Source organism: Lethenteron reissneri, chromosome 9, assembly GCF_015708825.2.
Source record: "Lethenteron reissneri isolate LAM-NWPU_2019-01 chromosome 9, ASM1570882v1, whole genome shotgun sequence".
NCBI lineage: Eukaryota > Metazoa > Chordata > Hyperoartia > Petromyzontiformes > Petromyzontidae > Lethenteron > Lethenteron reissneri.
In genome coordinates, this window is record NC_083787.1 from 833,039 (window position 1) to 977,217 (window position 144,179).

The 144,179-nt window shown below is 44.9% G+C and overlaps 1 protein-coding gene and 1 long non-coding RNA gene across 4 annotated transcripts; one reads left to right on the forward strand and one right to left on the reverse strand.

Moving 5' to 3' along the window:
- Window positions 1-25,238: 25,238 nt before the first annotated feature.
- TAT (tyrosine aminotransferase) lies at window positions 25,239-56,839 on the reverse strand. 2 transcript variants are annotated; one of them, XR_009754895.1, is made up of 13 exons: window positions 56,670-56,839; window positions 51,393-51,603; window positions 49,933-50,037; window positions 47,343-47,410; window positions 42,929-43,087; window positions 38,907-39,045; window positions 37,618-37,670; window positions 35,491-35,643; window positions 33,833-33,961; window positions 32,413-32,496; window positions 31,572-31,670; window positions 26,347-29,949; window positions 25,239-26,304 (listed from the first exon to the last, which is right to left on the reverse strand). XR_009754895.1 is itself a non-coding variant. In XM_061548579.1 (12 exons), exons 2-12 carry the CDS (start codon window positions 51,601-51,603, stop codon window positions 29,830-29,832), a joined length of 1,320 nt encoding a protein of 439 aa, XP_061404563.1. In that variant the 5' UTR covers window positions 56,670-56,839; the 3' UTR covers window positions 25,239-29,829. The 2 variants fall into 2 exon arrangements, 1 of the variants encoding a protein (XP_061404563.1); XM_061548579.1 differs by having other exon boundaries at window positions 25,239-29,949.
- Window positions 53,973-92,438, forward strand: LOC133340400 (uncharacterized). Of its 2 annotated transcripts, XR_009754896.1 has the most exons (5): window positions 53,973-54,200; window positions 54,483-54,591; window positions 75,592-75,671; window positions 77,761-77,840; window positions 90,575-92,438. It is a non-coding gene; the product is annotated as an uncharacterized LOC133340400 (long non-coding RNA). The 2 variants fall into 2 exon arrangements; XR_009754897.1 differs by lacking the exon at window positions 54,483-54,591.
- Window positions 92,439-144,179: the final 51,741 nt, after the last annotated feature.

Sequence of the window (144,179 nt, forward strand, 5' to 3'; positions counted from 1 at the left end):
TTCTGATGACGCTGTTTAAAACACGGTCCGTTAATAGTTTGTTGGTACCCATTTCCAGGGCACCGATTGGGTCTTATTGTGCAAACCTGTCGTGATGTTTGAAAATAATATTATTGAATATTGCTGAGTTCTTCATAAATGTGTTTGTAATAAAAAAAACCCAGGATATTTGCAGGCAAAATTAAAAGGGAATGTAAAACGGTAAAAATTATTGAATTGTAAAAATTAAGTAATTTTTTTTCATCCGTAACATTCAAAATTGTATGTGAGCTTCTCGACATAGTTTAGCATTCGTCAAGTTTCTAGTTTTGACACAAGGCTCTCTTGTAAAATCACTCATGCTTCTCAATTGCCCACACAATGAAGGATTGCGTTGTAAATCCGGCGCGTGTGATTTGAAGAAAATGTGGCCAATTTTCACCCATACCAATCATAGCTCTACCACTTTTTTGTGTTGATTTTATGAGAGTTATAAAACCAAAGTCTAATTAAGCGCACATGTACATTATTAGAACAAAGGAATTCCCGCCCTTCTCCCCTCCCTCCATCCCCTCGATCGCTTAAAAAGCAAAACAGAGCTGGCCAGTTTTTTTGGAAGATTTCTACGCACCTGCAGTCCCCATATAAATAAACACGCAGAGCCGGAGCCAGTTCACCTCGCTCAAAGAGCAAGGCTTTGGCTTCTCTCTGCCCACGTCCTACCCACTTCCTGCTCAATGAGGAAACTTCACACAAAAGCCGACTGTACTCTCACAATATTTCTTTGTTTGCCGTCAACTTTGATACATTTGCAAAATACTGCTCAGCAGAGACCATTTCACGACGTGAATGAATCATTTCTTTTTTTTATTCGGCTGGGTGTGCCGGAGGCGTGCGGAGCGTGCGGCTGGGTAACGGGCAAACCTGGGCTCGGCTCTCGGGTTTCCTGGTGGGCTCAGCGTGAGTCTGGGCCTCCTTGGAATGAAAGTAGAAAATATGAAGTGGCCTTTTTAATGTTTTGAGACTGCGTGTCCGTGTTAAAAAAAAAAAGTCCAACGCGGTATAATTTAATCCACTGAGGATGCTTCACGCGCCTGGTGCATTTGCAGATGAATTGATCACTCATCAAGGCACAGAGCATGCAGCCTCCTGCGTCCGTCCCAAAAACAAACAAACAAGAAACAGTTGTCGTATTTAAAAGTCACAGATTTGGTTCCCAAATGATGTTGAGAAAGTTTAAACGGCGGAAATGTGTGCACCGTATGAAACATACAGAAATGTGTGCACCGTATGAAACATACAGAAATGTGTGCACCGTATGAAACATATAGAAATGCAAAGTGTGGCACCGCGATTCTCGAATCTTTCACACCTTCAGGTTTCACTGTCCTGCCAGTTGGCCCGAGCTGTTGATACAGAGCTTATGCATGCGTGGCATGTAGTAAACTAAATAAATAACGATTACAGCCATTCTCATTCCACCGATGGATGACGGATCAAAGGCCTCCCCACGGCCATGTCAGTTATGGGTTCATCATACTGTTTTATTCATTCCAACCCGTGTTTTTAAGGACGTAAATTAATATCTCAATAATAATTTACAGCACTGTGTTAACTCGCTGCTGAATGAAGGCCTTCCCTCACTGTGTTAGTCACGGGGTGGGAGGGAGGCGAGTGCAGAGGGGTTCACACAGGTGAGTGAAGGAAGGAGCTAGGACCATTGCCACTGATGTTAGCCGTGGCTGGAATTGAACTTGCGTTTGCTGGGTTCATAGTGCAGTATGCTAACCATATGCCACCCGCTTTATAGATGACAAATATATATCTATCTTGCCTTCGTGGCAAATATAAAAAGCAAGGGCAGGATCCCATATTTAGACGTTGAAGGCCACAGTCAAGAATTTTGGTTAAGTGTAGGCTGCCCAAATAGAAATTAATGTGAAATACCAGCCACCATTCCGTTCCAACAAATCAACAAACGTTGCATTGTGCATTATGGGAATTGGGTGGTAGGCTTTTAGTTTTATTTTACAGAATACCAAAATTTCCAAACGTAAAAGTTATACATACTTTTGTTTTAAGTATATCATATCATGTTTAAATGTAAAATGCCCTTTTCCAGATCATTTATATATATTTTTTAAGAGTAAAAATTATTAAGGCCAATAAGCGGCACAGAGGACTCTGCACTGCACCAATTTTCCCTCGCAACTCCCCCCCACCCCGCCCCTCCCACAATACCTCCCGGTGCACGCTGCACACCGCTGGTCTGTGGGTGGCCCGCCCCCCAGGGATGCCTCCGCATGTCCGTCAAGCCTGCCGGCTTTCCGAATTTAGCTCCCGACATCTGGTTCTTATATCAGCTGCCCTTTTAATATAGCGTCAGCGGGTGGGAGCCAAGCGGGCCACCGGGCAGCCCGGCCAAAAGGGCTCCTCAACATGCCGGGTTAGTGGTAGTAGTAGCAGGAGTACCCCTCGCTAGCAGCAGCAGCAGCCTGCTTACGGCAAACAAAGACTACCATTTTGTTCGGTCCGTTCGTTTGTAATTTGTGAGCGATGGGAGTAAAACACCCTAGTGCGGTTTTTTTTTATTCTGACGGGAGGGAGCCTTATTTTACGACTGGTCATGCCTGCAGACTACTTTGTTCTGCAAATCAAACGCTCTGATATAAAATATATAATGGAAAAAATGTTTAAAAAATTAATTCGTGTCCATATATGTCAGAAAGGGCCTGAGCTCACTTTGTCAAATGTACTTTCGCTCTCATAAATCATGGCCCTAGTTGAATATTTTCTCGCTTAATTTAATTGTCGGAGAAGCAGCCGTATACACCGCTGTGACACCGTTCAGCGACAATTAACAACAACACAACCCCCGCGCATGTATTGCAGCAGATGTGTGGAGGTTACTTGTGAGCTCACGACTTGATGGGCAATTTTCTCTGGATTGGTGGCAAATGGCGACACGCGCAGCGTGAGATTTAAACCGATGGTAATCTCCGGAGCGATCTCATCTGTCGGAGGCCGAAGAAAGCGCCTATTGTTTCGCGGCTGTCTCGGCCTGCCCGCTCACCTGCCGATGAAAGGGGATTAATTGGCGGGTCATGTTTGCGCGCAGCCCGCGGCTCGGCCACACGGCTTGCCGCGGGGGCAGATGGAGCCGTGCGCGCGCAGCCGTCGCTCAAGAATTTTGACGCGCGAGGGGGCTTAGCGCTCTCCACGCGCTTAAGAACTTCCTTGGGTCACGGGAGCAGTTCGGTGTTAAGCTGCTTAACGTGCGCGATACGTGAGGCCGTTGTTGTACACGCGATGCCGATGAATGAGCCAGCTCGTTTTTCAATGATTGTAACACGCAAAAAAGTGAATGAACTATGATAATGAACGAACAAATCCCGCGAATTTTGTTACTTGAAAGACAACGTTTACTTACAAAATATTGAATGACCCATTTTATTTTTTATTTAGCAAGTAAAAAAAATGAAGACAAGAACAAACATGAAGCGCTATGGCCGACCGTTTCTTTTTTGCGCGTCCCCGAATTTTATATTGGCCGTGTGCGAGCCACGGGAAAACGTGGGAGGCCGGTCACATCTTTAACAACTGCTCTGCCTCTCTAACCTCCTCTGTTTTCTGGAGTAATACATCTGTTTGCACATCAAAGGCTCCTCTGGCACTCTAGCGGGGAGTCAGGCTTGGAAGGCGCCGTCTCGTACCAAATCCCCGAGGTTGGCTCCTTTGCTGTCTCTCGCATTAATCTTGCAGGAATTCCTGGCATCTCGCAGCGTGCAGGCAGAAAAATTAGGGAGGAGCAGCGTTCACCTCCTTCATCCGAAGGTCGTTGACAGCCGTAGTCGCGAGTGTGGCAGCGTCCGTTCCTGCGTGCTCGAGATTGTAGATTGTTGTATTTGCAAAAAAGCCCTTCCTGTTAACGTATCTCGCCTGCACGGCCGCCCAGAGAGGATGGGCAAACGGAGCAAATTGTCCCGGCCCTCATACAAATGAGGGCCCCACAATAGGCCTGATTTTTATTTCGTCACGAATGAATAAGGAACCCCATTTGGCATTCTGCGCTGGGCGTCCAGGAACCTGTGGACAGCCCTGCTTGCCTGTGCCATTACTAGTAGTCGTCGTAGATTTGAACAAACTGCACAGTAAAGCACTGGGTTTTTTTAACATACATATATTTAGATGTTCTCATTTTTGTGCCGATAAATGGATGTATTGGGGCTGAGGAGATGTTTGAAGATCATGTTGTCATCAAACACGAGGTAGCAAGGTCCAGTCGAGAGAAAACGACCAGAGGAAGAACGAAAATATTCTTGACCAGTCAGTTGAATGGTGTTAAAAGTGTGACCTTGACATAGAATATGGCCTACGAGTTGAGTTGGTAATGAATGGGGTAAGCTCTATGTAACCAATGTGCTTAACAACTATTAAAAGTGTGCTAATTGGCCGTTGTTATGAGATGAATACATTTCGATTGTGAGCTCTTCCAGTGAGCTGTGCACCACCCTGTGCCAGCTAAGGACCTCGGAAGATGACTTTGCAAAACTTCTGATCAAACATGTACAAATCTCTCGACAATCCACTTCTCGACGAGGGCCACGACACCCCGTGTGGCTTGCGGGGATATTTTACATTCCCCGTGCTGGTCGGAGCGGTTTGGGGAAGGCGGAGAACAAAGCCGTTGGATACCAGTGACAGTTGATTAATTAGTTCTCAGCATTGAAAACTACCAAATGAAGTGAAAAAAAAAATCAATGTTTAACATTCAGGTGTTTTGTTATTGTGATGTGTGCAGTCATTGGTGACCAGCCGGTTGAGACTTTCAATTAGTTTCACTTGAGAGATCAGTTTAATCCGCGTCGTTTGGCCAGATTTCAAACACAAGATCGCTTGCGACACTGACTCAGCACTCTGAGGCCAGAGCCACCTGGCCACCGATGGTATGCCGTGAGCATCAATAATCTTCCGGTAATGTTCACGGTGATTGATGACGGCACAACGAATACAATAAACACACAGCTGCACCAAATGAAATACACACAAATGCCACCTCCCAGCAGTTCAATAAAATACACACAATAAAAATATCACAAAATGCAAGCATGAACAGCACTCAAGCCATAGAGTTATGCCAATGTCTGCGCGCAAACAAAGACAAAGACCCCCACACAGCATTTCATAAACTCTGAGCGGACACCCATGTAGCGCGTCACGGCATACGAGGGGGTGAGTGGCTGGCATCACGTTTGGCCGCCTTTGTCTCCCCCAGTAGCATTTTTTACACATTCCACCAGGTGCCCATTTGAGGCTCAGTTGATCTAGGGGAAGCCCATGACTCGTTCAAATAATCAAGACTGATGTTCGCCATGGCCAAGAATCGAACTCAATGTGCTTACCACTATCTCACCGCTCCACACACACACACACGAATAAAAAGACAAACATCTTAAACGGACTGTTGGGGTAAATGTTGTTAGCGAACACCCTATGAAGGCCGGCAGGGTGCACGAGGGGGTGGGTACCCAGCACCACGCCCGACTACCTTTGTCTTCCCAGTGGCGATGTCTACACACTACACCAGGCACTCATTTGAGGCTGATTCGACCTAGGGGAGGCCCAAAACCGGTTCAGAGAATCGTCACCGGTGTTGGAGGCCGTGAGGAGGAATTTAACTCGTGTCGTCGGTTTCGTAGCGCAGCGCCGTAACCGCTGCACCACCGCTCCCTACAACCCGAACACAAAGACAAAGATTCCCCGTATAGCCTTAAATACTATTGGGGCAAGTGCTGGACACTCACCCCCTCGTGTGCCGTGTCGACCTTCATAGGTGCTCGCAAACACGGACAAAGACAAAGACACACACGCATACCAAGTGACTCACTCAATTTAATTGAGTAAGTCACTCGACCTGGGCTGTAGTTTTTACTCTCCCTTTGTTGGAAGACATAACTCATTGCTGGGGTGACAACTTCAGTCAACACGCCCTCTGCAACCACTTCCTGCCACTTAAGTTTCTCAGAGGACTCTCGTCCTGTTTGAATTGTCCTTCGCAAAACGATGTTTGGGTCCCTGTTCCATTTCGCTTCCCGAATGTCAATCAAGAGAGGAACTGGGCTGAGCGAGCGTTGGGCGCTGTCGTGACCACACCGGCCTCGTGGCGGCCAAGCCCAGTGGCTCGTTCGCTGTTGTGCTCTACTCGTACGACAGCCACATGATAGTGCTCACGAGCTGTTATTGTCAAGCGCGGTATGAGCACTGCTGTCCCATGTGTCCATGGGTCATCCCGCGTATTGTTCGGCACGATGTCCGCGTTTCCCCCTATCTGTTGAATGTTCCATGAGAAGTTTCCACACACACACATCAGGAAACTATACAGCACGATTGCAAAAAAAAGCTATGCAATAGTTGACGTGTGCGTCTCTACGCGAAGAACGCGATCCTCCGTCTAGGCCACACAGGTGGTTGGAGCTGATGCTGCGAGTTAGCACCCACCCACTCGGGCCGGCTGGGCGCACGCGTGGGTGGTGTGGCCTGCACCACCCCCAGTGTCTCCCTTCCCCCCCCCGTGTTGTTATGTTTACATACCCAGTGTTCATTTAAGGCTTAGCTGAGCTCGGGGGAGGCCCAGGACCGGTTCAGATATCACTCACCACTGACGCTAGCCAACACCGGGACTCACTGGTGAGTCGTTGGGTTTGTAACCACCGCACGGCACACACCCCAACGCAGTTTTTATAATAAATATAGTAAACAATAGACAGCCCTGTCAATCTGCTGCTGGATGAAGGGCCCCGCTCGCACCATGTCGGCCATGGGAGTTATTTGACCATACTTCACCAAGCTGGCCACAGATTGTAGCCAGAGGCGGGGATCGAACTCGGCTCGCCGGTTCCGCAGCACAGTGGGCCAACCACCCCGCCCCTGATCCCATCGCAGCTAAGAACGCGTGTGTGATGGTACACGTGCTGTGTGTGTGATGGTACACGTGTTGTGTGTGTGATGGTATACGTGTTGTGTGTGTGATGGTATACGTGTTGTGTGTGTGATGGTATACGTGTTGTGTGTGTGATGGTACACGTGTTGCGTGTGTGATGGTACACGTGCTGCGTGTGTGATGGTACACGTGTTGTGTGTGTGATGGTATACGTGTTGTGTGTGTGATGGTATACGTGTTGTGTGTGTGATGGTACACGTGCTGTGTGTGTGATGGTACACGTGTTGTGTGTGTGATGGTACACGTGTTGTGTGTGTGATGGTACACGTGTTGTGTGTGTGATGGTACACGTGTTGTGTGTGTGATGGTACACGTGCTGTGTGTGTGATGGTACACGTGTTGTGTGTGTGATGGTATACGTGTTGTGTGTGTGATGGTACACGTGTTGTGTGTGTGATGGTACACGTGTTGTGTGTGTGATGGTATACGTGTTGTGTGTGTGATGGTATACGTGTTGTGTGTGTGATGGTACACGTGCTGTGTGTGTGATGGTACACGTGTTGTGTGTGTGATGGTACACGTGCTGTGTGTGTGATGGTACACGTGTTGTGTGTGTGATGGTACACGTGTTGTGTGTGTGATGGTACACGTGCTGTGTGTGTGATGGTACACGTGTTGTGTGTGTGATGGTATACGTGTTGTGTGTGTGATGGTACACGTGCTGTGTGTGTGATGGTACACGTGTTGTGTGTGTGATGGTACACGTGCTGTGTGTGTGATGGTACACGTGTTGTGTGTGTGATGGTACACGTGTTGTGTGTGTGATGGTACACGTGCTGTGTGTGTGATGGTACACGTGTTGTGTGTGTGATGGTACACGTGTTGTGTGTGTGATGGTACACGTGCTGTGTGTGTGAGACGGTACACGTGTTGTGTGTGTGATGGTACACGTGTTGTGTGTGTGATGGTACACGTGTTGTGTATATGTTGGAGCGCAGTTCGTCTTGTGACGTAGAGTCTAGCCTCTAAAGTTGTAATGGATCTGGAACCCATGGGCAAATGTGTTCCTGTCCTTACTCCGGGGGCCCGCATGAATACGCCACTTGTAGGGCATAGCGTTGAACATTAAGCAGCGCATACAAGTGTGGGATGATGAGAATGAAATAGCTGCCTGGCGTCCCGACAAAGCAACACTCGACGCGGGAGCGGACTCACGACGGATGACAATCGGCGGGACTTCGCCGATCGCTTCTGTTTGTCTTTGCAACAGTTCCTTTCCTTGTTCCCTCTCTTGCTCTTGCTAATTAAAGATAACGCGACTTACACAGGGGTTTGTATTTTCACACGTGGCCTAGCTTCGGGTTTCTGCAGATGGTCACGTTTGGCCAGAAAACAATTGCTGGCACAATTTAGCAAAATTGCCATTAATTGGGAACAGCTACGGTACCAATGGCGCGGTGCGGGGGGTGGGGGAACAATTGGGTTGGTGGACGGCTGAGGTGAGAGGGGAATGGGGTGGGTGGGTGGGGGGCATGAGGTGCAGAGGAGAGGTGGGGGCCAGGCAGGGTAGGAAAATTCGTGTTTGTCACAAGTTAAGTGTGGTGACACTTTTCGGAAAAGCCACCTGCCAGTGTTGTGTGTGCGAACGTGGGGACATGAATGGGGGCTTTGTGTGGCTGTATCGCAGGTGTAACCACAAGCTTGGACGAGGCAGAATTGCTTGAGGTTATACGCAACAGTCAATGAGTACTGTATAGGATGGATATTTCTTTCACCGCACATTTAAAGTGTTAGCCAGTGGTGGTATTTTTTTCTTCCACGTCCTTTCGGATTTGCCTAAATTATATTCAGTCCACGTGGCGCGGAGTCCAGGTGCGTGGTAATTAGTTTGGGTGAATCGACATTGAAGGCGATGATCTGACCGAGGAACACACAACCACCTCCACGAGTGCAGGTCGCCAGGACAGGCAGCGCCGTTTTAACCCGGTCACAGCCCAATGAGACAAGCGCGTCTCACGGGAGGGTGATTCATTATCAGCGGACTATGCAAGAATAACTCTTGTGGAAGACACTTTCAATGCAACATATTTTAAATGTGCGAATGAATATACCACTACGTTTGGATTCACTGCAACTTTTAATGTCCTCGCTTTGTCATGCTGGGCGTTTAGCGGTATGAAATAAGCTTTTAATAATAGCGACTTGATTAATTCCACCAGCATTGGTATGCATGCACTGCCTTCCTTTGTGCCTGCCTTTCAGAATTCTTTGAATGTTAAAAGGTAAAATAACTAATTTTAACATGTACTTAAAGGACCCGTGCTGGCTATTTTAAATATACCCATAGTTTAAAAAAAATGCAATACTATGATTATATAGGCATTTCTTTCTTTCATCCCACTCGTAATAAATATTTAACAAAAATATTGAAGATTGACATCGCACTTCTCCGCGTATGTTTCGCAATTGACAAATAATGGGCCGGGCTTGTCATCTTGGCCACGTGTAATCCTTTCTTACGGATGCTTTGCTAATTTTCTGTCTGCCAAGCCGGGTTCATTTTCTCCCCACGTGGATTGGCACACCTTCGAGTTATTCCACTGGTTTAATCACCGACGTGCAACTCGCTAATGTGCATCATCTGTGAACGCTTACGAAAGGGGTGCTGCAAAGCCTAATGACAACAAATGGTCAGCAAATCAAGCTTATTTCCCCGTCTCCCCCGCCTTCGATGAAACGCTCGTAACTCTGTACAACTTTGCCGCACCAGATTCCCTGTCAGGTAGCTGCACAATCGGCACAATTTTCCCGCAGCTGTTGGACATCAAAGGCAAAATCCGCCGCGTCCCTTGAATCCAAGCGTACAATGCAGCGCCCTCGATTCGTCTTGACGCGCGCTTGAGAGACGAATCCTCAACTGGTTGGCGCGCGGCGCGCGGTGTTTCCAGAGAACATTGAAATTGTTTTACTCCGCCACAAGCCGAGCTGCCCAGTGCCAATGCTGCACCAAGAGGGGGTTTCACGAGTCGCAATTTATCGGCGTTGCGATCTCTGAGCTTGGCGCAAGATTAGCAGTTGCAGCATTTTCCCTTCGTTATAGGATCGTTTTCAATCGGTGTCCCGTGTCTGTTGTGCGCGAGCTGATTAATATGCGCGTCTCTTTGGTTCGTGCCACATTTGTTGTTTCTATTTTCAGTGCATCGTGCGCTGCGTGACAATTGTTACTTCACTGGTCACGTGGGGAAACCGTAACGCCGAAGGTGTCAACTTGGCCGTGTCTTGCGGTCATGAAATCATGGATACATTAGTAGTAGTAGGTTTTTACCCTTTAAACTGGTACAAAACAGCGCACTACTACTATATTTTGCCACTGGTAAAGGAGGTCTCATAGTGTACATGGATACATTGTTGTCTGCGTTCACCAACGCCTTTCTGTAACAACCTTAGGATGCTGGATGAAGGCTATCCCCAGCCACTGACATATTTAACGGGCGAACAATGCAACAATCCATGTAAGCATCTGCATGCCCCTTTGTCGTTAATTTCCTGCACTGCCACTCTGTCATTAGCCTGGACCACCGACCATCCACGGATCACAACGATAGATGATAATTAATCATCTTCAACTGCGAGGAATTTCCGAAGAAGGAAGAGCCACCTTCATTATGCTGGCTTTTCGAGTGTAGCGAGTTCATCTCTGAGCCCAATCAGCAATGACTGCACTTTTTTTCAACAACATAAAGTAAATTAAAATAACTTTGCCAAAATTTCTGCTCTCAAATTTAAATACTGTATCACTTCGATTGCCACGCGACCTCCACATTTCTCTGTAGCAGGACGTGTGGATACCAGGTCACTTGAAAGGATCCCCTCTGTAACATCTCCTTCGGCAGTCCCTTTCCTCGTACTGGGTGATGCGGTTCTTGCCTTCAGAGTTCCGCGTAGACATTTGGCCTCATGACATCACACCGATAGCAAGAATCGGAATCAATTTGTAAAAATAGATCTCGACAAGGTTCTGATGATTGGCCACGATGCCCCACACCCTGTGCAGATTCCTGCTGGTGTAGCAGCACCCCGTTCTGGACGGCTGTCTCTCACACACACACAGGGCAGTACAAATTAGAGGGTTTCTTTTTCAAATGTGCCAGTCATATAATATTTAAATCATATGGTTGGAATGTAATGCGCATATGAAACGGCAAGGTTAAATGCCGCACGTTTAGTAATTATTACCTTGTCATTATTGGATTATTGAGGTTCGAACATGTGGTGACAGGCTCAAAGTGGCATCGCTCCCATGGTCACAACACAGACTTGGCAGGCAGTACGGTATTCTCCCGATTAAAGGATGCACTCCCCCCCGCAATCATCCCCCCCCCCCGTATTTGCAAGCTTGGGTGTGTTGGTATGTCACCAGACGTTATTCATTCATTGACACCAGGCACTTAGTTTCGGGTGCTTTTGACTTTCCGGAGTGGAGTACAATGCGGAGGATACGTCAAGCGTTGAGTTTGAAAGCACTGCTGATTGGTGGCACACTCGCCAAGCATACAGATTTAAGAACTCTGCACTGATTTTTCGAAGCTAATGAAAACGCTTTGCACATTTTTTTTGGTGTACTATAGATTTTTGACTGTGTATGTTTTGCGGTTGTGCTGTAAAACTCTCTCTCTCTCTCTCGTGTGTTTCCTGGGTTGTACCACGTGGTTTTCAGAGTTATGTTCAACCAGCGGTAGCCAGCAACTTCATATCGAGAGGTTAGCTGCTTCATTCAGGTTCTGAAAAAGCTCCCAGGCACATGGAGTGAAACGTCAGACACGACGCCAAACAACACGTGGCATAACCCCAATATACATCGGGGAACTCATCGGTTTTTGACACAAATTTTATTTTGAAATTCGGTGTGCAGTAACATGGGTTTATTAATTAATTAAATAAGTAAAGCAGCAGCATACCACGAATACGACTCGAACTTTATTGCAGATAGTAAAGTCTGTGGCGTTAAGCAGCTCTCGTCCAAGAACGACCACAGCCCAAAACCGTTGGAAGTAAACGAAGACTAAACATTGTTTTATTTACCAGGTAAGGCAGCTCAATACTCGAAACGCATGTTTATAAATGCGGGGGGGGGGGGGGAAACTGGAGGATCCGGAGAAAAATCCACGCAACTACTGGGAGAGAGACATGCAAACTTCCAAATATACAGGCGTCAGGGTCGGGATCGAACCCACGAGTCCACGAGCTAGGCGAGGTAGTTAACATCTCGCTAGCATGAGGCCAGTTACAGTATATTTTAGGTTGGAGGGAATGTGCAATTGATACCTCCAACAAAAGTTACTGCAAACAGGATCAACAATAATTCGTGATTCAATACAAATCAACAAGTCAATTAATCGTGTCACAGGCGTTCATGTGAATTAACCGTATATACAGCCTCAGGCATGACAGAGCTTAGTTATTGCATTCATAGCAATGTTGGCAAGCATGGCCTTAAAACATCCTCAAGAAGGTATATTTGGAATATGAAGATGAGTGATGAGGACGAGAAGAATCTGTTGGGGTTGACGAGTTTGCTGTTGGTGGTGGTGGGAGTCTCAGCATGGTGGGGGGGGATGAGGGGGAGTAGAAGTTGGGTAGGAAACCAGGCACGAGTCCCCACTTCCAGGCCGGATGACAGAGCTGTGTTAATGAGAGGGCGTTCCCAATTTGGGCCGTCCTAAATATCCTGTCCCAGGCCAAAAAAACAAGTCTCGATTTAAAAAGGAAAAAGTACGAAAAAATAAGACCTAGCAAGCGCAACCGGGGGAACAACCCCCCCCTCCACACTTCAGCCGACACATCTGTTGGCACGAAGTGCTCATAGCTGCTGCCGCTGTTGGGTGGTGGTGGTGGTGGTGCCACGGGATTGAGGCCTGGCTTGAGGGACCTCGGCCAAGTTTTGTCGAAAGGAAGTTTAGACTTTCTACAGTGCAATTGTTTTATTTTTACAGAATGAATGTTTTTATTGTTTGCTTTAGCACCATTTGTATTGACACGGTGGAGTTTTAAAAGCAAAAAAAATAGTTGCAAAAGATATCCGTTTTATACTCCGAAGTACCGTTAAGTGCTGGATTTAGAAGATGCACTTTCCTTCACGTATTTTAAAGCAAGTTGGAGGTGCGTCTTATAATCCGGTGAGCTTGTGTGTGTGTGGGAGACGAGGTTTGCATAACTTAATTGACACCGGGCACAAGTTTGTGTGAGGCGGGGGTGCATCATACTGTCCGGAGCGTCTTATAAGCCGGCGAACGCGGAGACTAATATTTCTCTCTGTCGCACGACCAAATTTGGGATGCTCATTTTTCAGTGCAGCACTAATTTTAGTTTTACCTTCCTGTCAAAATTTCACCATCGTAAGAAGAACGAAAACCAAACTCTTTTACACGCATCTTCTTATTTGGCATCTGGCTATTGACTCTACAACCATCCTGGGAAAAAACAAACAACAATAATAAAAAAACAACAACAACAACAACAATAATAAACAAGTATTTTTTGGGGGGAGGGTGGGGGGGGGTAAAACGTCACCGCGTGTTGACCGCCACACGTGAGAAGACGACGACGACGACGCGTGCACTTCCTGCACCAAGCGAGGGCCTCGAAACTCTTCGGAGGCCGAAACGTGAGAACCCAACGTGACGACGCTCGCAAGGCTCGCTGGCGCGCGCCTCCAGCTGCGCTGTCAGCTCAAATCAGAATGGACAGGGCCTGCTCCCTCTGGTGGCTGCTCACGAGTGGGTGGTGGGGGGGGGGGGGCGCGATGGGGGCCCTAACCACCACCACCACCGCCGCCGCCGCTGTGGACCTCCAACACCGCTGGCAGTGTTTCCTGCCGGGGTCAGTGCAGACAACGGCACAATGGCCTCATTAACAAATGGGGGGGGGGGGGGGGGGGGGGGGGGGTGGGGGGCGTTTAAGAGTAACCAGAGAAATTGCCAGGATGTTTGAGTTTAAGCTGAATTCGGCTTGCCGGAAATTTACGTGCTTTCTAGGGCTCACCACCTCAGACTTAATTTGCGCTGGCTACTAACTTGCCTCTTTAGATTTATCGTGGTTTGCAGAATAAAACGCCTGAAGCAGCACACATAACGTGGCCAGTGTGCAATAAATAAATTAAGAGCCGTGAATTTGAACGTATCAGTTTGCGTCGAATGAGGATGCATACACAGTATTTCCACAGTACCCGACTGTGCATCTAAATTATGTGTGTGTGTGAGATAAATGCATACACATTTTTTTATCATGAATGATCGGTTTATGTTTTGAAGCATTTGAAGTGCTAATGTCTTTCCTGAATACTGTGCGAGTTGCTTGTCTCCATCTTCATCGTATTGGTTGTACAGTATAACAAATTGAAATGTGGAAAAACAATGTAAAGTTGGCACGGATGTTTCTCATCTTAGGGCCAGACACATTCTTGTGGGCGCTCAGACAGAAGAAAAGGCCAGCAGGTCAGGCAAATGCTTCCAAAAGCGCTGTTCTCCAATCAAAGCCCTGGCAGCCCATCCCTGCGCACACCTTGGCCAGATAAAAAGTCACGTCGTGAGCCGCTGACAGCTGAAGAACGACTTGTGTGTGCCTATCCTGACCAGCTGCTGCGCTTGCTGCAGATTTTTTTTCGTGGTTTCTGCAACTCAGCGACTCAGCGCCGACGGTTCTCACACCAGCCCAGCGGGTTTTTGTTGCTAAATGTTTTTGCCAAAGATTTTTCTACTGGCAAGTAATTGCTTAAAGGACCTTTTTTTACAAGACCTTTTTGTTGTTGCTCTGTTGTGTGCGTGTTTAGTTATTGTCTTTGTAATGTCATTTTACGAATAATTTGTGAGATCTCATGTGAGAGGCGCTGTGTTGGTGATATAAAAAAACACCTATCCGTGTGTCGCACCTGCGATCTCAGTATGTACGTGTTCTCTGAACGCTGCAGGCTCTCTCGCTAAAACACACGCTTTGAAGGTGATGGCGAAGGTCGCAGCTCGGCGAGGAGGCTTTCATCCAGCAGTGGATTGACCAAGGCTAATGATGATGATGATAATGGTGGTGACAAATGGTGGAGGCATCTGCCACCTATCTCGCTCACACGGGCCTCTCTTTAGAGCTGCTTTTAGTGTTCAGTTTGTTGTCATTCCCACGCACCTCCAATTAGCACGGTTGGCTACGTACGGTGCGAAAGAAGTTCAACATACACTCGGACGGTACGTAGTTCGATGTTCCTGGGTTATTTGTGAATCTTGCATCGAGGCTAAGAGCGGTGTGCCTGGGAGTGTCTCAACTCACGTGATACTATGTGGGGTGATGCAAGGCTTGGCTCTGCAGCAGAGACAATACGTTGTGAGTCACTGTCCTACCAACAGTGACACATTATCAAACCCTGGATATTAATACTAAACTAATTTAGCTCACTTCATATACTATTCACGCGAACTCGGGCCAATCTCTCAGCGAGTTTTGGCTGGCCATCGAACAAAGACGGCCATTGTATCGCGCTTTCAGACGCGCTTCTGCGGCCGTCTGGAACGATCTTCCGTCAGACATTAGGAAGCCACTGGAGCTATGCACCTTTAAACCGAGGTGAAAAACTAATTTCTTTACAACTGCTTGTTGTGTTAAGTTTGTCCTTCTCCCACACCTCCGATTAGCACGTTTGGCGACATATGGTGCGAAAGAAGTTCATACATCAGCTATGGTCAGTCTGCTGCTGGACAAAGGACTCTCAAAATTGCCACCATCCCTCACGACGCTGCGATGTAATAATCCACCCGCACCCCGACACAACAGCTGATTTCATGTGAAGAAGAGACGGAGTGATTAATTGTTTTGCTGAGGGCGATGCTTTTCTGTGTTATGTAAGTTTAACGTTGCGATTCCCAGCAGCGTGATTACCAAATAGGGAATTTTGAACGTTTTTAGCCACGAGAAGCGTGGGCCTGTGTGGAACGACTGTGTGGTAACTGGGGACCGCATACCGAACGTAAGCCTGTGAAAGGGGCATGAAGGTCTGCTTCAGGAGCTGGGGGGGGGGGGTGGGGAGGGGGGTGGGGGGGGGGTTGTGGTGGGGGCTACAGCCAAATGCTTGTGTTTGGCCATTTCGGTGATTTTTCCCAGTAATGGTACTGACATATCACTTGCGATCTTAATGGCCTGCAAGGAAAAAGCTGTCCGATAAAAGACTGACGGAGGGTGCTAAGTGGGGTTTCTTGCATCTTGTCTGGGTGGAAAAAATGCCTAAAACTCAAATTTCACAAGAGCACGAACTGCTAGAGACTGTGCTGACCTGCACTTATTAACCAAATTCTATCCGTCAGACTTTAAAATGCTCAGCAGTGTGGAGGTGCTAACCCAAGACGTTCTGAAGGTTTATGAACAAAAATTGACTTCTACTTTTTTCTTGACATAAATTGCGAATGTAGCTTCTACTTGTTTTTTTTACAACATTAGTATCTAGCGGTGGCGGATGGTTTCTACGGGTGCTTGATGAGCCCAACCTGAGTTCCATTCTCAGCCACGTCTAAGATCAGTGGCGGGGTGATAACTGAGCCAGTCCACGACCACCTTCACGGTGTCTCCTGTGGGGGAAGTATGGATCCAACAGCCTCCATGTCCGAGACGGCGTGGTGGAGAGGCCTTCCAGCAGTGGGTCGACAAAGGGAGGCATTTATTATGATTACATTATTCTGTACTTAAAAAGATGGGGGCGTCAGGATAACCACAACAGTCTGTAGTTGTAGCAGTCCCATTAATATCTTGTCTCAGAATGTTTCCCCCCCCCCCCCACCACAACTGCAGTTAGTGACGCAACAGTGTTTGCCACACGATGAAAAAAAACGCGTTTAAAAATGCGACTGCAGGTGAAAACCCTTAATCCGATTGGCAATGCATCACTCCCTGCCTGATAGGGGTGGAGAGGGAGTCAAGGGGGTTAAATATGAGTCAAAGGTTAAACGGGGGAAAACAGCCACTAATTTCAGAGACCCATTTGGGTCAGGGTCAGGCTCTGGGGTCAGCTGTTAGTTTGCAATTAACTCCTGTATTGGCCACATAATTAAGATGCCTGCACAACCCATATAACATTCTATCCATAGGAATTCCCAACAAACCCATCCGAGTCAAAGTAATGCAAAACATGTTTACGTTCTTTTGGCATCAATATTAGCTTCATCAGCAAAGCTTAATCCACTGCTAGATGAAGGCCTCTTAAATTAGTTGCCACATATGCTGTAATGTGCACTATAATAATAATGTTCAGTAATTGTTAAATTCACTGCTAGAGCAAGGCCTCCCCCACACAGTGTCACCATGGAAGTTGTTTGACGATACTTCACCACACTGGTCAATGCGGGTTGATGAAGGGTTGGTCCCTAAGACCGGTTAAAATGTCACTCTCCACTGATACAAATCACGGCTGGGAATTCAACTCCGGCCACCCAGGTTAATATTAAAGTGTCGCTAGCAGCTCAACGGGATACTACTGAACGTGCTCAACAATTCTCAGCCACACAAATTCAGGGTGGCAGCATTAAGAATTGAGAGCTTTTCCTTCACGGAATGTATTTCTTCTTTCAACAATAGTATTTGTTTTTGTGGGCGTGTAAGGCAATGCAGAATTGCGGTAAGTTTCCAGGGTCAGACTTTTTAGATGCAGTCAAAAAAACCCCACACTGTACGTGGAACCCAAAGACAAATGGGTCTTGACGTGTAGATATTTAGATATGGGTTGCAAATCCATCAAGGTACATTCCAGCTTGGTTTTCCTTAAGATTGCAAATGTTGTGACCCTGTGGCTAATGGAGCGAGAGAACGTTAGGATGGGCTCTCTTCGCAGCCCAGCTGTTTTGGTAACCGCAAGTATCTTGCCAGGTCTCATTATGCCCAGGTAGGCTCGTTTTCAACATTTTATTTTTCGTAAATACTCTTATAATGTTCCAACTGATTTAGCCGTTACCAATAGTTTTAATGTAGTAAAATAAAATAAAAAGTCCAGTCAGGTGAGGACACATTGTTGACTCGTTTTTTTGTAGACATCGTTTAAAAAGAAATGTAATTAATGTGAACATTTTTTTGGCACGGTACGTCTGAATTTAAATTAGCGGTGAATTAATTGTTGAACTTTTATGACCTGGCAAATGGCAGACACCCTGCAATTACCGTGGTTTTATATATATTCTTTATCGCTTTATCTCCCGTTACAACCCCCCCCCCCCAGATGCCAGGTCTGCAGGCACTTGTGAGATGTTATCTATTGATCTGAAGCAAAGTTGCCATTCTCATGAAGAGGAATCCTTTTTAAGATACTCTATCTGCCCCGTGGAAGTGTGAAACACTAAAGCGAGGAGAACAGGTCAGACTGGGTTGTGCTTAAATATGAAAGAGTACAAGACAGTTTCAATTGTACAAAAAACGAAGCCACGGTAAATAGAAGTTACCCTATTTGTGTCTGAACAGGAATTTGGCCACCTCTGGTCTCTAACCCTATGTGGCAAGAAATGTGAGAGCCGTTTTTTAATCTTCCCAGAGCAGTGTTTTGCCAGTTGTGGATAACAAGAGGAGGTATTGTTCTTACTTTAGACATCAAAATATGCAACTGCCACTCATCTTGCAAGCGCGTGATGGGAAGGTGCATGAGCTAAACATTGGATTTCAAGCACTTTGACTTGTAATGGCTTGTTATCATTTTGTCGGAGTGTCACTGTATGTTTTCTTGTGCTGATGTACATTTTTACTAATATGTTGCTGGAGTTTTTGATACATATATTTCCATGGTGACCTGTTGTTTTTGACAAAATGATTCGGAGAAAAAACAAATTGTGTGTTCGTACTTACCGAGAAACCCGCCGTCAATCCACAGGCGGACAAAGACCTCCCGCACACTTTGTCGGTCGTGGGGGTTGTTTGACCATACTTCACCACGCTGGTCACTGCGAATGCATGGGGACTAAAATTCCAATGTATAATGAGAATACACGAGTAGACTGCATCTGCTGAAGCTCTTAATAATAGACCGCACTTGTGCATTTGTCTCTGAAAGGCGTTCTGCTCAAATAGTTTGAAGATCACGTGTCTCAAAGGACACACCAGCACAGGTGACTCAGTTACACATCACCACACTGTCCGCAGGCTTTTAAGGGAAGAGTGTGACCCAGGTACAATTAAATTGGGCACCGCGAATATGAATTCCGTGATCTTTATCTCCGTTGAAGCGTGTGCGTGTAACCGCATGTGCAGGGAGTAGAAGAGCAGCGTTGCGTGCACGCTGTGCTCTGAACACGGCGACCCGAGTTCGACCCCCGGCCACGGCTCGCGTCTGTGGTGAGTGACACCTGAGTTGGTCCTGGCTCCTGCTCCATCAACCCACACGGACTTGGCGTGAGCAAGTATGGCCAGACTGAGACAGTGTGGAGAGGCCGTCATCCGGCGGGTCAGCAAATTGTCGCTGAGTAACAATTTACACACGGAACAAAAATGTGAGGATGAAAAAACATTCTTTGACCTTGAAGCAAGATATGTGCTTTAATCTCCCATTGTTTGAGATTGTCAATGACTACGTACCTTTCTGCGGAACAAACGACCGGCGTCAATAACACAACCAACAGAGCAAAGTGAACGGCGTATTACGCCATTATCCGGTGACCCTTTGGCCTTTTCGACTGAAGTAAAACGACCTGAAAATCGTGTACAGTACACATGACGCATATGGTGCGTGCATGCATATAAGGTCCGTGCATGATGTTTTGCCACCTCAATGAAAGGAAGTCTTTAAGCCACAGGAAGGAGTCGGACTGTAGCTCGCAGGTCACGTTGATGAAAGACATTCACAGAGGGAAGGGAAAGAAAAAACCCCGTGTGCGCAAAATACGAACACGCTTGATGCCAGCAACGCGCTCGCTCGCTCGCGAGAGAGACTGGGCCGAAATTCTCGACTTGAAACTGGGAGTGGAGCAATATTGACTGTAAAAAAGTCAGTCGTGGTATCTTATATTAAAGGGTTAATCTGACCTACTTATTAATTCGAAATATAATCACGGTTCTGCCGATGAGACCCTGCAATGTCGAAACCGGTCCAGAGCTTTGCTCGTCATGAAACAAGACTGCTGAAATTGACACACTCCCAGAAAGCCATGCAGCTGATGGGTTGTGTAAGAATGATATGTTTTATTTTATACCTACGTGACTTTACCGAAAGAACCAAAGAGTAAGAATTAAACATGTATATATTTGCGCGGCAAGACGGAAATGTGAAGGGGACATATTCTCTACTTATTTGTTTTCGTCTTAACTCGTTGATTGTTCACCGGCTCCTGCAGGATATTCCACTCTTCAACAAAACCGAAACTAAAATTACGAAAAAATGTTGTAAACGGTGGATGGCAGCGCTGATGGCTGCCTCTCTCTGTTCGGTGAGAATATATGGAGCCGATCCTTCCTCACTTCGTCGCTGTTTGCGCTCCGCAGGAAACTCATTTGCGTGAAATTAAGTCGGTCGAGTTAATGACACCGACAAACAGAGCGATGTGAACGTGTTTGTCGCGTCGAAACGCAACGGCGACTCAGGGCGCTTTACAGAAATAGAGGATTTTCTCCCGTTCTCTCTCCCCCCCCAGGTTTTGAGAACATTGCGCAATTCACGAAGCATGAACCCTTCTCGCTCATCCATCGCAACGTGAGTGCTGCTTGTTGCTGGATACCTGGCAATTTGTGCCTTGAGGCTTGTGCTCAGCAACCGTGATATATATGGTGAAACGAATTATTATATTGAAATCCACATTTTAACCAAAAACAATAACATCTATACCAGTAGATTGCATTGTAATTATCTAACAAAACTAAAAAACATGCAGTATAAATAAAAGTAACAAAACATAGTAATACACCATGAAATAAGAATCTTCGTGTAAAAATCCAGTGTTAAAAAAGGAGTTAAGATTCGTAGAGAAGACATCAACACTCGCGAGATTATTGCTTTGCTCAGGCGCAGAGTTCCAAAGTTTCGGTGCAACGAAGGGAAGCGCCCGGCCACCCGCCTGTGAGACTGTTCTTGGAGCCACCAGCATGAGGGATTGCTCGAGCGAAGAGCTGTTGCCGGTACGTGTGACTCGAACAGATCACAGGCGTGTCGAGGGGCTCACCCGTCCGGTGCTGTGGATGTCACCATGATGTGGTTTGTCACATCCACTGCCAAACATGAAGGTATTTAGCTCTCCGATGTGTTTTTGGGTTGTGCCGCGTGTTGTTTCTGCATGATGTCCGACGTTTCGCTGCACGGGCTGGCGATTCAGTTCCCGAAGAAGATCTCGCGCCACAGGGAGCGAAGCCGAGAGCCGAACACCGAGCGGCAGGAGCCGCAAGCGCGTCTGAGAGCCGCACACACACAGCAGCGAAATCGCGGCGTGGTCGCGTCCAGAAATGTGGCTCCTACAATCTGCGAAGCATCTCGCGTGAAGCATGTTCGATCAAGATGGTTGTGACGATTCCGAGGCGAGTGGCAGCTGTTGCTTAATATCGTGTGCTTCGTGTACTATCTGTACCGGCCTGTTTTTATTAATAATTTAATGTTTGAACTTTAGGTACGTGTACACATGTCTAAAGTAGATGGGAGTTATCTTAAGTTTCCCTTAAAACAAACCCTCGACGTTCTGACGCAAGCATCTGTCACTGGGAACGAGCCAAAGCGTTCAACTCGTACTGTGTAACTATTATTAGTTTTATCAAACATTCAATATTATACTTACAAAACAGTTACGTATTATTAAATTGTTCTTTGGTAGATTGGAACACATGCAAAAACAAATTCTAAACCAAGTACTGATACGGGGTGGCCAAAACGTTAGTTTAACGAGATATAAAGTACAATCTGAAACGTCACTTTGGCCCGCAGTTCATCCGTTTCAGAAAGATGTGGCTTGACATTTCGACATCGATGTCCATACATCGTGGCGTGAATATATAATGGTGACATTGTTTGTAAATAAAAACGTAAATGTGTCTAATTCAGAAGCCTAACTTTTATTGGCCACTGTGTATTGTAATAAAAATGTTGTTGCGAATGTTTATTTAACGTTTGTTTGTAAGAAGACAACATTTTTTGGAGTTGACATTGCTAAGAATATTTTCTACGCGCCAGACTATGCTGGCTATGAAAGTGTTTAATATTTTTTTAAAGCCTGTTGCCCTCGCACAACTGTACGAGTAATTTCAAAAGACAAAGAAATTACGCAGAGATGGAAATGAGAGAAGACGCTGAGGAAGGAAGGTGAGAGAATTAAATCAGTGAGAAATTGGAAGGAAATACAGAGCATAAAAATAAAAACGAAGCAATAAAAGACTCCATAGAAGTTGCGCTGTGTAGCTCGAGTAATTTGACTGCTGGAAAGGAAAAGTGCCCGCTTTAACTTGACAAATGCCTGGAATTAGACGCAATTAGGGGCTGATTTCATCTCACTCAACTCCAAGCCTCCCCAACCAACCCTCCCAGCACAGCCAGACTTGTGGGTGAAAAAAACCCACTGAGACTTAACAGGTTTCCTTTGAAATTACACCTTTCCGGCAAGCAGACTAATGGGTGGGTTTGCCTTGCCTGCTGATAGCCACAGTGGCATGTGTTTCCACGAGGGCTCTTGCACGCGATTTAGATTACCCCTTAGTGCACAGTATGCCAAGGATGCTGCTGTGGTGGTGTTGTTGTTAATGGTTAGCACACTGGACTTGGCAATTCCAGAGGTCGCGCCGGTTTTAGTGGTTTTTTTTTTTATCTCCCGGCACGGCACGTGAAACAATGGAGTGACATTTTCTTCTTCTTCTTCTTGTGCCTGCGTGACGGTGGGAATTTTTTGGCAGATTGGAAAAAAGTAGTCGCAAATCACTTATCTGGGTAAAATCACTTACGGCGTAACATCTCCCCCCAGCCCCTTACTGACAGACTCTGCTCGTCAGTGACACACAATACCTTTGTGCTAACCTTGCGAATACCAAATATACTGCATTAGTAGTACTGTACACGCATTAACAGTTCCATTGTGTGCTGCTGAACCCACTGGACTTGCAATTCAGAGGTCGCCGGTTCGGTTTGATTTCCCGGCGCGGCAGTTAAAGTCATGGGCACGCTTTTGTTCTCACTCCCCCACCTCAGCAGTACGTGTACACCACAGTCAAATCAGTGGTACGGAAAGTCGCATCGCGTGGTGGGGTAAAGCGTGGGTTACTCACACCCCCTCCAAGACGTCTGGCAAGCGGAGGAAGAGTAGGCCAAATACCCTTCTCAGGGAGCTTTCCAGCGCTCCATCTCGTGGCTTGCAGCGGCGTGAGCAGGCCACAGATTGCAGGGCTGTCTCCGCTCGCCACTCACTTGTTCCCAGTGTGTTGTGAACCCTTTTTGTCACCACGAATCTCACGATGACGTCGCCCTCGAGTGTTTGTTCATGCCCAGATAATGAACGGCGGGGCCGTAATTTGTGCGTCTGTTTGGCCATTGTTAAAAGGAGGCACGACCGCTCCTCCGTTGCATTCAATGCCTTTCTAAATCCTCTTTCGCCACCTAGCGCCGGGTGCCGGGATGTTTTCTGCGACTTTTTGATAAAAAAAAAACCGGCCGAGCGTGTCGACACTTGATCCGAGACGTCAACCTTGCAACCTCCTGGCTTTGACATGCCTCCTCGTAGACACCGGTCGTGTGACCGTCAAACGCACCACAACATCACCATGCCGATGCGCACGTCTCCTTCGCAAGCTAGACTCTAAAGACAAGCCACAGCCGCGTGGTTGTGGCCATGCCACCCAAACTATGGGCCATATAGGTACCCACTGTCGCCTGCGCTCCGGTGCTATTTATTCTCATAGGATCAGCAGGAATAGCAAGGGAATGGCAACCGTGCACGAACTCTCTCCTGAAGCCATCTCGTAGTGGCTAGCAGATTCTTATTTATATAGTACCGTAGATAGATTATCGTATAATTTATTCATTTCAATGCATTTATGTATTATTTTACTAGACTTGATTTTTTTACGCTATAAATCGTTCTATTAAAACTTCTGTACAGCCCTTTGTAAGTCCATTGCTGAATTCACCCCCACCACCTCACCCCCGTGCGTTTCGACAAAGCGGAGTTGTTTGACCATACCTCACCACGCTGGCCAACGTGGGTTGGTGAAGCGAGATGCCAGGGACTGTTTCAAACATCACTTGCCACATTGATGTTTGCCTTGACAGTGGTGAACAGGCACAACTAAAGACACATCTCAAACACGCCCAGCCGTTAATGCCTGGCCTAACTTCAGGTAAAAAAATCTACATAATATTGTGAAAATGTTACTCGCATTTCAACATCCCAACGGTTTACAGGGGAAAAAATGTGGCACATTTGCCCACGTGACAAGTTGATTTTATTAACTGTTTTCGGTGGTAGAGGGGAGAGCTGAAAATTGACATCATACCCACACGATTTAATCAAAAAGTAAATGAATCAAATCTTATTCTATTGAAATGAGAATTGAACCCTGTAATGCATCACTAAGTAGATTATGTAAATCAGTTAGGGAACATTTGTCTAATCTAATTCTTATCAGGCCCCGTTATATAAGCGCTGTCTCCAACTCATATCCACTCCAACAAATAATTCGGTGACTGCGTTGGCAGTGCTACACAAACACATCCCAAAAACACTCAACACAATCGTCAATAAACACTGCTCTAAAAATAAAAAAACAATCCAAGTCGATGTCTGGCCAATGTCTGACACGTCACATTATATATCTATTTATGTAGCCACTCTGGCCTCACTATATGCTGTGAAGAGGGCAATTGCCCAAAATGTCACCCGTTAATTTCAGGCTGGTCCAGATCTCATGTGACCCCCACAAAATTGACCCATCCTCGAGGCACTCTCGAGGTTCAATCCCGCTGCAGCCTTGCGGTGTCCGATGGGCACGGCCTCATTCCGGGTGCGTTTAGTCATCGGCTTATACTGTACCCGTAAGGTCCAATTAGTCTGTTGGCAAATGTTGAAATAGAAAAGACGTGTGATGGTGTCTCTATTAGCGACGGTGGGGTGGCAGATTGCCAAGGTGGTGTATTCTTGGCCGTGTTTATCGAGACATGAATCCGTATATCTTAGAGTTGAACACAAACCCATATGTTAGGCAGTGATGTATTTTATATACGGAACATATTCCGTGTACAATACCAGAATGTGTGCGTGTAAAACTAATCAACTTACAACATTTCTGCAATATACACCTTTATAATCGATAACAATAGTTAAGTTCATTAAAAACAAACATACAAGATCACTGATTTTAAGACATGTTTAATTTGTGTTTATGCAAGTCAGCAACATTTCACTTCAGTTGTATAACGCGTGTGAGGTTTTAAATGAGGTATATCATTGTTGCCCTGGCTAATTTGATAAACATTCCAAAACTATTTCATGAATCTCAAAAAACCACAGGTGTAATTAATGAGTACATATCAACACATATTAACACACCAAAATCACTAAAATATGGTACATTCCCAGATATTTTCCCTGATATGCGCAGCTATACCACAATGTACTTATAACCGTGTCATTAATATGCCGTCTAGTCAAAATACATTGTGAGACGATCTCAATGTACTATAAAGCAATGCTATCGACAAATGGCAAAAGATATATAGCAGCCCATTGCTGGAGACACATTGGCACCTGAAAGCGTCGTGGAGACTCAACATCGTTGTCACGCAAACAAATGTACACAGTGAGTCTTTTGAAGACCCCATTGCATTGACATGAGATTGATGGTAATAACCGTCTGATTTAAAATGGATCACTTGTAGGGGAATGAAAGTTACACTTTTAATCAAAATAAGCACGACCATTATTTGGCTTGGTCAGGACTGAGGTATCGGCAGATACGTGATAAGGTCGGATATGTTGGACGTGGATGGAAGAAGACTGTTGCACCATTCACCTGGGTGTGGGCAGCCAGGTGTGCAGCGCGATTGCACACGTGTTCACTGTTGACACGCACGTCGAAAATGTTCACTTACATTTGGACAAAACAGTACATTGATACCATCACGGTGATATCATCTTCGGTAATAGCTCAATGTTGTTTCCCGCTGGTCATATAAATGTACGTGCATTACATTGTATAGTTAAGCATTGCTACAGACGAGATGTGAGCACGTGACCTAAGGCGGTGGTGGGTGGTGGCGCAGTGGTTAGCGCACTTTGCTATTAACACGAGCCGACCTGAGTTCGATTCCTGGCCACGGCGGCGAATGATATCCGACGCGGCCTTGGCCCCCAACTCCCTAACTTATTCATCACAAGACCGCACTGCCCATCGCGGTGAAAGTTTTGGCGTCACACAACCTCCAATTGGCGTCACACAACCTCCAATTGGCGTCACACAACCTCCAATTGGCGTCACACAACCTCCAATTGGCGTCACACAACCCCCATTGACTGAGACGGGGCCAGGGAAGTGAGGCACAGGGCAGCCAACGCTGAACGACGACTTTAAATGTTCGTGTAACGGCTGTCATTCTTCGAGAAGTATTCGCTAATCGGCCTGCTTCACGCTCAGTGCTCTCACACCGCGGCGTTCATGTATTTCTTACCAATCATTAGGTGTGTGTAATGTGCAGTGACCCGATTTGCATTTGAATGGAGAGAAGGACGATGCAACACGTGGACAGCGGTGATGCGAGTGAGTGTGAAGCCTGCTTTGGGATTTGTGAAGTTCTGCTTTGAAGGATACAGAACACAAAACAATCATTCGCGTCCTTGTAGACAACTCTTAATGAACAAACGAGTGCGCGTCTCTTCGCACGAGAACACAGCAGTCACCCACACCGCCTTCTGGGAGGGCGTCATTTCAGCAGCATTCATTCAGCACATGCAAAGTCTGGATCGGTTTCGGCACACAGTCTCTCATCAGCAGATACTGAAATACTCCCAAAAGGCCGTGGGGGGTCGATAGGTTTGCACACAAAAAAAGTTTACAAAAATCCGAATAGGAAGTAGATTACTCATTAAGCGATGCAGCTCTTTTTCAAGTCAAGTGTGTGTGGAGAGACACGCAGTGAATGACAGAGACATATCGTCTGCTTATCTAGCAGTTCTAAAGATGGTTACTGGGTTTCGAATTAACTTTTTATTTGAATGTGCCATTTAATTTGATTAAAAGTTGTTTGAAAGTCAGTAGCACGATGAAGTATAAACACATCCTTTTGATCAAGAAACGTGAACCCATTCGTGAAGAGGATAAAAAATGCATATGCCCTTTATATTTTGTCAAATAAATACATTTGGGATACAGTGAATACGTATTAACTTAAAATAAGACATGATGAATTGTATACAATCAAAGCTATAATAAGTAATGCATAAATCACGGCACGCGAGGCCACTGTCGGCCGTTAAAGTGAAACAATTAACATTTTGGAAAATTAGTCAACTTACATGATTAACTTGGATTTGAATAAGCCGAGTTCCCTCTCTAACTTCGTAATGACACTCAGTGAACAGCATTCATACTCCGGCCGGCTTGTTGTTACTGCGGTTGCATTAGCAGTACACATTAGCGCTGTCTGCTGCACAGTGGAAGTTAAAGATTTCGTGTGTCGACTCCATGGGCCAAGTTTGCCAAATGTGAAATATTACTCGATTGGGATTATACGTACAACTTAAACTAAATTACTTTTATTTCCAGGTAAAGCCCACTGAGCTGTTAACTCGTTTTCATCGGCGACCTTGCCACACGTACTAGCTCGTTTCGTCACACGTGGGAATTATAGTCGTCAAATAAAGTTGGGGGCAAAACTAGAGGACCTGGAGAAAAATCCACGCGGCCACGCGGAGAGAGAGAGAGACTACGCCAACTCCAAATATACAGCAGCAGGCATCGTAAGGGATCGAGATGAAACCCACGATCATCTCACCGCGGCGCCTCCTACACATAGCAATCATCTCCCGCTACTGCGAAAACTTGGCAGGACCCTCCTGGATATGAGTCGTAAGACTCGGCAAAGCTTTTTGTGCATAATATTTGGCACGTTTTGTAAACAGTAAAGATACAAAAGGGGTGATCTGGATTAACGTGAATCAATGAAACCAGTGTGTAACAGAGGTGTGGACTCGAGTCATGTGACTTGGACTCGAGTCAGACTCGAGTCATGAATTTGATGACTTCAGACTCGACTTGGACTTGCATAACAATGACTTTGTCCCACCTCTGGTGTGTAATATTGACATTGTATATGATTTTCAGAGTGGGAAGGGAAATAATGACTTATTCAGTGATGTGATGGTCTTGCACTTGTCAAAATTTACTTCACAAGAGAAGATACATTTTTATTAGATTAGCTTGGAATTTAATTTGGCGAAATGTAAGCTCTGAGAAATAAGTGTAAAAGTTGGACTTGCATGTGAAAGAAATATCGTAGTAGAGTGTGCATACTCGACTGTTTAAAAGACAATGCATCTGCTTAAATAAATATTTGAGAAAGGCCCTGGGAAGTGATTTTTCCGCAGACTGTTATCAGACAGACTGATGCAACGCGGTGAGATTTCTAATTAGATGTCTGAATAGTCAGAAAGATCACAGAGCACGACATTAGTGAGATTTCTGAATAATCTATTTTGGAACATTCAGAAATCTCACAGTCTGACCAGACATCTGAATATTCAGAAATCTCAGATCAGTCCACGAGCAAGATTTGTGAATAGATAATTCGTCTCATCACATGTCTGCGATAGCACAGATGTCAAACATTGCGGGAAATAGTTTTGTATTATCAAATGGAAAATGTGATACCATTTGCAAATGTGTTCCTCTTGGGGGCAGTGCAGTCTTCATGTCTGTCACGAGTCTGGAAAGCAATCGACTGTGTATGGTTTTAAAGGAATATAAAATATTAACTGGTGCCACTTTCATGCACATTTCAGCAAAGTAATTTTTTTCTCACACGGTTTCGATTGAGCACGTGACCGCAAATAAACGTGTCACAATTGCAAAGGAGACTCATGCTGACATCTTTGAGTTCTCACGTGGTTCAACAAAATTAACTTGAACTTGGGAGCAACTGCCGTGGACAGCGCTGTAAGTGCATGGTGCGTGGAGTATTGTCGGATGCTTCTATTTACGTAGGCATAAAATGTTAAAATCCCGTGCGGTAAAACGTGTTAAAAATGTTAATGGTTTAGAAAAAGAACCCTGCATAAATAATGATACCAACCATAGCAATAAAAAAAAATCACAATCTGACAAAGAATGGAAAATAAATTGCTTGCAATTTTTCCACAAACACACAATACAAAGGTTAGTTGAACACACAATAGAAAGGTTAATTGAACATAAGAGAGAGCTCTTGGCTGTGTTTTCTGGTTGTTGTGCGTATTGTTCGGCACGAAGTCCGAAGTTTGCATTCGTAATCGCGCCAAAGCAACACGCAGTGCAACCCTTAAAATCCATCGCAAAGCTATAGAACACAACCACGAAAACACTGTGCAGTGGTGTTACCAAGAGCTTCATTCTAGACTCGATATTTTCTGGAAAGCTGCTAGTCCTATTAGGAGGTAGGACTTATTGAAATAAAGGTTCACCACTAGTGTGCAAGGTACGCCTATTCATAATCATGTACCTCTATTGTACCATACATAATCCAATGAAAATGTTTAAAACGAAAAATAATAGCCCAAAAATAATAATTCCAAACTAATTCCTGGGACAGGCTCCAGGCAGTTTTTGGCTGAAATTGAGCACTGGGTGTCAGTGCGAGTGATTCGAGTGATGCTATCACGTCACGTGGCTTCAAAGTGGACCTGCCCTGGTTCAGGTGCATCACAGCCACTCAGTGGTGAATGGCGGGTGACGTTGTTGCTATCACCAGGGCACTATGGCTGCGTGCCGATGTAGTTCTTCGCGCAGAAATCTTGGATGCGCATGCACGCCTCCTCCAGCATCTCGCGGGGCACGGTCAGCACCACGCGGAAATAGTTGGGGTACTCGAAGCACTGAAACGTCAAACATTGGTGTAGAAAAAAATCACTTTAAACGGTGCTCCTTCACCAGTGCCGTAGCAACGGCAGGGCGGGTGGAGCGGCCACCCCTACTGCCCATCCCGAGGGAATCTGCTGCCTGCATTTGGAGCCGAATCGTTGGAGAAGGAGCAACGAAGCATCACAGTGGTGGCTCAAGTATTTTGGTGGGGCAGTGCCTCGCGAAGATGGCACCTTGCCCCGGCAGCCAAAATGCCCAGCTATGGCTCTGTTCACAACATACTCCAGACTGTTAAGTAATTGAAATCATCAGCGTAGAGGGACCGAACTATATATATACAGAGTGATTTATGACGTGGGTGAGGCGTAGGAGAGGGAATGATGATAAAACGTACACATTCGCCATCCTTTCACCGCCCAAGCTCCACGGGTTCCTGCTAGTTAGAATTTAATAGCTCAATTCTGCTCATCTGCTCTGACGTATTAGACGTACCGCAGTACAATGCTCCAAGAAGCTGAAACAAAGTGGCACGGGGCCCTGGTGCTGGGAATGAAATGGAAGGCCCCTTTCCAATTCCCTCCACCGCCGATCTCCGTAGCCCAGAACCTGCGGCCCATGGGCCCCCGTGCTGTGGCATCGCCTGGACATTCGATAGCCACGGCATTGCCTCGAGCATCAATGTGCAATGGAGTTGATTTTTGTTCCATGAGAAATTACTTCAAATAATAGCAACGCTGCTCTTTTCCTCACAGCGGAATGGAGAAACCATCCCACGCCCAGATTTGTGCTGTGTTTGTTTTTTGTCACGGATGGTTCTAAAGGCACGGAGACCACTACAAGTGCAGACTGTGTGCTGTATCAGCATAGATCATGATCTGTATGGCAGGGAGAGTAAGTGTGCCTGAGCAGTGCCGTCTATGTAAAACTCCGCCGGAACAACGCGTTTCTCTAACGAGGAAGAGCTGGGAGAGAAACATGGCTGAGATGCGCACACACGCAGCAACTCAATGTACAAGTCACTTAATCGCCAAAAATGCTAAAACATCTTGAAAAAATATACTTCAACACGAAACAATATCAAAGATAGCAAACATTTCAATCAAAATTTCCTTTCCGTATTTGTGAACAAAATAACCGAGTGATGTTTTTTTATGTTTTGTCACAGCCGCCAAGCACACATTAATGTATGTTCGCAAGCAATGTTATCACAACCAATTTGTGCCTGAATAGAATTAGAAATGTCTTTCAATTCGTTTTGGACAAGATGGAACTTTCCACATCAAATTATATTTTGTACTAAAATATCTTAGTACAAGTGCCCATTTATTATATCATGCTTTACACGTAGCAAAGATCACAATCCAGTGGACAACAAAAGATATTGATGGCTTAATTATGTGACATTGGAATTCGATATGGTGCTGGCACATTGTAAGTAAGTACACTGTCTTGTGATAGGAGGAGTGGATTGAACCCCAGTAAATTATAGTGGCCATGAAATTATCTTTTCATAAGCTATCGCAAGGATTGGCAACAATTTAATGTGATTCATTTTTTTGGCCATCTTCCTCATAATCAATATCGCGCTGAGTTAAGTGTTCAGTAAGAGTGAGTCATGCGTGACGGTTACACTCACCTTGGCCGGGAGGCAGAAGACCGATTGGTCCGTTACGAGTCTCTGGGTGAACTGCACGTCGTCCTTACATTCGGGAAACTTATCCATCTGTATTCCAACCTGAGCGATTAAGCAGAGAGTCACACTGAAAAATCAGAATTAACAAAAACACGAAACTCTCTGAAACTAAATATTTTGTTCAGATGAAGCCTGGAACAGACGCAAGGACGACCCTTGGCACCTCTCCGAGCAGGTCCATGTCACTGTATTCACAACTTTGTGTCAATCCACTGCTAGATGAAGCCCTCCCCACGCTATGTTGGTCATGGGCAGGGGTCTGAAACCAAATTGACAAGAAGAGCCTTTTTTTTAGAAATTGGTAAAAAAACCCCTCAATACTTCCAGACCTGCAATGCATGTGAGTATGAGATGGTGGTCCTTGATAAATAACATCACGGAGCAGTCCTGAAAGAGCCGCATGGCGCGAGCCATGGCCAGGAATCAAACTCAGGCGGCTCGGCTCATCGGCCAATGTGTGACCGTTGTGAGCAAACCGGTGAGTGCGTGTTGATAAAGGTGGGGGGATGCTGATAACCGTTTCAGAAATCACTCACCGCTGATGTTTGCCTGTGGCCAGGAATCACACTGAGGTGACAAGAGTTCATAGCGCAACAACTGCGCCTCAACGTTGTGAAACCGGAAGCCCTTGTCTGGGTGTTTAATTGATATTTAAAATAAATCATGATAATTGTGGTCTCGCCAAATGAATGTATTAAAGTAGGAAAAGATAGCACCACCGTGTGTTATGTCGAATATCATGCTTTGTTTCATGATGATTCATTGTTTGCACTGTGTTACTGACCATCATGTACATTGCTCCACACGGCATGACCGGCTTGAGACCAGGGACTGCGGTTAGGGTGTTGTAGCAATACTCGGCATTGTCCTGTGGGAAGAGCGAGAAGCGTCTTGACGTCAGGTTGAAGTGCGGATGCCTCACCAGTTCCCTGTGTCAGCCGCCAAAGGGTTTGAGCGAAACCCTTCGAGAGGTACGACCATGTGGGCACAGGATCTGTCGCGCGTCTCACCGTATTCTATTTAAATCTCCTGAGTTGACAAAAATACCCAGGTGCACCTAAACTATGAAAAGCAAGTGTTTGTTATGAACATTTAAAAAAAAAGTGTCAACCCCAAGCGGAGTCACCGACAAAAGGCATGCAAAGTTCTGCGATCCAGTGGCGTTGACCAGTTTGGCCTTCCACGTGTAGAAACACTCATTTATTTAGAATTGGTCAAACGTGATGATAATAAAGGACCGCAGATCCTGAAAAATTGCACGGTACAAATTCTGCAGTGTTTTGTGATGAAATTTATATGAATGACGCAATACATGATAAAATAATGTATATATTTTTAAAGCCCTCCAATGGGTTTTTGAGTTGTACCGATTGGTTGCATCAAGAAGCCATTGGATAGCTATTCAGAATGAGTGCGAAAACCTTGCCCGTTTAGACTTTAGCCTAAATCACAAAGTGTTGCGAAGTGTCGAACAACATGCATTCCAGCCTCGAGAAGCTGTCCCTGCAGCTACTAATTTGAAGATTTACAAAAAGTCCAAGAGGGTCAACTTCAAAACGGAGCTGTTGTGAATGCAATTTGTATTAAATATCACTTATGCAATAAGCAAATCTGCTCAACAGAGAGTGTGTAAGGCCTGCTTGCATGGCTGTTAAGTGTAGCTCAATATGGTAAAATGTTAACAGAAAAATAACGAATGACCCACAAAGATGCCGTAGCATGTTCCAGGCTGTTGGGGCGAGTGCCGTTAGTGAGCAACTACGAAGGCTGGCACGAGACGAGCGGTGTGACCAGAACCACGCACGGCCACCCGTGTCTCTACCCTACTCACGTTGACAAATGACACTCTGTACTTATTTTTAACTAAATCAGCTTAAGGGAGGCCCAGGACTAGTCTAAATATTTGCTGCTTATGTTGGCCGTGACCAGGAATCAAACTCAAGAATTCGGGTTTGTATCACAGTCCACCAACCGCTACAGCAGTGTCCCCCACAACAACGTCCACTTTTTGCCACGAAGTGCCAGTGACATCAACACCACGCTTGTGGGAGACTCAAGGTACTCTGAGGCCACTCCCCACACACACGGTCACACGCAGACACACGCATTAACAACCAATGCATGGTCAGCAATCAAGCAGAGTTGCTGGGTTACATTCATGCAGAGGGCGTGAACTGCCACATGGGTCAGGGCCCATGACGCACCCGGATGAACTCCACAGTTCTCTGGTAGAAGTCGCTGGGAGTGTGGTTCAGGATCCGCTTCATTGCTCCCTGGATCACTGTGGAGGGTCCCAGAATCTTCTGGCTGAGCCGCAACAGTCCGTCGCGTATCTGTGTTTAAAAGGACGAGGGCAAAGTTGCAGCCTCACAATTGCTTTCTCACGGCACTGCTGCCAAGATGTCAATTCTCTCGCCTGGTATACAGGAGGATCGTGGGTTGAATACTGACCCTGACGCCTGCTGTATATTTGGAGTTTGCATGTCTCTCTCCCCGTGGTCACGTGGATTCTTCTCCGGGTTCTTCGGAGCTTCTCTCCAGATTTAGAAACACGCGTTGAGAGTATTTGGCTCATTTACATTTCCACATGATAAGCTACTTCGTTGGGCTATCATTTGTGGCCAGGTCGTTTCTAATAAAGAGCCATTTAGCTCAGTGGGCCTGACCTGGTAAAATAGTTGATCGTTTTTCTAAAGGTATTTTGCTCTTCCACACTGGCCAGATGCACCACAAGAGGTGGGAATCTCCACAATTTACTCCATGACATGTGACCTTTCCGATCTACTGCCTGTGATTTATCATTTACACCACTGCGTGGACACAAGCTGGTGGGGTGAGGGTGAAGAATCTTGCACCATTATTTAAAACTGGCCCCATTGGCAGCTGGATTCGAACCGCAGAGCTCTGGATTGTACATCCAGCTTGCTAACCATTACACACCTCCAATTAGCACGTTAACTACGTACGGTGCGAAAGAAGTTCAACATACATACGACAGCATTTGCGTATGTGTGTAAATGCCCTAATTATAATTGCCACGCTCAAGCAATATTAATTCTTGTTCCCACTTTTCATGCCAAGTGTCAGTTCCTAAAAAAAAAAAAATCTTCAATGAGTTTAAAGGATGCATGGTAATTCACGTTAATGGGTTATAGCTTTTACTCAGATTTGTTTTGAATCTGTGCTTACGTTCTATCGTCTTTGCAGTGGGGTGTGTGTGACCCAATGCTGCTATGGCATTGAACTGCAAATGAGTTATCACACCTCGGCGGGAATACGCTAATAAAATTGATTAATCACAGAATAAAATATATAAATGCAACCGATAACACTATTAATACATTTGTAAATTAGATGTGTAGCTGGGAAGGAAATGTCAGAGTCTTTGTTGGCAGTCTTTAAAGAAAGAGCACGTCATTTTGTTGATTTTTGAAAGGACACTTGCAGTAAATGTTAAACAAGATACACTGATTATACAGTACTACATGAATGTACCGTTATTCAAGATTAGTTTGATATATTGATGAAGATATATGATGTATTGGTTCAGATAAGTGACCCATATCGCAGGTAATATATCAAACTATTATTCGAATAATGAGAAATGTATGCTCTGCATAATCCATGAATAACCCATAATCTATCCACTGGTGGATGAAGGCTTTCTCAAGCCATTGCCATATCTTAAGGTCTTGCAAGTGGATATTTAATGGCTGGTAACAACAGCAACAACAACGACGACGACGACGATATTGACTGCAGTGTGTACTGTTACATATACATAGAGAAAGATATTTTATTCCATGACGATGCTCTAATTACATTACCGCACACATAATTGCGTTGGAAGTTCTGGCCTTACATTTGGTCCGAAGATCTGGTGGCGGTCGTGGATGAAGACCCAGCCCATCCGCCAGCCGGGTACCAGCCAGCGCTTCGCCAACCCCCCGCACGCAAGGATGGGCACCTCGCTCGTCAGTGGCGCCATGGCATGGTACTGATGCCCGGGGAACACCTGCGCGGCATCGCACAAAGACAAAGAGCCCCCATATGGCCTTGAGAACAAACTGGTGGCAGCAAGTGCTGTTAGCGAGCAGCACCTTTGAAAGCCAGCACCACGCCCGGCCGCCTTTGTCTCCCGAACCCTGATGTTTACACACCGCACCAGGTACTCGTTTTGAGCGTGATCGAACTCAGGTCGCCGGGTTTGTAGCGCGGTGCACTAACCGCTCCAGCACCGCTGCGTGGCATCAGAGAAGGTGCACACACATGCACACAGAAGTATGCCGCCTTACATGTAAATTTTGTTGTCTTTCAGAATACAAAGACAATCATCTCCCATATAGCTATAGAGGCTGTCAGGACAAGTTCTGTTAGCGAGCACCTATTAAGGCCGCTCCCCATATTGCCATACAGGCTGCTAGAGCAAGTGTGGTTAGCAAGCACCTATTCAGGCTAGACATATATTAGGGTGTAATTATGTTACATTGAGGCGAACAGTGTGAGAAAAATAACATTCAAACACGATATAAACAAGATAACAAATTACTAATGCAAACATAATCCACATTACAAAAATTATAAGCATTGCGCTATTGTGAAAAACCAAATTGAGAAGGCCGGTCATAGAGATAGAAAGGTCTCAAATAGCAAGAAATAAGTTAATTGTAGCCTCATGATTACAATGCAATTACAATCTAAAACTAAGAATGATTGTAATCGCAATTCGATTGATATTTATTCTTCACTAAGAAGTACTATCTGTCAATTGTTCATTCGTTTGTAAAAAACAAAACCGATTCAGCGACGCATGCCGGAGATGTGAACGATGCACTGTGTGGCGCTAGCTCAAGCCCCGCAGGCCTTGCCGTGGCGCTTGCTGCCGAGTTTCTGTCGGCGACAGAGCAAGAGCCAGTTGAAGGTGCAGACGTTGCGTGGATGTTTATTGAGTGCTTGGAGAGTCCACGCAGGATCTGGCACTTCCTCAATGCACTTATTGTGACCTCTACTGCAATGCAATAGCACTATGAGTCTGCGCTAAGTGACTCTCACAATGCCTGTCTGTGAGCACCCAACAAGCTATTCACTGCCATTTTGCCAATAATTGGGACAGTTTGGAGCGGCCACGGTGTCACAACGTGGAGTAGTTGTCGGATTTTGCCAATACCGTTGTGACAACATTTCAGCGGCAAGCTGTCATCCTCGTCACAATGATCTCGAACAAGAAGTGCAGCTTAACCCTGAAGCGCCGTGTCACGCACGGGTCTGCTTCTAAACACGTCACGTGTCGCCTGTTGTCAATCCACTGCTGAATGGAGGCCTCCCATCCCCCACACAGTGTCGGTCAGGGCGGGTTGTTGGTCTCAGTGTGGATCGGTGAAAATCATTTGCTCGTGGCCGGTAATCGAAAATTAAAAACTATTTCAAACTAAACTATTACGTGTTTTTATTTTACCAGGTAAGGCCGACTGAGATATAATGCTCTTTTTCAGAAGCGACCTGGCCACAAATGATAGCTCAACAAAGTGGCTTATCACGTGAAAATTTACAACAGCCAAATACTCTAAACTCATGTTTCTAAATGTGGAAGGAAAAACTGAAGACCTGGAGAAAAATCTACGCGACCACAGGGAGAATATACAACAGGCGTCAGGGCCGGTATCGAATTCACGACTTCCTGTATGCCAGGCGAGGTAGTTAACATCTTGCCACTGCGGCGCCCTAATCGAATGAAGGTTGCTAAGTTCGTGGCGCGGTGAGAGAATTTGCTGTGCCACCTATCCACACCGAATGTAATCTCAGAATGACGCAATCGCAGTATGGCTATACAATTGTGGTATTGCAAGTACTCTAACAGCAGCAACACAGATGTTAAATTAGCTGACCTACTTATGCCATTATTTAAGCTATGTGGATGAATATTTTTCTCCATTATTATTTTATGATGCCACTTTTGTGGATTACATGTCTTGTAGATTGCATCTCATACCATATCTCCATATATCTCATCTGCGAGGATAGGGACCCTGTTCTTTTCAGCAACTGAAAAAAAAGCAAATTACAAAAGATTTGCATTATTATCTTGAATAATTAACCATGTAAATTCAGCAACGATGATGATCGCTATGTAACACGATGGGTAGTAAGTGTTATTTTGCAATTGCTTATGCCTCAAAAGTATAGAAAATGGCTATTATTCCCCACAAACTTTGCTTTTCTGACCAGGACTTCATGTGAAGGAATGACACAAACGCACACCACGTTTTCCCATGGAAAATAGGTAAATTTCAAAATATCACTGTCCTGGTCATTTTCTGTACATTTGAGGCATAAGCAATTGGGAAATAACACTTACTACCCAGGAACAAAAAAAGCATATATGTTTTTGTTACACAGTGAATTATTTAATCTGAAGCTTCTGACATGGGAATAGAGACGTGTGCATGCCAAGGATGCTAGGAATTTAATCAAAGGAAATGGTAAACAACTTGGAAGTTCTGAATATATTATGGCCATCAAGTGCCCTCTTTACGTAACTTAATTGATAAAATAAGCAATGTAAGGAAAATCCAGGTTCTCTAAGAAACCATCACATTTGTATGGAACTCAAACGCCTTTGTAATGCGGGGTTCACTGCACTATTGGCTTTGGTTGTGTGGGATAGGGGAAGCCATGACTCTTTCTGTATCTATTTAATAATTCACGCACTTTATGTAAATACTTTATTATTAACGGCATTGCCTTGATCTACAAATTATTCTTGCCCCGAGTGCAACATTCGTGTGCCATCCGGTAGCAATACAACAATTGGCTTTTATGTAAAACGCGCCCGAAGAGCATGTGGACACTTTATTTTTAAATTCATATAATAGACGAGCTGCCACTTGCAGCTCATCCACTATATGGTGCAGCATTTCAAAAGGCACGTTTCTGCTTTGTGTGGTTTTGTGTAGAATGTAATCATGGGTGGAGATGCCGCCACGGCTATGATTGTTAGCACGTTGTAATATCTGGCATTCTGTAAGCTCGTTCGAGATTCTTTTCAGACGTTGTCAGTTGACTTGAAAGGTGGGAACAGGGATCGAGGCAGCTGAAGCTTGCCCACTAATGGATTAATTACTTTAAAAGACCTGGCAAAGCAATTTTGATCAATGGTATGCAGCTGCCACCGCTCGGCAGCATGTGCCACCTCCTCACCGACAAGGTTTCTCGCCAGGGAGGAGGCGCGGTGCGGTTGGTGAATGTCGATGACGAGGAGCGGTGCCCGCGGGGACTCACCGGCCAGGATGTCGAGGATGTGCTCGCGGTTGAAGACGGAGCCGCACGGGTTGGACGGGTTGTTCACCACCACACAGGCCGTGCGCGCGTCCACCAGCGACTCCATGTGCTCCAGGTCGATCTCCCAGCACTGGTCCGGCTGCAGACAAATTGGTGGGGGGAGGGGTGGGCCAGGGTGGAGTGGTGGCACAGCGGTTAGCATACTGAATCACAAACCAGGTGACCTGAGTTTGATTCTCGGCCACGGCTAACGTCAGTGGTGAGTTGAATCTGAACTGGTTCTGCCTCCCCCGCCCCTCACCCACTGGTTGCTATGAAGACTTATGTAAGGTTGCTTATGTAATATTACGAGCTGAGTTCAATTCGCAGCCAAAATTTACAACATCCTCGAATGATATCTGACCTGACCCTAGGCTAATCTATCTTCACTAACTCGCACTGACCAGCGTGGGGAGGTATGGTGAAACAACCCCCATGATTGACACAGCTTGATACGTCCTTCATCCCGGAATAAAACCACGTCTGAAGGTGCTTGAATAATAGACTGCACTTTATGGAACAGTTATTTGTAAAATATTTTTACTGTAAGTCATTGCTGAAATTGTGTGGAGTGGTAGGGGTAACATCTGGTAATCCCTGTGTCAAGTGATTTACAGCTATCCAAAGCATTCTGGGTATTTCCAAGATGGCAGCAAATATTAACTATCGGACGGAATGACACAATTAATTTTCTATTGCAGGAAATACATATAAAACCAGCATTAGATGTATCGATTCAGTGTAGAGACAAGATTAGGTGATTTGTCCAGGATAAATAAAGATTCTGATTGTGATGTAAAGAAGTGATGCCCGTGTGAAATGATGCCCCTTATTCCTTCATTATGAGTATCTGTAAACATGTACACAACACCCAGATCTTTGGCGCCTGTACGCTGATAATTACACTCGCTGGGTGAAATATCGTATTCTTGTCGTATAAAACTCGGACGCCATTACGAAACAAGTGGCATCGTAATTAAACACGATGTTTGACAACAGGGGGAAGAGTGTGCTTTAAAAGATTTCCTGAAAAATCTGTGCCTGAAAAAACCCATGGTTGATGTACACAACATTTGACTGTTCGTGTTAAACGTTTTTGTTCCCACGCTGCCTCTTTTAAGCAAGAACATTTGATCTGTTAGCTTTTTCAGCAGCCATCTTCAGAAGCAACATCCAGAGTTTATACACCGGGTTCGTTGTGTCGGGTGGTTTAGAGTTGATGTCCATCGTGAGTGGTCAGTACATTACGGTGTAATAATCCTGCCAAGTTACCTCATTAATTTTTACTCGGACAAACTTGTGTCAGTTTTAGGTCTCGTGCAGGGGCTGATGTATAGCAGGAAAAACACGACAGAGAAAACAAATGACGCTGGCGCGTGTTATGTCTGCGTTAAATCAAATGCTGGGAATGGAAATCTTTAGCCGTAAGCGACGTTTTCCTGGTTTTATCGTAAATTTTAAATGCAGTAAAGCTGTAAAAATGCACTGGGATGAGCCAATGATTGCTTTATACGCGCTGTCCTTGGACCATCATTCCAAATTGGGGAACAATACATGTTAAAAATAAACATTGTGTATTTTAAAATAATATTGTGGTCCCGTAAAATTAGCTTCGTTAAATATCACGGTGTCCACATTATGTATTGTTTTATTGTAACCTGCTTAGCGAAAACGTTCACCGTTGCTTGCCTGAGAACACGGAGCACAACAGGTCAGCGAACTTCATTTGTTTTCAAGTACAGGTCACGTGAGTTGCTCCCACGCGTGTGTGTGCAAACTAATGAAAGAAGACTCAATCACTTTTGACCTCGCAATTATTTTACAATAGGATTAAAAACAACATGCATGACGGTGCACATACATACGCCAGTCGTTAGTGGATTGGCAGGTTGCGTGTGGCAGGATCATGTGTGGGGGTATTTCCATCTCTTTTACACAATGTCAGGCGAACGTGGAAGAGTAGACCAAATACCCTCCTCTATGGGGAGGGGCTTCTTTAGAGTTCCGTCTAGTGGAGGTCCTTCCGCCAGCAGAAGCGTGGAAAGGAAGTTGCAGGGCTGCACCCTTATCTTTATTGATAACAGCATGGGGACATTTGGGTAAAATTGTTGTTTTATAATATTTGGGCAGAGGCGCCAGTTGTATTAGGACACTACTCAAAACATTTCCAGAAACGCGATACGGCATGAGCCAACATGCCATGTGTAACGTCGACACTGGGACTCTCTCCATTGGCTCCGAGCGACACACCCACCCATCCTCGCGAGCCAGTGGCTAGCGGCCACTCGCCCATTGCTAGGACCTGGAAAACTGGAGAATGGGAAAGATCACGGACTCTCAAATGTCCAATCTTCAGCGCCTAGAAAACAACAACGTGCAATGTATCGCTTTTAGTCATATAATGAAGGGAGTGTGGGAGAGACCCTTTCAACTCCACTATGCGGTTGTGAAATTTTCCCAAACATTATCCATAGGAATCGTGTGCAATGAGATCGTGTGCAATAAGAACATATAAGGGTGTGTACGTGTGTGCTGAATTGCCACTAATAATGTACAGCCCTTGTCAATAGACGATTGGATAAAGGCCTTCCCATGTCATGTTGCCCATCCAGGCTGTTTGACCATACTTCGTCACGCTGGCCAGTGTGGTTTGGTGAATGCGGGGAGGCAAGACCCGTTCAGATATCACTCGCTAGTACGCTCGACCTGCCTGGGAAGCGAACTTTTGTCACCACCCAATCGACGTGGAATGTTGGGCCAACGTTTTTGTAACGGTTCCAACGTTGGCACGCTTACTGGGCAGGTTTAGAGTGCAGTGCACTAACATGTCGCTCCACAATATTAGTCTTATTTTTTTAAATCTTAATTATTGATTCTGTCCAAATAAACTTGTGCGTTTTCCACATTTTCACCAGCTGCAGTTAACATTCACAACTCTGGAACAGCGAACTCTTTCAGTGGTGTTCGATGCTGTTTTTAAAACAATAAAAGAACACCCTAACCAAATTATTCCAGCAGTGTGGTGTGGCTGTGAATTGTGCAACTGCCCCAGGGTACTGGAGAAAAAGCGGCAGATCGGACAGGGAGTGGCACTTTTCATTGCTTGCACTTGGGCTAATACCGACCGGGCTACACCAATTGCCTCAAGCAAGAAAACAGGTTGTTGTTAAATCCACGTCTATCGCTTCTGAATGTGAACAAAAAAAAACCCGCCACGACGACCCGTGCCTGGCGCTTGTTGCTATAGGCGGCAGGTTTACATTCACGGGGGTCACGCAGTAAATGATTAACGCCCCCCCCCCACGCACGGGGTGCCCAGTGAACCCAGGGCCACTGAGTGGCCAGCGCGGGGAACCTTGACCCACGGTGTCACCGCGTTGGGGCTCAGCGCCCTTCCCAAGTAATTGTCACGAATTCTCTCCTGAAGCCCTCTCGTTGTGGTTGGCAGAGCTCCTCGACGTTGGCATTTGGCTCCCAAACGCATTGCCGTCAAATGCAAGAATGGCATTTTTACAATTATATTTGTCAATACTTAATACGTGAGAAACAGAGTAAAGGTGTATATCTCATACATTGCGTTTCCATTGTGTTTGCATGTCATCTATGGCCATCGAGTAAAGTTATTTCCTATATTTTCCTTATGATACAAGAACCGGAGTCGCGGTAGCAAGTGGAAGCAGGTCCGTCTGTGTCTGTGTGTGTGAGAGGGTGGGGGGAGGGGATCTAAACCCGTGGGTGCACACGAGGTGAAGAGAGAGATGATACCTGCTGCTGTTTTCCTCCACGTTATTTTGTGTTTCCCGTCGGGTTAGCGGTATGTGGGACGTGCGTGACGAACGGCTCACCCATTTATAAATCTCACGGGTCAAAAGTTTGCTTGACATTGACTGTGTCATGCCCCCCCCCACCCACCGCCCCTTGTTATGCCTCCCCCTTCCCAGCCCCTCCAAGGTCATGCCGCAGGGTTGTTGACGCACACTGACCAGCAGCTCGTAGTGCTTGACGTGAATTCCGTGCGAGGTGGCCAGCGTCTTGTAGAGCGAGAAGCCGGGTCGGGGGACCAGAATGTTGTCTCCGGGATTGGCCAGCACGGTGATCGCCATCTCGATGGCCTGGCTGCAGCCACTGCCGAGGATGACGTCCTGCGCGAGACCGGAGGGACCGTCACTCGTTGTGTCGGGCGCCTCGGTGGCGACACGTCGACTCCCTCGCCTGGTGCGCAGGAGGTTGCGGGTTCCATCATGACCCTAATGCCTGCTGTGTATGTGGAGTTTGCATGTTTTATCTCCTCGTGGCCGTGTGGATTTCTCTACAGGTCCTCTGACATTGTGTAGGCGTAAATGCCAATTTGAGCTATATCCCTCCAAATGTGCCAATTGATATAGTTTTTTTTCAGAAAACAGGTTTCGGTGAAAAGCAAGCAAAGTTGTTGATGCATTGTAGACGATGTTTCTTTGGACATTACACCCAGCATCATCTGGTGTTGATGAATCAGCAATCACATCTGATAATTATCAAACCAGGTCACCTGCACGATTGTTGTCATGATACCATGGCACCTACTTGAGGACTTTCAGATCAGCTATCAAATCACTCGCGATCTGAGCTCTTGTGAACGACTGATTATGCTGGATGTAATAAACTTCAGTGAAATGTCAAATATATTTGTCGAATTTTCAATTGGCACATTTGTCCATGCGACCACTTGATTCGTTTGGCTCTGTCAAGCAGTGGAAGGATATATCTCAAATGGGCATTATACCTACACAATCTAACCCCAAAGAAACCGATTATGAATAATAATTTTGGTCCTGAAAGCCTATTTACGAGAATAAAATGTATCATTATGAATTTAAATTGAGTGCCAAATATTAGAAAATTTGGAATCCTATGAGCATGCTAAGTATTTTGTAGTCACCGTTTTATCCGAAATAGCTTTCCATTACAACGACAAATTGGAGTGCTTTTTCCATTTGGACTAGAAATTGGAAGATATAAAAAGCTTTAAATAATATAAATACGACACTAGCTTCATTGCATTCAGATACTTTGAACGTACAAAAAGAAATGAAATCTCCACGTAGTCGTCCGTCCTCACAAAGCTATAAATCAAAAACCAGTTCTGATTGTAAGAATGCCCTTTTCTATTCGCTATCCATTATCCACATGACATCACTTTATCAAGCGCTGGCTATGAAGACAGAGCATGTTGATGAAGGCAACTGGAGAATGGGGTCGGTGGACAGAGACTGGAATCATCTTTTCCCTCTTCATGATAAATGTATTTTAGCTGCGCATTAATACATTGTAAACATATGACTCAAAATTTAAATGTATTTTAAATGCTGCAAAATAACATAATTGTAATATATCTTATATATTTATATATTGCTTTGTAGGTTGTAATGGATTGTGCAAATTCAATACTCCATATAGCCACAGTTTAAGTTTGTAAGAATTCAAACTTTAAGTAACACCAATGGGATAGCATGGGTGACACTGGTCCTGGTGCACGCCTGTATTATTATCATCATCATGGCACTCTCCGATCCGTGGGCCTCTGTGCTGTTGCAGTGCCTGAACACTCAATAGCTGCGCCACTGATAGAGCACACACACAATCTCGCTAAGTGATGCAGCTGAGAGACCGCACATCGTGCCATGGAAGTTCATCCTTCTCCTCTTGAGTCAGGAGTCCCACCGTTGTGTGGACTCGGCTGTTCGGATTATATTTTTCCATCAACATCTAAGTTGTCGTGTGGTTGTTGTTGTTGTTTGACTTGCATCCCACTGGGATTTTTGCACACAGCGTTGGTGTACGGTGTTTTTTTCTGCAATATTTTGCTGTCTTTTCTTGGTTTTTCTGTTTGCACTTAGTCACATATTCACTTTAAGATGTTTTCTTGTTCATGTTTTTGTTTTTTGTTTGTTGCGGTTGCACCCGATTCAAGAGCCGAACGACTCGCAGGGCTATACCTAATAAATGAACTTGAACTATTCTGTGTAGAGAGGTCTCCTCTGCTCCTTCTGCCCTGCACTGGTGGTGTCTCCCATAGCCCTTACAATCAATGGGTCTCTGTTTGAGTCTATGGGTCTATGTATGAGGGTCGATGGGTCTCTAATCTCCATAGCCATTCTCATTGCATCTTCTCTGTCTCATCTCAGCAATGCCCTTTCCTTCTCAAGAATATTAGCAACCTCCGCTAATCCCCAGAAAGTTAAATTAAACCAAGGTTTACTGGTACTTTATGGGGACCAAATCGTATCTTTCTCGGCTTTTATGAAGTTCATTTGGGTGTACGGCTGGATCGGTTTTTCCGAGTTTATAACTTCGTACTGGTTTTAGTTGTGTGCACATATGCAACTGTAAAAGAAAATGTTTAAGATGCCACTCTAAATACTTTGGTGAAGTCTATCTTCAAGAGTGGTTGTTAAGTGAAACACAACATATGTATAGTTCCCCTTTTTATCCATAAAACAGTAGCAGCAGCTTACAGCCACGAAGCAGCTAAGATATGTCTGGCATTTGACCTTCATATTTACTGACGCTTTCTCAAACAACAGAGCGAGCGTATTTACATCGACGTACGCGAATGTTAAGATTGTCCACAACTGCGCTTCGCCATGGTGGTTAATCAACATCATCCGCAGTGGGCAATCCACTGCTGGATGTAGGCGCCTGCCAAACCGCCGACATCCCTCGCAATCCGTCGGCGCAACAGTCCACCGGGCGCCCGCACAGGAGCTAATTTTATTGCTCCATCTCTTCGGAATTCGTCCTTTGTGACATTCATGTGCGTCTACGGCTAGACATGTTTTTTTTACGAGATCGCGACATAATGCTGGCTTTTATTTTTATACGAACACATTTAAACTGTAAAATATATATTTATATTTCGGATTCCGCATACTTTGGCAAAGTGTATCCTTATGGTTAGTCGTTAAAACGAAATGGATCGCAAAATATTTACAAGCAACGCCTCTCAATGAAACAATCGGCCACCATTGCAGCGTGGTTTCGGGTCGTGTCAGGCAAGCGATGTAGTTTGAGAGTCACTCTTCACGTTTCCCAACCCTTCATTCGACAACGGAGCTAACTCAATTACAGTCGTTTCTGGAAATTTCTCAATTTTTCTCAACTGCAAAACGAAGCTGCTCGTGCAGGATAACAAAGAGCCAGTTCACCGCAATCCTGCACTTGTTGAATCGCAATTGAAGACGAGGTTGAAAGCTCACTAAACTCAAATCTTGTACAATACTTAATATATTTTAAACGCACAATGATGTCATTACACATGACATATACAGTATATCTACTACCGTATTCCCTCGTTATTCGCGAGAAATACGTTCCAGAGATGCCCATGAATAGCAAATTTCACGGATAATGATATTGGCCTACGGAAACCTGTATTTTGAATGAATTACGTTAAATAAATAGGTAAATAATAAAGCTCATCACTTTATCTCTTCACACATTTTCTCTCAACACTTTATCTCTCATCACTTTTTCTCTGATCACTTTATCTCTCATTACTTTATCTCTCATCACTTTATCTCTCTCATCACTTATCTCTAACCTTTATTGGTTGCCTTGGAAACTCGTGATTTTAAGTTCATGTGAACTACTGCCTGTAATGACGTGCTCTGCCCAAATGTGCTTCTTAATCCCGTTGGCACTTTAGGGACTTGTTTTATACTTGATATCACGTGTGAGACATGATATCAAGTAATAAATATAATATATTTACTTATTTATCAAGGTGAGCCATACTCAGGTCCTGCATTGAGTTTTTCTTTTATTTTAATATGTTCTCAACCATTTAATGAGTGTTTATTATCCAAGTGGGAGGAAACTAGAGGGCTTGGACAAAAACCCATGGACGTAAGAGGGCAACACTATATCCCCGCACAGATGTAAACAGATGTCGATCAGTGCACTTGCTATGCTGCCTTCTTCTGGGGAGCCAGGGTATGGTAGCTCAACAGCCACGGGGAGGGGAGTTTCAGAACATCTGGGTGTGATCCATCAACCATCACTGCCTCCACAGTGCTGGACTACAGGCCACGTGCATGGCCACCACCGCCAACCGGCTAAATGACAATGGCGCTGTCGGGCAAAGGTCAAAGTGTATTCGTCTGTGCAGGACCAAAGAAATTCACTCCACGTTTGAACACCGTTTTTTGGCTCCCATGTCACCTACATGGGCCAACATCCCTGAGCGGCAGCGGAGCGAAAAATGTGGCTTAAAGCATCGGGATAAGCGCAGAGAAAGGATCCGTGCTAAATATAGGTATTGCAGCTACCTTATGTTTAAAACATGGCATGATAAACGACCTGGAATTGCAATAACTTTTAACCATGAAAGGTGATGAATGCGACTGGAGGGCAACTAACCCTGGCCTCCAAAGGGGCTTCAGCGCAGGTGTAGTAGTCCGCGATCGCCTCTCTTGCTTGTTGATAACCTGTCGAATTTAACACAATTTAAATTAAACATGAGCAAAAAAAAACATTTCACAATTGTTATACCGTACTGGGATATTTATACATTCTGTTTTTAATTAAAAGCAGGCGAGTGCTCCCATCGAGGTCACAGGTGTAATTTCCAAGGGAGAGCTGAGTTACAAGGCAGCCGGTGAGAATACAGCAACCGTCACCGGATTTGGGAGGCAAATGTAACATTTCATAGACGACAATTCTACGATTGTAATGTGGTATTCATTTATATTTCTTTGTTATATGGTAGTAATTTTAGTGCGTTTGGAAGGTCTACATGTTTTACCACTTAAGACAGACCAATCCGCTAAGTGGCTCCCCAGTACAATGGGACATTGGCCGAGCGTCGGCCAATGTTTACTAGGTCAGCGGCAGAGCGAGTGGCTCACAGTCGGGAGGTTGCGGGTGACATTTCTTGTTGAGGGGTTGAATCTGCCCATCATCCCACTGGGGGTGGGAAGATTAAGTACCACTTGTGGGGAAAGGCAACAGTGGTTGTTCTATGAAGAAATGTTGTGCCTGTCATGGGAATGTGCAGTTTCTACCAAGTGGTTGTTCTATGAAGAGATGTTGTGCCTGTCATGGGAATGTGCAGTTTCTACCAAGGGCTCAGGGCTGTACACAGGAGATTAGCACCGCCTCAGCAGGAAACCACTGTGACTATTAGACGTACACAATTTACTGGATCCTATTAGGAGATAGGAGATGACATTAGCAAAGATTGCATTAATTTATTGAATAGGAAGTCGTTATTGTAACTATTACGCATCTATTGTATGTTATTGTGAGTGCTATGAATATTATTGATAAGAAAATAAAGCAGTTATTTATAATTGAGCACATACAGTACCTCATCACCATGACCGACAGAGCTGGCAAGGTGAGGATGAGCTGTTCTATGCACGCTGCTAATTCGGAAAAAACGGAGTCGGCTGAAATGTCTTTTGCCACGTAATGTGACTGGATCGAGTGCAGGGGATCACAGTGGCTTTGTAAAAACCTTGATTTGTTTGATTAGTTTTTTCTTCGTATGCGGTGAAATATTCCCTACATATTAAAATATAATGACAACGAATTTTGTCTATTGTGTCTGTAATTGAACAGTAATATTTCAACTCAAAGAAGAAATAATCAAAATGTATTATCGCTGTCACATTGAAGCCGACATGTCTAGCTATTTAGTTAATCCACTGCTGGATGAGGGCTTCCCAACTCCACTTGGGTCTTGGGGGGGGGGTAGTTTGACCATACTTCACCATGCCGGCCAGTGCGGGTTTTGTGCAGGCAGTTAGCGCAGGCATGGGAAACAAATAAGTATAATGTAGAGTACGACAAAGCATTAAATCAACTTATTTCATCAGTAACATGCAAACACCGTTATCATTTCATGGGATCTCCTTCGCCAGTACCAAAATATGAGAATAGGTTTTCCCCTTTTTTCTGGCAACAAAGCAAGTGTTGAGATGTTAAAACACCAAACTGAAACCTTTTACAATGAATCATGTCTGCATTAACCACAATACTTGTGGTCAGAATGCAAACAAAACAAGACCAGAGGACGCCTTTTGGTGCCTCTTGGCGTCCTCTGGTCTAACACCGTTTGAGACGAGGCTCAAAAGAAAGCTGTCTCTGGTGTGGACCAACCAGTTTCGAAGACAATGCATATATTATCAGAGTATGTTTTTTGTTTTGCATTCTGAACACAAGTATTGAGGTTAATGCACACACGATTCTTTGTAAAAGGTTTGAGTTTGGTGTTTTAACATCTTAACACCTGTTTTGTTGCCAGAAAAAAGGAGAAAACCTATTCCAAACGTTATAATTGCTACGTAAAAACGTGTTCGTAATTTAAGCTGCAGGCGTTACAACATTTCCTTCCTTGGGTACAAGCGCAGCTTGCTGCCGTGGTGGTGAGTGGGGCTCACCGTGGTGGCGAGCGGGGCTCGCGTGGTGGCGAGCGGGGCTCACCGTGGTGGTGAGTGGGGCTCGCGTGGTGGTGAGTGGAGCTCACCGTGGTGGTGAGTGGGGCTCGCGTGGTGGTGAGTGGAGCTCACCGTGGTGGTGAGTGGGGCTCACCGTGGTGGCGAGCGGGGCTCACCGTGGTGGCGAGCGGGGCTCACCGTGGTGGTGAGTGGGGCTCGCGTGGTGGTGAGTGGAGCTCACCGTGGTGGTGAGTGGGGCTCGCGTGGTGGTGATTGGAGCTCACCGTGGTGGTGAGTGGGGCTCGCGTGGTGGTGAGTGGAGCTCACCGTGGTGGTGAGCGGGGCTCGCGTGGTGGTGAGTGGGGCTCACCGTGGTGGCGAGCGGGGCTCGCGTGGTGGTGAGCGGGGCTCACCGTGGTGGCGAGCGGGGCTCACCGTGGTGAGCGGGGCTCACCGTGGTGGCGAGCGGGGCTCGCGTGGTGGTGAGTGGAGCTCACCGTGGTGGTGAGTGGGGCTCGCGTGGTGGTGAGTGGAGCTCACCGTGGTGGTGAGTGGGGCTCGCCACTCACCTATGGAGGGAGCGTAGCCGTCGTAGTTGCCGGAGTCGATGGCCTCCTTGACGGCCGTGCGTACCACGTTGTCCGTGGGCAGATTACGGAACACCGTGGGGTCGCCTGGGTCGGGGAAACCAGGCGGAGGAAGGTTTACACGAAGGGAGAGGGGAAGTCTTCAGCACGCGGGTCAGACACAGCCCACGACTTAATGTTTTGCAGCCAGCAAACTTCCGATTAGCACGGTTGGCTATGTAAAGTGCGAAAGAAGTTCAACACGCATACATACAAATGATATTTATCCATCACCAGATGAGGCCTACTGAGCTATATAGCGACTTGGTGACAAATAATAGCTCAATGAAGTGGCTTATCGCCACGTGGATATTTATTGCAGGCAAATACTCGAAATGCACGATTCTAAATGAGGGAAACCGGAAAACCTGTAGAAATATCCTCACGACCACGGGGAGAGAGACATGCAAACTCCAAATATACAGCAGGCGTCAGGGTCTGGATTGAACCTACGGCCTCCTGTGTAGCAGGTGAGGTAGTTAGCATCTCACTGCCGTGGTGCCCCTATCGAGTACTCGAAGGGTAAAAAACTGGGACCTGACAACAACACTGCGTTTCTGATGTAAACGCGCGCGGCACTTATTTCTCTCGGCGACCCCAAATTATTCTTGGATAACCTTCTCGTGCGGCTCTCTCTCGTGATAGGCCCTCCCGCCAGCAGTGGCATGAGCAAGCAATTGCAGGGCTGTACCTCTTCCATTAGCAATTGGAAAACGCGACGGTCGGGAAAGAGGTTCCCCGAGCTCTGCTTTACACCGTCGCCTAGAATGTACCACCGCGTTATTGTCATCGTGAAATGCAGGTCCTGGCAACCGTGTTGAATTAATGTTCCGCTGCAATGCCCTATCAAGCAAGTTAACTTGATGCCCACACACGTGCAACCATAGCACCAGCTGTCTCTCTGTTACACGTAATGGGATATTGAAGCTTTTTTTGTAAAAAACATAATCTAAATGGTAATGTCACCTTTATTTGCTTCTAACTCTGGTAAAATATGTCATGAATATTTTGAGACCTTCCCTAATTAATGAAAACTTAATGACGCTGCCACCACATGTTTTTAACGAATATGAGATTTGTTTAAAATGCAGACTGCAACATATAAAATACATTTGCAGAGAAAATGTATGAGTCATTCCACTACATTTTCAGTACATTTAAAAACAATTCAAATCAGTATCTGGAGCCCTGGGGCTGGTTGCCCCTAATGATTGGCAACAACAAACAGGCCTATTTGGGAGCCTTCTTTGTGTGAGACCTGGAAGAATTTTCCCCCTCCTCCTCCTCCACCGTCCCCCCTAGGTGGAGCTGTCTCCTGGTATTGTGAAATATTCGTCTTCCCAGAATATGCCCCCGTATTTTGTGCGTCGAAGGAAGGGGCGACCCTGGACAGCAGGGCTCACCGATGGAGAGAGATATCATGGCCTTGTGGGGGTTGGGCTCGATGTGCATGGAGTCCACGATGGCACGGATCGGGTTGAAGGTCCGCTTGGCCATCTCGGAGGCCTGCACGTTCCAGCGCTTGGGTCCCACAGCGCCGGCCAGAGCCCGATCCCTGTGCCCGTTACCCGCGGTCACTCCGTTTACCCCGTTAATGGTCTGGTTCGCCATCATCTGACAGACAACGCAGGGCAAAGTCGTAGTACACTTGGTATCCGTGGCCATTCTTCGAGCGCGCACACTATCAAGTAAAGGAGGGTGCTACGTTTCACAGACGGGGTGTGCGGGAGTCTTGAAGTACGGGGCGACATTGCTTTATGTCATTGCCCAATTGAGTAATTTTCCTTATCTTGAGTTCTCCTCAACTGCTCAAATAAAACTTAAATGAAACTTGCAACGTGTGGCTCATTTTGCCATGACGCTGGCACATGCGGGAGTCTCTGCCATTTCCGAATAACTTGACGGAATCTTTGAGGTGCACTGCGAAGCATCGACCAGGATGGCCGCAGGGTCGGAAACCACAGACCTCTGGAATAAGCGGAAAATGCACTGCCCCATTAATTTCATTTTATTGTATACACAGGGCAAATCGTTTGTATAATTCTTAAATCTAAATTGGAAAAAAAAATTGAACTGCTTTTTGTGTTCAGTTTGTTGTCCTTCCCCGCACCTCTGCTGAGCACGGTTGGCTACGTTCGGTGCAACAGAAGTTCACGTACATACACAGATACTCGCTCACGTAGACAATGACCCTGGTCCCCATGCAGCGAGCGCGTGATTGGTTACAAGAGGCATGGAATAATTATGTGGCGTCCGCAATCATCTGACATAAGCCCACTCCTCTGGGCGTTACACTAAAGACTGTGTGCACTTGACAAAATCCGAGATATCAATTGTATTTATTTTGTACGCACGACAATGTGTTCAGGAACTAAATGTCAAGATCTGCTCGCCACGAGATGACCTCTACACAACATTGATGATGTTAATTCAAATTAGGCTTTGATCGGTAAATATATCGATGACCGAGGCTTATGCCTCACCATAGAATGTTGGAGGAGGAGAGTGTCTAAAGAGAGTGAATCAGGGCACTGAAACCGGTGGAAAGACATGTAGCGGCTTTGAAATAAGATGTTTTCGACATAATCTCTCCCCATTATTTTAGTGGCGGTATCTATAGCCGGCCCCGAACGTATGAACGTGGAATTTGCACCAGATGAGATGATGATCGCACCCGCAAAACTTTGAATGTTATGATAGAATAATTTATTCCTTTCAATTCCTCTGAGCGGATTTTGTTTGATCTCGCAATATTTATTGACTTGTTGGACCTTTAATAGGCTGCACATCCACCTCTAGGTTATGGAATCATCCCTTTGTTATACTGATGAGACAATGCTGCTTCTGATTACCGAAACTAGTGGCTGCATTAATGTGCGTGGGGCGTAGTACCAATAACTCGTTATCCCATTTTGGAGATGACTTTCGAAATAATTTTTAAAACGAATCCGCGCTTGCTTTTATTTTATTGCATTATCGGTGTGTTCCTCTCAATGCAGCATGCATAATTAATTAATAACGCACTCCAGTTGATATTCACGTTGAGTAATCGAAACAACACTCCCATTGTTGCTGAGTCAACATTCTGGTAAATCGCATGGTACATTTGCCAAACAAGCGGCGGACGGATCCACGTAAACAAAACATTGTGGAAGCTGCACCACGCACCCACCGTATCGAATGATCAACGATGACAAGAGAGGAAAAAACCGGTTGCCATAGACAGTGGCTCCCCGTTAACAATTCCAATATGTGGTTTGGCAAGGGCAACATGAGATTTGCAACATCTGTACTCACAGTGGGAGGGAGAGCGATAATGCAACGGCTGTAGACTTGTCGAGGAGTCCAGGGGTTGGTTATGGACGTTTTTTTTGGGTTGAACCTGTTTCGCTACTTTATCCCGAGGAATTCATCATAAATAATGGCCAGGCTCTATTAGCCACGCGACATTGAGATGCAGCGGGCCTGTGCACAGATTTCAATCTTAGACCAAGCTTGGACATTAGTGCAAGGGCCCTCTCTCTCAGTCAGGCTTTGGATAATTTAAATATTCATATGCACAACAGAAAATTATGGGTGTAATTTAACCAACATAAAGTAAAACTTTAAAGCGAAATTTCATTTTCGTGCAAATTATCCTAAAGGTAACATTTTCATTCGACAATAAGTTATATAAGGTAATATTTAATAATTAGTACTATATAGATTTATTTTATTTCAACTAAAGCACATATTACTCGTGTCGTTCTTTATTTATGTGCTATGAAAAGGGCCGTTGCCCAAAACGTCAGCTAATTATATATATTTCCCTTTTAATGTCGGTGTTATTGACGCAAGTGTTGCGTATATGTAATGATTGTAGATTGTTGTACCAAAACCCCTCTGATTCCAACAATGTCAGGGTCAGCCCGAAGGCACTGGGGGGTTGGAGGCTTGCACGGAATGCAGCAATGATTGCATCATGCGCCTCAAGTTTTCATTCTGAGTTTGTTGGGGACATGTCCCCATCATGTTTATACTGGCCCTAGGTTCAAACAATGTAGGCGCAGCCCTGAAATGATTTTCTCACGGACACTGCTCGCGAGAGTTGCCTCCAGTCGTCTTTGAAGAGGGAGGAGTCCCCACACTTCACTCCACCACATGCGCGACCTTTCCGATCGTCGGACTGTGGCGCAAACTCTTCTCTGGTCGACCCAGCAACGTTGTAAGAGGTAAAGACGCAGGCCTGCGATTTGTGCTAGCTCACACAGGGAATCCTCTAGCTCGCTGTTTCTCAAACTGTTTAGGTCTGCAGACCAATCAACCGATGCAAACATTTCCTTTTGACAAAACGCATTCACTTCTCTCCAAATGCCGCTCATGCTAAATTATGAATATTGATGGAACATAACCAAATTTTTTTTAGATCTTAGAGTTGGGTACTTTGATCAGGGTAGTTTACCAAACTTAAATTTGTATAGTTATTTCCGGATCAACCTGCGTTTGCGTCACAGCCAGCGTGGCCCACGTGGAGGATCGCCGTTGGACCACGAATCGGTGGTGCTGGAAACTCACTCTGAGAACCGCTGGGCGAGACGGGACTTGGCAGAGCGTTACGAGTTGGTATGTTTGTCAGCTCATCCACCGACGCATTGGGGCATGTAATTAATAATAATAATAAACATACATGTAATAAGATTTCACATTTACTGTGATTATAGTAATTATTACATAGAGCAAACTCGGAATGAAATCTGTTATAGTTAATTCATAATGGTTAAACAATTATGCAAATGTACGCATTCTTACAGAGGTTTAGTTTTTGCGTGTACATCCCTCATTAATAATGCAGGTGTTTACATAATCTATTTAAATCAATGCATTCCAATTAAAAATGCGGGTACCAACTGATTGATATGACTAACGCACACGTGCAAATTGCCAAATTACCGCACTGCTAATTCTCTACGGAGGAGCTTTGAATGAATTGTTAATTTGGGCTCAGCACGCAAGCAAAGTTGCAGTAGGTCCCGGACTGATAATGAATCACCAACTCCAGTCAAAGAACCGTATGGGAATTGTTATCTTTGGTCATCGACCATATACGTAACTCAACGATAAATAGGGTTGGGTCCTTGTATAAGAATATAAAGAACAAAATAGATCAGCAGATAAATAGGTCTCCATATATCTGTTTCTCAGCATAAAAAACCCATTTTAACAATGTTAGAGTTTTTCAAACGCTACATGAAAATAGTGTGCCTTTAAAACAGTATATCATTCATAGTTGCCCGACAAAAACAAATAGCTAAGGTATCTCCTCTATACCTGGGCAATCGTAGGGTCGATACTCATCTGTATGTGTTGGGCGATCTGCGCTACACCTTGCGCTACACCTTACATTATATTCCAGTGGGGTGGGGGGGGGGGGCAGCAAGTTTAGATGTCCGTTGTACTTTCGAGTTGTACTCTGTGTAGTTCGGCACGATGTCCGACGTTTCGCTCCACGTGCTCGCAGCTTGTTCGAAAACTGTTTTGGATCAGCTCACTTTCTGGCTCAATTTTATACGAATGTGTACGTCACGTAGCAGCTCACTTCCCTTCCTAAAGACGCTCTCACAGCAAGTTCAGCAAAACGTCGGACATGTAGGTACGTATGTTGAACTTCTGCCGCATCTTACGCAGATAATCGCGCTAATCGGAGGTGCTAATATCCTTCCGGTATTAGGAAGCCTCCTTCCAATATTAGGAAGCCACTGGAGCTATGAACTCTTTTTTCAGAACTGCTTTTTGTGTTCAGCTTATTGTCTTGCTCGCACCTCCGATTAGCACGTTTGGCTACGGACATACACATACATCGGATGACAGCATGTTCATCGACACAGTACAACCCGGTAACACGACGGCGAGATAAAGTCCTCGTCCCAATCCCTCCACCCACCCGCACACTGGAATGTAGAACTTGCACAAAAACCGCGAACACCTACCCAGGGGGCAGTTACAATACAGCAGGCACCTTTGCTGGTGCGTTCTCAAAATGAACAATATTCTAGGATATTCCTTTTTCCAAAACGCCACTCGCCCGCCACGCCACTCTGGCCGAGGATGGCTTTTTTGTGCTCCCTCTTTAGTCATTCAACCGGTCAGGGCAGGTTCATTTGCATTCGAATGGGTAAAACTAATGACATGTGGAACGGTGAGCCGTGATGGGACATTGGGAGTTTAGAAAAGATTGCCTGTTAAAGTCTCCTACGAGCTGAGATTTTGCAACCACTTGAAGTAAAGTTTATATGAGCGATAAACCATTATTCTTACTTTGTCTAAGCTTTCCTACTCTGCTGGATGCATTATCAAGCATAATCATACCTAAAATTCCACAATATCTTTCTTAATATGTTTTAATTTAAACAAATATTTTAATAGATTATTTTAAATATTATTATTTTGACATCCCAAGTGGGACACTTATGCGATGATAATACGTTTTTCTGAGCAAAGATTTAAAATATTGTACCGTAGTCTGATAACCAATTACAAGTATTACATATTTTAAATATTGCATTGTGCGCATGTTAATATAAATTATAATATGCACCGTATAAAAATGGTATTTATTCTGTGCGTTATTTTCACAAATAGCAATATGGCACAAATTAGTCTGCAAGTAAACTTCATATTTCATCTAAAAATCATAAACTTACCGGTCGTGTAAAACGATGTCACGCACAACTCCACGAAAGGAAAAACAAATATGAAGATGATCGTTTATACTTTAGCGAAGTGGAAAAACAAAAAAAATTATGGACAAATGTCTAATAGTCAATCAATGGGGATGTGAATCACTCCAGTGTCAGAAAAGGTGAGCGTCCTCAGCTTAAATAAAACACTCTGTGGGCGGCAAACGATTTGAGTGTCGAGATTGGTGGATCCTCTGGGGGTGTGTTTGCATGCCTGTGTGGGTGTGTTTGGTCAAAAGTGGCCAGTTTTTTTTCTCTAGTTTTGAGGGCATAAACTCTCACGACTACTGTTGTTTTGAAACGCATTGAATAGCATATTGTTATTTTGAACATTGAGTACTGCAAACTCTCCTCTTGCTGTTGTGGAGTTAGCAGAGAGCTTGAGATGAGACTTGTATTGATGACAGTGTAGTAAAACAAAGACAACTACATAAATAAGGGCCCTATAATACAAAACAAATGTCACATGAAGCAGGGGTTTAAATGGATCTGGGTATTTGTTCATGAGGGCCCCAAAGCAAACAAATAACACATTAATATTTAGGGATTATATTTAGCAAAGCAGTTTGGTGGCCTCTCATAGGCTTCCAGCGATCTTTGGCTTCTATCGATCAATGGAAGGAATCCAGATGATTGGTGAACGGACATTTCTTGTTGTTTCAAAAGTGATGTATTTCAAAACGGGTGAAATGAATGATGTTAATGCAATGCGATAGATGTAATGGGTCTGGAGGAACAAACAATAACTGTGGCAAGTCCAAAGTGTCACAATTGATGTCTGGTTCTCATTGGGAGGCCCCATTCGACAATACTTGGAGGGGGGATATTTTCTCTCGTATTTTTGTATCGGTATATATATATAACACCTTTAGAGATGGTGTTGCAAGCAAGTTGACTTAATATAAACATGAGTAGATTGCATTTATATATCATACAGCACAACCAGAGCCGGAGTAATGCTGGGGACGTAGGGGCTCAAGCCTGGGGCCTGAGATTTTGAGGGACCCCCAAGATTATACACTGCTTGACAATGGTTGAAACGCAATATTATATTAAACCCTATAGCTAATGTTGTAATAAAACCATAGCGACCCGATCAGTATGACTACCAGCTATGTGCAGACATTTAAGCGTAGTTTTTGTTTCATCTTGAATTTTATTTGGCGTTACAATTTGTCGATCACATAAAAAAACAACAACAACTAGAAATGAAATAACCAAGGTGAAAAACTGTGGAGCATTTGGTATCGGGTGGTGCTGGTGGTGGTGGTGGTGCTGGTGGTGGTGGTGGTGCTGGTGCTGGTGGTGGTGGTGCTGGTGGTGGTGGTGGTGGTGCTGGTGGTGGTGGTGCTGGTGGTGGTGCTGGTGGTGGTGCTGGTGGTGGTGGTAAACCATCAGGGGGAGGAATTGAATACCCAAAGAGTGGCCCCCCAAAGCAATAACAACCCTAGGCCCCCCTCCAAGTTAATCCGTCCGGAGTACAAAGTCACATATCCAACTTTCTTCGGAGTGCAGGATTGCTGCTTCATGCGCAAGTCCATTCACAAGATGCAGCTTTGATCCAGTTTAACATCTGATGAGTTCATTTAGGCCTTCCCCTCTCATACCCCCTCTCCCCTATTCATCCAGGCCCCTAATCATACAATTATGGTGTCACTCATCTCCCTAAACTGACCGGCTGGTCAACGACGAAGCTAAAACGAATTGGAATGGACATCCACTGTGGAGATTGCGTGATTAAGTGATTTCACGTACCGGTTCTATGTGTATTGTTCATCCAGCAGTGGATTAACCATGACTGAACTTGTACAAAGTGCACAGACAAATAAATGAATGTGGGACACACTGAAAGCCTATGCTTCCATTCGTATTATGATCAGTGAGTGCATCATGGACATATTTAGATATACAGTACAAACGATGTGAATAAAATCAACCATATTAGAGTTTTTTTGGGTTAAATCGCGTAAATTTAACCCAAAAAAGCTATATTATGGATGATATTGGTCGCGAAAGTCTACGTGTTAAACTGAATCAAACTAATGACTTGTTGATACTGCGTTGGTAGTGGTGCCCAAGCACATATTACAAATAACTCAACACATTCACAAAAAAACCACCCTTAAGTGCTTTGAAGAAGGGCCATTTCCCGAAATGTCACATATTAAATACGTTGCTTATACACGTTTCCTTTAAAGGCTGTGTTATTGACAAATGTGTTGAGTATGATGTATTTAATGATAAAATCACGTGACTTCCACACCTCGAGACACGTGGCAGCAGAGTGAGGTGAGCCGAGCAGCTGGCATTGCAGAAACCTCTGCACGTGACGTTGAAGACGACACGAATTAACTGCAGCCCTTTGTCAACCCACGATTAGATGAAGGTCTACCAATTATGTGTCGGCCATTGGAGTTGTTTAACCATACTTCACCACACGTCAGACTGGACGGGTGAATGTGGGTGGAGAGGGGGTAGGCCTGGTCCAGATATCACTCACCGCTGCTGGGAATCGTAACGCAGTGCAAGAGCCACTCCACCACTGCCCCATTTATATTTAATGGTGTTGGTTTAAGTGCTCGTGAAGTAAACAATTCACGTCATAAAAGGTGCCAGGTAGAGCTAAAGAATGCTTTTAGGTTTCGATATATCTCCGCAGTGTGTGGTTGCGATTGTCGTTGACTCTGGCTGTGGTTCATGTATCAATGCTGAGCTGGCTGGCTTAGGGGCTGTCAGTGATCTGAGATTTTATTGAACTTGGAAATGCAATCCATTGGTAAAGCTATATTTTTTTTATCTCCAGAATTTGTAACTTGATAAGGAGGTTTATCACTTAAGTAATTAAAGTTTGCCAGTAATTTGCATGCATAATGGTTGTTTAGCACTTTAAAACTGTAGAGCTTATGTACAGTCCTATCGCAGCACATTTAATTATTTATAAGATAGTATGCTCGTGGACCTGGGTGTCGGTCAAGCTCACAACGATAGACGTGGAGACTTCTTCAAGGTAGTTTCCATTTCATTCTCAAACTCCAACTCCAAACCCATACACAAGAAGCGTCGCACGGTGCCTCTAGCTCGACACGACGTGTGAAGTGTGCAGGGTGGACGACACTGCGTTGCGAACATAACATACTGAGTATAAACATCCATATAGTCGACGGATATAAGTAATTACACCCTGATGTGAATTCTTAAATGGGGAGGAGGGGGGGGGGCTTCACTCAGACTCCTACCTAACAACAACAATGACAACCGCCATTTGCCACTAAGTTGTGGTGAGGTCACCACGGGTGCTTGTGCCAGGCTATGTGCACTTTAAGGCCACGTGAAGTGTCAAACGCCCACTGACAGGAGGTCACGGAACAGACCCAGGTGCCATGGGTTGACTGACCGAGATGACCAGCAGATGCACCACCATGTGCCCTTTACTGTGCCAGCTTGCCAGGTTTTAGCCACCTGGCACTCCACTCATTGTTCTGTCACTTCTCTGCCCTCCGTTGTTGCTGGGCAGCAACTGCTTAGTAGCGTCCTTCACGAGCCTCCTCTAAAGAGGCCGATCTTGCCACTGCTGGTACCAGTCATTGGCAAGTCCACTTAGCTCCATATCCTCTTGTACCACACCATTCCATATCTTCTATAGCCAGTGCCGAGCCCATTTAGCCCTCTCTATTCGGCCGAACAAAAGTGATTTGGCTGGGCATGCAGGCTACATGACCCAGCGAATGCAGCTTTACCTGTCAGAGGAGCTCACCGATGGGAATGTGTCCAGATCTTTCAAGAATTTGTCAGCTTCTTACACAATCCAGCCTGGTTAAACCCAAGATGGATCATAGACAGGCCAGCCTGAATATTTCTAACCAGCGAAGATGTTCTATTATGGGGGTCCACGTTTCGCATGCATCGAGAAGGGTGGGCATGACTTTGGCCGTGAAGACCCACAGCTTCAAGTGGAGTGACAGACCGGGTAGATTCCACACAGCGTTACGCAACCAATCAAAATATAATGCCGCTCGACTGATTCGGAGTGAGACATCTTCTGTCTAACCAGAACTGGTCATAAGCACCCTGCCCAGGTATGGAAACCTCTCCACTCTCTCCACAACTATCCTGTCACCAATAGGGAGTTGAGGGCATGGAGTGTTTGATGACCAAAATACCCAGGCAGGTGCTTCGTTTTGAAGGGGCTGATGGTAAGGGCCCCCACCCTTTAGTAGCATGCTCCAGGTCAAGCAGCAGCACCTCCAAGTCCTTCTTTGAGTGAGCAGTAATCAGCAGATAGTCAGCATACATAACATGGTTGACCAATAGGGAGCCATCCCTTGACAACACCCGGGCATCGATCAGCATCCCATTGTACAGATATGGAATGCTTCTTGAACTGCGTGGTCAAACAAGATGTTAAATTCAAATCAAAATCTAACCACCATGCTTCCACGCCCCCTTCATTCTTTTGTTTAAAAGAATAGCCACTCACTGTAGTTTGGCAGTCTCCTGGCCCATGTAGAGAACTGTCCACTCCTCATAGTGACAGGAGCCAGAGCCAGTCCAGAGAACATCTTAAATACCGCAGAGATGCAGGTGGTACCGGTCCAGTTCCCGACAGAGATGCTTTCCGTCAGAAGATCCGGTAATCATCGGCGTGTCTAAATCCTGCATAGATGGGCGATTATTTTGCAGCGCAATTATAAAATTACAACACTGATGTTCTTGATGAACTCATGCCATACCTGAACAAGAACAACGTGAAAGGGAAAAGTGGCCAGTAAGTGGCTGTCACCTGTGGCGATCGCTGCGAACCAAGACGCAAAGGAGGTTGGAGCCTCCGCAGAAGGAAACTGTTGTCGAGACTGTCCGACTCGCTTGCAGAGCTACCTGCAGATCTGCAAACCTACTCATTGTCGATTCTCACAGATTGTTCTATGCCCCGTGCGTCAATAAGTCGGCTCGCGACCCCCGTGTTCTGTGACGCATTGTGAAGGGTCTGCTACACTCCAACCGCCCATCAACTAATGAAACCCGTCTGTGCACAATACTTGTGACGTTCTTTATGAATACAATAGCGATGATCAAAACGGAAGTTTATTACTTGAAGGCAATGCATTTTTCCGGTCTGCCATCTGTGGCCATCTGGAACCCTCTTCCTTCTGATATTAGGAAGCTATTGGCACTAATGCACTTTTAAATCTAGATTGAAAACTCGTTTATTTGGAACAGTTTTTTTGTATTTAGCTTGTTGTCCTTCTCCTGCACCTCCGATTAGCACGGTTGGCTATGGACATCAGAAGTTCAATGTACATAGAGAGGAGTGGCAGCCTCTCCTACGCAGTGAGCGTTCGAACATTCCAGTTGCTGTTTGCCATTTCTGGAGGAACTCCGAGGGTACGGATTCAGTCTCCTGGCTGCGCGAAATGGAGTTTTTCCACATCATAAACGCCTGTCCTCCTGGGGCCTGTGGTACGAGCTTAGTTTAATATTTTTAGGTGGTTTCATTGTAATTGAATTGCAGGTGGAGGGGTTACCAGCCCCTTGCACCTGTCCAGAGCCCCCGTTGGTCGCTATGTTGGCTACGAGCACCATGAGGAGAAATCTGATTGGAATTGGCCTTCCAATCATGGCATTGCTCACTTCCACCACAGCGGTATCGTCTGGCAACACCAAAGTGGTAGGGGGTTGTTCGCCGGAGCGATAGTGTAGCAGTTAGCGCACTGCGCGATGAATCTGGCAACCCAGGTTCGATTCCCACTCACGACTAACACCAGTGACAATTATCTGAACCGGTCCTGGGCCTCCCCTAGGTCGACTCAGCCTCAAATTAGTACCTGGTGCGGTATGCAAACATCGCCACTGGGGAGAGAAAGGCGACAGGGCGTGGTGCTGGCCACTCACCCCCTCGTGTGCCATGCCAGCCTTCATCGGTTCTCCTCGATAACAGCACTTGCCCCTACAGTCTGCCAAGGCTGGAACATCCTGTGCCACACATGCACACATTTTGTTTAACTCAAAATGAATACAATCGTCGCTGTAGAGAATGTAAATAACAAAATAAATAAGTAGATAATGTCTTTTTCACATATCCATCTTACATTAAAAAACAAGCAATACATTTCTAACCATCCATCGGCTGCACAGCCTTCTGTAAGTGCATATTTAGCATATTTTCATCGTGCATATTTTAAGCAGCAGTGTTTGAAGACAAGTAAACTCTCAAAGGCGATTTCGACAAACAATGTCTCATCAACAGTCAGGCTTGCTTGAATAATTTGCTCGGCATTCACAGACGCACCGCACGAGTGGACAAAATTGCATTTTTACCTTGATCCTGGGGCTGTGATCCTCATCTCAGTGCAGGCAACACGGGTATGAGGACTGGAAGGTAAATTGATGTTTCTTTCTCTTGAATTGTCAGCTCTCTCCAGGGGGCCTACAATTAGTCTAATTAAAACCTAGGAGTAAAGATTGCAATGACTGATTTTTTAAACGCAGGTACAATTTACGGAGTGATTTATCATTCTTTGTGATGAAAGTTTAAATAATTTACGGTGGATACCTGTCCTTCTAAAGTGAACCACTGCAATTAAAGTTGCAAAGGCGATGTATTCGATGAAATAGCAGGTGGCTTGTTTACCGGGTTACTGGATGCAAAATCACGCACAGCCACTTTCGTCATTTCAGGTGTAATGATGAATCAATATCGATTATTGCCACTCACGTTCCACCTAGTCATACAGGATTCGATGTTTTTATGTATTTATACGCACAATGTGAAAACGCTGTTATCTTCATGCCATCAGGGCAAATACGTGTACACACAATATCACACAAAATGTGGCAAACAACGCAAATGAGATAAAAAAAAGTGACAATAATGATTGATTACATATTTAACTGAATGGTGGCACTGAATTACGTAATGTACAGCAATACCTTGATATACATGATTAACATGAGGATGCGATCCCAGCCTTCGTAACTTGCCATTTCATATTAGAAACACTTGATAACATTCCATTCATATTGTAAACTAAGACAATTTATATTGAAAATGTATTTTTTATACTGTACAGTATTAAAATAAAAGTTTACAAATAAAATAAACTGTTATTTAGTTCTTTCGGTTAAGTCACGTCTAAAGATAAAATAATAAATTAAATTAAATAATAGCATACGACGTTTCGATTGCAACACAAGCAATCATCATCAGGTATAATGAAATAGCGACATAAAATCTAACCAGAAAACTATAGACAGACATATTAGCAGACAGATATCACCAAGATACATAGAGGGAGCAACACAGGTAACAGAGAGGGGTGATCATCTCTGTGGGGTGGCCTTAAATAGACAGAGGGGGGAGGAGGCAGAGAGAGGGAGGGGGTTAGAGAAAACATTTGCATATCAATGAGTGGTCAAAAAACAAGGTTCTGCAAGTGCGATGACACGGCAAGCAAGTCTGAAAATCAGGAGAAGGACAAACTAAAATTCAATAACCTAGTAAAATATCGAAATGTAATGTAATACAACACAGAGGGTCGGTCAACACACAACGCATAGCCTGGTTGATTACGTATTTCAAAGATTGCTAAGTTAGAATTTAAGTGTGAACATTCCAAAGAGAAGACACAGGCAGAGAGAAGAGAGAGAGAAAAAAAGGATAAGCTCAAAATTTCCCCGTATAAGTGGTTCAATCTTAATTTTAGAACTTTCGTGACTGCAGGAATTATTATTTGGTTCTTGACTTAACCGAAAAAAACAATTAATAATTCCTGCAGTCACGAAAGTTCTAAAATTAAGATTGAACCACTTCTACGGGGAAGTTTTGAGCTTATCCTTTTTTTCTCTCTCTCTCTTCTCTCTGCCTGTGTCTTCTCTTTGGAATGTTCACACTTAAATTCTAACTTAGCAATCTTTGAAATACGTAATCAACCAGGCTATGCGTTAATTGTGTGTTGACCGACCCTCTGTGTTGTATTACATTACATTTCGATATTTTACTAGGTTATTGAATTTTAGTTTGCCCTTCTCCTGATTTTCAGACTTGCTTGCCGTGTCATCGCACTTGCAGAACCTTGTTTTTTGACCACTCATTGATATGCAAATGTGTTCTCTAACCCCCTCCCTCTCTCTGCCTCCTCCCCCCTCTGTCTATTTAAGGCCACCCCACAGAGATGATCACCCCTCTCTGTTACCTGTGTTGCTCCCTCTATGTATCTTGGTGATATCTGTCTGCTAATATGTCTGTCTATAGTTTTCTGGTTAGATTTTATGTCGCTATTTCATTATACCTGATGATGATTGCTTGTGTTGCAATCGAAACGTCGTATGCTATTATTTAATTTAATTTATTATTTTATCTTTAGACGTGACTTAACCGAAAGAACCAAATAATAATTCCTGCAGTCACGAAAGTTCTAAAATGAAGATTAAAATAAACTGTACTGTAAAATATATAGCAGAGTACTGTATATGGATATTTTTTATTATTAATGTATTAATTTAAGTGTATTTGTTTATTATTTAACTTTTTTCTTATTAATATAATAGTAATAAATCCAAAGTTCGTTCTACTGAAACTTCATATATCGAATATTGGTATATTTAGATATGACTATGAAAGTTTTGAATTGTTGGCGTGGGTTGTGAATTATTGTACGCGTAGTCTTCATGCTCAGCAGACATTCACTCCAGTTTGTGCTCAGCAACTCCCCCACCCCCCCCCCCAAATAAAACATGCTTCAAATCCCTTTAAACTATTGTCATTGTAGTGCGTATTTAATGTGGCGCTGCATTCTGATGTTGTAGGAGAAAACATTTATTAAAAAGTCTATTTAATTAGGTAGAACGTGTTGTCTATATTTATTTAAAGTTGCACATTTTGATGTAACGTCACATTTCTCAACACATCGTCACAAATGTCTGACCCCCCTCCCCCCCCCCCAGGTGCGTGACGTCATTTATGGACGGCCCCTAACACTACCGTCCATTTCGGTTCATATGAAGTGCTATTATCTATGAGTTTTAAGGAAGATTCCGAAATGATTGCTAATTCATGGCTGAAGTAAACTAATTTTCTTTGAATATGTGCATTAGCACGAATTTAAATGATACATGCCTTAACCACCCCACCCTCAGACCCTTACATTTTGAAAGCTGTATTCATTCTTTATGTGTCACTTCGGTAAGCAAACTGGGCATTGCAAGCATCAGCCAAAAGGCCCATGTTCATTTCGATTAGTTTGCGTTATTAATAACACCTGGTGGACTGTAAATCATCCACCAGCTCTTTGCAAAGTCGAGTGATTTCTGTCACGAATTCCATCCAGGTGATTTATGCGTTCACGGCTAAAATGCGAGCCACACACCACAATGCCAAGAGCTGGGTGCAAAAACAAAGATGAGGTGAGCGCAGGCCTCATGTCCCAGGGAGAGTTCAGCTTCCCGTGTCAAACAATCGACGTGTATGTGTGTGCAGTACACTGGCATAGTGGGCAAGTGTGCGCTGAGCCATTCAAGTGAGTCATTCAAAATCACCAGCACTCTTTCCCCCACACGTGGTTTTAAAGTCTCATTATGATGCCAGATTTCACTTTGCCACTGATTTACTCCATATGACTTCGATGAATCCACAATAATTAAATCTTGCACACACTGTGATATATTTAGCATGACAATAAAATTAAATATACTTACTCATGTATGCACCACGATTCTCCTAATGTAAGGCATATATATATGTAGTGACATAGAATGGGTCACTACGGCCCGTAGCGCTGGTTACTGGTAGAGAGCGGGATCGTAGCCCGGTCTACCAGTAGGGCAGGTAAAGTGTGCCCTGGAGCGCATAGCACCAGTTGCTGGCAGTGAAGGGTATTTGAGAGGATACAGCGGCCGGTCTGCCAGTAGGGCACGTGACAGGCACGGATGTAGGGTAAAGGTGACAGAGAGGACACGTGAGGCAGAGCCCAGAACCTTCTGGTAGGTTCCGGAAGGAGGCGTGGCCGAGGGCGGAGCCAGGCCACGCTGGGGAGGATAAAAGGGAGGCCCCGACGCTGGGTCGGGGCTGCTGCGGTTTGGGAATGGAGCCGTCGTCCACGAAGTCTTCGTCCTCCTCGTCGGTGTTGGGTCAGGCAGTGTGACGGCTGTCCTGACCCGTATATAGTCATCCCCTATACTGTGAAAAGTGTAGAATAAACGTGCATGCCTCCTACTATTAGTGTCTCCAAAGTGACTCACTACATATGTAAGGGACAGTAAATTTTTTTTCACCAGCGCAATACTTAATGTGTCTCCAACACCATAATAATAATCTGACTTAACATAGCATCCGAATAATACAAGCGGTGACTATGGTACAACTGGCAGAAGGGCCTCCACAAGAGAGAGAGAGAGCTCTAGAATATGTCTCTGGAGAATAATTTGGTCTAATCTTCCACTCTGGCAAGACGTCTTGGAAGTGGTGTGAGTACACACATGCTTTACCGCACCCCAGGCGACCCGCCGATCGACCTACTGTGGTGCACCCACTAATGCTCCTGGATGGACACATTTAAGGCATTGCTCTCTCCGTACTGCTGGAGAACCTAAAATCTGGTTGATAGGGCAAACATTTTCTATAACAACATAAAAATAAAACAAATAAAACTTACTTTTATAACAAAAAAATAAACAACACATTTGCCTTAAAGAAAGTAAAAAAAAATAATAGGCGATATTTGGACACTGGTCTTTATTCATGTCACGTAAATCAATGACTACATGAAGACGGACTGTTGCCCGAAACGTCAATAGTTATATATGTTTTCTTTTAAGGCCACAGTGTTGTTTACAAATGTGTTGCGTTTATTGTTGTTGTTAATTGTGCCTCTGCACTACTGCCAACGCAGCAGCAGCTCCACCAGATATTTTTTTTTATATAAATGCATCATTCGAGACACTTCTTGAAATTAGCATTCTAGGAATTGCTGACATTGTGCATATTTTCATAGGTTTATTTTCAAAAAATGTTTCACCTTGTTGAGAACATAGTAATTAAAACATGAAAGACAAAACTGGTCACGCTACATATACATCATGTTTTGAATGTGCTTTTCCTTATTCAATTAACAAATAATATTTTACTTGCACAAAATCGCCGCTGCTTGTAAAAAAATAAACACTCATCTTGGCTTTTTTGCAAGCACATTCCAACACGGATAACTCTGCTGAACATCACACAAACTGTGGTTCCTTGAGTTTTTGCCTGGGATTGATTTACATGAAGATTTTCTGATATCAAGAGCAAGGAAATAGTCACTGCAGGCGAATAAACAACAGAAAGTGCCACGTGAAGCAGCCAAGAGATCCACAACAACATGTTGTGACTGAATGTGTAACATGGATATCGTAGGCTTATGGGATACTCCATTAGCCCAGAGAAAGATATTTAACCTATCGGTACCACTTGAGATGGCATAACTTTTGTGGTTCCAATTGCTTTATGTGTCCATAAAGTGTGAGATAACACTGTGTAACCTTTTTTTTCCCTGGGCAGTAAGTGTTATTTCCTAATTTCTTATAGCTCAAATGTACAGAAAATGGCTATTATTCCACACAAACTTTGCTTTTCTGACCAGGACAGTGATATTTTGAAATTTACGTATTTTTTTTCTTAGCTTTTTTCCGGGAAAGTCACGTAGGTAAAAAATTTAAATTAATAAAAGTAAAATAAAATAAAAATCACGACGTTTCGGAGGCAACACAAGCTTCCGTCTTCAGGTGGAACCGTCACAGCCACGACAGCTGTATCACGTAAATGAGAGATTACAAGAGCTACCACTCCGTATATATAATGGTTGAAGAGGGGAAGGGCCAAGTACGGCACACTTTTTATTAATATGGTAAGGTGAGGCTTAAGACTAAGAATAGACTGCATAACAAAAGACTGAGCCTTTGTTATGGAGAGGTGCGGTTTGTGACTACGCCTAGCCTACATAACAAAAGTGTGAGAAAAGAAAGAAAAAACTAAACCTAGTTAAACAAAACTGGCTGTCTATCAATAACCTGTAATAGTTGTCTGTCAAATAAGATGGTCCAAATAAGTGTAGTTAAATCTTTTTTGCATGGTTAATCACATCTTTCCAATGATTACTCAGTTTGTAACCATCATCACGGTTGAAATTATGTCTGTGTTTGTATATTTGTATGGCTTCGTGTACAAAACTTTGATGGTAGCCAGGAGGTTTGCAGAGCACCTTGGTCTCGGAAAAGACAATTTCATCAGAGCCCACAGAGTTGTAGCAATGATCGGCAACGGCCGAAGAATTCAGTTCTACCGTGTTTCAGATCTGACTTGTGCTCGCGGACACAATCAGAAACATGACGTTTCGTTTCTCCAATGTAGCAATCACCACAACTGCAACTCAGTTTGTAGACACCAGGATACTGTAAGTCAGGAACGACATCCTTCACAGATGGAATCAGATCACGGATTTTATGCACTGTACTGAATCGGACTTGGATCTTATGTTTGTTTAGAATTTGGAGATCTTTTTGGTCACGCCTGCTATGTATGGTAACGTGATAGTTTTGGTCGGAGTTTCATGTGGCTGTTTCTGTATGGTGGGAGAAACAGCTTGGCGGATAGTGCGGTCAGATTATCTGTTCATCCTGAGGGCCCGATGTACATGTCTTAATTCACCGGCCAGGTGGTGTTGGTCAGAAATGCCATGGGCTCTGTGGTATAGCGTTTTCATGAGATAATTCTTTTGAGATGGGTGGTGGTGGGAATCCGGTTTCAAGTAGGAATCTGTGTGGGTGGCTTTCCTGTAGACAGAATGTCCCAAGGATCCGTCAGGTCTCCTCTCAAACAGAATATCCAAGAATGGTAGTTTACCATCTTTCTCCACTTCCATGGTGAATCTGATGGATGGGTGTCTGGAATTGATGTGGTCCAAGAAGTGGTTCAATGCTGGGAGGCCATGTGGCCAGATGACGAAAGTGTCATCCACATACCTCTTCCACAGGGAAGGACGCAGGGTGGATGTCTGGATGGCGTCTGATTCAAACTTTTCCATGAACATGTTGGCTATAACTGGTGACAAGGGGGAGCCCATAGGGGTACCCTCATTCTGTTTGTAGAAGGTGCCATTCCAGGTAAAATATGTGTTGGTGAGGCAATGCCTAACCAGCGCAGGTACGTCAGAATTCAATCCATGTTGGACTAAGTCCTCAATTATTTTTAGGGTGTCCGGTACTGGGACTTTGGTAAACAAAGATACTACATCAAAACTGACGAGGATGTCATCAGGAGATAGTACCATGTCCTTAACCATAGAGACTGATTGGGTTGAGTTGAGTACTGCTGAAGAGGTCTTGCCTGTGAAGGGAAGCAGAGTATCTGATAGAAAACGGGCTAGTTTGTAGGTAGGAGAGTTTATCGTCGACATTTACGTATTTTCCATAACATTCCAATTAGATTCAGTGCTGAGTAAACTTGGAGTAACGTCCAGAACATTCTAGAACTTTCCAGTAATATAAATAGTAGTATAAATACGGGGGCCTTAAGCTCACCAGTTCAGTTTAGTTCCAGTTGCCTAAGTGAATACATATCTGCATTTTTCAGAGATGGCATTAAGAGGCTGCAAGCATCTGGTAGACGCATTTTGCTATGTCTGCGGCCAATTTATCAAGACAAGAGCGAAAAAGTCTTCTGTGGAAGCATCTGCTAAGATGTGTGAGGCCTACAAGGCATATTTCGGCATGCCTGTTGGGGATCAAGACAAACCCTGGGCATCTCATTTCACCTGCGAGCAATGCAGAATGTTATCTTATCAAATTTGTAAAAAAAAATGTAATTGTAAAAGTTTTTAATTTAAAAATGTTTACAATTTTCAATGTTATTGAAAATATATGTATCATATATGGAAAATGTTGCGAGAATCTTTTATACATTAGTCATGGGTGAAATAAATGTATATTTGTAGGATGGTACAGAGAGGAAAAGAGAGCCATGAAGTTCGCTATCCCAAAAATGTGGCGGGAACCCACTGACCACTCAAGCAACTGCTACTTATGCATGGTGGACCCTGGATAAAATGCACCTGCTATCACGTATCCGGACCTTCCTTCATCCATTGCCCCGGTGCCACACTGCCATGAGCTCCCCGTACCGACTTCTCCGGAATTCCATCCACGGACGGGAGCACTACAGTTGTGTTAATGGGGAGATTAGGGAGAGAGGGACTCGGGCGGGGGATTAGCATGAATGAGCTTCCGTCGCCGCGGATGGAATTCCTTTCCAGCTCAGACCCCGCCTGCTTGCCCATCGCCACATACATAACCTCTTGTTGTAGCTGCTCTCTCGCTGGTTCAGCAGTTCCACTGCTGGATTATATTTTTTCCGCCTGAGGACGACCGCTTGTGTTGCGATTGAAACGTCGTGATTTATTTCATTTTATACCTACGTGTCTTTACCGAAAGAACCAGAGTATGGATTCCTGCAGTCACAAAAGCTTCAAATCAAGATTGAACAGATGAATACCTAAACACGCTTTGAAACACACAAAGGTAGGGGAAATTAAATAACAAAGCAGGTAACATGGCATTCAGCACTTTTACACCCACATATGATCGATGACCTGTGCCATCGTGTTGTAAATGTACGTTTTCAAGCAGGCGAACACTTAAAACCCTTGCACAGGGAACAGTCTGGCATTGACATTTAAGAGGTACTAAAGTTTAAGCACACGTGACCTGTTTGGAAAAATGGAAGTAACCGGAAAGAGAAGAAGACCTCGCAGAGAATTACGTGACGACATCGCAAGAGATTGGTGCCAGAACGATGTGGCCACGACTTGAGCATATTGGCACAAGACAGAGGAAAGTGGAAACAAATGAGGACATGTGCAGTGGGTACCTACAGGCTATCTGCCCATGGATCGTGATGATGATGATGAACGTTTAAGCAGGATGCTGCCAAGGTGTGACGGTTGGTGCGCTGGACTTGCAATCAAAAGGTCTCTCGTGATGGCAGTTGAAACAATTGGGCAAATTCTGCAAATCCTCCCAACTCTGTTCATCCAGAAGTACGATGGGTTCGCCAGAGTTATTCGATCGGCAGGTCACCTGTAGCAGACTAAAGCGTGGGTTTACTCCCACATTTCACAAGACATCTTTACTGGCGTGGAGAATCAGGCTACAGAGCCCTCTACACGGGCCATCTAGAGCTCGCTTTAGTGGAGGTCCTTTCGCCAGCAGTGGCATCAGCAAGCAGCTGCAGGACTGCTCCTAGGGCACTGCCATGGCGAGATGTTAACTGCCTCGCCTGGTATACAAGAGGTCGTGGGTTCGATCCCCACCCTGACCCATGTATATTTGGATTTTGCATCTCCTCCAGTTTTTCCCTCCACATTTAGAATCAACAAACATTTTGAGTATTTGGCTGCTTTACGTTTCCACATGATCATTTGTGGCCAGGTCGCTTTTGAAAAAGAGATAATTAGCTAAGTGGGCCTTACATGGTAAATAAAAAATAGTTTCGTTAAGTTTAATAGCTTAATTATTTTATTTCACCTCTTAATGATTCAGGATCCAAGTCTCTAAACACAATATTTAACGCCAGAGATGCACACAGGTAAATGCTATACCGCAGAAATGCCACTCGGTGTCAGGGTGGCCTTGACCAACGCCTATCGAATGGCCAGGACAATGCTGCCACATCCACACGTCACAATGCAGCCTCGACGCCCATAAACAAATGCAAGCTAAAGGACAAACACGACGGACGTAATAACAGTAAATGTAATAACATTAATTTGCGTGCTGAATAATACACGATGTCCATTTACATGTACCACAATGATATATACAGCAGACCATTTATTATATAAATATGACAACTATAATACTGTGAAAAGGTAGTTGGCAATGGTAAGCGTATGTCAGAAGGTAATTTATTTGATCCATTGCGTGATGTGCATTTGAACTGGTAAGTGAATTAATAAAAAATTACACATTTTCTCTGCGGCACAGAGAATGATCGCATGCCATGCACTCCGTCTGCTCTGGGATTGAAGCAACATCTATTTATTAATGTATGCAACAACTACAACTTCACGGAGGTGTGGGAGGGGGGGTGAAGGCCCCAGCTGTCTGCCATTAAACACTTTTCAATATGACAAGTGATATTGCAAAAGGTGGCAGAGAATGAAAATATTGCCGAGACCCGCTGACAAGCGGCGGGGTAAGATTAATCTGGTTTCCCTAATAAAACGTCAGCAGCGAATGAATGACGCTGGTAACGTGTGCTGATGGGCGATTAGCGGGGGTTATTGGAAAGCCCTCTCGGCACATCGTACATCACGCGCTCGCATGCAAAGTGGCCCGTGCCCAATAACAAAGGAGAGGTGGGAAGTGGTGGAAGAAGGCAGCGGTTTATTTTTATTTCTACTCCTACGTTTGCTAACCCAGGAAAGCCTCACTTTGACCGAGCCTCAAGACTCTTTTGCAGGAGAGTCTTGCTTCGTTTTCGAAGTCGGTGGGGTGTGGGGGATTATTGTTTGTTTTCCCAATTGAGAAATTCGTAAGTCACGTTTTCAACTTTGGGAAATTTGGACCATGACGTAGGGACCTGATGGCCGACTCTTTTTAAACATCATCGTGGGATCTCGAACGTCTACTGGGAAGCAGACGGCGCGTGCTTTATGGTTAATACACTCGCAGTATTAACCAGGGTGGTCTTCCTTATTTGAACCGCGACCCGTCGCAACAGACGTGCTACCGTTGGGGCATGTCACCCCCCGTAGCGGTGGGAGGTAAATGATAGAATGAAAGTAAAACCAAACCCCAATGAAATGAGGACGAAACATTGAAAATTTACTGAAAAAGATGTATAAATAATAAATGACCACTGGAAATACAAGATGTCATATTTTTTGTCTTAGATGAAAACATTTGATGTTAATTAATTATACAGGGCAGTGACGTCGCTATCGAGTGTGCAGGCACTGGAGCCCACGGAGGGAGGGTCCCATCTAATTTCTTGCCTTACAACCCATGCCGACGATGCTACGCTACTGATACAGAGGTACATACTAAAAAGGTGTCATTATTTACTAAATAGTCATAATTAGATGGCAGTTTTCATTGGATGGCTGCGTGTTGAGGCCATGTTCAAGATGAAGTGTTTGGCAAACAAATGAGCTGAAAAGCTCGAGAGATCGTCTGTAACAATCGCGAGAAGCATTCCAAATAATTCGAATCACACCCGAGCAGCTGACGAGAAACCTCGACGCGACGCGTGTCACCAGTGTCACGTGGAGATTTAGAGGAATTCGCTTAATAGGACAACGTTGCCCGCGTGTGTGTTGGTGGATGTGTCTCGTAAACATTGGCAGCGGTTGTGTCATGATCAAACGACTGCGCTCCGAACCCGGCGACCCAAGTTCAATTCCCACTCACGACCAATAACAGTGGCCAATATCTGAACCGGTCCTGAGCCTTCACTAGGTCCACTCGGCCCGAAAGGAGTAGCTTGTGCGGTGGGGAGACAAAGGCAGCCGTGTAGTGTTGGCCTCCCACGCCCCCGTGTGCCGTACCGGCCTTAATGGGCGCTCGCTAGCAGCACTTGCCCCAAAAGTCCGTGAAGAGCTACAGTTTATATTTGTCTAATTATACCTCCACGCACACCGTGTTCTTTTGTCTCCCCACCAGCCACCGAACCTCCACCACCAACAATCTATCGTGTTCATGTTAACATTGTGTTCATGTTAACATTGTGTTCATGTTAATATTGTGTTCATGTTAATATTGTGTTCATGTTAACATTGTGTTCATGTTAACATTGTGTTCATGTTAATATTGTGTTCATGTTAACATTGTGTTCATGTTAACATTGTGTTCATGTTAACGTCGTGTTCATGTTAACGTCGTGTTCATGTTAACATTGTGTTCATGTTAACATTGTGTTCATGTTAACGTTGTGTTCATGTTAATATTGTGTTCATGTTAACATTGTGTTCATGTTAATATTGTGTTCATGTTAACGTTGTGTTCATGTTAATATTGTGTTCATGTTAACATCGTGTTCATGTTAACATCGTGTTCATGTTAACATTGTGTTCATGTTAACGTCGTGTTCATGTTCATGTCGTGCTACTTGCATGACGTCATGAGATGAAGAATCCATTTAAAACTGTTGCGGAGCTGCACAACCTCCTCCTGCGTGAGCGAAATCCGTTCCCATGTGACCTGACCCGCACACTCGAGGGGGTACCACTTTCCCACCTGCCCTGCTAGAAAGTTAATATTCAAAATGCACCTCTGATTAGCACGGTCGGCGACGTCCTGCGCGAAAGAAGTTCAACACACGTACATACAGTCCATGACAGTCAAACAAATATGTATTATTCTCAGAGCTGAAATATACCAGGGAAAATACTGAACCAAGTTTAATCTCGTGCTATTTTGTGTGCAGTCATTGGTGACTTGGGCTGAGACTATGATCTCTCTATAACATGAAAACGTGGTATAATCACAGGTTGCTGCTGCTGCTGCAGGCATTCAAACCCGGCAACCCGGTGGTTGTCAGCCCAGCGCTTTGACCTCTGAGTCACTCGGCCACCTCTCGCAATCTTTGTGATTTAACAATTCTCCTGACCCAAGGAAGTGGTAATAATGCATTCTACATGAGGTTGAATAGATAGCAGAAATGATCCGCTGGACATGACTCGTGTAACAAATACGCTGTATGCTGGGGGAGGGGAATAAGCCGCATGCAAACCCTCGCCTGTTCTTTAATTTTCAGTGTGTTTATTTAAGTCGTATTTAATTTCAAGATTTTAATAAGAGAACGGCTAAAAAGTGCGGTAATCTAAATGTCTTGTTGTTGTTTTCGCAATGCTGTGCACAGCGCTTCCGAACTCTTGCCCGGGAAATGGAATCGGAGGCAGTGATCGACAAGTTGCAGTCGAGATTCATTTCTGTTGGGAGGTAAAAATGTAATTTCGCAGCCTCAGATTGTGCGGCTACTTCTGCATGTTTCTTTTCGCGCTATCGTGAATTTTGAGTTGGGGGAAGAGAGGTGGAGGAATGTGCTCCCACACAGGGAAGGTGCAGAAACTATTAGAGAGCACGGCGCTTTTATGCATTCGCCATTAGTTACCTGATGGTGAGATATTGGTGCATAACCAAGACATCACTATTTATTTTGTCTTTAACCGAAAAAAAAGACATTTCACTGCTACTTTGTCTCTTTATGTTGGTGCTAAAGAGGAAATGACTACATTTAGAGCAAATGTGTGCTCGCTCAGAGCTCTGTAGTAACTTAAAGAATGCACAGCTGTAACACAGTGTGTAAAGTACAACAATGAGGGATAGGTTTTGGAAAAAAAAAAGGTTATTATCTTGTAAAAGTGTTCAAATGTAAAAATAGACGTGCAGCCCTGTAAATGCTTTCTCCCGCCCCTGTGAAGCAAATCACCTCCACTACAGTGCACTCGATAAAGAACCTCTCTCGAGCGGTGTATCTCAGAGTGAGGACCACGGATCTCAGAGTGAGGTTCACGGTTCTCAGAGTGAGGTCCACGGTTCTCAGAGTGAGGTCTCCGGTTCTCAGAGTGAGATCCACGGATCTCAGAGTGAGGTCTCCGGTTCTCAGAGTGAGATCCCCACTTCTTAGATTGAGGTCCACGGATCTCAGAGTGAGGACCACGGTTCTCAGAGTGAGGTCCACGGTTCTCAGAGTGAGGTCTCCGGTTCTCAAAGTGAGATCCCCACTTCTCAGATTGAGGTCCCCGGTTCTCAGAGTGAGGTTCACGGATCTCAGAGTGAGGTCCACGGATCTCAGAGTGAGGACCACGGATCTCAGAGTGAGGTCCACGGTTCTCAGAGTGAGGTCCACGGATCTCAGAGTGAGGTCCACGGTTCTCAGAGTGAGGTCCACGGATCTCAGGGTGAGGTCCACGGATCTCAGAGTGAGGTCCACGGTTTTCAGAGTGAGGTCCACGGTTCTCAGAATGAGGTCCACGGTTCTCAGAGTGAGGTCCACAGATCTCAGAGTGAGGTCCACGGTTCTCAGAGTAAGGTCCACGGATCTAAGAGTGAGGTCCCCGGATCTCAGAGTGAGGTCCACGATTCTCAGAGCGAGATCTCCGGTTCTCAGAGTGAGGTCCACGGTTCTCAGAGTGAGGTCCACGGTTCTCAGAGTGAGATCCACGGATCTCAGAGTGAGGTCCACGGATCTCAGAGTGAGGTCCACGGTTCTCAGAGTAAGGTCCACGGATCTAAGAGTGAGGTCCCCGGATCTCAGAGTGAGGTCCACGATTCTCAGAGCGAGATCTCCGGTTCTCAGAGTGAGGTCCACGGTTCTCAGAGTGAGGTCCACGGTTCTCAGAGTGAGATCCACGGATCTCAGAGTGAGGTCCACGGATCTCAGAGTGAGGTCCACGGTTCTCAGAGTAAGGTCCACGGATCTAAGAGTGAGGTCCCCGGATCTCAGAGTGAGGTCCACGATTCTCAGAGCGAGATCTCCGGTTCTCAGAGTGAGATCCACGGTTCTCAGAGTGAGGTCCACGGTTCTCAGAGTGAGGTCCACGGATCTCAGAGTGAGGACCACGGATCTCAGAGTGAGGTCCACGGATCTCAGAGTGAGGTCCACGGTTCTCAGAGTGAGGTCCACGGTTCTCAGAGTGAGGTCCACGGTTCTCAGAGTGAGGTCCACGGTTCTCAGAGTGAGGTCCACGGATCTCAGAGTGAGATCCACGGATCTCAGAGTGAGGTCCACGGTTCTCAGAGTGAGGTCCACGGTTCTCAGAGTGAGGTCTCCGGTTCTCAAAGTGAGATCCCCACTTCTCAGATTGAGGTCCAAGGTTCTCAGAGTGAGGTTCACTGGACATGACTCGTGTAACAAATACGCTGTATGCTGGGGGAGGGGAATAAGCCGCATGCAAACCCTCGCCTGTTCTTTAATTTTCAGTGTGTTTATTTAAGTCGTATTTAATTTCAAGATTTTAATAAGAGAACGGCTAAAAAGTGCGGTAATCTAAATGTCTTGTTGTTGTTTTCGCAATGCTGTGCACAGCGCTTCCGAACTCTTGCCCGGGAAATGGAATCGGAGGCAGTGATCGACAAGTTGCTGTCGAGATTCATTTCTGTTGCGAGGTAAAAATGTAATTTCGCAGCCTCAGATTGTGCGGCTACTTCTGCATGTTTCTTTTCGCGCTATCGTGAATTTTGAGTTGGGGGAAGAGAGGTGGAGGAATGTGCTCCCACACAGGTAAGGTGCAGAAACTATTAGAGAGCACGGCGCGTTTATGCATTCGCCATTAGTTACCTGATGGTGAGATATTGGTGCATAACCAAGACATCACTATTTATTTTGTCTTTAACTGGAAAAAAAGACATTTCACTGCCACTTTGTCTCTTTACGTTGGTGCTAAAGAGGACATGACTACATTTAGAGCGAATGTGTGCTCGCTCAGTGTTCTGTAGTAACTTAAAGAATGCACAGCTGTAACACAGTGTGTAAAGTACAACGATGAGGGATAGGTTTTGGAAAAAAAAAAGTTTATTATCTTGTAAAAGTGTTCAAATGTAAAAATAGACGTGCAGCCCTGTAAATGCTTTCTCCCGCCCCTGTGAAGCAAATCACCTCCACTACAGTGCACTCGATAAAGAACCTCTCTCGAGCGGTGTATCTCAGAGTGAGGACCACGGATCTCAGAGTGAGGTTCACGGTTCTCAGAGTGAGGTCCACGGTTCTCAGAGTGAGGTCTCCGGTTCTCAGAGTGAGATCCACGGATCTCAGAGTGAGGTCTCCAGTTCTCAGAGTGAGATCCCCACTTCTCAGATTGAGGTCCACAGTTCTCAGAGTGAGATCCACGGATCTCAGAGTGAGGTCCACGGTTCTCAGAGTGAGGTCCACGGTTCTCAGAGTGAGGTCTCCGGTTCTCAAAGTGAGATCCCCACTTCTCAGATTGAGGTCCCCGGTTCTCAGAGTGAGGTTCACAGATCTCAGAGTGAGGTCCACGGATCTCAGAATGAGGACCACGGATCTCAGAGTGAGGTCCACGGATCTCAGAGTGATGTCTACGGTTCTCAGAGTGAGGTCCACGGATCTCAGGGTGAGGTCCACGGATCTCAGAGTGAGGTCCACGGTTCTCAGAGTGAGGTCCACGGTTCTCAGAGTGAGATTTCCGGTTCTCAGAGTGAAGACCACGGTTCTCAGAGTGAGGTCCACGGTTCTCAGAGTGAGGTCCACGGATCTCAGAGTGAGGTCCACGGATCTCAGAATGAGGACCACGGATCTCAGAGTGAGGTCCACAGTTCTCAGAGTGAGGTCCACCGATCTCAGAGTGAGGTCCACGGATCTCAGAATGAGGACCACGGATCTCAGAGTGAGGTCTCCGGTTCTCAGAGTGAGGTCCACGGATCTCAGAGTGAGGTCCACGGATCTCAGAATGAGGACCATGGATCTCAGAGTGAGGTCCACGGTTCTCAGAGTGAGGACCACGGATCTCAGAGTGAGGTCCACGGTTCTCAGAGTGAGGTCCACGGTTCTCAGAGTGAGGTCTCCGGTTCTCAAAGTGAGATCCCCACTTCTCAGATTGAGGTTCACGGTTCACAGAGTGAGGTTCACGGATCTCAGAGTGAGGTCCACGGATCTCAGAATGAGGACCACGGTTCTCAGAGTGAGGTCCACGGATCTGAGCGTGAGGTCCACGGTTCTCAGGGTGAGGTCCACGGATCTCAGAGTGAGGTCTCCAGTTCTCAGAGTGAGATCCCCGTTTCTCAGAGTGAGGTCCACAGTTCTCAGAGTGAGGTCCACGGATCTCAGAGTGAGGTCCACGGATCTCAGAGTGAGGTCTCCAGTTCTCAGAGTGAGATCCCCGTTTCTCAGATTGAGGTCCACGGTTCTCAGAGTGAAGTCCACGGATCTCAGAGTGAGGTCCACGGTTCTCAGAGTGAGATCCCCGCACCACCACCGGTGAGTGTTTGCGACACTACTCCAGGTGGTGCGCGAGGATGTGATCCGGAGATAATGGCAACGTTTATACCGTTTGTTTCGGACGTTAATTCATATTTAACTTATGATATTTAATTAAAAAAAATTAAGGTAAATTACCTTGATTAAACTACTCTTACATCTAAATGCATCCACCCTCCCAGAAAACAAGAAACTGTTATATCTGCAATAAAAAGACATTATTTCAGTAATGAGAATAATGTTTTATTAGTGGCATTTAGAGAAAAGTGAAAGCGTTTTGTCACGAGGGCTGGGGGCTAGGTGGTCCGCGGAAATATTTGCATCGGCTGAGTGAGCCGCGAGCCAAACAAGATTGAGAAACACCGCTCTAGAGGATGTGTTGGTCTTCTCTTCCACGCTAGCCAAACGTATTGAAAGAGGCAGGAGCTCCCACACTTGGGTTCACCACTTGTGACCTGCCGATAGATTACTTGTGGAGTACCTGTCCTGTACTTTTGGCTGAGTGGACAGCAGTGGAGGGGTGGGACAATTGAAGAACCCTGCGCCATTGTTTCCGTTGTCATGACGAGAGACAAAAAACGGTGACCTCTGGTTTGGCAAGTTCATTGTGCTCAGCGTTACATCACAGCAGCAACCCTTTTGCATGGAACTGGAAGCTTAATAGCACACGTGTCCTGCACCAGGGTGATACTGAAACACAATTTTCTCCAGTGTGCTCTCAATTACATAACAAAAGGCAGAGCCACGAAGGTGATTGGTTTATGAGAATGAAATCACTGCAAATTAGCAGCATTCCCGAGTAAGATCAAGCATGAGCTTTATAACAGTATTCTCCAAGGACACACAGTGCGGTAAGCAGTGCTAAACATCAACTTTAGTTTGCACTTCGCTTCTGTTAATTACGACTTAGATTGGAATTCCTTTGTGATGGGTTCCTTGAAGGTGAAAGGGAAAAGTTAAACCCAGTTTGACTCCGTACGGACTCGATTGTCTCCCCCGTGCTTTTTTAAAGCCAATTTCAATTAAAGTTAAATTAAGTAAATAAAAAAACCACGCTCAATTCAAGGGTCAATAACGTACTGTTTTTTTTATTCCCCTCTCTGTTTGTATAAAACAAACTCTGCTCTTGAGTTTCTGTACAGCATCTTGAGATGCGGTTTCATGTGAATGCTGTATTCATACAAAATATGTCGTAACTTGTATAAAAAGTGTTCGTGCACTAATAACAGCACCAAATTTACCGGCCAACATTCCATGAGGAAATTTCTACCTTTATTGACCAGACTCTTTCCATTCCATTCCATTAATCACCGATTTTAAGAAAAGATGAAAATTGGACCCCTTGACGCAAGCCAGAGCTGGTCATCGTCTGGCCGTGTTTTTCAGCGGCGATAAGTGAAATTTAATTTGGATTCATTTAAAATTAATTGTGAGATAAATCTGCCATGTCCAATCTCCCTTTAATGGCCACGCGGACACGCTGAGCTCGATGAGAGACGTTGCTTCGCAGCGAGTGCTCTGGGATTGAAGTCTCATCGTGAGAATGAACATCAGTGCATGCTGTGCTTGCACGACACAGTGGAAGCTCGTGCAGTGCGTTTTGATCCGCATTCACTGTGTGACAGGATGTCATCCTCTTCATGAAGTCGTCTGAACCGCATGCCTAAAATAAAATAATCTGAAAAACAAACGAGACCGAGTTATTCGATATTAAGTTGTTGACAAACATGTAGATTTTTCTTTTACTTTTGATAATCGAAGTGATATGATATATGTAAATGCATGGGGACATATGCTGCTCCTTATTAAGGTTACCGAATGATATAATTAATATATATTGTATCATGCCGACAATATATTTATCAAATGTAATTGTAGTCTGAAGATGGCGCGGCCTGGATCCAGCTTTAAATGAGTTGCCTGTGGTTAAAGCAGATTGTGGTGTGTTGGGAGTTTATGATTGCAGCCAAAACCTTAAATGCATGAAATAGCTATAACCCCAAAACATTGGTTGAGCACATGATTTGCCTAAATTCCAACCTCTGAGAATTACAAATATTTATTCAACTTTCATGAGGCGAATTACTCTGTTCTGGGGAAGATGCGAAAATGCTACCTCCTAGTTTGGATAAGAAACAAATGTAAGGGATCTCAGAAATAGTTATGTGAAATCCGCTCCATGGATCTCGTTCTTCTTTAACATGGGGGATTGCACTGCCCTCCGACAGTGCTGAATGGAGTATTTGGCTCATGACATGACACCGACAGCACAATCGGGACAAAATTGGAAAAAATATAAATATATAAATATTATATCGGCCTAAGACAACGTGTTTGTAATCTGACATTTAAGGATTGAAACGTACTTTTATTACATTACACATTTATTCTTGACATTTTTTTCCGTTCAGTTTCTACTTCTTCCAAGATATCGAGCTAGTGTGGAAGAGGAGACCAACATCCCCTCTGAGAAGGGCTCTCTCGTGCTGTCGTTAGTCGAGGCACTACTACCTGCAGTGGAGTGAGCAAGAACACCGCAAGGCTGACGACCACTTTTGTTCAGCATAAATATCCAATTTGAAAGTAAGCCGAGCATACGACGAGTGAGACCTCCTAAATCACATTCTCAAATCTCTTTCGGCCACCCTTCGGATTTTGAGTAGATTTTATTCATTTCTTATTTTATTCAACTGCGGTAGGATGTCTTCTTGCGGTAGGATGGTTACTCAAGTGTGCAGCTTCCTCCGGTAATGATGTCGATGGCGGCAACACGCCTTGACAGACGCGCGCTTGTCTCCCGGATAGCCGGAAGTGCTGAGGTCAGAGAGAAAGGAAACATCGGCAACTTTCTAATCTGATCGCGGATCCAAACCAATTACGGTAACGAGCTCCAGGAGACCAGCCCTGGCAGAGGCGCAATGGACTTGGCGCCCGAGGCTGCCGCTCGCCCCGTGGTGGTTGCTTTGCCTTCGATACAAATTCCCCCTGAGGCTGCATCACAGATTGACCAAATGTCGACCTGGGATTGTGAGTTTTAATTCCGTTTTGGCAGCGCCCTGCCACGGCTCGATGGCGTTACGTAGAAAAATCGACTGTGACATTTCCCCCTCCCCCCCTCTCCCCCTGCCACCCTTCAACACTTTCAGCAGCTCTTCGCATTGTCATCCCTAATTGGACTGCAATTATGGGACTGCGATGCTTGTTGTTGAGCGATCAATTCGTTTAGCTCCCGCCGACGCGTTTTCAAGTTGTACCGCGGGCATCATTCGGCACGATATCCGATGTGTTTGCTCTACGTGCTGGGAGATTTTTCAATTCAGTGCATGAAGAAGCTCCCCCTGAATTGAAATCGAGTTCCCGACGAAGGTTCTGGGGTGTTTGCACGAAACGTGAGACATGAAGTGGCACAACAGGCGGCACAACAGGCGGCACAACGTTAAGGTTCATCACAGGGTCCTGCAGCAGCACAAAGGTGAAACGCGTGCGGTGGATTCATCGGCGTCTCGTCGTCGTGCTGTTTGCGATTAAGCCACGATCCGAGAAAGGCACGGACCATGAAGGCGCTGTATTTATGATTGTTTCTGTTCTGTTAAACATCGCCCATTACGTCGCTTCTATTGCCCCTGGAACCTGCGGGATTGTAGTCGAGTCCGAGGTGAAATGCGTCACAGACAGGTTTGTGTTGTGTGTGTTTCAGACTCGCTGCTATTCCGTAGCGCGATGGATAGCCTCGACGAGAAGGTGCGGGGAGCCTTTGGCAGTTGCTTGTGGCCTTATACGGGGAATAAATAATGTAGGCGCATTCCTAGGTCAACCCTTTTTAGTTTCTCCCTTCAAGGAGACATTAATGCCATTCATCCACTCGCGTGTGTGTGGGGGAGAGAGAACGACAACGCCAAGGAGAAAAGGGAGAGAGTTTGTGGATACATACATGCACTGCACATGCTGCATATCTGCATCTTCTTTGTACATCTGTTGCAGGCGTAAATAAAGACAACGCGTACCTTTTCAGAATGACGCGTTACATTGGAAGTGCGTCCTGCTGTTCGGGCAATGAACAGCTCTCTCGAGTGGCTCTGGTGATGTTGTGTTTCATGCGAAGTCGGGGGTAGCAGTGTTCACCGAAGTGGCGTACACGTGAAACTTGATGCGGCACGGCCAGGGTTGTGCGTGCTCTAATTGCGGTTTGTTTTGCAGTGGCATTAAGCAGACGCTGTGGATGTAAACTTGTTTTCTTATCCTGAGCCACACAAATGGGATAGCCCCGAGGATAATTGTCAACAGCAATGACCTTTCACGAAGACCGCTGCAGCCGAAAATTAGGAGAGGCATTGATTACGAAGCAAACAAGTTCACGGTCGAGGGCATGTGCATCAGGGACACTTTTGTGACGATGACTCTGCAGTTTCTCCACGAGTTCTACAGAATCGCGACCTACAAACAAACAAACGGTGGTGTTGTTTGTGGCCCGTGCTGGCATAGGGTGGGAACAATAAGTAAGATGCAGCCCTTTTGCAATCAGGTCCTCATGTCCAACGGCACTTGGAAATTTGATCATGATGTCAGTACACTCTGACTCACTTTTGAAACAGTATGCGAGATTCTGTTTGCTTGCACACGATGTGGGGGACAGGATATTGCTGCGTCTCGACAGCGAGATAGCTGACTCGAACGTTCTACTGAACGTTGTTGTAGGGCCCAGGCAGGATGAAAGACGAGTAGACGTTTAGACGAGAAGGCATGTGCACCTGACCTCTGCGGGTCACTAGGCTTCTCTATATAAATAGCACGTGAAGCGAGGACTCCCTTCGTTGGCCAAACAGGAATATAAAGATGAGTTGTGGTGGTGGGAGGTGCTCTCTCATTCCTTCAAAGGTGCTCACTAACACTTGCCCCAGCAGTCTATTAGAGGCAATGCGGTGGATCTTTGTCTTTGTCTCATGCCAAGTGTACATATCACACGAAACCTGCCTTGATTAAGATGCATCGGTGAATCAGGAAAATCATGAATGAAGTTGTGAAAGAGTTCGGGGTGGATGTGGGCAATGTTAGCTGGTTAGAGAGCTCTTGTTCAGCTATGAACGTGTAACACGAATGTATTGAGGAGTGTTGAAATTTCAACCAGTTTGAGGAAACAAGGTGGAAGGTCTACAAATGTATTTAGAATGAAATTTGTTGTGGGTCTCAACCTCGCTGTGTGCAGAGCTGCAGCCGTAATGAAATTTTTTGTCGTGTAATATACATTAATTACATCTTGAACCCTGTGTGGTTGCCTTGGAAGTCAATATATCTTGCGCCGGCATGATTTGCCGCTGCGATTAGCTTGCGAATGCATTGCAATGAGCTGATAGCTGTTTAGCAAGCTGATTAGAATTCGAATGCCACAGTTGCGTGTGGGACATCTTCTTAACAAACCTTTTCCTGTTTAACACGTAGGCTTTCACGACCAATATTATCCAGCCAGAGTTGTGGAGAAATCTTCCTCTTTTCCGTCTTAAATAGGTCTTAAATCGACCAAAACAGGAGGATTTCCCTACAACTCTGGCTGTCGTCTGATGATGCTGGTTGTAATTACTGGCAAATCGTCATACTCGAATTGCAAATGTTGTAGGTTTACTCTCCAACACACCGGTGTGCTGAACGAGTAACTAATTGAGACGTTTTGTCCACTTGACAAACGTTGCTGATTGGCTGTGTCAGGTATTGGTGGGTTCAACGACACATTCATATTTCCGCGATCTTACCCAAACAACTCTATTATGGAAAACTTTTCCTACGCAGCAACGCATTGTAATATCGTCGTAAAAAAGGCAAATACCGCACTTGTGAAATTGCATTTGTAATGTCGCTCGCTGAGTTATAATTGTTCCAGCTTCAATTGTGGTGATTACTGAGCTCTCGTTTGGTTAAATGAGTGATAAGTAGAGTGATTGAACTAGACGTACCATGAAATACATATTTTTAATGTCATTGTACTGTGCGCTGATTGAGCAAGTAAACAGCTGAGCGAGAGAAACACAAATGCAATAAATTACGATATTCTACTTGAAATGGCTAAAGCATAATCTGTACTTCTATAATGAAGCAATTGTTATGAAGTATAAGTGTGGATCAGTTATCCAGCCTGCTTAATTAATAATGCTTGCTTTGTGGATTTACATGAGATGGAAGTGGTTAAAGACCTCCAACTGTAAGCCATTCACTTCTGCCCGAATTACAGGATGTATTCTATGTATGTTGATCTTATTTCGCACCGTACACGGCCTACCGTGCTAATCGGAGGATCCACTGCCAAAGCCAGTGAAATATGTGGTTAATGTTTATTTGTCACACGGAAAGTCGAGTGTAGAATGTTACCCAGCTAGCTTGCAAGGGAGATCCGTGGTGACATCAGCGCAGAACAAAGACAACAACAACAACATCAGAGTGGCCCATGCAGAAGAACAGGCAACATCGGAACAGGGCGTGTCGGAGGTGCAAGTAAAAACTGTGCTCTTATCTATATTAAATCATTTTCGCAATACGTCTTTCATGCACAATTTGCGGGCAGGCACATATAGCATAGCGCAATACATTCAGCCTGATGCGCATATAAATACAGTGCTCTTTCGAAATTGTCTTACGTGTGTTATACGTCTCGCTATGTATTCCTTTAAATCTCGATCCGTTTTATTCTCTTACATGCGGTTTTTTTTTCAACGTCTCAGTTTAAACCCATTTTAAAGATTGTGATCTCGAACTGGGTACCCTTTGTAAGGACAACACTTTTGGCCTTTTTGGCAGGATGTTGCGAGCGTTCACGACGCTCTTATGAGAGCGGCGTTATCTGCTCGCCTCGGAAGCTGAGATGCCTCGATAAAACGCACTTGATATAAAGTCCCCGAGACCCACAACGTACCTCGAGAGATGTGGCCTTTTATTCCCCCCCCCCCCCCCCCAGGAGCTATGATTTATTGCCTCAGGTGTCAGGGTGACATTCTGGCAGGAAATGAGTTTAGAGCGCACGCGGCTGTCTCGTGTACTTTGGGCTCGCGATGGAGCGGGCTTTGTTGTGACCTTTTGTGTGCCAGAAGCAGACGGAATCAGCCCGAGCCACGTATATTAACGTGACGACACCGGGCGACTATTTTGCGCGGTGCGTTGTGTATTGTATAGTTTTGCTCCTAACTAGGGACCCCATTGCATGTAGAGATGGTCCTTCTTGTCTGTAAACATCAGTAAGTTCAGCGGAATATGTTCCAGCAAGCGCTGACTGTTGATGAGACAATTACTGTCAACCCTGGTCATGAATTTGCTTTGTATTGAACCACTGCTGCTGCTGATAAGATGCTATCCCTGAAAGCCGTGCAGCCAATGGGATCTGTATTATTGCTTTATTGTTTTAACGTGACAATAATGGGAAGGAGGCTTTGCTTATGTTGTTGAGCATCTATTTTTTCCCAAATACATGTGTACTTATTGCTCACACACACATACACTTGTGTGGACACATACAACTTTATTCACTTTGGTTTGATATTGTTTTTGTTGCTGGTAAAATGTTTTAATCTGTGGACTTCACAGAACCGCAGGCGTAATTTGTAAGTGTTTTTTTTCTGTTTCTCAAGAGTCAGTGATTTTTCATAAAGTAGGAAGAGAAATCTGTCTTTTTCCTGACCGACAATCTTGCTTCAATATGAAGGCAGTGCCCTCAGGAGAAAGCTGTATTGTAGATCAATCGTGTGGCCGAGCCATTTGTATTTTAATTAAAATGTGCGAATCATCGTTGACATTTTCCAAGGAGTTTTTGGTCGTGGAAGTGATGATTTTCATTAACAGCCACAATGTTAACAAATAAATCTGCTCTTGATATGTAAAAGGTAACAACCGGCAGGATGAAAACCGAACGTACCGACACCCACTCCTGTGCAAAATGCACATATCTACCTGGTGACATAAATCCAGAAATGAATTTTCTCGCTTTCAGTCTCACAGAAGACACTTAATATTGTAATCCTTGACGTAACAAAATATGCTGCTGATTATAATCTGAGGAAAGAGCGATGCCGATTTTTGAAGGGGAATTGGGGTCGTATAAAGCGGGCATTCCACAAGGTGAAATTGTCGGAATATGTTTAGAATGTTAGAAATCAGTATTTTAGTTTATTTAAACATTTTTACTAAATATCTATAAAGTGGTGGCTTGTTACACTGTGTAACCCGCAGAGCGGTCTTGGATGAAATGATCTGATTGACTCCAGAGATGGTTCATTTACAGACATTTCAGTTGGGGTTATCGAGATTGGGTGGGAAGGGGGGGGGACATCCCATCACTGCCTGTCCAAATCTATTGAAGTGAGAGACATACAAAAACATATTTTAAGTTTATCTGGACAAGAACAATACTGTGAGACCTGCTACGTTATCTGTTTCTCTAGTGAGTGAGCACATTGCTGCGTGGCATGTGTTTGTGTGCTGTCTGGATCCCACCCCTCTCTGGATAGGTTGACTCTTCGACATATTCTGGTTTAGTATAAAAGTGAAATCCTGCAATTGTCTGCTCATGCCACCGTTTGTCAAAGGGTCTCCAACTAGAGGGAGCTCCAGAGAGCCTCTCCACAGCATATTTGGCCTACTCTTCCACTTCGCACCTCCGATTAACATGGTTGGCTACGTATAGTGCGAAAGACGTTCAACATACATTGGCCAGACATCTTGTAAGAGGTGGGGATGACCCTCATCAGAAGCCACCTGCACTTCGACTAACTGTGATTTACCCATTGACAGTGCTGGGTGGACAGAGGGAGGCGGTGGGGGTGATATTCTTTCTTCATTGTCTCAACCGCTACGCGGGGAGACTTCGCCAGTGACCTTTGGATTGCAAGTCCATTGTGCTAACCGATATTCAAAATGAATGAACACTGGGAAAATTGGAACGTATAATCAAATTTCTCTAAATAAAACCACACTCCGCTCCATCCAGTGAGGTGAAAACATGTCACCAATATAATGTCCATGGTAATGAGGTAAATGGTCAGGTAAATCGTTATTATGGTCATGAGGTAAATGCACCAAATGCTAGCAAATGCGTTTTCCGGAAATACGGTGTAAGATTGTATTACTGTGCTCCACTTACGCTTATTCCCACAGAAACACTGCGCGTTCACCAGATTCCCATTGCATTGCACGATGGCAGGTTTGTGGCCAGTGATCTGAATCCTGATTTGAAAGAAGTGATCTGAGAGGAGTGTTTGGAGACCTCAAACGGAAACAACAATGGTGGACCTTCACGGCCACCTTCGACCTGTGTTACCGTGACCCACCTCGGCACTGGAAGCTTATCTGGGACTACAAAGGACTCCTGCAGTTATTGCTTGCACGGGTTGAGTCCATTGGCGTGAAGCAAACACAACGAACGGTGGTTGTCGGTCAAACAATCTGCGTGGAAGAGTAGACCAATTACCCTCAAGAGGGACTGCCTCCAGTGGCATGAGCGAGCGATTGCAGGGCCAGACTTTTGAAGGATCCATCTGGGCCTCTTGATAGTGTTTGTTTTTAGAAGATACTGTATGTACCTGTTTTTTTTGTCAGCATTGGTTGTGTTGGCACCATCACTAAATGGGTTGCGGCCTATAGACCATGCACATATATAATGCATGTCTAGATATAACAAGTTACTGGTAATATAATCTTTAAATTACGAGAAATCCCCATCATAACAGAAAAATAGTGCAGGCCGGAAAACCATTGGATAATCTATTAACAGAAGTGTGGATATGTTATGCAAACTCAGAGAAGTCAAAAAGTACGTGTTAGTTTATCTGCAGTCGTTTCCTCAGGAAAGCCTCACTGAGTCACAAGGCTGCGACTGGAGAGTTTCTGCCAGGTTTTCACAGTCGTGGCAAATGTTGCTATGTGCCATTTAAATGTAGTCATTTGCATATAGTGTAATTTTCTTGAGATATTTGGTCGATACCAACAACATTGTTTTTGTTTGCTTGTTGTGGGAGGAGAGCGGAGAACGCAGAGGGAAGCCCTGCAGAACAGGGGGAGCACACGCAGACAGACTCCACACGGGAGGGCGACCTCGTCCATATTAATCACCAGGCGCTCCTCGTTGTCCAGCACAAGTGTTACCACTGGCCACGCTGTGACACTCTATCATGCAGCTCTGTTTTGGTGCATTCAGTTAATTGGGTTTTTTGTTGACTGGACAATACAATAACTTTATTGTAAGGGCGAAAAGCCAAATTACAACTCAAAGTTTTTTTTTTTTATTGAGCACAACTGCAGAATGTTAATTTTCAATATTGTGTTACATAATATATCAAAGCATAATATATATATATACATTGTAACTATTATCAGGCTTTAATTATTCCACTGCTGGGTAAAGGCCTTCCCATGACACGTTCGTAGTCCTAGGGCTTGTTTGGCCATACTTCACCTCGTTGGTCAGTGCGGGTTGGGGAAGGAGAGGAGTTCAGCAATGACGTTGCTCGTGGCCAGGAATCAAACTCAGGTTGCCAGGTTCAGAGTGCACTACCACAATCCCCACCCCACGTGGACTTTGCTTTGTCCAGTAATTTATAATGATCAACTTTGCTTGTTGGTGTCCTTGTTTTTTCTATATATATAAGGTATTGAAGGTCACGTTACAAAACTTCAAAGAAAACAACGAGATTGATGTACACGAAAACAATTGTATTTTTAGATCATGTTTAAACATTAATTAAAATGTTAATACGTAGTATCGACGATTCTAGAAAGCCTCAATCTCAAGACTCTTAGAATGACCTTGCTAAAGTAAAGAGTTAAATGAAATAGACATTATTTACTTCATTACTGAGTTATACATTATGAAACGTTCTTTTTTTAAGTACTCCAACCAGCTCTCGTCTAAATGTATATTTCATGATTATGTTCTCAGTCGGTCTTCAATAACTGCCCGAGGTGGACCCAACTCGGACGTGTGGCGAGAACGGACGAGGGAACGTGCCCCACGGAGCGATGAGATCGCTTGGGCCAGAGGAGCGGGGTGGATTGTTGCGTTGTGTGGACCGTGAGAGATGCCCATGACGTGCGGACAGTTTTATCCAAGAAGTGGCTGATGCTGCTGCTTCTGATGATCACCATCATGACCAATTCACCACCACTAACCGAAATCAAATATTTTGTCACGATGTATGTTTCACTTTTGTCGCACCTTATGGAGCCAACCGTGCGAATCAGAGGTGCGGAACGTACCGTACACCATTTGCACAAATATTTCTCCACATCCTCACTCATGTGTACATATGAATGGCATTTCATCTGTGTAGATGCCACTTCGTACCTGCGCGGTCTTCAGTGTTGAGCAGTCTGCAGAACACGTGCTGCTGTAAACACTTCATGTCACCTTTCATTCTCATTCAGCTACCTGCCCTTGCCTCTCCTATCCCACCCCCGTTTTTGGCTGCCCATCAGCTCCTCTCAAACGCTTCAAAACAAATTGTACACGAGCCACGGCCGAGAGGGCAGGCGTCGCTGCAGACAGAATGAACACCACCGCCCCACGGCACACTCGTCGTCAGCTCTCAGCGCATCGCGCCACTCCAACTCGGCGAGACGCGTTAACACGGAGCCCATGAATGCGCGCTTTTTAATTATAATCCAAAAATGGATGTAGCGATTAAACGAGTGCATGCCAAACGTTGGGAAATTGCTCACGCATCCTCGTGTGCGCAAGACGCGTTTTGTATGCTGCACTGTTTGTTCCTGGAAGATATCGAACTGACTTAAGATGCGAATATGTTAACATTGTCAAGAAACTGGTCGGCACTTATCAGCACATTGGTACGTAACCAACTGTGGCAAAGCAATCAGTGAGGATAATTCATATTTGGCGGAAATAGCCAAAGTTTCCGCGACTAGAGTAAAATCCTCATCTGCAAGGAGGAGGGATTATCACAACTAGGCCACTGTCAAACTGCTTTGCGCTCGCAGTTTTTTTCACATTTAAATGAATGCGAACTCACAGTGAGCTCAATGTTGGCTTCCCGCCCGACTGCCTGCTGGTAATGTGCTTGAACAAAAAAAAGTTTCTGTCTTGTGTTGCTGGGAGGGAAAGAAGAGAATTCACAGGCAGCAGCGTGGCGTTGCGATGAAGCACATTTAATGAGGCGGCGCGTTAGAGCAGTTAGCTATGACGAGGTGTGGTTTGACCTACAGCCTTTCGAACGTAGCCAATTTGTGATGCAATTATGTTGGTATTGTTAATGAGAAGAAAAACATTGCACTCGACGCTATGTATTCTTGCTATTGCGGATGTAGCGAATTCCTACCGCCAAGTGGCGGAGAATGGTATTGGAGTCGTTGGAGACTGGCTTTCGCGACCAATATTGACTCACTATTGAATTCTAGTCACATAGCAATAGTAAAATGACAATGTGTGTCGTATACCCTCCTCCAGCCGACACGGCGAAATTAATAAAGTTGGACACGTGCACAAACGCGCCGATGTTGTATTGCTTCAGCACATGGGTTTATTGGCGAGCAATGCACAACTTTTCACAAGTAGCATCATCAGGCAATTGTCAGAATTGTGGAAATCTTCTCAAGTCCTGGACATGAAATAGGTGGCGTGAGGCCACCGACATGCCCGCACAGGTGAGCATGGGGAGCAGGAAGCGATGCCTATAGGTTCATGTGTTTGCGTAAATTATAAAAAAAAAATTCCGGGAGATTACAATTGATAGATATACTGATATGAAGGTAGGTGTACTGACGTGGTGATACATGTTAGACATGGTTAATACAAGAATGTTATAATAAAGCTGGAATGTTTTATGGATTTAAATACTATTGAGGTTAACCGAGCTGTCAGCTAGTTGTCAGCTAGGTTTACCTCAGCAAGGTTAACATTTTTTTACCTTTCATTAAATTTCAATAAATTCTCGAATCAACTTTTTGCCAAGGAATAATTCGTTTTACATGTAACATAAAAATTCTCAAAACAATCATATTTCCTTGCTGGCCATGTTCTGCAGTTTCTGACACCTGTGTGTGTAGTTGATGTTCCTTTGGTGATCCTCTAACCTCTTGTTCATCTTGGTTCGCTCCTGAGGGTGTACGACACAAAATCGATCATTAATCATGGCGCACAGAGGGGTTCGGAAAATCGCACTGGTAACTATGGCGCAACGGTGGCGATTTTTTGACTTGCTCACCTGGTGTGCAGGAGGTCGTGGGGTCGCTCCCGACCCTGACGCCTGCTGCTGCTGCTGCTGTAGATTTGGAGTTTGCGTGTCTCTCTCTCATCATCAGCATCACGGTGGCTAGGAGATGTTGACTCCCTCGCCAGGTGTGCAGGAGGTCGTGGGGTCGCTCCCGACCCTTACGCCTGCTGCTGCTGCTGTAGATTTTCAGTTGCGTGTTCTCCCCGTAGTCACGTGGATCTTTGTCCGGGTTTTCCGGTTTTTCCCTCCGCATTGAAACTCAACAAATGCATTTAGAGTACTTGGCTGCTATACATTTCCACATGATCAGCCACTTCGCTGAGCCTTCATGTGTGGCCAGGTCGCTTCTGAAAACGAGCTACACAGCTCAATGGACCATACTTGGTCAAATAAAAAGAAAAGTTCTTGCCGTTCGCGGCCGACACGTCTTCCTATTGGCCACCTCATCGACAGCGGTGGTGTCAAAATCTATACCGATGCGCCTGAGACCGCATGAGACCCCGACTCTTCACCTCGGCTGATTCCACCGACGCCTCTGGGCCCGGGAGACTCTCGGAGTGCACCACAGTGGTTGAGGGGTCAGGTCGGGCTGAGAATCGAATTCAGGTGGCCCTGAGATCCGGGAGAAATCTTCGAAAAGAAGTTGTAAGAATCTGGTCAGCAACAGCAGCAGTGAGGAGGCAATCGGGGAGGAAGCAGTAGAGTGGCAATGGTGTGGGGTGGGGGGGTTGGCACCATTTAGTGTGGGGGCACACCGAGCGGGGCTGGCTGGCCACAGGGCTGCTTCTCAGCACCGTGCCGAGGGTAATGGAGGCGTTCGTGTCGGGGTCGTGCCCCACGTGCGTCGAGGCCCAGGGAGCACGCGGTGTGATGGGGCTCACCTCCCGCTCACCCTCCCGAAGTCCCCCCCCCCACCAGCGGAAGGTTCTGTAAGAAGGCCGTCCTCAGGCACGTGCGTGCAGGCGCTCCTCAGGCACGTGAGCTGCTCGTGCGTTCCAGCGTGATGATAATAATAATCATCATCGTTGTTGTTTGTAGGTTCCCTGCGCCAGTAGCGTAACGAGCGTGGGGACAGGGGGTGCCTTAACACCCCCGGTGGCCAAAGCTGCGAGTTGGGAGCCCCCTTGACCACCGCCATGGGATCTGTTGAATGTTCGTAACCGTGAGCGTAACGAAGTGATGAGGCAAGAGGAGCCGCGATGTATAATAATTATAATAGCCCAGGTGCGACCTGCGAGACACAAATCAAATGTTGAGGCCCCACGTGACCGGTTGCCGCACTCCCGAGACGTATTGATCGTTGACATTTGTGACCATTATTGACATTGGTGACCCTAGTTGACATTTGTGACCCTAGTTAACATTTGTGACCATAGTTGATATTTGTGACCCTAGTTAACATTGGTGACCATAGTTGATATTGGTGACCCTAATTGACATTTGTGACCATATTTGACATTGGTGACCCTTAGTTGACATTTGTGACCCTAGTTGACATTTGTGACCCTAGTTGACGTTGGTGACCCTAGTTGACATTGGTGACCCTAGTTGACATTTGTGACCCTAGTTAACATTGGTGACCATAGTTGACATTGGTGACCCTAGTTGACATTGGTGACCCTAGTGGACGTTGGTGACCCTAGTTGATATTGGTGACCCTAGTTGACATTGGTGACCATAGTTGACATTGGTGACCCTAGTTGACATTGGTGACCATAGTTGACCACACTGGTCAGCATGAGTTGGTGACCTGGGCTTGGGGGCGGGGGGCAGAACTGGTTCAATCATCAGTCGCCACTGCTGCTATCCATGACCGGGGATTGATCTCGAGTAAATGGTTCCCTGCGCAGTGCGGTAAACACTGCACTGCTCCAATTTAAATAATTATTATTACGTTTATTATTCCCCATAAATGTGCTAGGATGCAAAAGCTTTCCGCTCTTGCCCATTAAACCTAATTCGGCAGGGTTGTATATACGGACTTTATTTTGCAAGCACAATGTTTTGAGCCACATTTTAAAATTAATATGCACTTGCAGTGGAAAGTTATATACTGAGAACTATAAATTTGAGTTTGTTCTCGAAGGGAGTCGTGCATTACGATTGTGTGTGCCGGCCTTTTTCCTGCGATTTGAACCTGCGAAGCCACAAGCGAGCGTCTTGCTGTTACTTTTCCTCCTCCTCATCGTCATGCACTTTACACCCGAAAACGAATCGCCCTTTAATAGAGACAGACATTGCAAACCATCAAACAAATTGATAAGTGAAATCGGCGAGATTCTAAACGAGGCAGCTCACTGTTTGCTTAGTGATTTAGCCTCTCCCCAACAACACCGAGCCCCTTGGAGGAAATCTCTCAACCCATTAGAGAGGTAATTGAAACTACTATTCTCCTCGCACCCGGAGCTTTTCCTGCTGGGCACAATGAATGGTATAGCAATTTCCCTAAAGCCCAGCATATAGGTCACGAGCCAGAGCAGAAAGTGGTACCAACTAAGGTAGCAACACTTTTTAGTACGTATTTATTGATATGGACAATACGAATGAATTATTTGATAACCCACTCATTTTAATTCGTTATCATGTAATTCACTGTTATTGGCCACATAGAGAAATTGGACTCACTAAAGCTATGCCACCTTCGGCGTGGGACTAATCTGTGATATACCTGGTCTGTGCTATGAACAAGGACCATTGCCCCAAACGTTCCCTGTTGTATGTTTTTTCATTTCAAAGCAGTGTTATTGAGAAATGTGTTTTGTGTTTTCTTTGTCATCTGGTATGTGCCCATGGATTAATACACGGGGAAAAGTGCTTCCAGCAATATGTTTCTTTCAAAATAGTAAAAAAAACATTACCAGGAATCCTTTTAAAGGGACACTTTGCGTGGTCACACGCTGGAAGACACAGTCTCTCTCAAAAGGCAGAATGTTCCGTCAAAATGCGTCTCTTTGTAGAACCCAGGTCTACTCGAGGAAACGGTTCCTCTTGTTCTTTGTATCCGGTGGCTCAGCGGTGGAGTGAGCGGCGTGCAAAAATGTGACAGCCGTTTGTGCACACAGCGTGCTTCTAACACGATTGCGCGTGTCGTTTGAAACTTAAAGTTTCGCGGCCTGCGCTATTTGTTGTTGTTGAGTTTATTAGAGCAAGTGGCACACAATACAGTGGTGAGCAGTTCAAGTCTTAGTTTGGGGGGGGGGGGGGTTGACTCAGCCAATCATCCTTCTGGGGATGATAAAATGAGTACCAATTTTTTTTACGAGTAAACTCATCCCCTCCATAGGAACGTGAATTGTACACCACTGGCTCAGGACTGTAAACCAAAGATGAGCGGTGCCTCAATGCTCATTTGAGCACGAATCACATGCAGACTTTAGTTTTCGTTTCTGAAAACACGGAAACATGCAGCATACACGAGCACACAAGTTTGTCCAAAACTTGTCCCAAACTTGTTTGTCTCAAACTTGTTTGTCTGAAAATGTGCTGGGATTTCATGCACAAGATGTGCACGCCTACATACTTTGTACCCACATGTGCACAGATGGACACTACTTGCTCCAGGCGGGGGTGTAGCCTCACACTGTGCGAACAGACAGCTGCGTGCATGCGTGCAGACCACGGCGCGAGGGGGGAAGGTTAAGTAGTACCTAAGGTGAAGGGACATTGATCTAGGAGTGTGTCTGAGGAATATTTGAAATCCCTCTTGGGCTGTAGCCCAGGAAACATCGTGCAACGTTGGCCCAAGTCTGGCGTGTGGTCGGAACCGTTGCATCTCCGTTCGTCCAACTTTGGCCCAATGTTCCGTGTTCACTGTGAAGATCTCCATTGTCTTTGCGCCTAAACTAACAGACATTTGCATTGTGAAATGTACCCGCATGTCCAGTGTTTCATTCATTCATTGGTCCACACCCAGTCGGCTGCACGTGAGTTAGTAGCAGATTACACGAATCTAGAGCGCCTGTGCTATTTTTGAAAGCGATGTGTTTTTTCACGAGACCCAAGCCTAGAGCCTAAATCAGCCTGGAATGCACCTTAATCTTGTCAGATATTGGAAGCTAAGCAGGTCTGATTCTGAAAATTGCTCGAATTCATGTCAATGTAGTTTTATGTAAAGCACCCTAAGACAAGCTTTATTGAGATACCTGATATGAATAGCTATTGAGTGACCACCATACCTAACCTGTGTTATGTATGGCTCTACATAGCGGGCAGCGCAAGTCAGTGCAGGAAAATACATTAACACATTCCTGCTGCGGAGGGAGCTGGTAGTAACGTTGGGTTGCTCGGTCAATGGCCAGGGTCAACGGCGGAGTGGTGTATTCTGCAAATATGCCCGACTGTGAGGGTGGGCACAAACGTTGAGTTTTATAAGGGCACCACGGGGTGACCAGCCCCTCCCCACCCAGCCCCACCCTCCCCACCCAGCCCCTCTCCACCCTCCCCTCCCCACCCAGCCCCTCCCTGCACGACGGACACAATAATCCCCTGTGGGCTGGTGTAATCAGGAGGTTCCTACCAGTATTATACTGTACTGTATTTCTATGCGCTGTAGTCCCTGGTTTCACGAACCCGCACTGACCAGCATGCTGAGGTGTGACCATTTAAGGTCCTGTACTGCACAGCGTGTGCGGAGGCCTTCATCCAGCCGTGTGTGCAGGCGGCTTTTGGCGAACCATCGAATAAAGACGGCCACGGCATCACGCGCTTTCAGATGCGCTTCCGTGGCCGTCTGGAACGCTCTTCCTTCCGACATTAGGAAGCCACAGGAGCTATGCACTTTTAAATCACCTCGATTGAAAACTCATTCCTTCAGAACTGCATTCTGTGTTTAGTTTGTTGTCATTCTCCCGCATCTCCGGTTAGCACAATTGGCTGCGTGGTGCTGAAGAAGTTCAGCATACATACATACAGTGGATTGACAAAGGTAATATACACATGTACGTGCCGAGGTATTTGTAAACACAGCCGCGCTAGCTGCCATATGTCTTCAGAATGTTTTTTTTGGGACACCTAATTCATTCCCAACCCTAAACCACCTCCAACCGTTTTAACAATTATATTTTTCTTCCTGATATACCATGGCACACTTCACCTTGAAGTAGGAGAATCATCATACTCGATCACCTTATCACCCTAAATGCACATAATCATGTCATATTTCACAAAATAAGCAGGAACAAAAAAATCCTGGTTAGGAACCTGGTGGTAACCTAATGGGACCAGCAGATGGCGGTGTTGGGTGTCACCTCCTCGTTGGGACCGGTTTCCTCCGGGGACATCACCACACTCAGCGTTGGAATTGGTCAAGCGTCATAACGCTGGGCCCTCCTATTAGTTTTGAAGACTCACTTAGACTCTTTCGGTAAATTTTAGATTTGCAATAAGAGTTGTATCTTGTATGATGTCGTGTTGCGATGTTAATAGAGCATGCAAATATTACAATTCGCGTGTGGTTTAATCAATGTTTTTTTATGTTTTACATAACCCATTCATATAATATGGGTTTGTAGTTCATAGAATACATTTATTTTTTATATTCTTAGTTTTTTTCGGTAAAGTCACGTAGGTAAAAAAAAAATTAATAAAAGTAAAATAAAATATTTAACTTTTATTAAAAAAAATTTTCGTGGAGGCCCTTCCACCAGCAGTGGGGTGAGCAAGCAATTGCAGGGCCGCACCTTTACTGATTACACTATTAATTATCATCATATCCACATTGCATCAGCAACCAAAAATAAATGTTCTAGATTTGAAGCTTTCGTGACTGCAAGGATTCATATTCTTAGGTTTTTTAGGTAAAGTGACGTAGGTAAAAAAAATTAAAATTAATAAAAGTAAAATATTTTATTTTACTATTATTAATATGAATCCTTGCAGTCACGAAAGCTTCAAATCTAGAACATGTATTTTTGATTGCTGATGCAATGTGGATATGATGATAATTAATAATGTAATCAGTAAAGGCGCGGCCCTGCAATTGCTTGCTCACCCCACTGCTGGTGGAAGGGCCTCCACGAAGCTTAGCTCCATTACGCTGCTGTAGAGGGTGTCTTTGGCCTTCTCTTCCTAGTCTCTGAGAAGGTGTGAGTAGCCACACGTTACTGCAGCACACACAATTTGCAGATCAACTATACTATATAACTATTTTTAGTTTATTTTCCGAGGTAAGGCCCACTCTTTATCAGAAGCGACCTGGCCACAAATGAAAGCTCAACGAACTGGCTTATCATCATCATCACGTGGGAATTTACAACGTGGAGGGACAAACCCGGAGGAGAAATATCCACGTGGGGAGAACATGAGAACTCCAAATATACAGCAGCAGGCGTAAGGGTCGGGATCGAACCCACGACCTCCTGTATACCAGGCGAGGTAGTTAACATCTCGCCACCGAGGCGCCTCAGCCGCACCGGGGGGGTAGAAATTTGCCCCATTGTTTTAATTCCCTGTCCAGAGGTAGAACCTGTAATCTTTGGGTTGCAAGTGCAGTGGGCTAACCACGGCATCATCCCATAAAGTAATGGGCAAGGTAATAATACTACACAGGTGCTCTCTTGTGATTTGATGATCATTGCATGAGCAGCACCCAATTGATGTTCATGAAGATTGAAGTTACTAAAGGATGTGGCTCAAGGGAAATGTAGTGGTTGCAATTAATCTGTTTACTCTTGATGAATCGGGCTCTGAATGATCGTGACGCCAACCAAAATAGACCACGGATCCTGAAATGCAATCAGTTTCATGCCGGGTAAATTTCATTATAAGTAGTAACATCCTGTGTTCAAGCAAAGACGCTAACTGCCATTCATTTGTGAAAAAAGAATCCCCTTTTTTAACTGGATTTTCTATCATGATATTACGATAGGGGAATGAACATAGATAAGTAGAGTATTATATCGCTTTATGAGCAGTACAGTACGCAGTTTTATATATTAGAGATTTTAATTTGGTGTTTCTTAGGGAAAATGTGTGTTCTACCACGAGAATTTTTTATGTCTAATCTCGCACTTTTTTGATTAATTAATTAGCTTCAAAACCTTAAGAAATAAACTATCTATTTTAAATTGTACGACGTTTTACCCTTTTATTATTATTAATTTATTTGTATTATTCGTGTATCTTTCTCTGATGTGTTACGTCTGTCACGGAAGCGGCGTGTGGTTTTATTTAAAGCCGATTTCAGGGCCTCTGAGCTCACAGGGTACCTCAACATAAACTGAACTGACCATTGCCGGGGAATTACGTTTAAAGTCGCGTAATATAAATGTCTTCATACCTGAAGCAAAGAAAGATACATGCTGCTGTGGTGTAATAATGAGTACTGCATACTGGTCTTGTAATCTAGGGGTTTCCATTTCACTCTTCCCAGCGTGGCAGTCGAAGCAATGGGCAGGATTCGTAAATGGCCCCGAGTCTCCGTCCACCGAGCACTATAAATAGGCACACCACAGTTGGTCGACCGGCAGGTCACTTGTGGCGGGGTAAAGGGTGGGGGTATATCCTGTTCTAAGATGCATGTGCACGTGTACGTGTATGTTAAATTATTTCGCATCGTACGTAGCCAACCATACTAATCGGAAGTGTGGGGGGAGGACAACAAATTAAACACAAAAATCAGTTCTAAATGAGTTTACAATCCAGATATTTTCAAAGTGCACAGCTCCAGTAGCTTCCTAAACTCGGAAGGAAGAGCGTTCCAGACGGCCGCAGAAACGCATCGGAAAGCGCGCAATGCAGTGACCGCTTTTGTTCGATGCTTAGCCTAAATGGTTGAACAGCTTAGAAGGCCAGCGTAGAAGAGTAGGACAAAATAGACTTGAAAGGGGATGATTATCGCTTCCGTCAGCAGTGGCGTGACCAAGCAATTGCAGAGCTAAACGACCACCACAGTAAGTCCTGCCAGAATTTTGTTTCTAAACCAAAGTATAATTAATTTTGATACCTAATAAATGTCCACTCATTTAATTTGATTCTGTGCTCAAACACTGCTTGTGCATTCAGGGTTTTATGAAGTTAATAGGCTGTGTCACAGGCATGTAAATACTATTAATTGAGTAGATCATTGCCACTTTGCTGAGTGGACATCTGCACGCTGAGATGTTAATTTGCGTATCCCATATGCTTTGCCGTTATACAAATGTTGCCAATGTACATTGAATTTGAGAGTAAGTGCCGTTTTAAGGGCCAAGGTATCTTCCAGAATGATTGCTTAATAGAGATAATGCCACAGAACCATTTTTAAGGTATGTTTGTGCTTAGATAAGAAAACACAGGCCTGCGACAATTTTCTTTCCACATCTGCCACATCTGCCTCGCCATTATACAATGAATTATTATTAACTGGAGTCACAGCTTTTGCTAGAATCATTGATTATTTCTGATTCGTTTACACTGCCTCATTATTACTGTCTGTCTCATATGGGTCAGCATTGCATCTTCCGCTTTGGTCATCTTATCATTATGGTGATAGATCCGCATATAGGGCTGCATAGGTTCTAATAGTTGTGGAATATACCAACGAACTGTTGACAAACTGTTTTTTTTTTATTTTACCAGGTAAGGCCCACTGAGCTCTATAGCTCTTTTTCAGAAGTAACTCGGCCACAAATGGTAGCTCAAAGAAGTGGCCGATTGTGTGGACGTTCATAGCGGCCAAATACTCTAAACGCACGTTTTTTAAATGTGGAGGGAAAAACTTGAGGACCAGGAGAAAAATCCACGAGACCACATGGAGAGAGACATGTAAACTCCAAATATACAGGCGTCAGGGTCAGGATTGAAGCCATGACCTCCTGTATACCAGGTGAGGAAGTGGACATCTTACGACTTTGGCACTCCAATAATAGCTCTTCAATGTATTGTCTGGTTGCACTGCATTGTGGTTGGTATGATGTCTGTCGTTTTGCTTTACGGACGTGGAGCTTCTTTAACATTGGACGTCATGCTGAATAACTTTAATTGAGTTCCCGAAGAAGCCTCCAGCAATAGAGTTAAATATCAGAAATTGTGCCAATGTCCATTGTGGCATGCACAGTTTTATGCATGTGTAGTGTAGCACAAGTCGGAGACGAGGAAGTTGCAGGAGCCGTCATTTATTGTTACACCTTTCTGGCCGTTCACACCTCCTCTGTCCCTCATGCTTCCGTACAGCCCGGCCTAGACAGCCAACAACTGTCCGGCTGCGCAATTATTGAGCGAAGGCGACGGCGATGACGAGACGAGTCCACTCCCAGAATCAGCAGCCCGGAGCTCTCCGGGCTCTCCGCTGCTTTCATTATACTCGGCGCGGCCTGGCTCCACCCTGGCTCCACCCTGGCTCCACCCTGGATCCACCCTGGCCGCGCCTCTCTTCTCGAACCCACCAGCGGGTTCCAGGGGCTTCCCGATGAGGTCGTCCGTGACCCTTGCCCCAGTTCCTCCGCCCTCCCGGCACACACACACACCGTGTATGTTCTTGACGGCGTGTGCGCTCACTGTCCTCCACAGTTGCTGCTGCTGGGCAGCAGCCGGCGCTGTGTCACTACACGTGTGATGTTAGCATCATAAAGTTTTAGATCAATAACTGACTTTGCCACCTGCTGAATAAACGCTGGGCGGCTGAATAGCTGCTGAGCGTTCACAATGCCCACCACTGGGTCAGCTTGTATGCGGTAAATAGGCAGATTACTAGATTATTCCGGTACCCCTGTGGAGATTTAGAAAATTGCACTGCCTGTTAAATGGACATTAAAGAAAATGAAAACAATTATTTGACCGAGTTATCCTCAGTTTGTTGGTGCCGTGGCCCAAATTCCACAATTACATCAAAGAATAGCGTGTTCCACTGTTCCTTTGTTACTATGGTTACCTGGTCCTCCACTCAAATAGAGGTATTCTGAATGAGTGCTCACGTGGTTAAATAAAGAACATCAATCAACCACAATTCAATAAATCGAGTAAAAGTAGTGGTTACATGGAATGGTGGTGCAGTGGTTAGCGCACTGCACTGTGAACCCAGGCACGTGAGTTGAATTCCAGCCATGGCTCGCCCCAAAGTGGAGTTGTATTTTAATTGGTTCTGGGCGCTCTCTCACTGACCCACACTTACTAGAATTGTAAAGTACCCCTATAGTCAAAGCACTGTACAGTCAAATAACCTTAATGACTGATGCAGTATGAGATAGCTTTCATCCAGCAGTGGATTGACATAGGGCTGTAAATTAGCCTTTGAAATCTGCCCGACATTACAAATAAAAATCCGAGAATTTAAGTTTGTAACCACACTGCAATACATTTCGGAAGCCATTCTCCGTTTATTAAGAATGGCATTTTGAAGAAATAAGTGGCAAAACGATAATTTAGGTGCACTTAGTGAAACTAAAATATTTAATTTGTTTTTAGACCCATCCACACGCAGCATAAATCTATAATTCTGCAACGTATGCATTCTAGTGTCGCTGCCTCTGGGAGGGCACGGCTCATTAACTTTTAATCATCTGCAAAAACAGGAGGTGGGGGGGGGGACTCGGGCGGCGGCGACAAACGCAAGCATATCCCCGAGGTCAAGGAGGCTGCGGATGAGACGTTTTACTCAAGGTGAGCTTATATAATATACACTTATACACTTCGTGTATCCGTATACAAAACTAATTCCAGACACGTCCACAAACATAATCAACGTACAGTGAAACAAAAATCGATTAATTTCAAGCAGATGAAGACTCATCATTTTAAATCAGATTAATCAGTGTTCGCAATCTCTCTCATATGAAGATGGGCCAGTGTCTTAAATATCACACACACATAGAAATGTGTGTATATTCACCTTTAAGGGTAGTTCATATTGTCGAATCTGTAGAGTGTTTGTCATGTATATCTGTGCTACGCTGCCAACACTGTATTACCAAAACTTGACCGAATGCAGTGGTAGAGTACCGATATTTAAACCTTATTTACCATATATCAGTGTTAAAAAAGCTAACCACTCCACTTTATATAATAATAACTTAATATAAAAACATTTCCCCAATATTTGCTTTCAACGAACTTATCGGGAAAAGGGTTTAAAACTCAGCAGCCTAACACTTTATTTAATTCGGTTGGCAAATAAGCAGTAGGTACTGTATAACGCGTGTGTTCATTGCTACGTTGTATTAAATGTTTGATAATAAAGCAAAATTATGTGCGGGACAGGGCATCACAACTCATCGGTGAAGACGATAATAAGACGGTAATAATTCACCAGTGAAGACGATAATAAGTATGCATTATTTATGTGTTTGGTCGCCTCCCGTTTCACCCAAGGAATAGGTTTCATTGAAAATTGCTTCCGTATTTTGGTCAATCATTGCCTTGCCCCACAGGGACTGTTTGAATCAATGGCGATGTATTTGCAAGCACCACACGCACTAAAATCGCTGCTGGGAATTAAGGGCATGCCTGGCCAAACCGTTTGGAGTGAGCCATTACTCCAAAGACGCATTTGCAAGCGGACGCATTTCACTCGCCCCCCCTGCCCCCCAATCACTCTCTCCTGTTCTACGATGTCTAATATTGTCCGCAGCTGCAAGATTGTATTTATCTTACCAGGTAAGACCCACTGAGCTATATAGCTATTTTTCAGAAGCGACCTGGCCACAAATTATAGCTCAACGAAGTGGCTTATCACGTGGACATTTATAGCAGCCAAATACTCTGAACGCGTAGTGATGTTGATTCTAAATGTAAATGTGGCGAGAAAAACCGGAGGACCCGGAGAAAAATCCACGCGAGGATGGGGAGTGATCGCAACCCTGACAGCAGCACGCGTCAGGGCTGGGGTCGCATCCACGACCTCCTGTATACCAGGCGAGGTAGTTGACATCTCACCGCCATGGCGCCACCAATACATGATCATTGTATTGAAATCGTAGAATCCACGACCTCCTGTATACCAGGCGAGGTAGTTGACATCTCACCGCCATGGCGCCACCAATACACGATCATTGTATTGGCATCGTAAAATCCACGACCTCCTGTATACCAGGCGAGGTAGTTGACATCTCACCGCCATGGCGCCACCAATACACGATCATTGTATTGGCATCGTAGAATCCACGACCTCCTGTATACCAGGCGAGGTAGTTGACATCTCACCGCCATGGCGCCACCAATACACGATCATTGTATTGGCATCGTAGAATCCACGACCTCCTGTATACCAGGCGAGGTAGTTGACATCTCACCGCCATGGCGCCACCAATACACGATCATTGTATTGGCATCGTCATAATGAGCAGCAGTAACAAGAGCAGTGGCAGCCACTACCTAAGTGCTGTTGCTGCTCTATGACGCCTCGCGATGCCACAATCCATCGACAATCCACGAACTTTGTGCAATGGCTGTGGGAATAAATACGATTCGCTTAAAACACCTTTGATGGTGATACTACCAATAACAATCATGTTATAACCAGGGATCCATTTCTCACTCGGTATTTCTCACTCGGTATTTTACTGATAGTGGTTTTGGGTTTAGGGACTGTCGGCACGAGGCACTACTACTCCTATCTATAATAATCCTATATGATTGTACCCTATCTTATAATCATAGTTTCAACTAAAAAAGTCAACTTTTAATGTGCGCAGTGTTCGCTCACCCTCAAACAGAGCGAAAGAATTAAGAGACCAAGAGAGCCATGGACAAGCATCAGGGCAGCAGCCTGGCAGTGAGGCGGTGGGAACAATCGGCCAAGCTCTGCGATCCTCTATATATTAAGATGTTGCAGCAAATAAATGAGTGCTTACACCTTCCTACAATCATGTTGAGACTAAAAGCCTTCGTGCAATCATAGTTGTGAGCCGCGTCACATGGCCAGGAGATGGTATATCTTTGAATTATGCCCGAGTGCTTTTTCCCCCTCTTCCATTTCCCAAAGTGCCTCATATGCAGCAGGATTAATGAGAAATAAGATGAGCACCTTTTATTATGCAAATACTTTTAATGACTGACGCTTGAAATGGTTTGCATTCAAAGTGTGCAGCCTTAATAAATGCAGTCACGTGGCTGGTTCAAGCGGGAGTCACGCGACAGAGCCAACGACATCTTGTTGCACGATACAATGCCGCGAATATTCACTCGTTTAACAATTCCCACATTCGTTTTTGTTAATTTGAGTAAACACAGTATTTTAGCTAGAAGATGAATGACATCAATTGTAATTAATCACAGACGTATTGTTACATCGCAGAACCATGACAGATGGTGACAGAATGGTGAAGGTCCCTCATCAATAGTGACTCGATCATGATGACGAGGGGAAGGTATGGAATCTGTCATTTCTAACTTAAGTTGTAAAACTGGCTACGTAATGTTTTGGTGAAGTCGAGGAATAGTTGTTAATCTATTAATGTGGAAGGCATCGCAGTGACGCCCTCCACACCTTGCAGGGACAAAGCGAGACGTGTCGGGGTTTAACACGTTCGTCAAGAATGCGACAGCAGGCAGTGTTCCCTTTGAGGCGGCGTTATGTTCAAATGTGCTGAATTGTTTTGTTTGTGGCGCTAGTGCTCCACTACCAACGCAGAATGACCAAATAATCTGTCTAATTTTGTCAAAATATAATGACGTCCCTTAATAATAATAAGTATGATTTATAACGCACGCAGAATTTTGCTACATTGCCAACCAACCTTTGGCAATCATCACAACACTGCACTGAATGTAATCACCCAGGAAGGCATCGCTGAAGTGTCGTCAATGTGTCGGGGCGTCCTGCCAAGTGTTCTCGGTAGAGGGCAATGCTTTTTATGTATACTCCAAATGGAGTCATTTGCAGGTTTAAAAATAAATATTTGACAAAGTTTGGCCCATGTCGCCAGCACACACAATGGCCTATTCCTGTGAATGACATCACGGGATCTTTATCGTGCACTGTGAGGCAGTCGCGTGGGATTGTTACAGCTTATACAGAGACCGCAGTAATAACCAAGGCAGCTGCTGGAATCGAACCGTCAACCTCGTCGACAAGAGGCCTCGTCACCACCGACCAATTGACAATGCCAAGTCGAATATATTCGTGTAATATGTGGAATATATGTGTCATATATACACTCTGATGCTTTTAATATTCATTTTGGATTTTTCATCATCCCCTGTGACATCAACAACTTTAATTTATGCACAGATGAGTATATTAAAAAAATGATCATCACCTTACTCTGAGTTAATGGCAGGTATAATTATGAATAATTCAATGCGCTATTTGGTATGCTATGAATGGGATGTCTGCAGACATTGACAACACATGCATTCTGATATCCCCAGAATGTATATTCTTTAAAGACTGATTACTGGTGCATTGCAATGAGGTTTGAGCTGGGCCATCCGATTATTTAAGTGAACAATTACTTCGCCGATTACCAGTTCGATTTGATTAAATTCTCTCTTGAGGCAATATATTCAGGAGCTAAGTGCCAATGTCAAGGTCTGATAGCCTTGACGAGAGGGCATCGGGAGAGAGTTATGTCGTGAGTATTGCTGATCCTCCGTTGAAGGCTCGCAGATGACAGTTGCTTTACTCGATGGTCCATTGTTTGGCATGGCCACAATTGCACTACTGTGGCTTGTCTCTACATTTTCATTCGTGGATGCAGTTAATGGTTACACTACCAGTGTCTTTGAGGAATGTCAAAGCCAGGAGGTTATGGTGTTTGGGTCTCGAATGAGGTGTTCATTCTGGACACTTTGATTAACGCGCCAAATCGGATGACATAAAGAAGTCGAAAAAAACAGTCTTGCCTCTGTCTCCACGTGCGCTGCTGGACGAGGGATGATGGATGGGTTTTGGTGACGTCATCGCCATCACCATCATGTGGCTAAGATCAGTGTGCCTCTGACACATCCTCGTCAATCCAGGCCTTCCTCTAAACGACAGCCACGCTGGTATTTTACGTTGCAGCGGAAATATTTATTTCAGCATGTTGAATGGTTATACATACATACAAATACATACACATATAGACACACACACATATATAACAAAGCAGTTTGTGTGAATTTGTAAAATTTTTGTGGCTCATATTTTTTAGCATGGGTCATCGTACAACTTCGTACACACACACATATAAGTGCATATATAAACAAAAGTACACGTTAAGGTCCAGAATGATGACGGGGATATGTTCCTATTCGAAGAAGAAAGAGGAAGCTTCACAGTGGCCATTAGCATCCGTATGAGAGTATGTCATCCATTGTGTCTAATCTCCCGGCGTCTAAAATCACAAATCCTATTAGTGTCGAGTACCTTATTCTAATGACTCACATACATTGGGACAATAATGATGATACATTGAGCGAGGGATGCACAGTTTCCATTAAAATTATATTTTTTATTACATCTTCCAAACATTAATAGTCTACTTTGCTTTCAGTTTATGTTAAAGCTTATGTCTACATCATGTATATGTATACAACATGTCGAATGCAGTGGCGCACTGGATAGCTCCCAGCATGATGAACCCAGAAACATCAGTTCTCTGCTAGGCCATCGCCCCCGTCAGTGGCAAGTAACATCTGAACGAGTCTTTGGGTTCCGCGTAGCTCACGCACACTCATCAGCGTGGTGAAGTATGGTCAAACAACCCCCATGGCTGACACGGCATGGGGATGCCTTAATCCAGCAGTGGATTGGCAATGGGTTGTCAACTATTAATACTAATTATTGCTGATTTTAAAAATCTGTTGGAAATGGCTGTGTAAATTCCACAAGCTACCTTATTCCCCCTGTCCGTGTGGGTATATGGCTGGTTGAATGCAGTGGTAAATTAATGTCGTAAGGATGGAAATTAAATCCAAGCTTAACAAATAGAGCTACATCGTCGAGTCATCGAGCAGGTGTCTTAGTTCCAGTGGAACGTCGTCCGTTTAATTAAGTAATGGCATTTGAACAGAAGGGTTCCCTTGGCAAGTATGAAACGCTGTTCAACAGATGCATGCATTTTAAACCCGGCGCATCTGACAGCTGAATGTGCACTGTCAGAAATTATCATTGATCGCCGAGCCTCTCGACCACGATGGAACTTGCCCCTGAGTCTTTTCCCAGAGCAGTGATTCAAGTTAAACGCAATGTAAATATGTATATGGGTAATGCACCAATAGGTAAAAATGGTGATGCAGCATGCTCAAGTGTGTATACAGGTCGGCCTCGGTCTACGAAGGCCCGATTTACGAACACCTGCATTTACGAACCAGCTTCCGTGATATATTTGAACATCGACTTAAAACGCGAACTCGTACTTGCAAAGGGAACTGTAGAAGTGTTTTGTTGATGCGTCAGCCTCGCGCTGGGAGTGTGTGTTTGTGCGCACCCGCCAATGTGCGTGTGCGTGCGTGCCCCCGTGTGTGTGTGTTTGTGGGGAGCGGTAGTGCAATGGTTAGCGCGCTGTGCTCCCAACCCGGGGGGGGGGGGCCGAGTTGGATTCCGCACGGAGTCAATCACGCGAATCAGAGGTGCGCACCTCCTGCGACGGTACCGCTGTTGTTACACAGGGCACAGCCCCTGGTCACCAGCATGGTCAATCAGGTCACCCTACACACGGTGTCGTGTAGTCATGCACGCGCAGCTGATGAGAGGCACGCGTGGTGATGGCGTGGAGCACGCGCAGCTGATGAGAGGCGTCTGTGTGTGTGTGCTGCGGGTTGGCTGTGGGGCAGGCCCTGGAAGGTGGGCAGAGTCGAGCTGGGGGGTAGAAGCCGGCGTGCGGGAACGCACGGGGGTCGTCGTCTTTGTCCTGAGCAGGTGGGTGCGGTGTGGGAGAGAGTAGGGAGTAGGGGGGGGGGGTAGTGGGGATTCAGGTGTAACACGCGCGGTGTTATGCGTGAAGTTTCAGTTTCATTTCAGTTTTATTTATTTGGTATAGCCCTGTGAGCCATTCGGCTCTTGGAGTGTGGTGTGCGCCCACAACTGGCGCGTACGGAGGTTAATAAAGAATGAGCAGGTGTGACGTTGCCTTGCCTCCGTGTGAGTTCCACACTACACTTGCTACAGAAAGAGGGAAGCAGTCGACAAAAGTAAAAAAAAAACCACAAAACCTTCTTTTATGAACGAAAACAAACATCAGAGAGACGCTTTCTGGTTGTTGGCTTGGAGAAACAAAGGCATCATTAGTCATGGTGTACACGTCGTCACCTCAGATTTGCTGACAGCACTCAGTCACGATGACGCCAGATGTTAGCAATGTTATAAGAACAAATAAAAAATGCTGCCAAGTTGGTCTCGGGATGGATATGAGCAAAACAAAGGTCGTGCATTAATATGGTTGCTAAACATTTGGTTATCTGTGAGAGGGTCACAACTGGAAAACACAGCAGAGTACGAAGTCACATTTAAATTCTGGCATACGTGAGAAAACACGTTACGTCGGTGTGTTTGTTGTCCTTCCCCAGCAACCTCCGATTCGCAGGGTGCGAAAGAAGTTAAACATTCATACAAACAGAAAACCGTCTTCACAGGAGGCACTCGAGGCTTTGTTATGATGAAGCTCTGCAATAATGATCGTTTGTGTCGTGAATATTTTTAATACGAGTAACTTTGGTCGTTTTTTGGTACTGCAGTCGTTTTGAAGCATTAAAATCACGTTCACCCCGGATGATGTCTTCTTTCACCTTCACCACGTCCGCGCGCACGCACGTGTAATTCACCAGCTGTGTGCTTGCGGATTTCAACCCCCTCACCTTATCGGTCCTCCCTCACTCCCCATGCAATGACTACACCCATCCACATTCCTTCTCTCTGTTATTTGTCGCGAACCCCAAGGACGCAGCACATTTCCCAAAGGACAACATCGGTGTGGCCATCCATTCTGCTGCCAAGCCTTGTCTTCGCCACGAGATGGAGCAATAACTTTTACTTAAGAACCAAGTGTAATTTTCTTCCTTTCTATGGAAGATCTGTCACGCCACATGTCAATGGCTACATCAACAAGTATGCAGATATCGAGATGACCGTGCAGCGCATATCAGCCTCTCACCCACCCAAACTCATTTCCCCAAATTTGTTTTTTCACCCCAAACTCTTGATGACGATGATATCACATAGAGGAAAATCAGCGTGTCACAGGACGATGATGTTGAGTGTTGATGTCAGAAGGGTTTTGGGGGGGGGGGTGGGAAGGAAGATTTTTTCTGGGGAACCAGCAGGGGACACGTTGTTGTTAATAAGCGAGCTTGTTGGTCCATTTTGATGATTTACACAGAAAACGACAAACACCATTTATCGCAGACCGTTTCACGTCCATATTTTTTGCAAAGCACGATTCTTGATACGAATACAACGTGCTACCATCAGTACGAAAAGGAAACACGTGTTCTCATGAAATGTATTTTATGCTTGGAAGGATGCGCAACATGTCACAAAAAATACATCTCCATTATATAACCAACCAAATATGATGATAATAACAATGACATTCATGCAATTCATAACGGGCACAATATTTCACGGACATGAATGTCCCCGACTGAGGCGCAGAGCCAAGCTCAGTGTCACTCAAAATCCAGACAATAGAAGCGGGACCTTTAAGTTTCCATCCAAATCGATGTAAACTGAATGCTGCGAATGTTCAGCAGCGGGACGGTGGCCGAGTTCCAGATGGGGGTGCCGTGGAGAAACGACGCCAGGCAGTGAAGGTCCCGATCCTTGGTGTAGAGAGCAGGAGGTTGCGAGTCACGCTGCTGTGTAAGGTGCCACGGTGGTGGAGATTTTAACTCACGGTGGAACTGTTCACAAACTAAGCTACGAACTTAACTTTGTATTTTTTATTTTACCAGCTATTAGCTTTTCAGAAGCGATCTAGCCAGAAATCATAGCGCAACGAAGTGGCTAATCACGTGGAAATGTATAGCAGCCAAATAAAGACACATGCAAACTCCAAATTATGCAGGCATCAGGGTCGCGATTGAACCCACGACCTCCTGTATACGTCACCCCAGAAAGCAGAGGACAGCGCCCTGAGGGACTAACCAATATATGCCATGCAATCAAAGAATTGCTTTACAACTGACTTCAACAACATCATACTTGTAACGTAGCACTGCGAACCGACTGAACAGCAGAATTATTTTGAAAGCTCTCTGATGTGTTGTAGGGTTGTACCACGTGTTGTTCGGCATGATGTACGACGTTTAACCCCCATTTCTGTTGAGAAATTAGTTGAATTGAACAAAATATTCTCACCCTCAAGATAATGTATATATGTTTGAGGAAGCAAGTGAGTTGCTCAATTCAGTTAAGCTTATCGGACTCCCAAATGTTACGTTTTAATACAAAATGTAAATCATCCTCCAACAGCGGTGTCATTAGTATATCATTGCTGATGAAGGAGGCAAAACAAAACACCTGTTCAATGCCTTGCAGTGCTTTGGACAGACTGTAAGCGTGGATTTTCATCAGATTTGCCTGCCAACGTGCTCTGTTGCAACGTACGCTCCTCAGGCCAGGCATGGAATGATGCATGCAGCAGGCAAAATGGCACAACCACCTCATTTTGATGTTTTCGTTTGTCTTTACCTGCGTCAGTCTCAACAGCTCCGATTGCCTGACCCTGGAAATGAGTCGACGTGGGACAGGTTGCTACACAAATCAGACGGAGGATTCTTTAGTGTGGGAAGCAAATTGCGTTTCTCTGTCACCCTGGTGCAGAACATTGGGGAATTGTTATGCCAAATGGATGCTGCTATGGTGCAATGGTGATCACTCACATTCTACAGATCGCTGGTTCAATTCGATCTTGCAATGTGGCAGTTATAACGGTAGCCCACTATAGATTCCGTAATTATATATATATATTTCTCAGTGTAATGATTTGCACGGCGGTTGAAGCAATGGTGCAAGTTCCCTTAAACCTGTCCACCACTGTCCACCCAGAAGTGTCAATGTTGATTCACGGACGGTGAGTCAATCGCTTGTGGCGGGGTGAAGTGTGGACACTCACCTTCTCCAAGATGGCTGCCAAGTGGCCTACAGTGGAGGATCTTCCACCGGCGATGGCGGGACTGGGCAATCGCACGGCTGCCAAAAGCGAAACGTGGACATTTGATGAATTGCTGCGAAAGTCAAGTGAGAAGAATGCCTTGAGTAAAAAACTGGCGGTATCGCGTTATTTAGCCTGACACTCCGAAGTTTAAATGATAAGTTAAATAAGTTACTTAAAACATGAAAACGAGGAAATTGTGAATTACCACTATTTTAATGAAAGCATTTCATCATTAAATGTGCAATTAGCTAAACCTGACGTTTAATTATAAATGTATATTCTGTTGTCAGATGATCAGTTTTTAATTAAATTTAAATACCCCGTGTGATTTTTATGCCTTTTTTCATGTCCATCAATATCCAACAAAAACAACAACTAATACGCCCTTCAAGTACGTACCTTTCTTAACATACAAATATGCTCTGTTTAAAATGATGGTTATACACATCGCATCATTTAGAGAAATGGATCTTCTTGTGTAATAAAATACTATTCTGGCTTGTTTAACTTTCTGCATAAAAGTCATTGCGTATGCGTGAGATCCCAAGTGGGTGAATGTGAGATATCCATAATTTAACTTGCGTAAACTTACTAATTCCAGGGCCAGGATCATTTGTCTTATTACCTACTCTCACAGAAAAAAAACAATTAAAATAAAATCCTCATGGAATCATTTGGCATGCCATGAATTAGAATTAGACCTTGTGTGTGAGTGTGTGAGTGCGTTCGTGCGTGGGTGTGTAATGGGGAAAGCGGTGGCATCGTGGTTACAAACCAGCGAATCCTGCTCACGGCCTTTAATGGTGGCGAGACATACTAAATGGGTCATGGGCCTCTCCGAGGTTTGACTCAAGGGAGTAGTGGCCCAGTGGTTAGCGCACTGCACGACGAAACTGGTGCAATCCGAGTGTGATTCGCGCTCACTGCCAACATGAGTGACACATTTTTGAAATGGTCCTGGGCCTCCCCTAGGTCAGGTCGACTTTAAAATGAGCACCTGCTGCGGTGTATAAAACATCGCCACTGGGGAGACAAAGGCGGCCGGGCGTGGTTCTGGCCACATCCCACCCCCAAGTGTGCTGTTCCGGCCTTCATAGGCCCCAACATACCGCATGGATATACAGGGGCTCTTTGTCTGTGTGGGTGCATGTTCGTAATGATAACTGTTACAATAGTATTGACCACAGCTTTGTATTATTATTTTAACAAGTCAATAGGGTCATGTTGTTTGCACATTAGTAGTTTATGTGCTCCAATACATTTTAAATTAAAATTGGTTATTAAAGAAAAACAGTTCATGAGTTTGTCAATTTTTACCATTATATATTTTTTGTACCAAAAAGCATATTGTGCCATTGATTTTGGAGATACAAATTTAATACTAATATCCAATCCAAGGGAAAGATAAGTATTGACGTGCGTTTTTTTATACTACGTGTACTGCTGCCTATTATTCTGTTATGTACGTGGCAATCCAATTGGGATGCTGCGTCTGTGATCCTCAGCAGTCTACAAATGAACATAAATCAATGTTTAATCATGGGATTTTGGGACCCTCATTTCACGTGTCACCTTTAGATTTTTAAGGCCAACGCTATTCATTATTCTCCAAGTGGATTAAACACAGTATGTTGTTGTCATTGTTGTTTGTTTGTTATGAAATGCAATCTGAATAGCTTGGGTGATTTGTGTCTGTGTGCATATGCTTGTGGCCGCGTGAGTCAGTCAGCATATGACGTGTGAGAGACGTGTCAAAGGTCTTAAATATAAATCACCTCTTTTTTTTAAGTGGTTCATTCTGGGAACTTTGTTGATTCGGATGATTGACACTTCCGTAGGCGATTGTGCTGTACACTTTCTGCTCCTCAAAGAAAATGTTGACACAGTCAAAGCAATGGAAGTGTGCTGCCATGCGTGTCTTCCGAGTGGGGGTGCGTGTGTGTACGTGTGGGGTGTGTGTGTACGTGGGGGTGTGTGTACGTGCGTGTGTTGTGTGTGTGGGGAGCGGGAGTGTAGTGGTTAGAGCGCTGCGTTACGAACCTAGCGAGTGGCGACCCGGGTTCAATTCCCGCTCACGGCCAACACCAGTGACGATTATCTGAACCGGTCCCGGGCCTCCCCTAGGTCGACTCAGCCTCAAATGAGTACCTGGTGCGATGTGTAAACATCGCCACTAGGGAGACAAAGGCGGCCGGGCGTGGTGTTGGCCACCCACTCCCTCGTGTGTCGTGCCGGCCTTCATAGGTGCTCGCTAACAGCACTTGCCCCAATAGTCTGTTAAGACTATACAGGGGATATTTGTCTCTGTCTGTCTCTGTCTGTCTCTGTCTGTCTAAGCGTGTGTGGTTTTGTCCCTCATTTACAGTTCCCGAAATTGCTGTGGGAAAGACCCAGGAGGTTGGTGTATTGCATGTCTAATTGAGCCTTCGCTCTAAGGATGTGAAGCGTGATTGTTGAATTATTGTAGGACTTGGCTCATCTTTATATGCGGCGAAGAAAGCTTTGACTATGGCTGCATGTGTGAAGTTGAAAGCCAAGTGGTCTAATGAAAGTTTTACTCAGGGGTGACAGCTGACCCGTACAGGTCAGGTCAGCCACCTGTTTCGAGCGATACACAAAAGCGCAAACAGAAAGCACTCAGCCTTTGTGCTTTATGCAAAAGGGACCAGCAGTTTCTAAAGCACTGCATTGTGGTCGACTTGTCTTAGATTACCATCACAATAAATTTACACAATTGTGACCTACTGAGAGAGTTAGAGAGCTGTGGGTGAGGTGTTGTCATTATTGTGACTCATACTTGCGGTACAGTCACCAATTCTCACTGCTGCAAAGTTTGCCGCTGGAAAGCATATTGTGTTGGTTCACCACATCAACACTATGAGGCCCATTAGCTTGGTTAGTGCTCGCAAGAATCACATCTGTAAATGATGAGAAAAGCCCATCGCAACGGAAATATGACCTCAAATGTGCTCGTCACATTTGCTCAGAATTATTTTGATGGTGAAATAAGACGTAAAATAAGGAGCTGCTGATGTCTTTTTGCGGAATGCACAAGGGCTGAGCATTTTTCGCCCAAGTTTTTGCGTGTTGGTGGAAAAGTTTTCAGGTCTGCTCAATATTTCTGTCATGATGGGTTTTCTAATCATACACGGATATGATTACAACCACTGTCAATTTGAATTAAATCTATATCACTGGAGTTTGCAGTTGTGCTCTATAGCTCTCCAATGTGTTTCCGGGCTATGCCACCTGTTATTCAGCATGGGAGCTTCTTAAGGTGCTCAATTCTTTGCACTAAATTTACCCCACGTGTGTGGGAACTGTTTTTTCTTCTTCTAAATTCAACTCAGTTCCTGAAGGTCCCAGCACGCGGAGTGAAGCATCAGACATCGTGCCGATTATGCACGTGAGAGAAAGATATTTCAAGTCGGTAACATCCCTGAGCTGAATTTGTCTTAAAGCCTGCCACTTGCACGGCTGCTGTTGTTGCTTTTGATGTAAAACACATATAAGTGCAATTAAATCGTTAAGTATCATTCATATATCATGCAAGATGATGCTTTCTCCAAACGGCGTATTTTATTTTTGAAAATGTACCCGTAATTTGTTATTCACACCCCATGATTAATGTAGCAATTAATTCTATATCTCAACTGCATTTTCACTTGTGGCTGTGGCAGATCTCACGTGTAAACCTCTCACATACATTTTCAACCTCTCACTTTCCGAAGATACATTCCCACTTGAGTGGAAATCTGCTCTCATTCGTCCAGTATATAAAACTGGCTCCAAAGAAATCATTAATAATTATCGACCAATCTCGATTCTTTCACCAATATTCTAAAACATATTTTAATCACAAATGAACTGCAACCTAAAAACGCACAATCTCCTTCACGGTAAGCAGTGATAGTTTACAAGAGGACCATCACAGGAATGATGGGTGTATTTACACTTTCTATTCAGAAACCTGAAAACAGGCCACGAACTGCTGTGCACTATTCCTCGACTTGTCAAAAGCGTTTGGATACTGTGGAATATGATATTCTACTCACACGACTTGGTCAACTAACATTTTCAGACAGTACAATAAAAAATTCAAGAGCGGCCTCTGAGACCATTCTCTAAATGTACATAGTGATAACATCTCATCCACAAGAAGTATTAAATACACGAAGGGTGCACCACGACGTTCCATGCTAGGTCCAATGCTGTTCTCACATTTAAACAATCTTGGCCTAAACTTAAATAGCTTAAAATTAAATCTCTTTATTGATGACACTGTAATGTTAGTATCAGGTAAATCTCCAAACGAAGTCAAACATAATCTCCAACACGATTTTGGATTAACTAAATATAAATTGTCATCGTTACAATTACTCCCGAGTGCTAAAAATACGAATTTCATGTTTTTTTCTTCAAACAAAAATCCAGTTTTATTCTCTTCACCTATTACGGAAATCAGAAGCAGCATCATTGAACAAACGGAGTGCTTCAAATACTTGGCTGTACTGAGTAGTTCAAAACTTACATTACAACTCCATGTTGATCACATCTCAAAGAAAATCTGATAAAAATAAATAGGGTTATTATATTTACACAAACATTGTTTTCCCATTCAATTACACCTATAACATGTTGAAGCTATCATTCTTACCACAGTTTGACTACTGTGACGCTGCTTACAGATCAGCTACTCGTGAATCACTAAAGAGACTAGACCCACTTGATTATTCTGCTCTTTGATTTGCCCTGGATGTATCATACAGGACCCTCCATTGTGACCTCTACTTAAAATCCAATCTCATATCACTTGATGCAAGAATAAATCTACATTGGGCCCTATTTATCCGTCAAATTCGGATTTGCAAATCTGCGCTATACTTAGCTAATTCATCAACCCCTTTGTGAAATCCAAGAAACCTAAGACGTGAATCTAATTGCTCTTTAACTATCCCAAGAACAAGAATTAGAATCGGTGACGAAGCCTTTGCTGTTGCAGCACCAACGTTTTGGAACAACCTTGTTTACTCCCTTAACACCATAAATGTTTCTTCAAAAATATACTGAAGCAGAAGATTAGTGCTGGACACAGCCACATTTGCAAAGGTGATTTGTAAATTAGATTTTTAGCATGTATCGATCGTTCAATTGTCATGTACACTTGTATTGTGGTCTGGGACTGCGTTTGCTGTTGTTTTACTGCCTTTGCCAAGCTTGGGAGTTGATGTACTAATGCAATTGGTACTGCCAGTATATACATTGTTTGTTTCAGGGGCACCAGGGTGCATTCCATTCCGACCTCTGGTCTTTCACTCCACATTTAGAAACATGCATTTAGTTCATTTAGATCATTTTGCTGCGATAAATGTCCACTTGATAAGCCACTTTGTTGAGCTATCCTTCCTGGCCAGATCGCTTCTGACAAATAATCTAAAATCTCAGTGGACTTGATAAGATGATAAGATGAAAAAAAACTGTTTAGTTTTATTCGTATATATATTTTTTGCGATGTGGTTACCTTTCCTATACTTTGTGCTTCTATCACGTTTTTGTATGTTTGTAACGGTCTGATCCGCCCCTTCTGGACATCTGTGAAAAAGAGCTTCATAGCTCATCGGATTCCTCCTGCAGTGTGAATACAATATTCGGATTCTGTATGTTAAGATGTTGGGGGGGATCTTTTTTAAATGTGAAAAAGAATTGTGCGAGAGAGTATGGCAGAACATGTGCTTTGGGCAAGATAATATCTGGACATTTAAATTGATTCATATAAATTCTCTCCACTTTGATAACGTGAAGACTTTTGATGCCAAACCACTTGATTTAAAATCGACGATTAGCACCGGCTTTTATTTGCATGCGCCGTAAGAGGCTGGTGTAAATATGTTTCTGTGTCTGCGGAAATTCTACATTTCTCCGTGGCTACAAAGCATATTAGCTATGCGAAGGTCACGTTGACCTTCTCGGTTATGAAGTCAAACTGCACTTTGCACGCCGTGGTGAGTGTGCTAAAGGTCTGGTGTCGGCATTGGCCGTGGTCGTTAGGGGCAGTTGCGTGGAATGCCCGCACATTAACGCCGCGACACGGCTGCTAAACATCTGCAATGGCCACCAATGCATGGTTATTGCAGATGCTCATTTCCACTCCGTGTTGTACATGTTAAATGTGTGCTGCTACGCCCTGCCCGTAATGGTGAACAGACAACCTCTGTACAGCAGCACCACTGCACGAGCTATAAGGAAGGTTCACCCATTACGTCTTGCGCCTCAAACAATAAAATAAACGTACACAATTGGTAAGTCTCGAAACGAGCTTGGAATTCTCATTCCTTGCATCAAGCAGCCAATATACATGCACCATGACACCGCATTGGCAAACACACACGAATATCCTGGCATTTCCCGATGCGTCATTTGTCCTGCATATTCTAAGCAATTAAAATTCTGCCCTTAGCATTGTTCTTCGGGCAGTGGAATAGTATTTTGCAGGTCTGATGATTTGTTTTAAATATTTTTTTGCATTTATATAGCCATGGCATGTATCTGAAAGCAAACATATGGTTAATGGCCAAGTCCTGGTGAAATTAAAGGATTGTGTATATGTTTTACTGATTTACTGTTTACAATACATCTAGGTTTTATTAACTGTGCACCCAGTAAAAAATTAAAATATTGAATTCAAGTGTGGTGACATTTTTGGGAATTATCCCAATATATAGAGATTGTCAAATAGCTAAACATATTAACGAAGTAATTTTAAATCTTAAAGCGTGTTAATGTTTATCATCAGTGTTACATACCATGAATGTGTACCTTTTAAATACATTCTCATAAACATTACAACGCATTCCGAATGACAAATTTTCACCAGGCCCTTTAATTCATGCAGTTATTAATACATTAGAATTACAGCTGGAATTTTTTTACACATTTTATAATTGCCACCATTAAAAGCATCGTTGTGTTTGCTTTATAACACAAATAATCAAACTGGGCGTATTGTTTGCATGACCCTTGAACTTGAATACGATTATGTAAAAATACACATCAGGCTTGCACACACACACACACACAAATTCATACAGTACATAATCGCCTGCCAACACATTCACGCTCACAGACACACACCACGTTATCTGCTGCTCACACACGCGCAAAAGCAAATACAAATATCCCCTGTATAGCCTTTAACATATTTTGGGGCAAGTGCTGCTAGCGAGTAGTACTTATGCAGGCCGGCACGGCACACACGGGGGGTGGGTGACCAACACCACGCCCGGCCGCCTTTGTCTCCCCAGTGCTGATGTATTACACACCGAACCAGGTACTCCATTTTCAGACTGAGTCAATCTAGGGGAGGTAAAGGATTGGTGGTCGTGAGCGGGAATAAAACTTTGGTGACCCAGGTTAGTAGCACAATGTGCTAACCACTGCGTCACCGCTCCCCATACACCCAAAAACAAAGATTGATCCCCCATATAGCCAAAACAGACTGTTGGGGCAAGTACTGTTAGCGAGCACCTATGAAGGTTGACATAGCACATGAGAAGATGTGTGACCAGCACCACGCCTGGCCGCCTTTGTCTCTCTAATGGCGATGTTTACATACTGCGCACCAGGTACTCATTTGAGGCTGAGCCGACCTAGGGAAGGCCCACAATCGGTACAGATATTCATCACTGGTATTGGCCACGAGCGGGAATTGAACTCGTGTGGCCGGGGTCGTAGCGCGCTGCGCTCCCCGAACTGACACTCACACGTGCACGCGCCTGTGCAGCCAACGCACACGCGTGCGAGCGCTCTGCATTATCGGACGCCCACACACGCGCGTCCTGTGCGCGTGCGTGGGCTTCTTGGGAAGAAAAAAAAACGGCACGAATGAGAGCCGCGCATTATTGCAGGTTGGGAGGATGGAGAGGTCGGCATATCTCCTTCACGATATTGCAGCAGCCAGAAGAAGACCCAGCTTCGGCCAGGCGAGCGCAGCGTCAGGGTGCGCCGTGTAGCATTCTCTGCCCAACAACACGCACACTGACCCCGCCTCACAGTGACTCGCGAGGCCAAGATGCCCCCCCCCCCCCCCGTGTGTACGTACATCTGGACTGGCTGGGGCAAAGTGCTCGCGAGCGCCTACGAAGAAGCGAGGCTGGCACGGCGCACGAGGCAGCGGCGCGCCTGGGTGTCACGCGCCCATTCGACTTCGTTTGGCGGTGTGAAGGTCCTCTTCACACTGCGCCTGGCGACTAAGTTAAGGCGTCAGTCGAGCCAGAGGAGACCAGCAACTGGCTCACGCAATTGCCACCTATGATGACCAAGCCGGGTATCGAACTCATGTAGATGGGTCCGTAATGCGGTAACTCTAACCACTATGCCACCACTCAAAACACGACACTACCAAAAAGTCACACACACCCACACCTGCCAAAGCATGCATAACATGTGGTGTGCTGAACAATCAGTTTCTCTATACACAACCTGTGTCCCCCTGGTGAGCCAAGCGATTGGAGTGTTGGAGATGGGAGCAGCTGTCAAGTAGCCGGAGGGATTCTCCAAGGAACTGACCCAGGCTGCATCAAACGCGACTCCGCCCCTCGACGCCAGAAACCTGCACGAGGGCAGCAATGACCCAGCGGGGCAACGCCACAAATCAACATTGTGAATCATTGATGGCCCTCCTCATTGGGGCAAATGCCACGTCAGCATATCGGACGAGTAAGCGGGTCCAATCCTCCTCGCCTTGAGCTTATCGATTCCGCAGCGGCAGCAGCAGCATAACACCGACACTCGAATTTGCCGCTTGCCCGGGTGTGATGTTTTGTGTGGCAGGAATTGTTTTGTACCGAGATGCGGTTATCGCTTTTGAACTTCGTGACAAGACACTGCACAGCGTTGGCAGGCCGAGGCTGACTGAGCGAGCATTGTTATGGTTTAGTCTGTGGACAAGGTGGCAGCGCTGTCTCCCTCCCCGTAACTTGTCACAATTTGACTTGCTGTGGTTTTATTGGAAATTACAAAAAAAAGTGTATTTTGTAAAATAGTTTTGGACCTTTTCCAATTATAGGTTAATGCATGTTTTGTTTGCATGCATTTTCAGGATTCCACATTGACTCTGACATATTATATACACTACTGCATCGCGAATATCTATTGCATTGTGATTGCCCACTGGAAGGCAATCTAAAAATTGTAATATTGTTCGGTGCCATACGCCAGGGTACTGTATATGTCAACATAATGAAAGATGAAGTGGATGGGCTGTAGGCACGAAGGGGGAATACACCTCTGAGAATACAGGAACTTGGTTTTCATTCTGCAACTCATGGATATTGTATTCCAATAGGCTATCCTCAAGAGATGTTTTATTTATCCCGCATATTCATTTTTCATGAAGACATTGTCTGGCAGTCAAAAATTTGCAAAACACACGTTTCTTTTACAACATGGCATGTACATCAAACGCATTCAAGCGGTCCACTGGAGTCTTGCTGAGTACAAACACACGCTTACGAACATGCTTCCTGGTGGGCCAAAGCGAGGCGAATAATTCAACCAAATGTATCTCTTTCTATGCTCTAAAAGAATCAAAAACAGTTTGAGATTCTGCTTCGAGTTGCATGCCGTTTATTGGCGTCGATAAATCTTGTTTGCTCACACCTGCCCACCGCGGACAGGAATCGTAACATGCATCACAGCGGTTGAGAATTCATGGCAGGTGTTGATATCCAGGTGAGATAAATCCAAAGGATGAATTACTGAAATGACACAATTACAACCACAATATTCATGTGACTAGGCCGCCTCCACGAGTTTGTATTCCACTCATGGTGGTCCCTACACCCTATTGCAATTGCAATGGTTTTGGAGATTCCGATGTACACTAGGTGCCGCTTTCCGAAAGGCAGGCTTGATAAGAGAAGGTCTGTCAGACTGGGAGACGATACATTTTTGCGTGCAGAAATATTTATTTTTCTGAAACAAAACATTTTTGAAGATTTTCAGTCAGTCGGGCAGAATGTTGGTTTTGACCAGGTGAGAGAGAGAGAGCTCATTGAGAATAGAAGTTGTATTTTCAAGCCATAGCCCTGGGGTTACAAGGGCAGATACAAGAATAACAAGGTAATTTTACAACCGGGAAATGAAGTCTAACGTATCACGGACAACATTTGTAATCGTACGCAAATCAAACACGTAACAGAGATGTAAACAAACAATAAGCCAATCAAGACAAAACACAGACCGGATGATGTTGACCAACCAACCAAACCATTTGCCTTTGTATTTTACATGCAACAATCCAGTCTCACAGACGATAAGTTGCGTAGGATCAGTCGTTAATTATTCAAGAGCATACATCTTTTTCTAGGTGCATGAGGCATCGTGGATAAAGGAACATCTCCGAATCTAAAATTAATTCTATAAGCACATGACGAAGGACATTTGCAGTCAGTCTTAGATTTATAGGGTTAAAGCTGGTTTGAGCAATCAGAAAACAATTAACGGTAGGTCCTTTAATTTTCTGCCACTAAACTTTTAATTATTAAGCATCATTGCATATTACAGACTGTGGAATATTGATAAAAACATGAAAATTGGTGAGGAAATTTAAACAAAGGCTCAACAGGCGACAAACAAGCATGGACAAGTAAATGTTTGGAATTCCACTGAGACGGAAAGATGGATGACAGAGTGTATGAAATGTAGAGATATCACGTAGAGTGTTAGGATAGGTAGCCCCCCCCCCTCCTTCTCCGTGTCCTCTCTACCCCTTCACTGTAGTTGCTCCTTCCATATCTTCCCTTCCGCAGATAACCTCTCATGCGCACCGGCTCACAGTCTCCACACAGGTGGGGCAGTGAGCCCAATGTCTCCACTCCCTCGAAGCGCAGGAGCACAGCGTTTGGGGATTCGGGTGCGTGGAGTTTGTGTGCTCCTCCCCACGTGGCGGTGTGTGCTCTGCACCGGGCTTGTGTTGAAATAAAAAAAAGTTCAAAACAAAACAAACAATAAAGCTAGGTAAGTGGGATTGAGCAGGACTCGTTGCTCTACGAGATGATGGCTGGTCGTGGAGGCTGCAGATGGAGTGGCAGCCAAGGGAGGGGACACAGGACGAGTACAGCGGAGATGGAGTGATGGAATCCACGAAAAAAAGCAGGAACTCGGTAGAATTTTGCGTTTCAAATCCATGGGAGATGACGATAGATTGGAGATGTCTTCGTCCAGCAGTGGACAGATTATGGACGATGATTACCATGAGTCCCAAGAGAAGGTCGGGTTAAAGGAAAGTACTTGGCAGACAAAGAACGGAGGCGATGGCAGGCCAAGGCAAGGCATGGGCACTGTCGCCCCACTCCTTCACATTTCGCCCGCGAGGGCCACCTCATGGCTCGGTTCTGTTTTAATATTAAAAACAAAAATCTCCCGTTTCGCCGACACCTTATAGAATCGGTCAGCTGTCTGAGGCATCACCGATGTATCGCCAAATGCGGTTAAGCATTAGAATGTAAAGTTGCGCTGCCACGACAACAGGTCACTTAGCAATCAAGAATGGTCACTCCAAGGGCAAGCCAGAAAGAGCTTTCTTGTTACTCTGGTCGATAACCTATTTTATGGCCGTCACTTCTCTTTCCGAAATTTCTGTGCACACACACACACACAATAGGGGGGCTCACAGTGGGGGGGAGGATAAACATTCCACTGAAATTTCACCTTTCCTTATCAGTTTAAGATGTTGATGACATGAAATCTTAATGGAGACTATTATATCGGAGCGGTATATAAAGTCCCGTGACGCATTCTCTTCGACGGAATTGAAGTACTGGGACTTCTTATTCCCTGGAAGAGATCATCAACGTCCATGTCCATCGTCATCAGCGCTTGTCAATCCACTGCTGGAGGAAGCCCTCCCCAAGCTGCCACGACGTCTCACGTTTCGGGGATGTGGTAAACCAGCGAAGCCGCCTGCGCCCTCTCTCTCTCTCTCATCGGCAGACGCGTCACATTCCTTGGCAGATGTTCCGTTATTGTTCCTGGCCGTTGGTCGTCATCATCATCATCATGTTGAATAGAATAGACTGTGTATGCGGGTTTAATAGCATCAAACAATCTGTTCAGAGAAGTCAGTGGGCTTGGGCAGGACACATCGCTTAGCAACGAATGCTGTGATGATGAAATGCATTTGTCCGAGCGACGTGACTCGGGGATAATCGACGTGTCTCTGGAAAGGACGGCCACCCGCTGTGCACGAGAAGGGGAAATGTACGAAAGGGTCTTTGAACACCTGCCTTTTATGAAATCGTGAATATTTTGTCTCGAGGCTGCTGTCACCTCTCCCAAACCCCAAGACAAAGAAACGTTTTAATTTTGTATTGTGATGTCCTTTCGGAGGCTGTGCAATTATTATTTGTACGTTATTTATTTTCTTCTTACGTCTGTTTTACCCTCTCTTCTGACCCAGGTCGACAGCGATGATTACAACATTTATTTCTCTGAGTACAGCGTGAAAACGGAACATGCTGCACAAATGTGTATTCTGCTTCTAATTTGTTGTGAATAAACTTGTTCAAGCAAATACCTTTCTGCAATCGTTAGGTATGGTTATTTCCTTACGAACCAGCATGGCAACCGAGAAATGCATTGTACACATGTTTTGCAGCCCTATATAATTACATCGTAATTTTTGCCAAAGATGTCTACCATATAATTGTGTTAAATGTGTCTGTGTTCAGACACATTTAACCACCGCAATATCCAGCCAGATGGGGACTGCGGTCTATGTGGATATTTTTTAAAAAGGTCACAAATTGACAGTTGTATGCTAAGCACAAATTGATTGCTGGATAAAAAAGAAATCTCAAGCTGCTGCTTTACACGTAGGAAAGGGCTTCACTGTCCACTCGGAAGTAAGCGAATGTACGCGAGAGCGGGTTCGTGAAAATCCAGAGATAGTATACGGTAGCCACCCCATGCACAAACACCGCACCGGATGTGTGGGGGCGGTTAATTGGTCAAAGCATAAATGTGAAGGTCAGACTTGCAACGTTGTACTGTACTAATATTAATACATCTGTAACAATGCATTTGAAATTTAAAAAGACCGAAAATCGTGTCCACCCACGTCCCACGAATCCGAGCACGTAAAATAACACTATCCTTCAGGTTATTTTATTTCTAAGTAAAATTCTGCGCAAACTCCCAGTGTAATTCTTTACATAATTAACATTGCCGTGACCAACCTTTCGTGTATTTTATTGCGGCAAGGACGGTAGCCCGGAGGCAGACAAAATTACGAATTCCTGTAGAGGGCACGGGTTGATGCAGTTGCACGAATTCATTTCCACAAGTTATTACTCAAAGCCGTCTCGCCATAGAGGCAGCAAGCATCGCTGACAATCAACACGTGCGGAATTTAATTCCTGGCCAGTGAAGATAAATTCTCAGACACGTTTCCTCATGCAAATTCGTTTTATCATATATCCAGTAACACTGCAAGAAGGTGAAGGTGCAGCCCTGCGATTGCTTGCTCGCACCGCGGCCGGTAAGGGAGGGCTTCTGCTCGAAGGAGCTCTGAAGAGTCCCTTTTCAAGGGTATTTGGCCTACTCTTCCATGCCGGTCAGACGTCCTGGAAGAGGGGGGAGTACCCACAATATTCCCCACCACACTCGACCAGCAGATCTACTGACTGCGGTGGTACCGATGGTTACTGCCGGGTGGAAAGAGGCGGGAGAGGGTGGGGGGGAATTTAAGAAATCAGCCCAATTATGTCAGCTGCCCCAACAGGAGGTAGAATCGAAGTGGCGACCTCCGGATCGCAAGGCCAGCGTGCTAACAGTCACACGAGGGCACTGAGTCTTTGCGACATTTCACTCGGACACGTGATTGAATTGTGCGCGACGGTGCGGTACAATGTGGGCACGGCAGGTGTGAGTGTGTGAAACTTGGCCAGGCTGCCTGGCCAACTTGCAACCCACACCTCTGATAAACCCAGGCAGCCACCCACCCAAGTGATACCCAGGGAACATGCAGACGTTGGACTAACGTTGGTTGAGATCGATTTACACGTGGACTGGATAGCCAGGCGCAAGTTTGCTTAGATGTATCGTTGTTATGAACAGGGCTAATACATCGCACCTCTGATTGGTATGGTTGGCTATATGCGGTGTAAAACAAGTTCAACATACATACATCGCTTTGGAGCTGATGAGGCACGAGACACTAACCCTGCACTTGTTTACAGTGACTGGCCACTGCTTTGCTCAGTTTTGGGCGACACAAAAACCTCGCCTCGTACAAAGGAGGGTATGGGTTCGATATTTTGAGTTTGCATGTTCTCTTCGTGGTGGCATGGCTTTTTCTCAGGGTACACTAGTTTTTTCCCTCCACGTTTATAAACGTGCGTTTAGAGTATTTTTCTGCAATGCATTTATACACGATGATGAGCCACTTCGTTGAGCTATCATTTGTGGCCAGGTCGCTTCTGAAAAAGCTGCGTTGCTCAGCGGGCCTTACCTGGTAAAATAAAGATCGTCGTCGTAGTTTAGTTTTGATGCTGAACATTCTCTTGTGGCTTATGTCCTGAAGTAGTGGTGTGTGTGTGTGGTCTTCTGATAAAGTGCCGTTTGTCTGATCTAGCCAGGCTCCAGTGGAAGGCCTCCTGCTGTCCCCTTTAGTGTCCCAATTCATTCCTCCTGCAGTGAGTGAACCATTTTGCTCCCGGCCTTGCATCTAAAAATACCCGTGGTTTAATTATTTTTTTGTCAAAGCGGTTAAATGAAAAAGTCTACCGTGCCCTTCAGGAACCAAAAAGTTTTCTGCAAGGTAGAGAACCGACAATTGTAATCGTAATAAATGAAGATTCTGACAGGTGCCGTCCCCACACCATAGAGATGAGATTCAACGTTTCATATAGTTGCATTCAGACGCGTAACTATCCATCATATCATGATTCTCGAAGCATCCGCCCTTAAAAAGTAATGGGATAAGTTTTTGATTGCGATGCATTTTTTTAAGCTTCGGTTGTTTGATTAAAGTCCACCTGTATGGACGTGTATGTCATTACAAGCCAGAGCGCACGGGGTTGGCTGGTTGTATTTTACATCAGCGTACACATATAAATATCAAGAGCCGACGAGTGCGGTGTTCTTCTGGTCCAACACCATGTGAGACTAGGATCTAAGGAAAGCTGTCTCGGGTGTGGACCAATCAGCTTCAAGGACAGTGCATACATTATCAGAGTTGTGTTTTTTGTTTGCATTACGACTGCAGGTATTGTGGTCTATGCAAACATGATTCCTCGTAAAAAAGGGGTCAGTTTTGTTGCCAGATAAAAGGGTAAAAAAAACAATTATCGAGTGTGGTGTTATTAAACAGGACATCTGATCAAAAATACTGTTCCATATGAAAAAAACTAATGGGCCTAATCCCTTTATGAAGTAAAGTACCGATTAATATTCCGTTTGAGTGGTATGTGTGCACCAACTTCCGTGTTTTGTTATAAAGTGAAAGCTCTCAAAGAGAGCCATAACCTTTTGAACACTCAGTGGCATTGATGTGTCTGTTTCCCCGCCAAATGTTAATGCAATGCATTTTATGGAGCAATAGAAGATACTGTAAGTAGTTTTGCATGTGTAATGAGGAAGCGGTGTCTTTCTTTTTGAAGTGGTGCAACAACTGAGCAATTAAATAGCCATTGTGCGTAATTTACTCTTTGTGATTGATGGCGGGGTCTCGACGCTTGACATGAAATATGTTGTCAGACACTTCTCAGATTTGACCTTTCTCGTCAGAGCTGTGGTTTGCTTGATTTATCACTTCTGGCTTCAACCAAATTTCTTGGACAAATGGATTCAGATTACCCATTCAGCCCCAAAATGTATAGTCGATATTGCAGGAGTAATTTAGTTTTCTCCAAACTCAGAGTGTGTATAAACTTGAGACCTCCCTCAGCTGAAAGAACATGCTGGGCAAATACATTTTACTCAGAATGCACAGCTCCTGCGTGTGGGAGAATGCATTCGGTGTAATGTTAACAGCATATAATACTTGGACAGTTGGTGACAATATGAATTGTGTTTTGTACAATACACATTCCTTTTGTAAGGCAGAGTAGATAGGTACTGTGTGTTCTACATTTTAAAAAGGTACAATTTCTTTAAAGGACGCTATAAATTGGTGTTTTGTAATTTCTATGCAAAAGCAGAAAATTACTGTTTTAATAGCAATGCCTTTTGGAAATATATATTGTGGCCTAGATTCCCGGCTACAATGACGGCTACACGAGAGGAGGCTGCGGTGCAACGTTTTTACACCGCAGAGAGAGAGGGAGGCGTTTCAGTCGTTTCAAACGCGTCCCTTTCTCTCTGTTGCAACGTGCAAGAAACTTTGAAATGGAGTTTCAGAGAAAACGGAGATGCTAACAGACGAATGGTGATGCAGAGACGGATGGAGATTCACGAAAACACACAGGCATGGAGCTACAGAGAACGAGACACTAAGGGAGACAGTCACAGAACCATAGAGACGCTCACACTTTTTCCACAAATGTATATGTTTTTCTGGTGGAGGAGGGGGGAGTTAATTACGAAGCATTGAGACAACGTTGTTCGGGTTTTTTGTTGTTTCGGTTGAAGAAAATTAACCGTGAGGTCTTCGCCATAAACACGGCGTTTGGTTCAGTTAGATTTTCTGACCTGAGACAACACGAGCAATATTCATAACTAGACAAGAGATCGGCTCTAACACAATGTATTGTTTATTGACATAGCCTGCGGGTGAAGACACTGGACAAGTTGTCTCTTCGTATTGCTCCTCAAGTAATTGGTTTAATTCCTGGTATTCTTACAGTCACGTGGCTTTAAATATGCCAGGACCCTCCACGAGTGAGGAGCAGCTAAATATAATATTTTACTTGGAACTTTTCTCTCTTGCAAGCGCGGTTAACACACAACCCAGATAAACCACCCACGTGTAACCAAGACTTCACCGTAATAAAACTAGCATTTGCCCTGTGAACTCTGCGGGTTCCATAGGAAACTCATTATTGCTAAAGGTCCCAGTCATAAACGATGTCCTATTACTTCTTATGCAGTTACATGATTATAAAGTTTAGGGGCATCTTATAATATAAGCCCTGCAAAAATGTGTCAGTGTCTAACGCCATCACACACAAGGGCAATTCAATAGCTGCGTCATGAATGTAGAATCAACTTAAAATATAACTTTTGCAGAACTGTTAAGAAGTTTCATTCAAACAAACTTTAAAATGTAATTTTTTTACCATCGGCTGTTTTAAAACAATAAGTGTCATCATGTGACACGATTCCATTAGTCTGCTATATATATGTGTCTCTGTTATATAATGAGGACAAGCATTGCAACCATTAATCTGGGGGGTGGTGCAGCGGTGAGTGTGCCATGCTATGAACCTGGCAACCTGAGTTATATTCCTGTCCAAGAGAGAATCCGATGTGGCAAGGGATATCTGAGCTGGTCCTGGGTGGGACACTCTTCACCAACTTTCATGAACCAGAATGGTGAAGTATGGCCAAACAAAACCCATGTTAACACCGGTATGGGGAAAACCTTTGTCAACCCAGAAGCAGATCGACAAACAACTGTAAACATAAAAAGACATCGTGTTGACGATCCCGATGAGCGACTGCTGGATGAAGGCCTCCCTAAGCCAGCGCCACGTCTCACAATCCTGCAGGTTCATGGACCACCGAGCGCACCTGGAGATGTTGACGCGTTTCAATGTCCATCAGTTTATTAAGCAGTTTTCTAAAACGATTTAGATGTTGTTCCTTTTGCAAAAACAATGTTTTGTTATCCACAACAATAATATATGTTATTATAGCAATCATATATTCGTATATTGTAATAATAATATATATTATAATATGCATATATTATAATTGTGTATTTTAGAATCCTTGGTAATGTTGGCGCAGCGCATCGTGCACGAGGTTGGTACGGGAACTTTTAAAGTAATCCTGGCATCTTACCTCCACATCTCCAGGGGATTGATTTTGCTCCACCCCAGCAATTTAAATTGCAACTACAACTAAGCGGAAATGCTGCTATTTCTGTAATCTTTTTGAAGTTAAAATACTCTTGCCCTGAAATGAATTCGACAGGGAAGAAAAACATATCGAGGCTATTTATTGTCGAGTTTTTGTTGTTGTTTGCACAATATGTAAAGTTTTTTTTTTACATTATTAGAATGCCATGAGCAGATAAAAATGTTCCTCTGTCATTAGAACTAGAGTGAATGGTTTGTTATTTTTCTCAGTATTTTTCTATACACAGTTCAGGATTTGTATCAATAACGTGTAAACATTTATGTCACTTTCATTATTTGTATTTGCAGAACAATATGACATGCTATCAGAACAAGTTGATTTGCATTACAATGTAATATCTTTTTACGTTCACAATTTGATGTCGTCCTAAATCACGTCTTTATTATGTTCACGCAATATCAAGTTATGTTTTATATCGCGTCGTCATTCACGCAAATTGCATTTCACGATGCTGTAAAATGTCTACTGCGCACAGTTTTTGAACGGAGATGCATGAAGCTACAGACAACCAATCCAAGATTTTTTCACAGCAAAACGCTGGGACAGAAGCGTGGATTGCAAGGAGACATTTTCAACTAAATTAAATTAAACAGAACATAAATTACTTTAGTTCGGTCTGAAGAGCTCCGATTTTCACGGCTGAGCGGGAAAGGCAGCCAGAGCCGGCGCTACCAACAAATTCCCTTGAGCTCTGTGCTCTGCCAACAGGCGGCGATGCTTGCTATGTACGATCCCAATTGATTAGTTTGCAAATAATTTGGTACACAATGGCCTACTCTTGTTGAGGGCGTCACGGGATGCTTGCTGTCCACCACAGGTGCTTCGTGGTAAGTGCATCCACAGTAACAACCAGGGTGGCCGCTGGAACCCTAAACGTGGATGTCTGCAACGAGCGGTCGGTGTTTCTACAGCCAGAGCGTCGGGGAACAGTGGTATGCTATGAATCCGGTGACCTGAGTTTCAATCCTGGGCAAGGCCAACACCAGTGGCGAGTGATACAACGAAACAGTTCAACACCCAACCTTACCAGCCCACGCTGATCAGCCTGGTGAAGTATGGTCAAATCATCTCCGTGCTGAGTAGACGCCATCCAGCAGTGGATTGGCAAAGAGCTGTTCACCTAACCAATGTCTTAGCCAAAGCATTAACATTGCAATTATTATGTGTATAACCTTTCACGCGTAAATGTTTTGTTTGTATTGACATTTCACTCTTCTCTTGTTGACATTTGTTTTCAATCATTCCATACACATTCACATTCCTTGGGAGACAATGACAGCTGTTTTGGTGGTGATGATATTGAATTCATTTTTACTTAAAAACGCAGTTGCTCATGGTTGAGATGACTGGGTGATTCAGAGGTCAGAACAACCGAGTTGACAGCCTTGCATGATTAAATCAGTTTCTCAAGTTCAATGAGTTGATGGTCCCAACCTAACCCGCAATAACTGCTCGAAAAAGATGTATTACATTTTCTTTTTCACGTAATTTTGCCAAAATTTCAGCCCTTAAACCTGCTCGAAAGTGCTGCCCTCCTAGTGGTGATAATGTGTCACTTGAAGAAAACTCCAACGTAGTTCTATGATACCTGCATGCACAGTCCGTACTCAGTGCAGGGTACTGCACTGCTTTGTGCGAGCTACAAATGGTTTGTCACCCACCCCTCGTGTGTCGTGCTGGCCTTTATAGGTACAGTCTGTTCAGGCTACATGGGGGATCTTTATCTTTGTGCATGTATGCACATCTGCACAAGACACAACGCAATAACTTTAGGCAGCTTCTTGATTTAAATTGTGACCGAGAAACGCCCCTCCCCCACACACATCGCTGTAATCGGGTTCGAGATGACGCAAAGTGAATCTGTCAAATGAAGCTTGGCTGTGCCCAGAGGCATGCAATCGTAATGAAGCATACAAACACCATATGCATCATCCTCCCCCATGTGCCTGGCGCGCACGCATTCTGCCGTGTGACTTCAGTTGAAGGGAAGTCGTAGCGATGCGCTGCTTCAAATGGCACCGAGGCACCCCTCGTCTGCTGTTTGCAACGTCGAGTCCCTGGTTGGCGGGCCACAGGGGCATGGCGCGGGGCTGCGCCCTGTGCAGGACACCCACTGCTGACCTGCCCATGAGGTGGTGGCTTGTTTGTATGATTCCCAGGGCGAGGGATGATCGGTCGAGGCAATCTCCAGCCAGGATTGGAACTCGCAAGCATCTGTTTTGCGAGATGCAAGTTAACCAGCCCACGTGACATGGCACCACGTAAGGGTGGTGTTCTTATCTCGGCGTATCTACAATTGCTCTTGTGGGCGGTAAGAGCTGCAAAGAAAGTGGAATGTTTCGCTCATGGCCGCATGCTCAGTTAAAGCAGCGTTTTCTATCCGTGAAATTGTAATTACGTACAAGGTACAGTGCTTGGAACAAAGTGTGATAAATGGTCACGGGATTAAAGGCTACTAAAATTGTTTATCGCTGAGAAAGAGAAGAACAAATAATTTTAATTACATTCTCCATGGTGTATTGTGCATTCGAATTGTTTTAATGGCAATTGTCCAAACTTTATTTTCTAGATTGTTGTTAATTAGCGGAATTTCTTGCGGAAAAAGGGGCTGATCATTCATTAAGGTCTAATAATGTATGGCGCTGATAGCCGCACGACGTCAATAGAAACGTTGCCAAGCCAGATGGAGCTGTCAGGTTGAGAAATATCGAGGGGATTTGGGTTCATGACTCATAAGGAGCTGTTACCAACCTCAATTTAGGAGCAAGAACTTATTTTACGAGGGTATCGTACAAATGTCTGTCACTTGGTAGCGTGGCGTGATTGGCATGGGCTCTGGTGCAAGGAAGGAAATTGAGTCCCCTGTGAACTCCCCCCCCCCCCCCATCTTTGCAGCCTGGCCAATTAAGGCCGGGTGCAGTTGTCATTAGCATATTGAGACGAGGGACCTCTTAATTTGAATTCTGGCACATTGTGTGAATGTTCAGTCATTTGATATAGGAAACACGCATAAATGTCTCACAAAACACACTCAAAATACTTTCTCAAGTTATTTTTTTTGTAAGCTACATTTATTCTAAACATGCTTCACGTGGAATTCAGTCACGTGATTTAAGCGACTCATTTGTCTGGACTCCCTGAAAAAATTAGATACCCAACACTCTTCATTCTGAAAGTCGCTCTTGGCGAGTATTTGCCGTGAGCCATTTGTAAATATCCTAATTTAACATAAAATACAGTCCTGCAATATTCCTCAGCACTGTATAATGGTAATCACATTGGATTTTCAATCCAGAGGTTCGTTCGATTAGATATGTGGGCACAACCGTGAACGTTTCTTTAATCCCCCCACTTCTGTCGACCCAACAATATAATGGATAAGACCACATTTAGTCGATCAATAGCTGGCATGCGGTGGGCGAGAGATTTGGAATACTTCCACCTCTTTGAAGACATCTGCGAAGTTTGGGGCGGGGGTTCTTTCGAGAGCTCACCCGAGTTGGGGATCCCTCTTCCAGCAGGGAGCGTGAGCAAGCAATTGCAGGGTTGCACCTTTACATTGTCTTCTGTCGTGGTGGATAGGTGTCTGTGCCTCCATGACCCAGAGAGCAAAGCCTTGGGCTCCCAGCAGGTTCAGCCATGCCGGACTGGTCAAGAGGTAGAGGATAAACGAAGTGGACAAGCCCTGGTCCTCCAGGTCGGGGTTGGGCGTGAGGCTAACAACCCCGACCCGGAAAAAAACTGAATTGTGATGGAAACTGCAACAAGAACATGTGATCGAAACCAACTAAAGACCATGGGCCTGTCTTGGGGTGAAGCAGAGAAAGCTGCTAAAGACCGTCCGGCACGGCGTGGGCTTGTTGCGGCCTTATGCTCCACAACGAGCGAAGAAGAGTCAGTAAGTAAGGAACCTTTCCCAACATGTACTGCAATCGTTACAGCTCACCCACCTGCCCACCTCACATCTCCCATCCCCAACCATCAGCCCTGCATACCGAGTCATCTCAGCCAGAATTGTGGTCCTGGATTTGGACTCCCCAGAGTCAACTCAGCCAGAAATAATGTCCAAGTGGGTTGCTGCCCCCAGGTCATCTCAACATAGTGCCGCTGTCAGCGGCACTCAAAGAGGAACAGCTGCGGCCCAGTGCAGATCCCTGCCCACCCACCCCACCCACCCCACCCACCCCACCCACGCCACCCACCCCGCTTCCTCGCCAAGCCACGAGGGACGTGCATCCTCCATCGGCGTGTGGGCTCTACGGAGACTTCACGATGCCTGCACGTCAACCCATTGGCGACTATTCAGGCACGCCGTCCACTGCAAGTCATCAATTACTCGCCCTATCATCAGTTCGATTACTCGACTACTTTGATGAGACGATAATTGTCGGGGTGAGAAAATGTACCCACGTGTGTTGCTGGACGGGAGGTGATGGTCATTACCAGCCACGTCACGATTTGCGTGGTTTCTCTCGACGGGGGGTTCCTGCCCTCGGGAGGCTGAGTAATCAACCATAACAAAAATAAGTCGATTTAAACGTTTAGAGTCGAACAATGTACTTCATTGGCTTAGTTGATGAATCGGCTCAGCTCCATTGCTCGTCAAGTTGTTATGGCCACAAATTGCACGTGAAGCAGCCGCAGCGTGCATCAGTAACGCACGTGATGGTGATAAGTGAAATGTTTTTTAATCTTTGGATGCAAATTTCATACGGTTAAATGTTTCCCTAGGAGCCAACAAAGTATGTATTTTACCTCCTTCACAATTTAATTAAACATTCACATTTGCTTGGGAAGTTATTATCAGCAATCAAGTTTTATGTCACGGTGACATCACGTATCCAACGTGGAATTTGAAAAACCATATTGCTGTGAGTTCCCCCAATGAGGAGTGGTCATCGGGGACCGACTGTGACTTGCCCTCGTGTTAATGCACATCTGTCACGTTCAGACCTCAGACAGCTTTGGGAGTTGCATTGATTGGACCTCTTAAGCTAACCCAGCAGTCAACCCATCTCGATAAACCATTATTGTAGAACCTCAGGGTCAGGCTTTGACCCACTTGCTACCTATTTAACCTTTGATGGGTTATGCTGGGGTCTATCCCAAAGAGACCAGTCATATGTACGATATTGCAGCAAAATATATCCCCCCAGTATGAGTTCTCACATTAAAGTGCATTTTTTTCTCAGTGTTTCTTTAAAAATAATAGACATTGCTGTGTCAAGTGGAATCCCATGAGGTTATAAACATTGATTCTTATTTAATGCAAATATATGTCTGAATGTAGAATGCTGGTGCGGTATAATGGTTATCACACTGGAATTTGAAATCCAGAGGGTCGCTGATTCTATTTGACCTCCCGGTGCAGTAGTTAAAACAATTGTGCGAGTTTGTTAAATACCACGACGTCCGGTCACCCAGTAGTAGAAATGGGTCCACCACAGTTAGTTGATTCACAGGTTACATGATTATTTAGATTATTTGGCTGATAAAAATATTCACGTGATAAACCCACTTCGTTGCACTGTCATTTGCAGCCAGGTCGCTTTTGAGAACGAAGCAACTAGCTCCGTGTGCTTTACCTGCTAAAATAAGCGTAGACATCTCGTGTTTTAGTATTGTTTGTTGTTGTAACGTTCTGACCCCGTGCCCCTACTGCACATCTGTGAAAAAAGACTTTGAAAGTTAATCGGATTCCTCCAGTATATATGCAGTGTACTAATTCAGAGACACTAGTAGGAGGCACTCGCTCTTGTTTATTCCAGCCTTCACAGCCATAGGGGATAACTACATACCGGGTCACTGAAAGCCAACATGCTTCCAGACTCACAGCTTGAAGAGGCGAAGTCCACTCGCGATGGCAGCAGCCCCGACTGTGAGTCGGAGCTCGGCTTTTATCCTCCCCAGCGTGGCCAGGCTCCGCCCTCGGCCCCTCACCCCTCTTGATCCCCTCGAAGGCTCCGTGCTTCACCCATGGGTCCAACTGGTAGAACGGGTTGCTACCCCCAATCCCATTGTCTACCAATCTCCCAGCGCCACACACTACAGTGACTCATTCAATGTCACTACATATATAAAGATTCTTATTCTGACTGGCCAGCGTGGTGGAGTAGGCCGAACAGGCCTTAGAGGATCTCTTTCTGCCAGCAGTGGCATGGGTAAGCAATTGCAGGTTTGCACTTCTCCTTTTTATCTGTCAAACATATGGAGACATTTTTTTCTTTGATTTCAGGCGGCCTTTTCCCTGTCCTTAGTTTTCATTCTCTGATGCGTCTTGCAGTGATCTTCTTCTTTCGTACGGCGGCTGATGTACACGCAGAGCAACAACTGCAATTTCACATTCAGGTGGTCAAGCCCAGACAACTGCATCAGGAGTAGTGGAGTGTATCATCGCTGTGATGTCTCCTTCATATTTGTGGATCAGGCATTGCGCCGTTATATGTTGTATTGTCTGTTCAGGATGATGACCTCAGTTGCACACTGCATCAGGTATCTGGATCTGTCATGGTTTGTGCGAATGCAGTTTAGGGTGTTGGGTCTTTCACAATAAGGAAATGTTTGTTTGTGATTCATTTTAAACTCCATTCAGCTCTCCAAGTTTCATTGGGGTTGAAGTCGCATTGTTGACGTGATTGAATAGGCAGATGAAAACAGGTTGGAGTGAAACATCACAATTTGCGTGAAGAAGTGCATTCGTAATCTGTGTATGTTATAACATATGGATCAAGAAACAGGGATCTTGACAAAGACGTTGGAACCAAAACCTGAAAAGTGTGCAAAGAAGCGTGGAGAAATGATTGCTTAATTGGAGATTATACAAAAGGTTAGAGTCATCTGCATAGAACAAATCTGATAAATATTTGAAGTGAAAAAAGTGTGAACATTATAAGAAAAAGCTACACCACCATAATATTCTTGGGGGATACGATTCACATGTAAACAAGAAATTAATATAATTAAAGGGGCTCTTCGAAGTGCATACAAAGCGTTCCTACTTACTGTCATGTGCTTCATGGCGGTGTTTCTCAAACTGTTTAGGCCCGCGACTCACTCAGCCGATGCAAACAACTTCTGCGGAGCACCCAGTCCCCCGGTCCTGGTGACAAGACGCATTCCCTTATCTGTCAATGCCACTAATACAACATGAGTCATATTACCGGAACATAAAAACACTTTATTATAATGCAGCTAGCTATACGTTTTTTTTAGGGAGCGTATTTTGATGTTCGGGTTAGGGTAGTTTAATCAGGGTAGTTTACCTAACTGCATTTAAAAATGTTATATCAGGAGTACAATATTAAATAACGTCTGAAAGAAAAGGTATAACCGCTGTCATTATTTCCGGATCAAGCTGCGTTTCCATCACAGCCCCGTGGGCCACCTGGAGGAGCGTCGCGGACCGCTCACCGGTGGTGGTGGCGGCGTTGGCGGTGTTGGTGGTGTTGGCGGTGTTGGTGCTGTTGGTGGTGTTGGTGGTGTTGGCGGTGTTGGTGGTGTTGGCGGTGTTGGCGGTGGTGCGGGGACCTCACTCTGAGATCTGCCACTTTACCGCAAGGGTTGCACTCGCACCGTGAGCATTGCGCGGTGATGGCAATTCAAGTTGTCGGAGTTTTTCCCCAGCAACTTGAGTCCCACTTGGATTGCTGGCAATCGCCGTGGCTGAGTGCAACTCGGCTTTTCACCCTTCTGCCAAGCATTTAATTCACTTATTACGGTAAGAAAAAAGTGAACGGTGATTGAGGTTTCGTTGCCCGCTTGAAATGTATTGCGGGGGGAATACCAACTCAATGGAAGACGAGCAGCGACACATTGGCAAGCCTTCAACAACAGAACCGTGTAATTAATGTTAAAGCAATATTGCGTAGCAAAATGCTTATGCTTTCAAACTTGAAAGCTTGCTACGAAGCAAAATAAAACATGACGAGTAAAGGCCACTGCTTGATGCACTTCATTAGTTGTATGCAAAAACAAGGTTTTCAATCACTTTATTGAATACAGCAGTGTCACACACAATTATTTTTGTTTAAGTAAATAGTTTACGAGTCAAATAATCCCCACCACCGTCATGGCTTGGAGGCCCTCATCATTGATGACAATGCTGTACATGTGTAGAGGAGTAGTGGGAGGAAGTGAGGGCATCGGCAGGAAGGAACGGGATTACGTCATAGGGTGACGTCATGTGACCAAGAGGAGAGGGGTACTTAAAGGGGACCCCGGGCCGAGGGGCGGGGTCGTTGTGGGGAGCCGAGGGAACGGACGACACGCCGCTCGGCACCGAGACCCTAGGCCGAGGAAAGAGTAGGATTAGTGGGGAGCTTAGGTGAGGATAGGCCGAGGAGTTAAGCGGGTACCGGGACGGTCCACGGGAAGGACCAAGTGTAGAAGTGTCTACCTCGGGTGTGATCCGGAGATGCTGTACGTGAGTGTAGTAGTTAATAAACTGGCAAGAGCCCTTACAGATAATCTCGTCTCCGTGTGAGTTTACACCACAACACATTGTAATGGCGTGAAGAGCGCAGGGTTTGCAAACAGCAGTTGCATTCATGCACGGGGTTGCAAACAGTGTAGTCAGGTCAGGATAAGCAGGTGCAGGCGTGAGGCCTGGGTGACAGCAGACAGAGAGATGCCAGCAATTGGGGAAAGAGGCAGTCATTGGCTGGCTGCAAGTGCAAACGCGGGGTAGGCGCCACGGATGCGAGAGATAGAGGCGATAAGGGAGAGAACACGTGCAAGAGACGCCGGAAGGACGCCGGCTTTTGAGGGCCATCTGAGGGCACTTAATGATGAGGGGGATATAAGGGGAACATGTGAGGCAGTTGGGGTTGAGTTGGTTGGAGATGAAGCAGTGAAGAGATTCAAGAGAAGTCCGGGACGTCGCCCTCCACACCTCGTCCTCCTCCCCAGCGGTGTTGACTGAACCCCCACTGGGGGAACGGGCGAGGTTGGAGGTGCGGGTGTGGACAGGCTAGCAGTGGAGAGGCTAGCGGAATCTTTAGTCTGAGTGTGATAGGCTAGCGGGATTAGAAGCTAGCAGAGTACACAGAGAGAGAGTCCGTGACAGGCTAGGAGAGCGGGGAGTAACAGGCTAGTGGAGCGAGAGAGTAAACTCGAGGTAGCAGGCTAGCAGAGGAGGTCCCATGATGTAGCAATAAACACCACACTACACATGTCAATAAACACCACACTACACATGTCAATAAACACCACACTACACATGTCAATAAACACCACACTACACATGTCAATAAACACCACCCTACACATGTCAATAAACACCACACTACACATGTCAATAAACACCACACTACACATGTCAATAAACACCACACTACACATGTCAATAAACACCACCCTACACATGTCAATAAACACCACACTACACATGTCAATAAACACCACACTACACATGTCAATAAACACCACACTACACATGTCAATAAACACCACACTACACATGTCAATAAACACCACACTACACATGTCAATAAACACCACACTACACATGTCAATAAACACCACACTACACATGTAAATGAAATCTTAAATGCTTTCGCTGTAAGTTGGGAGCACAATAGCAAAGGCTCCTGTGTGTTTTACCTTTTAAGAGATGTAACAGTTGTTGCTGTTACATCTCTGTTAACTATTGAGAGGTCATTGCCAAGAGCTTAAATATGAAATGTATAAAAAAAATACCCCTCCAAGTGTCACAAATAAGGGTGGCTTTTAGGAAAGATTTGTGCTTTGTCAAATTGTTAATGTTGAATATGGTCAATAATGAATTCACTAAAAGAATTACAACCATACAATATGTAAAATCAATTATGTGCCACAATGTTGTGATGCGAAACATATAATTGGGATTGATTGATAATTTGTATGATTATAATTATCGTAACTTTACCAGGAAATTTGTGATCAGCATCAAACATCCCTTTAGATGGTGTAGAGATAAATTAAATTGTCTCAATTTACCTTAATTTGTGTCGCGTTCGACCGAAAACTCTATGGGGTTTAGCGTAATAGATACATTTTCCTTTTATCTCTATTGAAAAAAAGGGTGCTGTAATAAGTGCTACATATGAATCAAATATTGTATTTAATTAAATTAGGTCTCATTACGTCGATGTAAATTTACAACTATTTTGCGGCTGCCTCGCATTCAAGGGGCACGTGAAAGCCCCATTACCATGCACTAAACAACTCTCACTTCCACATTCGATCACGAGGGAATATTAATGATGCTCTATGCATATGTATGCTTTCAGTACATTTATACGCTTGGAAACTAATCTAGGAAACTTGGATTGTGATTATCATCTTACTGCTTCCTGCTTTGTCGGAAATGTGGTGAGCATTGACAAAAACAAAAACCAACATCAAGCGACTGATGAGGTGCATCTGGCTGGTCGTGAGTGACTGCAGAATGCACATCCACTTCCACCTGCTCGGCCTCATCGAGGGAAGGTTACATCCGGTACACTCGTCATTCGGACAGACATGGTCTCCGTCCAGTGATCCCCCCTTGACTGGGCTCTCTCTCTTGACTGGGCTCTCTCCCTTGACTGGGCTCTCTCTTGACTGGGTTCTCTCTTCCTTGACTGGGCTCTCTCCCTTGACTGGGCTCTCTCCATTGACTGGGCTCTCTCTCCCTAGACTGGGCTCTCTCTCCCTAGACTGGGCTCTCTCTCCATTGACTGGGCTCTCTCCCTTGACTGGGCTCTCTCCATTGACTGGGCTCTCTCTCCCTAGACTGGGCTCTCTCTCCCTAGACTGGGCTCTCTCTCCCTAGACTGGGCTCTCTCTCCCTAGACTGGGCTCTCTCTCCCTTGACTGGGCTCTCTCTCCCTTGACTGGGCTCTCTCTCCCTAGACTGGGCTCTCTCTCCCTAGACTGGGCTCTCTCTTCCTTGACTGGGCTCTCTCCCTTGACTGGGCTCTCTCCATTGACTGGGCTCTCTCTCCCTAGACTGGGCTCTCTCTCCCTAGACTGGGCTCTCTCTCCCTAGACTGGGCTCTCTCTCCCTTGACTGGGCTCTCTCTCCCTAGACTGGGCTCTCTCTCCCTAGACTGGGCTCTCTCTCCCTAGACTGGGCTCTCTCTCCCTAGACTGGGCTCTCTCCCTTGACTGGGCTCTCTCTCCCTAGACTGGGCTCTCTTCCTTGACTGGGCTCTCTCTCCCTAGACTGGGCTCTCTTCCTTGACTGGGCTCTCTTCCTTGACTGGACTCTCTCTCCCTTGACTGGGCTCTCTCTCCCTTGACTGGGCTCTCTTCCTTGACTGGGCTCTCTCCCTTGACTGGGCTCTCTCTCCCTAGACTGGGCTCTCTCTTCCTTGACTGGGCTCTCTCTCCCTATTTACGGAACTGCGGCCCACCCAACCCTCTCTCCTATTCTTGTTCCATTTCTCCCCTGCCCTGTTCCCTCGTTCTTCTATCCCCCTCTTCGCTTCTCTTTCCCTATGTCACTGCCAGGCAACATCTGAACAACCCTCGAGCGTGCCGGTGTGTGAACACATAGAACTGCGGTTCTGTTCTCTGTCGTGTTGTTAAAAATACACAAACTAAGACAAACACTAAGACATGCATGCGATGGGAATGTAATGTCTCAGGGAATATTTTATGGGTATCCCCAGCGCTCAACAGCAACTCCCGAATCCCAAACCGCAGACCCCCCACCCCCTCACGCTTTGGGGGGGGGGTGGTGGGAATATTTTCTGGAGCTCAGTCACAGATAGCTCCAGTTGAAATTTAGCCTTGCATGTGGTCCACATTCCAGCTATGAGGGAAACACGGTACCCTTTATTTTCTCCCATTTTAATAAACACAGTAACCCACGTTTAGGGGGTATTTATAATGGGATGGATTTGTAATGACAGAACATTGTTGTGTGGATTACTGCTTATCTTAAAACACAATGAATCCAACATTGACAAACCCAGGCGGCAGGCCAATGAATAATGTAACGTTGCTTGACAGTGTTGTGATGCCAGGAGGGTACGGGGGAATTCGTGTTTGCTGCTCATGTGTGCCTTCGAACACTTGTACTGTTGCCAAACTTTTTTTTCCATAAATGTACATTAGAAATGTTACTTTCGAATCTAGATTTACTTTCGAAGTTCATCCGTGGGATTATGGGGCCGTCCATAAATGACGTCACGCGATTTCGGACGATCTTTGACCCCCCCCCCCTTCGTCACACGGCTTTACAAAAAGTCAGACCCCCCTCAAATATGACGTCACAAAGCTCTGCCCCCCCCCCCCCCCCAAAATAAAACATGCTTCAAATCGCTTTAAACTATTGTCATTGTAGTGCGTATTTAATGTGGCGCTGCACTCTGATGTTGTAGGAGAAAACATTTATTAAAAGTCTATATAATTAAGTAGAACGCGTTGTCTATATTTATTTAAAGTTGCGCATTTTGATGCGACGTCACATTTTTCAACCCCCCCCCCCCCCCTCGTCACACATCATCACAAATGTCTCACCCCCCCCCCCCCAGGTGCGTGACGTCATTTATGGACGGCCCCTACTTCATTGTGGAGGGTAAAAATGTGTGCCCTACGATTGCTTGGTTCACGCCACTGCTGGCCAAAGGGCCTCCACTTGAGTGAACTCCAGAGGGTGTTTGGCCTACTCTTCCACGCTGGCCAGATATCTTTGAAGAGGTGAGAGTATCCACATTTTGACCCCACCTGCCAATCGACTCAATGTGGGTGCTCACATTAATACTGCTGTATAGAGGCAGTGATATCTAATAAACTTGGCCCACTGTAAACTAAAATAAACAATTTTTATTTGACCAGGTAAGGCCCACTGAGCTATACAGTATAGCTCTTTTTCAGAAGCGACATGGCCGCAAATGATAGCTTAACGAAGACATGTGAAAATATATAGCAGCCAAATACTCTAAATGCATGTTTTTAAATGTGGAGGGATAAACCAGAAGACCCGCGCGACCACAGGGAGAACATGCAAACTCCAAATATATCGGCATCGGGTCAGGATCGAAACCCACGACCTCCTGTATACCAGGCGAGGTAGTTAACATCCCATAGAAGCAGTGGGGGGGGGGGGGGGGTTAGAAACTTGCCCCATTGTTTTAATTCCCTGTCCAGAGGTAGAACCTGTAATCTTTGGGTTGCAAGTGCAGTGGGCTAACCACGGCATCATCCCATAAAGTAATGGGCAAGGTAATAATACTACACAGATGCTCTCTTGTGATTTGATGATCATTGCATGAGCAGC

Bases quoted from the DNA above. Each gene is read 5' to 3' on its own strand.
- TAT (XM_061548579.1), bottom strand. From the start codon at position 51,603: ATGATGGCGAACCAGACCATTAACGGGGTAAACGGAGTGACCGCGGGT. The intron at 37,671-38,906 runs GTGAGTCCCCGC...CTTTTTTTTCAG, and splicing joins CATCCTCGACATCCTGGCCG to TTGCTGAAAAGAACAGGGTC. The intron at 32,497-33,832 runs GTGCGTCATGGG...CTCTTCCCACAG, and splicing joins GAACTGTGGAGTTCATCCGG to GACAATGCCGAGTATTGCTA.